The following is a 138,987-nucleotide window of genomic DNA, read 5'->3' as shown; positions in this document are numbered from 1 at the left end:
CAGCAGGTTCCCTGTGATACCAAATCCTCTTTAAGGATACAGATTCACCGTAGTACAAGAATCAAACTCTACTAAAAGGGCATGAACAGCAGAGAAGAGAGATGGGATTCCTGCCTGGACCAATACAGATTAAGGAAGGCTTCTAGGTGAAGAAAACCAAAGGGAAGATTCTTGGAGTCCATCATCCAAGATGCTCTCAATACACTCAGCCCAGTCCTTCAGCACATTCACAGTGAGCTGCAGTCAACACTGATGGGCAAGTTCCTCTCTAATATATTGAGTTCTTTGGAACGGCATATGTGAACCATGTGGTGGGCCAGGTTTTGGCTTTTGGAGGTCCCTCCACACTGACTTCCAACCAGCCTGGGAAACTTTCCCTCCTCTCCAGTGCTGTATAGCATTCCTATCTGTGAACTCTCTCAGTGATGTCTGTCGTTTATTTTCTAGTTGCCCTTAGATGGTATCTAGGAGGTTCACTATGCATTTCCCTGGTTCCGCCGCAATCTGAACCATGGTATGTCCTCACCATCCTTTTTAGTGAAATCTGTTAGTGATTTCTTCGAATTTGTGCGTTTCTACCTGGTTTGACTTCTTTGTATGATTTGTGAATTTTATCTAATTGTACATATTCTAAATAATAATCTTCTTACTGGTTTTGCAATAGCTAAGATGTCCTCCTGTCCTCTAGGACCCCCACTCAAATAATTTCTTTTTTCTGGCAACAAATGCTTTTCTTTCCTGAGATAGCATCTCTCACCTACAGCCAGAATATCTTGAGGTGCTGGTGTGTTGTTCCATACTGGCCTGTCTGTGAACAATCAACACTTTGGCATACTTTGTGCTCTCATATTATCAGGGTTACTCACGCTATTGCTACAGGGGCATTTGACACTATTTCACAGGGTGACACATAGGAAACATAACTCTCTCCATAATCCTTCATGTCTGGAACTAACTGTGTTGATCAGGCTAGCCTTGAACTCATAAACATCAGGATGCCTCTACCTCTGACACTTATCTCTGCTTCTTCTTATGATCTGCTGGAGCCTCTGCAATTGCTCTAGCCCTAAACCTGGCCCTGGCCCTGGCCCAGCCTCAAGAGTGTTGAGATTAAAGGAATTCTCCCACAAACTAAATGGAACCACATTTTTTTTCTGTCTATGTGGATATTCAGGTTTCCCAGCATGAGGTGCATTTTTCATATCTACCCAAAATCTGAATATCTGCATATCTGCAGCCATGGCAGTGATCCTAAGAATGTCACCCAGCTGTTGTAGGGGCCTTAGTGCAGAGGAGCACTGAAAGGAGGGTCATCCCACTTCCCAGGTACTGACTTCTTCCTTGACTCATTTTCAGTGGTGCGAAGGGAGACTTCCCTGGGAATGACACCTCAAGACAGACACTCTAAAGCTGTCCTAGAAGAAGTATTACTCACAGATATCAACTGCTGTCCCTGAGTACTCTGATAAGCCTAAGTGCACTGAAAGTCTAGTAGACCAGGAGTACCAGTGTACAATTGCTAAGTACTATATGCAGATTCAACGTGCTCGCCCTGATGTTCTCTTACTAGAATAAGAGCATGGAGAATCCAGTATACCTGGTGTACCAGTGTACAACTGCTAAGCTGCAAATCTCTTGGTGGCAGTGGTCTAATGTTCATTGTGAATATGCTGTTACTTCAATGCTGCTGGTAGTAGCAAGCACTTGAGGTGTAACCCCTGTTGTTTGGGTGCTCATCGTGTATTTCACTCTGGCCTCAGACTCTTGGGCATTCATTGTATCTTGCCTCCCTTCTCATAGTACTGAGGTTGTTATTCATTGATTCTGGCTGCTGCCTTCTCTCTTCATCCCTAAGTATAATGGGTGTCACAGTTACTGAAACTTCTTCCTCCTGGCAACAGTCTCTGCAGAATGCTGGGCTTCTAGCATTCTCTGACATGCTTTTTTTTTCTGAGAAAAGTCTAAATAGAAACTGGAATATGTGGAGCAGGAAGGCATCAGTTGGTATATAGTGGTGAGTTACATGGAAAACTATAAAGATACAGGGTTTGAATAGGGATTATTTGTGGGAGAGTTTCTTTTTAGGGTGAATATTTGCAGCGTCAATATTGTTCAGGTTCCAATCCTTAAGTTTGAAAAAATACAGAGATTAGTTGGCATTTGTTTTCTGTGTTATTCTGCTTAGAGAATGTTTGGTTCTGTGCTGATTGGGTCAAGGGCAGAGTGTGTTTTTTTGACTCTGGTTTCAGGATGAAAGTTTGGTTCTTTCACTGTCCCTTTTTTACAATTTGTACTCTGATTTCAGAGCTTGGGTATGTTTCTTTGGCTGGTTCTTTCATCCTACAATTTCTCTTCTTATTTGAAAAAAGAACAACCCATTTGCCAGCTCAATGTATCTCCACACACAGAAATATGATATATTGTTAAAATATGGGGAAATCTTATGTATTTCCTCATTTCCATTTTTATTGTTTCCATTCTGTTTTATTACTCACAGGTGGATTCATAGTCTGTTAATGGCATGTGTGTAGTATGTGTTTATGTACATGTCTTATTCTGTGTCAAAAAGCACTACTATGGGAATTTCTATCAGTCGTTATTGAACATGACCCTGGAGCCTGTTTAGCTCTCCTCCTGTATTCAGATGAGCTGTCAGAACTTTTCCCTGGGACCCCTTTTAAACACAGCTATTGCTCTGGCTTGCAGCTACATGCCCAGGTCAGTAGAAGTGTTCCTCCATGCAGATTGTTTCATGTTTGGTAGTGCTTGGCAAAACTCTGCAATAAGACTGTCCTTTGTTATAGGCCAGCAGCCTACCTTTGTCTTTCACCCTTGCAGTTTCCTTCATGACTGATCACATGTAGATAATGTGACACTTTCCAAGTGGAAATTACTGAAAGTCAGAAGGTGCATCCAGGCTCCTGTTCATAGACCATTCTGAAAAATGTGACCTCTTGCAACATTGTAGACAAATATCAGTAGATAATCACTGGGCCTGTGGTATGGAGAAGTCTGAGAGTGGAGCAAAAATGAGACATACATAGAAGAAGGTAGATAGATAGATAGATAGATAGATAGATAGATAGATAGTAGATTGATAGATTGATAGATACATCGATAGATAAACAGATCGATAAATAGATACGTAGATAGAAAGAATGATGTTAAGTGTTTAATTCCCATCATTTATGTGCTTTTTATTTTTAAACATTTGCACATTATTTTTCATTCAGTGTAATAATGAACTCAAATCCTCTAATAACCTATAGTGATTTTAGAATCCTTTACTTCGAAATCTTTTCCAAGTCCCCAATTCTCAGTTACTACAATCTGTTTCTCTTCAGAAAAGAAAAGGCTTTCAAGATATAACAAATAAATATGGTAAAAATAAAATTTTGTGATAGCATCTCCAGTAGAATAATTGCAATTTGTATAATTTGAAAGATGGCATCCTGTATGGGTGGAAAAATGGCACTCCCTGAAGTCATATACTTGATAAATGCTAAGTGCCAAGGGAAGGTTAGGCCACAGGATATTTCTTAGGACTTCCCAGATTATGAAAACTAGTTCATTCCTGTTTAAGTTATGAGCCAAACATAGAATGTCAACAAACTGATTTTGAGTAGCAGCCTATGAAGGAGTCAGAGTTGCCTCAGGCTGGAACCCCCTTTCTGATAGCAGGCTGGCTTTCATAGACCAAGCAGAGTCTTCTATCATTTTGGGGAGAATTGTCAAGAATTGTGCTATTAGGATGTTGACTGTCTCTCCCACATGCTAAAATGTCAAGAGAGATGTATACACTGATAGAGAGAAGGCAGAGTTTTTAGGTATATTCAAAACATCTCTCCAATTGGATATGTGTACACATGGACAGAAGGGAATTCTTATCTTGAACTGCAGTCCAACACAAAATCTCTGGTGACTGAGTAGTTCCAGGTCTAGAGGGAAAACAACTTCTATTGTTTTGTGGAGTGGAATGGTTGGGTCTCTATGCTTCCATTCTAAAACTTTGTGGCTTTGCAGGAGATTAATGTAGTTGCAGGTGCAGGTATAAGTGGTGCAGTCTACCTCCGTCCTGGGCTTCCTTTTGTATTGTATTCTGTTGCTGCTGGAGAGAGTTGTAATTGTTTAGGCTGCTGAGACTCAGTGGCTGCTGTTGTGGTGAAATGGCTGCCTGGTACTCAGAACTGGATCTGCATTTGAGTCATCTAGTAAAATATCATCCATATAATGATAAATTATAGATTTAGGAAATTTTTTACGTATCCTTTCCAAGAGCTGTTGTACAAAATATTGGCACAGGGTTGGACTATGAGAGAACATACTTTAGGTAACAGAGTAGGCAAAGGAATTCCAGATTGTAGAGAGCCCATTGGCTGAATTACTTTGTTAATTGCTCTAAGGTCTGTTACCATTCTCCATTTATCAGATTTCTTTTTAATGACAAATACAGGAGAAATCCATGGGCTAGTAGATTCTTCAATATGGTGAGCATTTAACTGTTCTTCTACCAGCTCTTCTAAAGCCTGGAGTTTCTCTGTTGGTAAAGGCCATTGATGAACCCATACAGGCTTGTCTGTTAACCATTTTAAAGGTAGAGCTATTGGTGTCTTTGGAGGATCATCAGTTGTTGTGCCCTGTTCTTGTATAATATGGATGGGTGGCAACCACTCATTAGAATAATACCTTCTAATATTTCTCTCAGAAACATGTGCTAGTTTATGATTTATTTCTGAGGTTGGAGGGATGTTAATCTGAGTATTACATTGTTGTAACAGGTCTCGACCCCACTGGTTCATAGCTATGTTAGCCACATATGGTTTTAATCTGCCTCTCTATCCTTCTGGGCCTATACATTCGAGCCATCTTGCACTCTGTTTCACTTGAGATAATGTTCCAATTCCTAACAGTTGAACATTTACCTCCTGAAGAGGCCAAGATGGATGCCAAAATTCTGGTGCAATTATGGTAACATCAGCACCTGTGTCTACCAGACCAGACAACAAAACACCATTTATTTTTATTGTTAATTTTGGTCTCTGTTCATTTATAGAAGTTTGCCAAAAATTTTTCTTTATGGTTTCTCCTGAATATTCTGTTCTCTCTGTCTCAGTTGTTCCATTACTCTGAGTAGCCTGGTTTATTCCAATAGGCATTTGGTCATTTAACTGCTCTGAGTAGGGGTCTCCTCTATGATTGCAGGAAAGGTCTGAACTGGATTCACTGTAGGGGCCTGCCTGAGGCCCCTCTGGGAGTTTCCTGAAGACTGAGGCAAAGTATTACCTTGTCTGTCCCTTGTTGATCTACATTCATTGGTCCAGTGTCTTCCCTTACCACACCTTCTACATACTCCTGAAGGAAGGGGCATTCTGTTGCCATTGTTCCTTAAAGAAACATTGTTTCTAGAAGTGCCCTGTTTACAGTCCCTTTTCAAATGTCCTTGCTTCCACATCCAAAACATCTGACATTCCTCAAACCTCTTGAAATTGCTTCTCCTACCCACATATTATCATGATCATGAGCCTCAACATTAACCGTGTCTCTAGTCCAATCTTCCAAGGGTGCATATCTCGCCTTTAACAGCCTGATTATTCTCTTGCATGCTGCATTTGTGTTCTCAAAAGCCAAAGATTCAATTATTATCTGGCTAGCTTCTTAATTTGGGACCATTCTCTTTTCTGCCAAAGTCAGTCTTTGTTAGAAATCTGTGAAAGGTTCTCTTGGGCCCTGCATAACCTTTGTAAATGACTCAGTTTTCTTTCCTGGTTCCTCAACTCTGTCCCATGAATTCAAGGCTGCCATTTGGCATAGAATTATAGTTTGGATATCATATAAACATTGTGTTTGTACTGCAGCATATTGGCCTTCTCCAACAAGCTGATCCTGGAAGATTTGTATACCTCTACCCCTACATTGTTTTGCTGTTTTTAGCTTCCTCTTTGAACCACATTTGCGACTGGAGCTGCTGTCCGGTTTCCAGAACTGCCTGTGCCAGCTCCCGCCAGTCTTGTGGTACAATACTATTATAAGTTGACCAGGGGCTTAACATTTGCTTTACATATGGAGAATGCATGCCATAAGATACTATTGCTTCCTTAAACCTTTGTAAGTCTAATATTTCAACTGGAGTCCAAATATTTTGTGTATTCAATTTACCAGGTTGCTGTTGTATGGTTACTGGATAAATTAAGGGTGATTGTGTGAAAACAGGCTTTCTTTCTGTAACCTTATAATCCAATCCTGAAACAACTTCACTGTTAATTTCTTCTGTCGGAATCTGAATTTCTCTATAATTCATTTTAACAGGTATAACAGGTTTTCTGAAATTTTTATCCTGGCACTTAAATTGACCATCTTTTTAAACAGTAAAATAAGGATAAGAAGATTAATAATGTACATAATTTGATCAACATTAATCTTCTCATATAGTTGTTCCATTATCAGACTGCCTAAAATTTCAAACAAAGCCCAATTTCTTCCAATGTACACATAAAACCCATTTTTTTTAAATGTGGAAAAAATCTCTTTTAAATAGTTTCTTTTAAAATATCTGATATAAATGACTTACCAATTCTGTGTAGAACAGTAGAAATCCGAGGGAATTTCAAAACAGCTACCTAGTGTCCAAGGTGGGAATTGAGAGAGAGAGAGAGAGAGAGAGAGAGAGAGAGAGAGAGAGAGAGAAAACAAGAAAGCGTAGCCACGTTCCAACCGCTTCAATGTTCCCATTTGAGCCGAGTCGAGCCTGGACTCTGGCTTCCTTAAGCTCCGACCAACCACGTACACTGGTATTTCTGCCAAAAGCAGCCTTTAATTCCAGCACCCGGGGTTAGGTGCCACCTCCATGGGAAGCAACAAGAAAGGATCTGAACAATCTGTCTGAGGCCAACCCAGGGTCCAGCTGCCGATCCTAGGTACCCCAACAACTTGGAGGTGTTGGTGAGATTACCCTACTAAACAACCTGCTCAGCTGAGATCCATTCAGAAGAGGATTCAGAATCCTACAGTCTGCAGTCTGAGGAAACAAGATCAGCTGAGGAGTTGATGAATGAGCAAATCCTGACCTGAGAACACAAAAGAAGGCGCTGCCCAGCCCCCAAACCAGATCACCAGAATCATAAGCCTACACAACACTGACCAAGAATAGGTAAGCCCCCATTTTCAAACTGGCAAATCAGGTCTCTTGCCCCTAGGTTATACCCATCAGAGTCCCAGGGACCAGCCAGCTACCTCTCCCTGCTCCCCCATGAAAAACAAACAAGCAAACTAAAAACAAAATAAAACAACCCCTGTGAACCTAATAACCACTGAAACCATAAGCACACCCTTCACCAACTGGGAACAACTGCTCCCTGAGACATAACCCACTAACACTGATTGGAATAAGCTGCTCCTGAAGAAGCAGAGCCTTACAGCACCAATTTAACCAAGAACTCCTAGTGGACCAAGACTAACAGTTAGAACAAGAGAGGCATCTTCAGACACAGATACTGCCTACACTGAGCAGAAAATGAGATGAGTAGACTTCAGTCCAAAAATACTCAATAAAATATTGGCAAAGCAAATCCAAGAACACATCAAAAAAATTATCCACCATGACCAAGTAGGTTTCATCCCAGCGATGCAAGGATGGTTTAATATACAAAAATCTGTCAATGTAATACACCATATAAACAAACTGAAAAAAAGCAAATCATCTCATTAGAAGCTGGAAAAGCCTTTGACAAAATCCAACACCCCTTCATGATAAAGATCTTAGAGAGATCAGGAATACAAGAACCACTCCCGAACATAATAAAGACAATTTACAGCAAGCCAACAGCCATCATCAAATTAATCAGAGAGAAATTCAAAGCAATTCGAATAAGATCAGGAACAACACAAGGCTGTCCACATTCCCCAAATTTAATCAGTATAGTACAAGAAATTCTAGATAGAGCAATAAGAAAACAAAAAGAGATCAAAGGGATACAAATTGAAATGGAAGAAGTCAAACTTACACTACTTGCTGATGATATGATTATATATATATATATATATATATATATATATATATATATATATATATATATATATATATATATATATATATATAACCCTAAAAATTCTATCAGGAAACTCCTATTGCTGATAAACTCCTTCAGTTAAGTGGCAGGATACAAGATCAACTCAAAAAAATCAGTAGCCCTCCTATACACAAATGATAAAAGGGCTGAGAAAGAAAACAGTGAAACATCACCCTTAACAATAGCCACAAATAATATAAAATACCTTGGGGTAACACTAACTAAACAAGTGAAGCAACTTTTTGATAAGAAATTTAAATCTCTAAAGAAAGAAATTGAAGGAGATGTCAGAAAATTGAAGGATCTCCCATGCTCATGGATTGGTAGGATTAACATGGTATAAATGACAATCTTACCAAAAGCAAATTATATATCCAATGCAATCCCCATTATAATCCAAACAATTCTTCACAGACTTGGAAAGAATAATACTCAACTTCATATGAAAAAACAAAAGACCCAGGATAGCTAAAAGAATCCTGTATGATAAAGCAACCTCTGGAGGCATTACCATCCCTGACCTCAAGCTCTACTATAAAGCTATAGTAATAAAAACAGCCTGGTACTGGTATACAAACCAACATTCAGACCAATGGAATTGAGATGAAGACCCTGACATTAATCCACCCATCTATGAACACCTTATTTTTGACAAAGAAGCCAAAACTATACAATGGAAAAAAGAAAGTATCTTCAACAAATGGTGCTGGCATAACTGGATGTCAATATGTAAAAGATTACAAATAGATCCATATCTGTCACCATGCACAACACTCAAGTCCAAGTGGATCAAAGATATCAACATAAATCCAGTTCCACTAAACTTAATAGAAGAGAAAGTAGGAAGTATCTTGAATGCATTGGCACAGGAGACCTTCACCCACCCCACATCTGACAGAGGACTGATCTCCAAAGTATATAAAGAACTCAAGAAACTAGACATCAAAATACTGAACAATACAATTTAAAAATGGGCTGAAAAGCTTAACAGAGAATTCTCAAAAGAAGAATCACAAATGGCTGAGAGACATTTTAAGAAATGCTCAAAATGCTAAATAATCAGAGAAATGCAAATCAAAAGGACTCTGAGATACCATCTTACACCTATCAGAATGGCTATGATCCAAAAACACTAATGAGAATCAATGTTGGAGAGGATGCAGAGCAAAGGGTACACTCCTCCACTGTTGGTTGGAGTGAAAACTTATAAAGCAGCTTTTGAAATGATCATGGTGTTTTCTTAGAAAATTTCAAATTGATCTTCCTCAAGACCCAGCCATACCACTCTTGGGCATATACCCAAGGAATGCTCAATCATACCACAAAGATACATGCTCAACTATGTTCATAGCAGCATTATTCATAATAACCAGAACTTGGAAACAACCTAGATGCCCATCAACTGAAGAATGGATTAACAAAATGTGGTACATATACACAAAGGAGTACTACTCAGCAAAGAAAAACAATGACAGCATGAAATTTGCAGGTAAATGGATGGAACTAGAAAATATCATCCTGAGTGAGGTAATTCAGACTCAGAAGGACAAACATAGTGTGTACTCACTCATAAGTGGATTCTAGATATAAAGGAAAGAACAATCAGACTGCAACCCACAGAACCAGGGAGGCTATATAGCAGGGGGGCCCTAGGATGACTGGCTTATAATAACTTTTGGTTTTACTCAGAGACAGACAGACAGAGAGAGAGAGAGAGAGAGAGAGAGAGAGAGAGAGAGAGAGAGAGAGAGATATGACTCAAATAGTGGAATGGCCTAAAATGATTGTAGGACTACCTTGTAGCATATATAAAAGTGACTTTTTAAGTGACTTTTTAAGGCATGTGATTGAGATTTTTTTTGCAAGAAAGGGTTTCTCTATGTGCTTTGTGCTTTTCCTGGAATTCACTTGGGCTTGAACTCACACAGATTTACCTGCCTCTGCCTCATGAGTGCTGGGATTAAAGGTGTGAGCCACCACAGCCCAGAGATATTTTTTTTCTAGCTTTATATTATTTTCTAGCTTTATATTTTTAGCTTTCCTAGTATGTCTAGGACTCTAACCATGTCTATATCAGATACCACACAGAATTTAAATAAAATGTCCATCTTTATCATAAAAAAATAAAAATGGGGGAAAAAGCTGTTTCCCAATGTCACATGTATGACCATTTATGTTCTCTGGGTTCCAGTGACAAGAAAATGACAGTGTAGAGCTTGCAGGAGACTCTGTCCCTTCTGATCCAGATGGGAGCCACCCCCTCTTTCCACCCAGTGTAACCTTTCTTTCCCAATCCATATATTTTGTCATCATTGAGAGGAAACTTTAAGATGAAAGTGACAATTGAGGTGTCAAGTCTAGAAAGTCAGAAATCGCAGAAATAGTTCAACAGCAAAGGCAGCATCAGGGTTTTAGTCTGAGTGCTGACCAACCATGGGTGTGTGTGTGTGTGTGTGTGTGTGTGTGTGTGTGTGTGTGTGTGTGGTCTGAGAGGATTTCATAATTGTCACCTTCATCATTAACACTTATGGGCTAAAGGCAGATGTGAGATGTTTTGACAGCTGGTCAGGAAGTAGATGGGGAAGGCCCATTGCTCAGGTGCAATGGTCTGGATCTTGAATGTCCCTGGAAGGTCCATGTCTTAAAGGCTTGGTCCTTGTGGGAGCGCTCTAAGCAATGGAACCATTAGGATGTGGGGACATGGGAGAAGAAGTTAGGTTATAAAGAGGAGTGTGAGACCCTGGCTCTTCCTGACTTGCCTTGCTTTGTGGCTTGTGAGATGAGCAGTGCTTTCTGTCTCTGCCACTGAGCACAGCTGCCATAAACCCAAAGCAGTGGGGCCATGTGCCCTGGAATGAGAGCCTTCAGAACCATGAGCTTCAGTGTCCTCTGCTTTGGACTCTGTGTCCCAGGGCTGGCAGGGCTCTGGCTATGTGTAGTCTTTGGGCTCCCTCCTCCTGATTGGCAAGTGTTTTTTTCTTTTTTCCTCTTCTGGGACTTATTAGCTTACCAACTCTTGTGACTCTTGTTTGTGTCCTGTAGCCTTCCTATGGCTGTCATTCTGAATATAGCAAAAAGTTGTCACTGATACCAACCATTGCTTGGAGAATAATGGTGTACTATTCACACACAGGACCTTGTGGCATGCAGGGTCCAGCTTCTGGTTTGCCACTCCACGTTTGGAATGGCTGCAGCATCTGCATGCATATCTTCATGTGATATGATTATTGTCCACCAGGAAGTAAAGTGGCAACACTGTAATGCTCTCTCACCAATTTGTTTTCATCACCCTGGCTTTCCAGAGGCTTGGTGTAGATGGAGTCCAGCAGTATTGGGCATGTGTGAAGGGCCAAACATGGTGATAACAGTCCTGGCTTCCTGCCAGTGAACCTGGAGGAGCTCATGCTGGCAGGCTACAATCAGCTTTTCCCTCTAGATGCTGTGTGGCAGGTGCAGTTTCCCTTGCACAGCCTCCTGTAGCAAGCTTTCTTGTGGGACTATCTTCGGATCACCAGCCCCTAAATAATGACAGGGAGATTTCTTAGTAATTATGAAAGCTTGGTCTTTAGCTTAGGCTTGTCCAAATAGCTCTTTGTTTTAATATAAATTTAAATATCTAATTTTTTATTAAGGAATTTTTATTCATTTTATATACCAATTTTTATTCATTTTATATACTAATATCCCTCCTCCCACCCCTCCATCCTTCTGTCCCCATCCCACTCCCCATTCCCTCCTCCAACAAGGTATGGCCTCCCATGAGGGGTAAGTAAAGTCTGGTACATTCAGTAGAGGCATGTCTAAGCCCCTCCCCCTGCATCAAGATTGTACAAGGTTGTGGCTCCCCCTGTATGATGGGGTAGTGAGCTCCAAAATCCAGCTTATGTACCAGGGATGGATCCTGATCCTACTGCCAGGGGGCCCCTTAAGAAGATCAAGCTACACAATTGTCTGGCTTATGCACAGGCCTAGTCCAGTCCCACAGAGGCTCCACAGCTATTGGTCCACAGTTTATGAGTTCCCACTAGTTTGGTTTGGTTGTCTCTGTAGGTTTCCCCATCATGATCTTGATGTATTTGCTCATAAACTCCCTCTTACCTCTCTTCCACTGGAATCCTAGAGTTCATTGTGGTGCTTTGCTGTGGAAATCAATATGGCACTTCCTTAGAAAATTGGGAATCCATCTCCTCCAAGACCCAGCTATACCACTCTTGGGCATATAGCCAAGGAATGCCCAGTCATAACACATGGGCATTTGCTCATCTATGTCCATATCAGCATTGTTTGTGATAGCCAGAAGCTGGAAACAAACTAGATGCCCTTCAACTGAAGAATGGATAAAGAAAATATGGTACATATACACAATGGAGTACTATTCAGCAGAGAAAAACATTGACGTCATGAGGTTTGTAGGCAAATGGATGGATCTAGAAAAAAATCATCCTGAGTGAGGTAACCCAGACTCAGAAGGACAAACATTGTATGTTCTCACTCATGGTAGGATTCTAGATATAAAACAAAGATGACTGGACTGCTGCTCAACTCAAGGAAGACTACCTAGAAAACGGGACCCTAGGAAAGACCCAGGGATCACCCAATGACAGAGAAATGGATGAGATCTACATGAACAACCTGGATGACAGTGGGAGTAATGAAGGGCAAGTTTCGAGGGAAAGAGATCTTAGGGGAGCAGGACATCCCAGCTGGATCAAGAACAGAAAGGGAGAACAAGGAGTAACAGACCATGATAAATGAAGACCACATGAGAACAGAAAGAAGCAAAGTGCTAGAGAGGTCCCCAGAAGTCCACAATGATACATCCACTTTATACTACTGGCAATGGTCGAGAGAAAGCCTGATCTGACCTAGTCTGGTGATCAGATGGCCAAACACCCTAATGGTCATGCTGGAAGTCTCATCCAATAACTGATGGAATTAGATGCAGAGATCCTTGGCCAGGCCCCAGGTGGAGCTCCAGGAGTCCAATTGTCGAGAAAGAGGAGGGACTGACTGTAAGAGTGTGAATTGTTGAGACCAAGATTGGAAAAGCACAGGGACAAATAGCCAAACTAATGGAAACCCATGAATTATGAACCAAAAGCTGTTTAGTCCCCAACTGGATCATGTAGATGTAACCGGCTTGTTAAATAAGAAACACAGACCCAATTGCAGAGTTAAAAACTATGAGGTCAGAGCAAGAGCGGAAAACCTTACCCTTCACTGCTTCTGCTGTTCTTCCTCTCTGTAAGAGACATACTTCTGTGCTTCCTGTCTATTTAAAGACTTTCCGTTCTGTTTTCTCATCGGTTGTAAACCCAGCCACATGACCTCCTTCTCACTGCCTGTTTGTACAGAACTCCAGGTCGTCTATGGTTGGTATTGAGATTAAAGGCGTGTGTCTGCCATGCTGGCTGTGTCCTTGAACACACAGAGATCCACCTAGCTCTGCTTCCCAAGTGCTGGGATTAAAGGTGTGCCCCACTACTGCTCAGCTTCTGCTCTGGCTTGCTCTGACCTCAAGGCAACTTTATTGACATACAAATAAAATCACATTTCAATACAAATAAAATATCACTATATTTCCCCTTTTCTATTTTAATAAAAAGAAAAAAAGGAAAAAGTTATAACTAATATAAGAAAAAATATATACAAAAGGACAATAACTATATATACCATATATACAAACAATAAATACCTAAACAATGTCTAGTCCATTTGTTTTTGACAAATTCAGAGAAAATAATTCCATTATCTATCCTATTTTGGTAAGTCCAGAATGTACCTGGTTCACTTTTTATCCTAACTTATATAGCTAATGGAACTGTCTTATAACGTCTTTCAAATTTATACACTTACAGCTCTTATTGAGTTTTGCTGAAATCCTTAACAAAGATAATTATAACTATAACTGATCTTCAATGCCCTTAGAGACCCAAGAAGGAAATAATATTACCTAATAAAAAATAAAAACAAGAAGTGCATGCAAGCAGCTTCCAAAAAAAAAAAATGTGAGTTGACAGAAACAGCCAGCTGCCTGGACAGTCACCTGAGGTTTCTCCGCAGTGTTGGGGCATCATCTTCAGCCTATAGGCTTAGTGTATCTGACAGACTCTTTTGTGAACTAGGATGTATACAAGGTCAACAGTTTGACCTCACATTTGGTGAGAGCAGTCCATGTACCAGAAACACCTGAATTCCATTAGTGTCATGTCATGATTCAGGATTTTAAATTCTGGAAATTATTGATGTCTTTTCAATTCAGCTGTCCATTTTTCTTGGCTGTGTATATGTGGCTTCATCTCGGCATCCTGTTCTTCTCCACATCCCTCTATTAAATGCCAGTCTACTATTGAGAGGGGTGAGCTTAGTTATTGTTCAAGAATAACTGTTTCATCTGCTGTTCTATTGCACATTAGAAGCCATTGGCGCACTCCCTGTTCAGCTGCCTTCAAAGAAAATGGCACGATACCTTTCACAGATTGCAAAGGTCACTCACTTCAGGGATGGTGCCATATTGTCCTGGCTTCAGAAGATGCCTTTTGTTAAAGCCACAACCACACTTATTTTGGCAAGAATTGGTAGTCCTTGGTTTAATGTCCTGTCTGTCTTGTTTGTCAGCAGTTGATTAGAGGATACTTTGTTGTCCAGTGGCTAACTTTTGCCACAATGAAAGTTAACTCCTTATGTAGTTTCTTCAATGCCCATATTTTCTCTGAAGTAGATTGGTACTACCAGGAGCTGTCATGTCTCATAGTCATAGCAAAAAAGAAAAATTCTTAAGTTATTAAAACATTTTAAATGCCATGTTCTATAGATCTCTGAAGGGTTTGAAGATGACCTGTCTATCTAAAATGTATCTGTTTGATCTTGAAAACACACCTAATATGACTACAAGTTCAATTGTAATGTCTAACCACTAATTTTCATTTCTATATATCCTAATAGTTGGTAATACTAACATTCAAGGATTAGCAAATTGCATTACATTGTTAAATGAATGGTATAAATACAATATCTCGAGCAAGATTAGAAATATGTGTATAATATATTCTAACAATCTCAATCTCAAAAATAATTTGTATACAATATAAAACAATCCAATTAATGTAAAGTATTTAAAACTAGTAATTGTCTTTTTCTTTTTCTTTTTTTTAACAAGCACCTTTTGCCTAGCCCTTTTCCTAACCCTTAACAACAACTTGTAACCAACCCTCCTAAACAATGAAAACTATCCCAGACCCAATACCCATAAAAAGACCAAAAAACCACCCACCCCACACCACCCCTTTGGGAATGTGGGCGTCGAATTCTTAAAATTGCTTCCTGCTGGGTATGGGCGAAGTTATCTTTATTCTGAAAAGAAAAATTTTGGGTTAATTGACAAATTCTAGGAAAGGTAACTATATTATTTGTTATCCATAATGCCAAAGTTCAGGGTTTATCTCAAGTCCTTATTCAAGTAGTCTTTGAACCTGGATCATCTCAGCTAGCCATCTCAGAATTGCTCTAAGCACTTTGTAGTCCAAAGCTGATCTGTAGATGATGTTTGTCAGCTTAGTGATATTATTTTCCATGTGGAATTGTCATTGTGGGGCCCCATCTTCTTCCTGGAGATTTCACTTGAAGTTAGGCCTGGCCATGATTTCCTGCAGAAAACTGAAAAGAGACTCGAACACAAAGACATGTATAGGCAGCTAATCGAAGCCTTTTCTCTAGAATTAATTAGTACTCATATGACCATTATTATCTTAACAAAGTTTAAAATATATATATATATATATATATATATATATATATATATTCATACTTTAAGAAAAGTTTAAAGAATCAGAATAGAGTCAAAGAATTGAGATTAGTAATAGAATAGTCCCTTAATTAATTTGTTTTTTCTCCTGTCCCATGTCAGAAGATGGCTCTTTCTTCTGGTATGATACAGGGAGTTTTCATTTTCCTTTTAACAACATGCTTGAGTTTAAAGGAGGAGGGAGCCATTCTCCAACTCCAAAATCAGTTTGAAGCTTTAATTGAACTGGGACTACAAGAAGACTAAGAGAACTAATTTTTTAGAGAAGAGCAGAAACAAACATTTAGGAAGATTTATGAAATTGTGTAGATGATATACCAATAGGCCATTTTACTCTTTTTTCCTGGGACAGATGATTTGTCCTTTCTCTTCAGTTGTCTCATTTGTCCAGTGTTCTTCAGATTCCTTAGCCTTCATTCTCCTAAAAGACAAAAACAAAAACCCTTCCCCAAGACTAATTTTGGGGAGGTCACCTTTTGGCAAGTTACATCTGATTAAATGAAAAGGCATGTATTAATGGTATAAGTGAGTTTAACCTGGATGGTCATGTTGGTTGATGAACTATCACCCCTTCTAAGAAACATGTGCTAGTTTATGATTTATTTCTGAGGTTGGAGGGATGTTAATCTGAGTATTCCATTGTTGTAACAGGTCTCGACCCCACAGGTTCATGGCTGTTAGCCACATATGGTTTTAATCTGCCTCTCTGTCCTTCTGGGCCTATACATTCGAGCCATCTTGCACTCTGTTTCACTTGAGATAATGTTCCAATTCCTAACAGTTGAACATTTACCTCCTGAAGAGGCCAAGATGGATGCCAAAATTCTGGTGCAATTATGGTAACATCAGCACCTGTGTCTACCAGACCAGACAACAAATCACCATTTATTTTTATTGTTAATTTTGGTCTCTGTTCATTTATAGAAGTTTGCCAAAAATTTTTCTTTATGGTTTCTCCTGAATTTTCTGTTCTCTCTGTCTCAGTTGTTCCATTACTCTGAGTAGCCTGGTTTATTCCAATAGGCATTTGGTCATTTAACTGCTCTGAGTAGGGGTCTCCTCTATGATTGCAGGAAAGGTCTGAACTGGATTCACTGTAGGGGCCTGCCTGAGGCCCCTCTGGGAGTTTCCTGAAGACTGAGGCAAAGTATTACCTTGTCTGTCCCTTGTTGATCTACATTCATTGGTCCAGTGTCTTCCCTTACCACACCTTCTACATACTCCTGAAGGAAGGGGCATTCTGTTGCCATTGTTCCTTAAAGAAACATTGTTTCTAGAAGTGCCCTGTTTACAGTCCCTTTTCAAATGTCCTTGCTTCCACATCCAAAACATCTGACATTCCTCAAACCTCTTGAAATTGCTTCTCCTACCCACATATTATCATGATCATGAGCCTCAACATTAACCGTGTCTCTAATCCAATCTTCCAAGGGTGCATATCTTGCCTTTACCGGCCTGATTATTCTCTTGGCGCCCAATGTATTGGCAAGAATTTCCACCTAAAACCTGAGAAAAAAGATTCTAAGACGGAGCTAAAAACAGCTTCCTAGTTGTCTCTCTCAAGTTAGAGGCAGCCTGCCGGTTTCAGCTACTATGGCGGGTTCCTGGCATGTGCGTCTGACCTGCAGTGTGGCGGGAATGAGGAATCTACAAGTGGCACTTTACTCTGCTGCATGGTGGATTTAGCCTTTGCTATTAAAAAAAAAAGTTTCTGGGCTATGCACTGCTTTGATAGAACTGCTTCTGATAGTTGATGGTACACATGGCTCCAGACCCAGAGCTGGAGGTAAACTGTACCACCGCCATATTGGGAAGCTGAGATGGGCGGAGCCAGCAGCCACAGTGGCGTTTCAGTCTTACAAAGATGGATATTACACAGATAATCTGGTTTGTCTTGCCTTTGGGATTTTTAACTGCAAAAAAAGATTTGACCGTAAAAGCTGTTGAGTTAAACAAATATGTAAATTTTAAAGGTACCTTGACTTCAAAATTTGGATATAAGGATATGTTGCTTTGGAAAAGAGTCTCTGCTTTTGTTTCCACAGAAAGCCAGAGGCTGTGGATTTGATCCAGATTAAGATATATCAGGTTTGATCAGCCAAGACCACCTGAAAGGTCTCCGATGACAGCATGGCCCAGATGATCTGACATCCAGAATGGTTTCAAGGCAACTGGCTCAGAGGTTCACCCTAATGGACTACTCTATAATCCTAAAATTTTCTTTGTATCCCCATAAGATACAGCACCCCCCTCAAGCAGGAAGTAGTAAGAGAAACTACGCCCACATTCCCAAAATTATCAAGCTGGCTTTGGAAATGGAATTGGCTCACTCCTTCTCTAAACCCAGACATATTGCTAAAAGAAAAGGTTAAGAGATTCTTGTGTCCCAAATCAGAAGAGCCTTCTGGTGTGGGACAGAGAAAAACCAATATTTTTCTTTAAAGCAGGTTGATTATAAATGAGATCTCTTTCTAAAGAAGAAAGGGGGATATGATATAGATATAATAGGATGAATGGGTAGATTAGGGAACTTACTTCTAAAGAGCAACAACTTGTTTAAAATGTTTTACATTGGTTTAGATTTTAGTCTATTGATACAAACTTAGTTAATTTTGTTATATTGTGTGTATATTTCTACTCTTGTTTAAGGTATTATGTTCATATAGCTCATTTAAAATTGTAATGGATAATTAAAAGTAGATTAATAACTGGTCATCTATGATAATCATACTCATAGACATGTTAGTTAAGTCTTCTAGGTATACACAGAGATATTTCAGATAGACAGGTAATCTTCAAACACTTCAAAGGTCTACAGAATATGGCATTTAAAATATTTTTAAAATTTAGACTTTCTGGACAGTGAGACATGTCTGCTCCTGGCAGCACCGATTTACTTCAGAGAGGAGAATGGGCATTGAAGACACTTCATATCTTATCTTCACCTTGGCAAAAATAGCCATTTGGGCAAGAAACTATTCTTGCCTGATCTGCTTGATCAACTGGACATCCAGGACCCATAGAAAGGTGACCACTAAACTTTGTTTGACAAAATGGTCCTTCACGTTCCTGCTTCGCAGAGGAAACTGCCAGACATTCTACAGGACACTGAGAGAAGTGACCAAGAGACTCTAGCCCTGTGGGCTGAAGACAAATGCCCCAACTTTACAAAGGAACATTAGGTGACTGTCCAGGCTGCCAGCTGTCTCTGTCTACTCTTGCAAGACTCCTGAAAAATGCTTACATCCTTCTCCCGGTTCTCAGGTAATATTATATCCTTCTGAGGTCTTTGATGTGGTTGAAGACTAGATAGTTATAATTTCCTCAGTTATGATAAAAGATAAGTTAGATATAAAACCTTAGACTCACAAATATAAGATAGATAGGATATCTTCTTTAATATTGTAACTGTAATTCTTGCTTGATAATTGTTTTGTTATATGTAATTGTACTATGTAAAAGTTAAAACCTTCCTTAAAAAAAAGGGGGGGGAGTGCTGTGGATATCGCTCTGTGTAAATAAAGTTCTGATTGGCCAGTGGCCAGGCAGGAAGTATAGGCGGGACAAGAGAGAAGAGAATTCTGGGAGGTGGAAGCAACATGTAAAGACACCAGTAAGCCACAAGCCATGTGGCAAAGTATAGACTAACAGAAATGGGTTAATTTAAGATAGAAAAGGTAGATAACAAGCAGCCTGCCACGGCCATACAGTTTATAAACAATGTAAGTTTCTGTGTGCTTTCTTGGTTGGGTCTGAGCGACTGTGGGACTGGCGGGTAAGAGAGATTAGTCCTGACAGGGCCAGGCAGGAAAACTCTAACTACAGTATCAGGCCCTCTGGATAAGTGAGACAACTGAATAGCTTGAACTGTTTGGGAGGCACCTAGGCAGTTGGACCCGGACCTGTCCTTAATGCATGAGCTTGCTGTTTGGAACCTTCGGCTTACACAGAGACACTTTGCTCAGCCTGGAAGGAGGGTACTGGACCTTCCTGTACTGAATCCACCAGGTTGAAATGAATCCCCAGTGCAGTCTTGGCCCTGGAGGAGATGGGAATGGAGGGGGGGCTGGGGGGAAGTTGGGGGTGAGGGCAGGAGAAGTACAGGGGAACCCATGGCTGATGTGTAAGATACACAAATATAATAAATAAAAAAGGAGAAAAGAGATATAAGAACAGTTATCAAGAAGCCTGCCATGGCCATACAGCTTATATATCATATACGTCTCTGTGTTTACTTGGTTGGGTCTGAGCAGCTGAGGGACTGGCCGGTGAAAGAGATTTGTGCTGAATGTGGGACAGGCAGTACCAGGAAAGCTTTAGCAACAAATGGTGCCCAGTGGTTCGAGTTTCCACCTGAAACCTGAAAATACTTAATAACCAATTTTAAAAGGAGCTGGAAACATGTCTCATGTGGGTGACAAGATGCCACAACATGTGGGCTTTGGCTACTCTATGGCAGGTGAGAGAGATTTATTCTAACTGTGGGCCAGTCAGGACCTGGAAAACTTTAGCAACAGATGTAGTCATGTGATTTCTGTCTTTGAATTGATTTATGAGATGTATTACATTTGTTTTTTTATATATTGAACCACACTTGTATCTCTGGAGTGAAGATGATATCATAATCGTGGATAAAATTTTTGACATGTGATTAAATTGGTTGGCCAGTTTAGTGAAAACTTTTGTTTCCATTTTTATTAAGAAGACTGGCCAATTTTTTGTTATCTGTTGTTTTGGTTTTTCTAGAGAGGGTTTTGCTATGTAGCCTTGGTTGTCAAGGAACTCGCTCAGTGGGCTAGGCAGGCCTCAAACTCATCTACTTTTGCCTCTTGCATTCTGAGATTAAAGGTGTGCAACACAACAGCCTTACCATATTATTATATTTATTGTTTTATTATTGGTTTTTAGTCAGTATGCCACTGGCTTTGTCAGATGTGTTTAGTCCTCATTATTTTGCAGCAACCATTCTTAATCACCAAACCTTCTCTCTAGCCCCTCAACAAATATCATTTAAAAAATTCTCCCACTGAATAACAGCTTTGCCAACTATAACTCTCAATGAACTTTATATACTCTTGGAAAATTCAGAGCAATAAGTCATATGACTATGTGTTGAGACTAAGCCAACAGAAAGTCTAGACTACAGGGAAGAATCTTTGTATCACATATAAATAAATTACTTTTTTATTTCAAGAACGAAGAACTAGGGCACAGTCACAACCAGATCAAAGCAAAACAAAACCTCAACTATGTAAATAACATCATGTCTCATGGCTGGGATCCACTGATGATCTTCTGAGGTCCTCACAAATGTCATGGTTCTCTTATCTGGCTCTGCCACATGCATCACACATAGCTTGTCTTCTAAGCTCAGGCCAGTTCCAATGCAAGACTGCTGCTGTTTTTGGTGGTATTGCCATGGTACTGACATCTAAAATGCTGGAGGCTTTTGGCGCCAGTTCACTGTACTTTCAGCAACATCTTATCCTGGGCTCTCTTCATGGTACCAAGCCTCAACTTTTCTCCATGGCTCCTTCATGCCTTTAAAACCAGTATCTCTCAGGAGAGTCTTACACTACCAACTTTGATTGCCAGCATGAGGTTCAACCTTTTTAAATTTTTTTTATTTTATTTTATTTTTTTACTTCTGGAACACAGCTTCTGTGTGCTGACTCTAAGGAAACACTTACCTGGAGATTTCAACTCATTGATGCAATCAGCAATAATTTCTCAGTTCCAGATAAACAGCATCAGTTGTCCCAGTAAAGCAAGGTTTTACATTAGTGGTTCTGGTCTCTTGTTATTCATATCTGATTATTCATGCAAATGGCCTAGAAGTGTCTTTATTTCCCTCAGAAACTTCACAAACAAAGCCTCCATTGTTTATACTGCTCTCAACATTCTTATTTTTCAAACAACCATAGAACAGCCAACTAAGCTATCAATACTCAATGACCTTTTCTAACCCAATCCAGTCTTCCCACAATCCTCCCCAAAACAACATGGTTGTCTGTCATAGAAATACCCCATGATCTTGGTACCAATTTCTGTCTTAGTTAGGGTTATGAATGCTGTGCTGAAACAACATGACTAAGAGAAGGTTGGAGTGGAAAGGGTTTCTTTGGCTCTCACACTTCCACATCATAGTCCATCATTGAAGGAAGTCTGTTCAGCCTACTCTCTAGTGAAACCCAGGACCATTAGTCTAGGCATGTCACTACCCACAATAGGCTAGGAACTCCTCCACCCATCACTAATTAAGAAAATGCCCAATATCTTGCCTATGGCCTGATGTTATGGTTGCATTTCTATTTTCTTTTTCCTTTGAATAAATGTTTTTAATACTTTGAAGAGACAATAGAATCCAGCACATTCATTAACAATATGCCAAAATGAACAATGCTTGAATATCTAAATGTGGAGATATTTTCTTAATTGAGGTTCCTCCCTCTCAGATGACTTTAACTTGTCTCAAGTTGACATAAAACTAGTCAGAACAGTCATGGTATTTATCATAGCAATAGAAACCAAACTAAGCTATCAACTCTTTGAATCATGAGCATAGAAAAAATAATTTTTTTCTAAAGGCATTTTTAATAAGCTCATAACAAACTGTCTCAAATCTTTTGGAAGATATTACTCTTTATGTACAGGAGGTATTTATTATTTTGAACATCAAAGAGGCAAATGCAATGAAAGGTCTCCATATTTAACCATAATTAAAAAATACTAACTATATAAAACAAATGTGACATTGAAAGATGCAAGAAAGAAATACAGAATAGTATATAAGGTAAGACCCATCAGAATAACATAAAATTGAAAAGTCTTCAGGGCTTGGAATAATATATTCCATGCTCTAAAAGACAACTTTCAACCTATTTAACTGTGGATAGCAAGACACCTGCCATAACTGAAGTAGAAAACTTTCCATAATAGAAACTGGCAAAAGTCATTCATGGTCAATAAACTAACAATATAGAAAATGCTAGAAGGCTAAAATCCATGCCATACATCATGGCAAAATTAATATTATGAAAATAACTAATTAAGTCAGTCTGTAAATTGAAGAGTAATCTCCATCTAAATACAAATGCCATTCTTCCTAGGTCTAGAAAAAAATCCTGAACATTCATGTAGTTACACAAAATACCCTAGATACCCTAATTAATACTGGGCAAAAACATTAATGCTGGTGATATTGCCAGTCCTGACATAAAGTAATATTACAGAGTGATATCAGCATAGCACTGGCACAAAAATAGACACATAAATTAATGGTTTGAGTACAGGACTGAGATATAAACAAACACAGCTACAGCCAACTGTTATTTGACAAAAACACTAAGCATAAGCCTTACAGAAAAACAGAATTATCTGTAGTAGTTGCTGGGAAAATTAATGTTCACTTGTAGATGAATGACACTATATTCCTATCTCCTACCATGTATTAAACTCAAGTCCAAATGCTCCTAAGAGTTTAATGCAATACTTAAAACTGTTAGGAAGAAAAAGTAGAGAAAACACTTTTAATACAGAACCAAACAAGGACTGATAAGCACTTCTGTCATTCAGGAGATGATACCAGCTATTAAGAAGTAGAATATCATGAACTCAAAAATCCTCAGCCAAGCAAGAGAAAGTCAGTAAGGTGGCAGCTCTTAGAATGGAAGAAAGTGGTTAGGCCATTAATCTGACAGAGGGTTAATATCTACAGTGCAAGGAAGGCAAAGAGAAAAATACATCCTAGTTAATAACTGGGCTCATGAATTTAAAGATAGTTCACAAAAGATGAAATTCACCTAGCTCAAACACACACACACACACACACACACACACACACACACACACACACACACACGTTCAATCTTACTGGTCATCAGAGAAAAGCAAGTAAAGACTGCATTGAGATTCATTTCACCCCAGTCAGAATGACACTAATTAAATCAAGAAATGACCAACCATGTTAAGAACAGAGACTAAAGAAAAACCTTATGTCACTGGTGAGGATATAAGCTTTTACATCAGGTATAGGAGTTGTAATAGACCCCAGGCACAACCAACACCATGTTGGGGACACTATTCTGAGGTTATAACTCAGTATGTAGGTCCCAACACCCGCAGAAATGGGAACAAAGACTTAACCCATCAAAGACAAAGTCAACAGCTTCAGGATCCAGGGAAGCCCATAAATATACTAGCCTTGCCCTCTTGCCCCCCCTTTTTTGCTTCTGTAGTTCTGCTTTTTGCTAACTGTTCTTGCTCACTAAAGCATGTCAACCCAGGATATAGTTTTTGTACTTAAAAGACCAGAGGCAGTGAGGCTCAGTGCTGCATGATTTGTACAAGTTTCCCAAGCAGCTGCTGGCCAGAAATACAGACTTTCTATTCAGCTTTAAGAGTGTCCATGTGTGTTCTTTGCTAGAATCACCACACAACAAAATCACAATGGAAGGTTTTCAAGAAACTAAAAATGAATCTACCTCACGACAGAGTTATACCACTCTTGAGTATTTACCAAAAGAACTTCAATTCATTATATTAGAGACATATATGCACATCAATATTTATTGCAACATACTTATACTAGTCAAGTACTCTAGAGGAAAAGAACTGATAGAATCAATCTATCAATCCATCTATCTATATATGGAAAGATGATTTATTAGAATGGTTTACAGGCTATGGTCTACATAGTCCAACAAAAATTATCTACCAACACAAAGTCCAATGGTAGAGTAGTGGGTCAGTTCAGAAATGAAGCTGGACATCTCAGCTGGTCTTCAGCGTACTCTGGAATCCCCAAAAAGAAGTAAGATCTAATGCCAGTGAAGGAATGGACATGCTAGCACGAGCAAGGGCGAGCAGGCAAAGAACACAGGGCTTCCTTCTTCCATGTCCTTTATATAGGATGCCACCAGAAGATGTGACCCAAACTAAAGGCAGATCTTCCCGTCTCAAAAGATTTGGATTAAAGTTAGATATTTCTACTTCTAATTATTTTTAAAAAAATTAATAAAGGAAAATCCCCCACAAGTGTACCCAATCAATCAGGTTTTAGTTAATTCCATATGTAGTTGGGTTAACACCAAAAATAGCCATTGCAACAGTCCACAACAGCTAAAGTAGGGAACTAGCCTGGGTGTCATCAACAGAGGAAGTTATAAAGGAAATGTAATGTATTAACACAATGTAAAATTATTTATTTATACATTTAATAAAATTATGTTGTGTGCAGGCAAAACATTCAGTGGAGATTATCATATAAATTAACCAGGCTCACTTTGGAAATCAGTGTTAGTTTCTAAAAAAGTGGGTATCAATCTACCTCAAGACCCAGCAATACCAGTTTTGAGCATATACCCAAAGGATGCTCAATCATATCACAAGGATACTTGATAAACTATGTTCATAGCAGCATTATTCATAATAGCCAGAACCTGGAAACAACCTACATGCCCCTCAACTGAAGAATGGATAAAGAAAATGTGGTTCATTTACACAAACAATGACAGTAAATTTGCAGGCAAATGGATGGAACTAGAAAAAAATCATCTTGAGTGAGATAACCCAGACCTAGCCATAATAACTAATAAGTGGATAGTAGATGTAAAGCAAAGGAAAACCTGGCTATAATCCACAGGCATAGAGAAACAAGGTAACGAGGAACTAAGAGGGACCCATGAATCACCCTGGGAAGGGAAATAGTTGAGATCCTCTGGGTAAACTGGGGGCATTGGGAGGGAATAGAAGGGAAGAGATGGGGGAAGGGAACATGAGGGATCATTATGGTTGAGATGGGGGAAGGACAGAGAGGGAGAGCAACAAAAGAGACCTCTTAATGGAGGAGGACATTATGGGGTTAAGGAGAAACCTGGTGCCAGGGGAAATCCTAGGAATCCACAAGGATGATTCCAGCTGAGACTCCTAGCAATAGTAGAGGTGCCTGAACTGGCTGTCTTCTTTGATAAGATTGTGACTACCCTAAATGTCATCATAGACCCTTCATCCCTCTGAAGGGAAAGCTGCAGTTTTCCCAGAGAGGTGTACTTGGCATAATTTTCTCACTCTTGTTGAGCCAACCTCTTTATGGCCTCCCACTCTGGCCTCTGCTCTTCTGTAATGGGCTGTGAGATGACTGGCCCTGGAATGTTAACTTTCCTTTATGGAATTGGTTGGTGGCTGAAGTCTTGCAGCAGATATTGGGTTTGAGGTTTGGGAAGGTGGTGCATGCCTTTCATCTCAGCACATGGGAGACTTACACCTTTGATCCCAGCACTTGGGATCCCATGCCTTTGATCCCAGCACTTGGGAATCTCATACCTTTGATCCCAGCTCTAGGGAGGTGGAGACAGGAATATAAGGCTGGTAGACACAGCATTCCCTCCCTATTCTATTTGAAGATTCATAGAGACACCTCCTCTACTCAGTCAGAGTAACCAGAGGGGTCAGAAGTGACTGTGGCTGATGATTTGTTTCTCGGATCATTCATTTGTTACCCCAATATCTGATTCCTGGTTTTTATTATTAATACTAATTAGGATCATACTTTATCTGGTGTCCAACTTTTGGGGCATGAATTCACAGAAAAGCCCCTTGTCCATGGCTTTGTAGTCACTGGCACACACCAGAGCTGCATGCAGAGGCTCCTGATGGAGTCACCACTTCACCAGCTAGGTTTTCTTGTCTTTTATCCCCAAGCCTCTGAGTGAGTTTGGGATTTACTCCTATAGCCTCTCTGCAGCAAACTCCACAAGTGCTTGGGCTCCAAACACCACCAGAATCAGCTACTTTCTCATGTTCCTGTATGCAGATGACTGGCTCTTTGGCCTATTCTCTCCCTGTAGGTTGTAGGCTTTCCCTGGACCCGCTCCTTGGGCTGCTGGCATACTAGGTAGCTGCCTTGATAATCTTTCAGGCTTGGACTGCTCTATGCAGCAGCAGCAGTCAGCCTCATACCTCACCACCATCATCAACAGATTTGGTGAGAAGATTGGGAATTCTTAAAGAGGGGGATTAGTTAAAAAGACAGAGAAAGATTATCCCACCTTAAAAAATGGAAAACACTAATACAATGGAGAAAGTTAGGTCTCTGTATGATTTCACAATGCATGGTTTAAAAATGGAACAATTAAATGAAGGGATAATCAACTTAACTGTGATGACATAATGTTAATTATCATTTTGATATTCTTATTATTGGTTTGATAATTCTTGGTTTATCTCAAAAAATGTTTGTTAATATGAGTGCCAAAATATAAGCCTTAGAAAAACTTATTAAAACAGATCATAGGGATATTCAGATACAGACAGAGGAATTTAAAGGAGAACCAACATCATCATTACATTATAAAATTAGAGAGAAACAGCCCAAGGTTTTTCAAACAACCAACTTTAATTTATCCAGTCATCTTACAGGAATTATCAAATGACAGATATCTCCAAGGCTGTGTAAGAGCTGACTGGATACCTGTAGAAATATTAGATTAGAGGAGATTTAAGAAAATGATAGTATCATATGGTATGCATTCACCTTTTGTGAAGCAGATGTTAAATTCATGGTAACAGAATTGTCCCACAAGACTGGAGAGACTTGGTTACAGAAGTATTGGAACCTGGTCTTCAACTACAGTGGAAGACCTGGTAGAAAGATAAGGTGCTGACCATTGAAAAATGAAGTAGGGCTACAGGTATTGAAATCTTCCAAGATCAACCTCTTAGAGAGGGAGATTATGCTGATATGCAAATATAGTTCCTATATAAAGACCACATCCTGGCTCTATGCCATGCAGCAGCTTTGAATGCTTGGGACAGAATTGAAGAAGTAGGAAAGAGAACTGAGTCATTTACTAAAGTTATACAGGGCCTAAAAGAAACCTTAACTGATTTATTACAAAATTGACTTTAGCTATAAATAGAAGACAAAATTCAGGAGCAAGACAAATAATAATTGAATCTTTGGCTTTTGAAAATGATAATTCACAATGCAAAGGGGTAATTAAGCCTTTAAAGGCAAAATCAGCACTCACAGAAGAATAGATCCCTGGTACAGTCAGTATTAAATCTCATAACATGATTTTGCTTGGATAAGAGAGATTATTTCCAGAGGCTTGAAGAAAAATCAAAACATCAGGTATTTTAATTGTGGCAAAAAAGGTCACATAAAAAAGGAATTTTAGACAAGGGATTCTCAGAAATAAAGTTTTTTTTTCTAAGAATAATTCCAAAGAGAAAGCTCCTCCCTTTAGGAGTCTGCCAAAGGTGTGACAAAAGCAGACACTGGACCAATGAATGCAGATCAACAAAGGACAGCTATGGTAAACCTTTGCCATTGGGAAATGCCTTGGTGGGCCTCTCACAGGCCCCATGTCATTCTCTGTCACCCTGGGGGAACTCCTACCCTTAGCAACAAAAGGATTATGTTTAAACAGGGTTGGGGATTTAGCCCAGTGGTAGAGCGCTTGCCTAGCAGCACAACAGCACAAGGCCCTGGGTTTGATCCTCAGCTAAAAAAAAAAAAAAAAAAAAAAAAAAAAAGGATTATGTTTAAATTCTTGAAACCTCTTGATTAGGAAAGGTGATAGTTCATCAAACAGCATAACCACTCAATCCAAAACTAACTTATAAAACTAACAAATGCTTTTCATTTGACCAGATATAACTTTCCAAAAGAGAAAGTCCCCAAAGTTAGGGTTGAGGCAAGGTTTTGTTACTGTTTTTCCAGGAGCATGAGGCATCCAGTTAAGGAATTTGATGACCACTGGACAAAAGAGACATCTGAAGAAAAAGGATGAACATGTTTCAAGAAAAGGAGTAAATTGGTCTATTGACATATCACATTTCTAACAAGACAAAATTTCATAAATCTTCCTAAATGTTTGTTTGTGCTGTTCTCTACAGATATGCAATGCAAATTGTTTTCTTGTAGCCCCAGTTCAATTAGAAATTAAAGCTGGCTTTGCAGTTGGAGCATAATTTTCTCATTCTCTAAACCCAAGCATATTGTTAAAAGAAAATTGAGAGCCTCTGATTCATATCAAAAGAGCCACCTAGTATGGGGCAGAAGAAAACCAATATCAAGGAATGATTATTACCGCAAATCTCCTGCCTCTCAAAATTTGACTCTTTAAAAGTTTTCTTTAAGTATAGTACTATCTTAAAATTTAATCTTTCTATTTCTGTTAATGATGTTTAAGTTTTCCTTCTTCTTTTTGTTTTTTTGTTTTTTTTGTTTTTTGTTTTTTTGTTTTTTTGAGACAGGGTTTGTCCGTGTAGTTTTGGTGCCTGTCCTGGAACTCACTTGGAAGCCCAGGCTGGCCTTGAACTCACAGAGATCCACCTGGCTCTGCCTCCTGAGTGCTGGGATTAAAGGCGTGCACCACCACCACCCAATGTTTAAATTTTCTATAGTCAATAATAAACATTCCTAACAGTGATCTCTAAAGTCTCCCAAAAGATGATGGGGTCCCACAAGGGTGATTCTACCTTTACTATGGTAACCCCTCTAAACTGACAGACACCATCAAAGATCAGCTTTGGTTTAGGATCCACTTAGGATAATTTCAAGGTGTTTGGCTGAGATGATCCATCCTCACAGACTACTCTAGTCAGGACTTGAGATAGGCCCTGAACTTCACCTTACACAGAGAGTGGACAACAAATGATGCATCTAACTCTCCCAGGACTTGACAATTAACACAACTTTTCCAGGGTCCACTAAAAATGGCATCACACCCAGACAGCAGGAAGTAATTTTATGAACATGATGCCCACATTACCAAGATATGAGTTGGATTACTTTGGTTATTCAGTGTATTATGGATATTTATCATCACTTATGATGGTTAATTACAAGTTGTTATTAATAATGGTCAGGAACAAACTGAACAAAGAAGATTAGATTCAGGAATCTCATTCTAAAAAGAAATGGGGAGATATAGAAATATGACATAAGGGTAGATTATTGAATCTACTTTTAAGCCAAAAAAAATCTACTAGTCTTAAGTATTTTACATTGGCTTGGATTTTTGTATACTGATACAAATTTAAGATTATCTTTGTCATACTATATATATGTAATAGAAATGATAGGATAAAAAGGTAGATTATTTAAAATCTACTTTTAAACCAGAAAAGCAATTACTAGTTTTAAATATTTTACATTGATATGGATTTTGTATGTTGATACAAATTTAAGGTTATTTTGGTTAGAACATACTATGCATATGTTTCTATGCTTGTTCAAGGTATTGTACCTATATATATCTCATCTAACAATGTAATATAAATTTCTATTTTTTGAACGTTATTATTACCAGCTATTTAGAATAATAAAGAAAAGTAAGGTGGTACTTAGTCACCTAACTATAATCAAATGTGTGGTAATGTTAGGTATGTTTTCAATATTTTAGATAGGCAAGTGGTCTTGAAGCACTTCAGAGATGTACAGAATGTGGCATTTAAGATGGTTAAATAATGTGTCTTTTTTATGACAATGAAATATGTCTGCTCTCGGCAGCAACAATCTACTTCAAAGAAGATAATGGGCATTGAAGAAACTCCATATGGAGTTTATTTTCTTCATTGCAAAAGTTAGCCACTGGGCAACAAACTGCCCTTGCCTAGACTGCTGACAATATGCTGTCCAAATTAGATGAACAGAACACAAAAGAAAATGACTGCAGAACTTTGCCAAGACAAGGCATGTCAGTCTTTCAAAACTTCTGCTTCACAGAAAAGTTTGTCAGAAATTCTAGACCTACAGGCCAAAGATGGATGCTCCAACATTAGAGAAGAACCTTGGTGACTGTCCAAACATGCAGTCAGCTGTTTCTGTCATTTCTTATTGTTGGAAGTTGTTTGCTCTATACTTCCTGTTTACTCAGGTAATATTATATCCTTCTCAGTTCTCTGATGGAGTTGAAGCCTTTTAATTATAATTTTCCTTTGTAACAAATTCAGGAAAGACCCTCATAAAAGAGATGTAAAATATATGAGCTTGAGAGACATAAGGAGATAGTTTTGGGTAGGTAATGCAAATTAAAATAGAAAATTAATTAGGTATAACACTTTGAACTAATCAAGATAAGATAGATAATGTAGTATTTTCTTTGAATTTGTTAAATGCTAATGGATGAGACATAGTTCATGTAATTATTGTCTGTATATATTTATATGCAGTTATTATACTTATTGTATTTACTTTTCCTATGTTAGTTAAAAACCTTTGCTTTTGGTTTAGACAAAAAGGGGGAAATGTTGTATGATATTTTGCTTGTGTTCTGACAAAAAGAGATTGCCTGGAGTTCAGAGGGCAAAGGTAGGCACTAGTTAACCATAGAGACCTGGCAGTGGTGGCGCACACCTTTAATCCCAGTACATGGGAGGAGGAAGCAGGAAGATCATGAGTTCAAGGCCACCCTGAGATAAACAAAACTGATCCAATTTATAAGAGAAATAGAACCAAGTGGTGGTGACACAAACTTTAGCCCCAGCATTTGGGGCAATCATGCTCTTGATCCTAGCACTAGCAAGGTAAAGAATATGGGGCAGATGGAGACAGGATCTAGGCCATATTAGCCCAAGGATTCATAGAGACAGGATGGCCCATTTAGTCTGAGGATTCATAGAGGCAGGATCTCCCCCATTTGGTCTGAGATTTTGTAGAGGCAAGAAGTCTATTGGCTGGCTTCTCTGCCTCTCTAATTTTGCAACTTTAATCCTCATATCTGACTCCAGACATTTATTGTCAAGACTAATTAAGATCATTCTCACTTCAGCATAGAGGAAACTGCTACTCAACAAAAAGGCATGGGCCTGTTTCTTGGCTTTCCTTATCTCTATGTCTCTTGGTTGCTTTACTATTTATATCACCATTGTGCATGCTGGATTGAATGGCTCAGAACTACCAAAGCCTATAATAACTTACAATGACCATACAAAATCATTAGACTCAGCAAATTTACTAAAGCCTAATACAATGACCAGTGTCCCTGTTGAATTATTCTCATTCATAAGACTATCATGAACACAGGCCCATTGATTTCTGGGAACTGGACATCAGATACCCACCACAATATGTACTTCCATCAATAACTCTATAAACTTTTATCTTATCAGAACTTGGTATTAATGAGGACCCCAAAATATGAAGAAAAATAAACAAATAGCCCAGAAAAAGGCTTTCATTGTCATGTTACTTTGAACCCAGCTAAGATACAACAAATAGATCATACTGACTACAGCAACTGAAGTACCAATGCACACTGTCCTAGTTAGGTTTTCTCAACATAACACAAACCAGAGTCCCAAGGAAGGAGGAAATCTCAATTCAGTAGTTGACTCCCTGAGTTTAGTTTCTGGAATTGACTATAGAACATGATCTTTAATAATAATTGATGGAGAAGGGCCCACTCATTGCTCAGTAGTACCATACAAATGCTGTTGGACTGGAAAATATAAGAACATTTGTTGAACAAGTCTAAAGCTGCCTGCCAGTAAGCAACAATCCTCTATGATCTCTACTTCAGTTTTTTCCTCAATTTCTTGCTTCGGATCACCTCACAATTGTCTAAAAATTACAAAGTGAAAGGCACTGAATCCTGCACCAATTTAATTTTACTCAGTGCTTTCTCATAGTCATGGAGAAGCAAAATAGAATACACACACACACACACACACACACACACACACACACACACACACACCAAAAATTCTCATGCATTCTGATGCATCACATTAAGAATACAATTCTCAGCCTAAACCATAAACACCAGGAAGATATAGAATAATCCATTTAAATACATATAGAGACAGACAACTAACCTACAGTAGTATATCCACCATGAGTACTCCCTCAGTTAAAGGAAAACTGAACTTTCCTAGAACACACATACTACAGGAATTAATACCCACTGATTTCATCACTTGAGAAGATGACTTATGCACTGAGGAGAGAACACCCCTATGAAGCCACAGGACGAAATAAACTGCGCTACAAGAGTAAAGAGGCAAATGACTGTTTGAGTATTGACAAACACTGCAACATTCACAAGAATCAACACTCATCCATTAATCTGAACTCTGATTAATAATGGGCTCAATTATCTATGAAAATCTGAAGGCTATGCCTGATGGAAAACCATGTAGGCAGCTTACAGACATTTTCTTCTCTCTCTAGTCCCTTGATCAAATCTCACAAACTCGTATATAGCTTTGTAACAGAACACACTTACAAAATCTGTCTTCTGTCCCCTACTACCATTTCCTGTGTTTTCCACAGATATGTCACTTGAGTAATAAGTAGGCAGAATGGAGACAGATAACTCTCAGAGATCCAATCCCCCAAGTTTCCTTTCCAGCTGTGTAACAGGAAACCTGTTGTGATCTCCATTTCCTCTCTGACTCCATCCTCAAGAGATTTTAACGACTTTTTCTAACCTTCCAATCCAAAATCAACCCAGTAGCCCAGTCTCCAAAATAAGCAGACATTCCCTGTGAACATGGCAGTGAGCAGGCCAGGAAAATAGGCAACTGACAAAAACTTGCAATATCTGAAACCTCAGAGAAGAAAAAGCAACAATTTGTCCACTTATAGAAAAACAAATTCAGAAATCTGCACCTAGAACTTATACTTATCACAAACCAAGATGCTTAAAGGTTAGCAAAATGACACAGTGAACAGCAGGTCTGGTCGATAAGACCCCACTAGATCCTATCTATTCTTCCACAGAAGGCACTGAATATTCAAACATAGCTTATGTACATGTAAAAACAAAACAAACAAACAATAGAAAATTGTAAAATGATAATATATAAAGATGAAAGAGGTCCTCAAATATTTCCCTTAACTAAGTCAATGACAAAATAATTGGAAGACCTGAATAAATCCAAAACACACAAACAAAGAATGGGATATAAACAAATGAAATGGCTCAAGATCTAAAACTGGAAACAGAATCCATAAAGAAAGTACAATCCAAGGGTATTATGGAAGTGAAAAATCTAGAGATCTCAACAGGAACTACAGAGAAAAGATTTGTCAATAGAATACAAGAGATGGAAGTGAGAATCTGAGGTTTTGATGATATTATAAAAGAAATAGATACATTGGTCAAAGAAAATGTTAAATCCAAAAATTTTCTGATACAAAACATTCAGGAAATCTGGGACATCTTTAAATGACTAAACACAAGAGTAATTGGAAGCAAGGAAGAAGAACCCCAGTTCAAAGGCCCAGAAAATATTTGCAATGAAATCACAGAAGAAAATATTCCTAACCTAAAGAAGGAGATGACTGTCAAGAAGCACCAAATTGACTGAACCAGAAAAGAAAGTCTGTGGCCACATAATACTCTAAGTACTGAACATATAACAAAGAGAAAATATAAAAAGCTTCATGAATATAAAAAAAACATGTAACTTATTAAGGCAGACCTCATAGAATTATAATTGACTTTTCAATGGAGATTTTAAAAAGGCCAAAATGGCCAGGATGAATGTGCTGCAGTGTCCAAGAAACCACAGGTGCCAAGCCAGACTACTATCCTCTGAAAAAAATTCAGTCCCCAGAGATGTAGAAAATAAGATATTTCATTATTAAGTCAAATTTAAACAGTATCTATCTACAGTGCAGGCATTGTAGAAGGTGCTAGAAGGGTAATTCAAACCTAAGGAGGTTAACTACTCCCATGAAAAACAGAAGGCATAAATTCACACTGGTAAAACCACAAGAAAGATAACACACACACACACACACACACACACACACACACAATACAATATGAGGGCCAACAACAATCAATAATAAGAATCTAAATCATGGGTCATAGATATTTCTCAATATCATTTGTCTATATTGCCCAATACAAAGTCAAAGACTATCAGAATGGATGTGAAAACAGGATCCACCCTCCTAGTATAACAAAGACACTCATCTCAACATCAAGGACCTAGAGTAAAGTGTTAGAAAAAGATCTTCCAAGCAAAGGAACATTTGGAGCAAGCTGGTGTAGACACTTTAATATCTAAGAAAACAGATTTCAAGCAAAAACTAATGAAAAGACATAGAGAAGGATATTATATACTAATTGTGCTCCTTTGAATAAAAATGGATGGCTCTATAGGTCCAGAAGCAATGGTGTTTTGGTGACCTCTGGGTGAGATCTCACCCAGGTAAGCTTCCACCTTATGAAAAATAATTAAAGAAAAGCTCTGAGTCTGGTGGGGTGACAAATGTTTTTAATTCAAGAACAAGAGAGACAGAGATATTTGGATCTCTAGTTCAAACCAGCCTAGTCTACAGAGCAAGTTCCAGGATGCCTAAGCTTTCATAATAAGGAAAGCCTCAAAACTAGAAAGCTGATGGAGATGTGATTGAACCAGGGGGCCATGTTCAGGGACCAGCAAGCAGAAGAATTTGGCAGCTTAGGCCACATGTTTCTGGTTTTAGAGTCAAAGAATGAAAAAAGAGATTATGAACTCTCCCTCTGCAACTAAGAAATTCCTTGAGGCCAGGCATGTTGCAGGGTTGTCCCTGCATGGAGGTCTAGTGAGACCATTGTGTGAAGCTGTGAAGGTGAGGCCCAGATTGCATTGGAGACCACATGATGTTAGAGATGCCAGAATCATAAAATTTCTGCCTACGAAATATGACTGGGAGTGGAACCAAACCAAGAGAAAGAAGTGTGGTTTAGACAAAAAGGGGAAAAGGATGATATTTTGTTTGTGTTCTGACAAAATGAACTTGCATGGAGGGTAGAGGGCAAAGGGCAGAGGTAGCCATTGGTTAACCATAGAGGCCAGGCAGTGGTAGCACACACCTTTAATCCCAGCATGTGGGAGGACAAAGCTGAAAGATCAGGAGTTCAAAGCTACCCTGGGCTACATGAGATTGAACCAGTCTAAAAGGGGAAAAAAGAGCCAGGCAGTGGTGGTGCATGCCTTTGATCCCAGCACATGGGAGGCACACATCTTTGATTTCAGCATTTGGGATCTCATGCCTTTGATCCCAACTCTAGGGAGGTGAAGACAGGAGTATATGGTGTGTGGAGGCAGTATCTATCCACCATTCAATCTGAAGATTCATAGGGACAGCATCCCCCACTTTGGCCAAAGTATCCAAGAGTTAAGAAGTGACTGTGGCTGCTCCTTTCCTTCTCTGATCTTTCAGTTATTACCCCAATATCTGATTCCTGACCTTATTGTTAAGACTAATTAGGAAGTTCCCTCTGGAGTGAAGTCTGAGAAGATGCTTTGTTGGGTGCAAGCCTAGACATGGATGACTGAGACCCAGTGCTGGACTGGATAGGGTTGGTTATGTTTCATCATGTGTCAATGGTAGAAATCAGCAGAGCTGGCTCATCAGAGGCCATCAAAGATGTGATGCCTGGAGCTTGTTGGGATGGCTTGAGTGTGGTAGGCTGAGATGAGTGGGAAGGAGGCCATTACAGGGCAAACTGCAGTGTAACTGAATAAAGCCTGGGAGAGAAGAAATCCAAAACCAGGTCTGGCTTGAGGCTTGTCCAGGCCTGGGAAAGGCAGAGGTACTCACTTGACCTTCCCAGGTAGGGGCAGCTGATACTGGAACAGAGATGTACACTCCTTGTGAGCATGCTGTCTAGTCTCTGAGCCTTGTCCAGGGTTACTGACATACACAACAGTAATGTAGCATCTAGACCTGGCCTAGGATCTTTGTTGTTGCTGACGTCTTGCAGAGCCCAGGAAAAGCAGATGCCAGTTTTCTCTTCACTTTTCTTCCCTAGTGGGTGAAAGACCTTTATAGACTCCAGCATATGAATGCTGAGATGGGTTTGAGGCTTTTTGAAGCTGTCATGGCTGAGCTTACGTGGATTCCTCTTCCTCTTGGTCTTGAGGACAATGGGCTTCTCTTGTGTCTTGATTCTGTGACTTGATGGCTTCAGCTCCTTTGCTTTCTTGGAATTATTTTCTCTGGTCCTCTTGGTCTTACGTTGGCAATGTGCCCTAGCTCTACTGGGCCTGATGGGTGTGGATTTCTGAGCTTTGCCCTCAAAATGCTTGGCCATGTTGTCACTAGCCCCTTCACTGGCCCCTGTATTGCCTTCAGCCCCTTCTCCCTCCACCAGGTCCTGAAGGTAGATTTTGGCCTTTATTCTCCATGAAGAAGCTCAGAGGCTTTCTTTTCTTCCTTGCTCACTAGCTTAGAGAGTCCATTGATAATGTTGGAGTTTACCTGGTCCTGATCCCTCCTGATGACTGTGGAGCATTTCAACTGGGTTCCTGTTGGATCTTGGAATTGATATAAGTCAGTGAGACAGTTGAAGAGTAGGGGAAGGTGAATATCTGCCACCAGTGTAGTCAAGTCTGTAAAATCCATGCTGTAAAGTCATACTCTGCAGTACGCCTGACTCTTCCTCTCCCAAAATGGCATTCTTGGAATCATGATTCAGGATTAGGCTCCTTACATCAGTGTGGTGCAGTGACTGCTGCAAGTCAGAATGTGATGGGTTTTGGCTTTCTTTTGTACCCTCATAGGTATTAAAAGTCATTGATAACACAGGTGTCATCTCATCCAGGTTTTTATTCTCTATTTGTTCCAGACTTGGAGCTAGAGGCAAGGCCAAGTACTCTGCAGTACTGTGGAGGGGGCAGTTAATGACCTGTCCCCATTGATAGGGGGTGTCCTCATCTGGGTACCCAGGGTACAGGTATTACAGAGGTCAGGATTCTGCAACAGACAGAGTGTCTGGCCTGAAGGTATCAATCCAAGGGACATCTTCATTCCACTCCTGAAAAGAGTCGAGGAAGAAGTCAGTGGCTGGAAAATGAGATGCTCCCCTCCCTACTTCCAGTGCATCTTGGTACTCATGCCCCTGCAGCAGTAGGAAAGACATTTCTATGAACTCTGTCTGGCCATTAAGTTAGGCACATATTTTTGGAGACAGGTGGTGTTTCTGGTGACCATGTGATGCCACGTTTTCTCGGATGTTTGTGTGTTCCTTTGTGTTTGTGTGGTGTATACATGTATAATGACCATGGGGAGGTTACAAATTTCCCTTAGTTTGTGGTCCTCCCTTGCCCTTCCCTTTGTCTTTGAAACATGCCCTCTCCTATCCTTGTAATTTTGCTACTGGGCAAGTTGTCTGGTCCATAATTTCCAAGGACTTACCCATCTTTGCCAATTTCTTTCAATTTGTGGCATAACTCATAATTCCCAGAAGTCTGGATTTTTATGTGAGTTTAGGTATCCAAACACAGTCTCTCACTCTTGAAAAGCAAGCATTTCAACAACTGAGAATTTCATCCAGCCTCACATTTCACAAACTTCTTTTAAGTGACATGAAAATAGGTTTAAGAAGGTGAAAGTTTGGAGATTGGGTATGATTGTGCAGTAGAGAATTTATCTACATGATCATGACCTTAGGTCACCTCTGAAGAACCACAGTAAAAAGAAAGAGAGAACAAAGATTTGCTTCACTTAGCAATTTTACACAGGCCACACCAAACTCGCACTACAATTTTAAATGTTAGAGAATGTCATGAGAGGAACTTGGAATCTGGGAGGAATACTTCCTCCAGAACAGATTCTGTACTGCAATAGTCTGGAGTAGGATTTCAACACATTGAAAATCAAGTGTTACCCAAAAGAAGACTCTTTGATGTCCTTTGGAGCCCTGAGCAATAGATTAGGATGGAATTGATTGCAGCATATATTAGTGAATTAGTGGTATACTCTTTAGTCATGTCTTAATGAAGGATGGATCTCTCTCACTGCCCTGCATTGCCTCTCATTATAGAGACTGAAGATGGGAAGGGTGAACCAGAGCCAAAGATAACACAACTCAGGACTCCCATTCTTCCTTTGTGTGGATACCCACTTCTGAAAGGTAGAGCAGTGTCTCATTCGAGTGCTGATCTCACTCCTTCCCCCCAGGGCTGTGTACTCACTTAGAAGACTGGTGTCTGGAAAGGCTTGGGAAGACATGGAATAGGAGATGGCAGAGCTGGAGAGTTGTGTTGGGATATTCATTGGCTGAATCTCCTTTAGCATCATCACCATCTTTAGTCGCAGGCCAGCGGCGAGACTCCCAGGGTAGGACTCAGAGCTGTTGACCTGCACGCACTGCCTGAGTTCTCCAGTCATGAGAGTGTGCAAGCTTTTGTGGTCATGGTAATAGAATTGGCTGCCTTCCAAGTAGGAAGATATAGTGTGAAATCTAATTGGTCTTAAAATAAAAACCCAGAGTCAGATATCATGGTAAATAGTGAAACATCAGAGAAGAAAAGGGGCCAACCACTAGAGAGACTTCTTAACTCTACCAAATCCTCAGACCAAAAGGGGACCAATTTCCTGTCTAATCCCACCTTGTGTTACTGTCTCCACTTCTCTAGTGTTGGGATTAAAGGTGTGAGCTTCCATCACCTGGCTCTGTTTCTCTTTTAAACTGGATCAATATCATGTAACCCAGGGGTGGCCTTGAACTCCTAATCTTCTTGCTTCCTCCTCTCAAGTGCTGGGATTAAAGGTGTGTGCTACCACTGCCTGGCTGCTATGGTTGACTAGTGGCTAGTTCTGAACTCTGAGCTCCAGGTATACTTTATTTGTTAAAGCACAAACCAAATATCACCATATTTCCATCTTTTTTTCTAAAATTTAAAATGAGGATTTTTATATATAACTAATATAAGAAAAACTATATACAATAAGTACAATGACTATATAAAATATATACAGGCAATAAATATGTCAACAATGTCTAGTCCATAAACATTTGACAAATTCAGAGAAAATACTCTATTATCCTATTTTAATGAGTCCAAAAGGTTGTACCTAATTCACTTGCTATACTGACTTGCATTATCAAAACTATATTTAATGTCTCACTCAACCCTACACATTTTACATTTCTGTGGTGAATTTCTATGCTGAATCTGGTAACTAAGGAAACTATAACTATAACTATAACTGTAACTGTCACTGTAATTGTAATTATAACTAAAAAGTCTTCAACTCCATCAGAGACCCAAGAAGGAAATAATATTACATGAGTAAGCAGGAAGTGCAAGCAAGTGACTTCCAAAAAATGTGATAAGTGACAGAAACAGCTGGCTGCCTGGACAGTCATGCAAGATTCCTCTGGGACATTGGGGCATCTGTCTTTAATCTACAGGCCTATATATCTGACAGACTGATCTGTAAAGCAGTGTATTCTGAAGGGCTGTCCTATCTTGTCTATGGCAAATTTTTGCAGTCACTATCTTTTGTGTCATGCTTGTCCAATTTAAACAGCATACTATCATCAGCTGAGGCAACTTGCACTCTGGGCACAAGATCGCCAAAGAGACCGCCAGAGACACGAACTTACCAAAATGTGAAAACAAGGTTTATTGAAGTGGTTCAAGCTTCATGGCAGGGACCTTGTCAAGCCACCCTATGCAGTAGAGGCTGGAGGAGGTACCTGCACCTCTGCAGCTCAGGTTTTAAAGGCAAAAACCACAAGGTTACATCATTTAGGGGCACTAGTACAGGTACAATTCTGATTGGCTCAAGTTTTAGGGGCTTTCCAGAATTTTTGTGTTATCTTACTTTGTAGTTTTAACCAGTTGTTTGGCAAACTTTATATACTACCTCGGCATTGGGGCATTCTGTGGTTAATCAATTGCTACCAGATAGTCCTTCAAACATCCTGACTTTGTACTTTTGACCATCTCTGGCATTGGGGCATTCTATGGTTAATCAGATACTACCAAAATGGTTCTTCAAATGTCCTGACTTTGTCCTGGGACCTATATCTGCAGCTCTGAGAATTTTGAAACTCAGTCCTGTCTCAAGGTGGGATGAGGAGCTTGCTTGAAATGGGGGCACTTTGGTCTTCAACTAGTGCTATACTGAAGACAGAAACCCAACATCAGGAAATGCAGCTCTGTCTAGTGTCACTCAAGTGCATTTCTGTTGCATTTTGTATTTTAAGTGTTTCAATTTATATCATTGGGACTTCATTTCTACTATATGTTATCCAAATTTGTACACAAAAATTCATCCAGCTTTTGTTTGTGCATCTCACCACAAACATCATTTACTAGTTGAAAGGAACTATTATCATCACTTAACAAACTACATTCTTCTTGTTTTTGGTGTCTTTGTTTTGTTTTGTAGAATCCAAACATTTAAGAGACAGCTGGGTTTGAAAATTCATCCCTAGATTTAACTGATCAGATCACAGAAGTAGTCAGAAATTGCCACTATATAATGTCCCACATACTGACCAAGTCTCATTCAGAAATTGATAAAAATGTTTTACCAATAACAGTAAGTTTCAGGATTTTTTATTTAACACTTGCCATCTTTTCCTTGTATGACATATTAAAGCTCTTGTTCAAACTATGTTTTTACTCATGTGCCATCGGTTCTTCACAAATATCTATGTATCTAACAAGAGATGCTAGAACCCTCATAAAAGCACCAGAAGAATCGGTTCATTTGTAAAGCTGAATGTGTCAACAAATGAGGATCACCTCCTCTCCTGGGTCATGTCCCAGGTTGGGAAAGGAAAAGGAGCAGTATTTATGAGGATTTGTCAGTGACTAGGCTTATCATGAATCTCTCACAGAGTGGGTTTCAGAAGCTTTGAAAAGGATCATTATATAATAAATTGGGATTAAAGGCTCCTATCACGAGCATTGAGAGGTGAAGGTTTCTAACAAAGTTTGAAAGAGTAATTGTCATTTGATGCTATCTATTGAAAAACCTAATAGCTTGTTTGGTTAAACAAAGATTCCCATAAGGACACTGCAGTATTCCTACTACTATCTAGCTTGCTTTTACTACAGTGTGTGGTGATATATTGTGTACCCTAATAAACTTGCCTGAGGATCAGAGGCAAGAGCCAGTCATGAGGTTAGACATAAGGGTCAGGCAGTGGGGGCACATACCTTAAATCCTAGCACTTGAGATCTCATGCCTTTGCTTGGAAAGCACACATACCTTTACTCCCAGGAAGTAATAAGGCAGGGCAGAGAAAGGTATATAAGGCAAGAGGAAAGAGGAACTCATTCTCTTTAGACTGAGGATTTCGTAAAAGTAAGAACTAGTGGCTGGCTGTTCTCCTTCCCTGACGTTTCAGCTTTCACCCTGATATTTGGCTCCGGATTTTTTATTAAAAGACCATCTAAGTTTCAAACAACAATCACTGTTGCATGCACCAGGTAACCAGCATATGAAGATGAAAGCATATTTTGGCTCATAATTTTGAAGATTTCAGTCCATAGTTGGTTGACCTTATGCTCTTGGGCTTGTGGCAACACTGTACACTTTGGCTGGAGCACACTGCAGAGCAAAGCCTGTCATCTTGTGTCCAGAATGCAAAAGCAAGGAACAGGAAGTTTTAAGTCAAACTGTCTTATCTGAATCCATCCTGAAATACCAGAAAAACTTCCATCAGGCTCTTCTTGTCATTTTGGTTGTGAGCCTCAATTTTACTTACTGAGCAACTCTTAAAATTTCTGCCAGCTCACACCAACAGCAAATTGAAGACCAACTCTTCAGTACATAGGCTTTGAAGACCACTACAGACCCAATAATAGGCTAAGAGTTGTTAGCATAGCAAAACCATGTTGATGACCAACAGAGTGTACATGGGGAGACAGTTAATTTCCCAAATTTCTCCATGCCTAATAACCCCTTTTCACTAATATTCAACCTGCCTCCCATCTTTGGTTATTCTACACCCTGACCTAAAGACCAGATCAGCAGTGGCTGAGATCATGATCCATGTGGATCTCCACATCCATTTGTTTTATGAAACTCATACGTCTATTTGGTTTTCCTGTTTTATTGGAAGACCCTTTGCTAGATCATGGGGTGTGGAATCAGTTGAAAAACAGAATTTAACCTTCACTGCATAGCCTGTCACTGCCATACAGGTGGGCTTGAATACAGCCCCAGTTCTTTCCTCTATAATAGGGCACATTATCTGTTCAAGATGATGGGGTACTGAATGCTTTCTCTAGTGTGCCTGAAAATGGTGAAATAGATCTGAGATTTTTCATAATTGACAAAGTCCTAAAGAACAGAAACTCAAAAGAATCTCTTTCTTTAAGGAAGCAAACAATGTGAAGACATGTCAACATGGTTAGGCATGACTAGGTTTAAAAGAAAATGTAAATCAGTCAGGAAAAGAAATTTAAGGAAAAAAAAACATATGTTAAGAACACCTTCCTTTTCCCCTTAACTAGAATTGTTTTCTTAAAAGAAGTATATATATAATATATTGACATGTGAGTCCATTCCTGAATTCCTGAGGAGGGCAGGTGAGTCTTGTGGGTCCCCTGGGATTGAAGTTGGAGGTGGTTGTGAACTGCCATTTAGGTGCTAGGAACAAACTCTGGGTTCTCTGCAAGAGTAGTAATTGCTCTTAATAGCTAAGCCATCCCTGAAGCACCCAGGCTGGTTTCTTGATCATGAAGATCAACCTGTATTGATGAACAGACTGAACAAGTTTCTCATTGTCTTATGTTATAGTTTGAAAAATTGCCTAGAATAGAAATCCTTGTTCCTAAGGTTCAAAAGTTAAGTAATAGCAAATTACATCCAAAGGAAATAAATAAATCTGACTGTAATTTAATATGCAAATCAGGATACTTTTCAAAGCAATAAATGACCTTGCTATTAGTGTGGCTATCAGCCCACACAGGGAAGTGATGAGAACCCACAATAGGTAGTCCTCCTGTGCCAGGGGTTTTATTCCTGGCAGGGTTAACAGCTATAAGAATTACTATTAAGTGGTGTTTTGGAGTGCAGCCCTGACCTGCCTAAGGGTCCTTGAAAGAGGAAGTGAGAAATTGAGAAATGCAAGATAGGAAAAAACATAGACATAGATGAAGGAAAAATGGAGACACAAGATAGCTTCAGGAGGGCCTGGATCAATACCCAGTCACCTCAAGTTTATTGCTACTGGGATTTTTATACACTAGTAAGGGGACAGGCAAAAGTCTTCTCCCTTTCAAGATCAAGGTACGAAGTACAAAGAAGTGTAGACTCTTTCTTAAATCTCTAAACACCTGGTAATTGTGCCTTACAGGAAAGCTTCCTATAATTAGGCCTTGAAGCATAAGACCTGGTAACCATGCCTTTGGCCAAAAGACCCTATTATGCGGCCTTGGAGAGCAACATAAACTCTGACTCTCTGTCCATGAGTCAAAATGGAAAGAATCCACAATTTGGAATCTTTGTGGGTCCCCACAGTGCTGTACTCTGTGAACTGCAGAGGGCTCAGTCCCAGGGCTCCACATGCCAGGTGTTACAGATTTAAAAACAAAAAACAAAAAACAAAAAAACCCACTCATTACCAGTATTCTAACTATTTACATACTCTTAAACATCTCTACACCATTTATATTATTATTCTTTATAACAACTCTGAATGTATTAACTTTACAGTTGAGGAAAAGAGAATAAGTCACACAGCCGATCTGAACTCCTCTTACAGCTGGTTGGTAACGGGATTTGCTTAAGTATGGGAGACCTTTTGCTCTGGTCCATGATCTTAGTAATCACACAGTACATTCCCCTTCACTACTCTTTCTGTTCATGGCCTTACTCAGGGGACAGAAGCATCTGGGAATTCAGCATACCTTCTAAGAATGTATTTCTTTTCTATTTTTATTTCTATTATATAATTTTTAGATGTGCATAAAAATTACACCAACTGACTAAAATCATTCACATAGAGGTTTCTGGTAACAAATTGTGTAAACCAGAACTTCACCACTGGAGAGTTTTATTTTAAATTGTAAAATGAATTAGTTTTACAGTTTCATTCATGTGTTCATTAGTCATGCTTCAAGTATTTCCATTCACTGAAAATTTCAAAACATCTTCCCCAAGACAGAGTGGACAAATTTGACCTACTATTCACCAGGACACAGTGATCTAAATACTCACCTCTAATACAGCCATTGAAAAGGAAAATTAGAACAATTCCAGTTTTTAAATTACATCAGAAGTGAATCAAAATGTGTGTTTACCTTTCCTGAGCTTATGATTATTTTTAAATTAAGTTTGAAATATTTATATGCTCTGCATTTAAATTGAGACTTGAATATGCAAATCATCCAGGGGAGAAGAGAATGCCCAATGAGGAGAAGTAAGCTGGAGGAAAGGAAGCTAGTGGATGAATCAAGTTTAAATATTTATTAGGATTGTGGTGCATGTCCTTAGGTTTTAGGTACTCTGTTCTGTATTAGACAAGTAACATAAGATCAAAGCTGAAATAGTGAATTCTACATGTTAACTCCCTGTGTCAATCTTAGGTAAAAATATTTACTTCCCAAACTATAATTTAAACTTATTGATTACTACAAAGATTTATGGTTTTGTTTCTGTATGCATCTAGGTAATCTTTTCCTTCAAATAAGAAATTATTGGTTAGGAAGTGAATACTTCCTCTGGTTAGAGGAATAGACAACCACATAGATTAGGTAGACTGATAGATGATAGCTATATAGATAGATGCGTACACACTCATATATGTACATTTGCTTATATATGTATATGTATATGTTTATATATAAAGAGAGAGATTGGCTGGTGACATATACATGCTGTATACATACATATATACATGGAGCTAAATAAATGACATATAGATGATAAAGATTAGTCAAAAGATGGTAGTTAAGCACAGATTCCTGATAGTTCATGAAATTTCATGATTGGTAACAGATACAGATACATAAGTGACAGATGGATATTATATAGGTAAATTCATAGATGGATGACAGGTAGGTAATGATAATTGGCAAAGCATATGGTCATAGAAATAATTATCTTTGCATCTATGGTAAGTGGATCAATGTATTTGTTTCCATGTGATTTCTCACTAATATTCTGTGATTCACGAATGATCAAACTTGAGTCTATATTGGCATAACAACAAACTGTGAGTAAATTTTATATTACTGACTTTCAACTTGATTGACAGGAGAAGAGTTAATGAGCTAGCAAAGTTCATCATTGAGGGTAGCCCCAGAGAGCATTTACTAGGGGGTAAGGAATTACCATAAATGTAGGTGACATCATCCCACAGGCTGGGGTCCAAGATGGAATCAAGAAGGAAAGACCGACCTTGTGAGCTCACAGGCTCACTCCTCACTCTGCTCAGGCTGCTGAGTTATGAACTGTATGCCATACTACATCCATCCTCCCAGGTAGACCAATAGTTCTGACACTCTGAGCTAACATGAATTTTTCATGCTTTAATTTATATATGCCAGTTAATCTGTCCAATGACAGACTTATCTGTGGGGATTTTTAAACAGTTTAATTCTTAAAACAGTGACAATGTTCTTCTAATATGTAATTTATACTTTTATGAATATTAATCATATGTGTTAAAATATGGGATGAATAAATAAAGACCTAGAAATAAACTATACATAGACCAACTGAAAAAGGATAAAAAAACTAGAAGTTACATTAGTCCATTAGGAATAAAAGAGAAAAATATGAAACAGACTGTATATAAATAATGTTAATAGTTGAAAAGCAAACATATTTTAATTAGGTTTTATTTATCAACATTGGAAAATAAACTTCTCTACTTGACTGATACATTTTAAGAATCATTTTCAAGACATGACTGAGCTGCCTGATGCTTGGTGATTTCTCTCCTTTTTTGTTATTAAAAAATATATATATTCATTTTACATACCAACCACAGATCCCCCTTGTAGCTAGAGTTTTTCTGGGCCTGCCTGGCCCATGGTCAGGAAAAATCTCTCTCACCCGCCAGTCCTGCAGCTACTTAGACCCAACTGAGTAAACACACAGAGACTTATATTGCTTACAAACTATATGGCCACAGCCGGCTTCTTTTTATCTAGTTCTTATATCTTAAATTAACCAATATCTATTAGTCTATAAGTTGCCACATGGCTCGTGGTTTACCAGTACCTTAAACCTCGCTTTTCATGGCAGCAGCTGCCAGCATCTCTCTGCCTCAGCCTTACACTTTCCAGAATTCTCTTCTCTGCTTGTCCCATCTATACTTTCTGCCTGGCTACTGGCCAATCAGCATTTTATTTATACAGAATAATATCCACAGCACCTCCTCTCATCCCTCCTCCCACTCCCCACTGCATTTCCCCCAACCCATCCCCCATCCCCTCCTCCAAAAGGGTAAATTTACATCCATGGGGCGACAGCTAAGCCTGGTACATTCAGGTGAGGCAGGACCAAGCCCCTACCCCTTGCACCAAGGGTGAGCAAGGCATCTGACCATAGGAAATTGGATTAAAAAAGTCAGCTCATGCACCAGGGTTTCCTTTTTAACTTGACACTAATTACCCGTCTTGGACTTCCATTCTGCCTGCCTCTCAGTGTGCTATGGCACTTCATTTATTAAGCTCCAAAGTTAGCAATAAACCAAAAGCATAAAGACTTATTTATCACCATTTTCAGCAATATAGAGGTTATTCAATGATTCCATGCATTAATTTATTTCATAAATACGCATATATTGAAGTGGTGCTGTGAACTAACTAACTCACTCACTCTCTCTCTCTTTCTCTCTCTCTCTCTCTCTCTCTCTCTCTCTCTCTCTCTCGTTTGTTTTTGAGACAGGGTTTCTCTGTGTAGTTTTGGTACCTCTTCTGGATCTTGCTCTGTAGACCAAGCTGGCTTGACCTCACAAAGTTCAGCTTGGCTCTGCCTCCCAAGTGCTGGGATTAAATGTGTGTGCCACCACCGCCCAGAGCTGTGAAGTCTCTTTGAGAAGATGTATAAAATCACAGCCCAAAAAGATTGTGGTCCTGAGATAAAGATTAAATTACTTGTTCTGAATTGTCCTGTGTGTGAGGAATACATATTCAATGTCAGTAACTCTTTCATATGCACTTTTCATCCTGCTTATTACCTTGATATGAAGAGGATTGGGAGTTTGTAGAAATACTGGTAACTGAAATGGCATGTCCTGTTCAAGATGCAACTATTGAGAAAGGAAGATGAGCTGGACTTGGGTCTCAGGTCAGAACTGCCCAAATGTCAGTTTTCTGCCTGCTTTGGAAGAGGGTCATGACACGGACGATTTGGAAGAAGAGGCTGTCCTTTCTGCTGGCTACTTGCAGCAGTGGCCCAACTCTATGGGGGAAACTGTTAGCATACGGATGAGCCTCACTACCTCCCAAATCATCTGGCTAAATCTGTGTTACTCAGTAAGAAATCTATCCTAGCAATGAAACTAAAGCTGAATTTTTCTACTATGAGGGAAACAGGTTACCTAATTTACCTGATTATTACAGGGCTCACGTAAGTTCAGAAATTTTACCCTTCCATAGTGGCTGAAGAAAGCTCCATGAGAAGGTGCTTAGCACATCAGGTTTTTAGCAAAATCATTTGAAAGTCTAGTGTAGTGCCTCAGGTCAGTAATCTTAGTCCCTGGGAGGATGTGAATTCAAGGCCATGCTGGGCTGTATGAGTTCTAGACTAATTGAGCAACAGAGTGAGAGTATGTCTAACAAAATAGCAACAAACAACAAAAATGAAAAAACCAGAAAAAATAACAAACAAAAGATTTCCATGGAGGAAATACTCCTGTAATACATATAAAGAAATTATGAAAACAAGACTATAATATGTACTATCCTGTACATGAATTTCTATGTATTTATATGGATAACATTTGTTGCTTTTTTTTTTGCTCTGATAAAGGTTTAATTTAAAAAGGGGTGGGGTAGAGAGTGATAACAATAACTCCCACTAAGCTCGATCCTCCCCACAAAGGCACCTTGGTCCCGAGCCTGTAACTTGATTTGCTGACTCAGGAGAAAGCCAGACAGATACCCACGCCAAGCGAGAGTTTGTATGCCTGGGGTTTAGAACCAAAGCCAGCAAGTGTTCAGGAGAGCTGGAGTGGGGTTTACATTTTCCTGATAATCCCTTTTTGTCTCATTTCCTTTGCATATGCGTCTGGAATGCTGTCAAAGCGCCAACAGGGGATGGGATAGAAGGTGATTAGGGGTCTGAATCCCATGGTGTGTATAGCAGACAGGCATATCTACACTCAGGCCAAATACTATTTGCTTAGCTCTTTGTTACACGTTCCTCAGCAAACCATCATACTCATAGAAAAAGCATTATGTGATCCAGCAATCATATTCTACATATGGTAGTATCTCTCATAGTTTCTGTCGTATTATCTATATTAGGAAGTTCAGTGTCGCAGACATAGTGCAATCCATCTTGTCCCTCTGAGACCCCATCTCTCTCTCTTCCTTCAGAGGTTAACATCGCTGAGAAGCTGCGGTCTTCTTGATCCATGTTTGGTGTGTGTCTATGTTAGGCTCTTTGTTGACATTATAATGGAATACCTGTGATGATAACTGGATTATGACATGGATGAATTTATTACGCTCATGGTCACAGATGGGTCAGTCCACATGGCTGGGAGAAGTGGTGGAGTAGAGCATTTTTGCCATGCAGCCAGCAATCATAGAAGAGGGGATGCATTCCTCAGGTGGCTGTCTTCTTTGTTCCTGTTTATTCAGTCCCATCTCCCATTTCAAGGGCCACATACCTCCCACACTCAGAGTTTGGATTTCCATCTGCAAATCCTTCCTGAAAAGTCTCTCACAGATAGAATCAGAGGTACGCCTCTCTAATTTCCTAGAGGATGCTGAATGATGTGAAGCTGACCATGTATTAATATCACACCTTATTAAACACACCCCATTGTTTGACTTTTCTGTGCCATTCTTCAACTTTGGTTTGAAAAGAGAGTTTTCCAGGACATGTTTCCTGGGAGCCATTATCAATAGCAGCAATGCCTGCCCGGGAGAGTAAGAGAACTGCTGTCATAATGAAGAAGCATGACTTAAAGTTTCCAATGCTCACACTTGAATTTATACCATCAGTTTCTTCTTTGTAAGTTTTCATTTAAATGAAAAATAATTTTAAACATCAAGGTGATAATACTATGAAGCTTTAATAAATGTACACATTATAGAAAATTTAAATCAGCTTAATTAGCAAATCTATTGCCTCAACTGTCTGCCATTTGTGTGAAAAAATTTAAAAGCTCATATTAATTATTTTAAAATAAACAATATAAAATAAACAAAAAATAATATAATATAAACTAGTTACTGCAAGGTGCAATATAACACAGTGTGTATCATACTAAAATCTTTCATCCTCTGATAGATGATCTTGACTTTCAACTTGATTGGATCTAGAACCATTCAAGAGACAAAGTGCTGAGTTCTGCACTCTGGCACTGCCATCAGAATCCAGCTTCTTCAGAACTCTTGAGTGAAGGATTAGAGACAAGTGGGTCTCCAAGATTCCTCCAGGCCATGAGAGGCAGATGAGCGCTGAGCCTGGATGCAGCAAATTGCACCTAATGCAGAAGAGGCAATGTAGACAGATGTTGTTGTTATGATTAAACTTGGCCATGGATTTCTTTAGGTTTTGGAGCTAAATTGTGGGAACAATTTGGAAATGTACTGTAAAAGGAAGTTTATATGTGTCCTGCCCAGCTCTGTAGTTGAGACAAATCTCTCCCACCCACAGTCACACAGCTCCTTAAAAAATAATTATTCAGAGGCTTATATTAATTACAAACTGTATGGCCTTTGGCTTAAACTTTTTGTTAGCTAGCTCTTATAACTTAACTCAACCTATTTCTATTAAACTGTGTGTTGCCAAGTGGCAGTGGCATTACTGGTCTGCTGATATCTTGTTGCTCCATGGGCAGTGGAAACCACCACACCTATCAAAGGTGGAAGGATTGAAAAATACTAAACTTATTTGAAGTATTTTCCCTGGAGAAAAGAATACATTCAAGGCACTCCACTAAGAAAAGGGGAGCCTATGAGGGATACTACAGGTCTCCTGAGTTCAGAACAACCTAACCCACCCAGGCCAGTGTGGACAAGGTCCATGTATAGACCTGGCATCAGAACAGGGCACAGTCCTCTGCTGCTAGGTTGCAGGCATGGTAAAAGCAACAATTACTGCGTTAGGAAGGTTCCTGACCAGATTCCAAATGTAGGCTTGGGTGCCAAAGCAACGCATGCCTGGATCCAGATATACTTCCTCTTTTTACCTTTCCATGTTCACTATGAATAATGTTGTAATTAATCTGAAGCAGTTGGCATCACTTCAGCAGGCTGACTTCACCTTCAGTGAGTATGTAATCAAGAGTGGAATTGTTAATCCTTCCTATCCATGAACATGGGAGATCTTTCCATTTTCTGAAATCTTCAATTTCTTTTTTCAGGGACTTAAATTTCTTGTCATATAGGTCCTTCACTTGCTTAGTTAGACTTACCCCAAGGTAATTTATATCTTTTGTGGCTATTATAAAGGGTGATTTCCTTCTCAGCCTGTTTGTAAATTGTATATAGGAGGGCTACTGATTTTTTTTAGTTGATCTTGTATCCTGCTATGTTGCTGAAGGTGTTTATTAGCTGTATCAGTTCCTTGGTTGAATTTTTGGGGTCACTCATGTATACTATCATGTCATCTGCAAATAGGGAAAGCTTGACTTCTTACTTTCCAATTTGTATCTCCTTAATCTGCTTATGTTGTATTATTGCTCTGGCAGTAAAAATGGCATTCTTACCCAAAGCAATCTACAGATTCAATGTAATCTCCATCAAAATACCAACACAATTCTTCAAAGACCTGGAAAGAATAATACTCAACTTCACATGGAAAAACAAAAAAACCCAGGATAGCCAAAAGAATCCTGTACAATAAAACAACCTCTGGAGGCATCACAGTCCCCGACCTCAAGCTCTACTCTAGAGCTGCTGTAATAAAAACAGCTTGGTACTGGCATAAAAAACTGACATGTGGACCAATGAAAGCAAATAGAATACCCTGACATTAATCCGCACACCTATGAACATGATTTTTAACAAAGAAGCCAAATATATACAATGGAAAAAAGAAAGCATCTTCAACAAATGGTGCTGGCATAACTGTATGTCAAAGTGTAGAAGGCTACAAATAGATCCATATCTATCACTGTGCACAAAACTTAAGTCCAAGTGGATCAAAGACCTCAATGTAAATCCAATTACTCTGAATCTGAAAGATGAGAAAGTAGGAAGTAGCATAGAATGCATTGACACAGGAGACTACTTACTAAATGTAACACCAGTAGCACAGACACTGAGAGAAACAATCAATCAATGGGACCTATTGAAACTGAGAAGCTTTTGTAGAGCAAAGGACATGGTCAACAAGACAAAGTGACAGCCTACAGAATGGTAAAAGGTCTTCACCAATTCCACATCTGACAGAGGGCTGATATCCAGAATATATAAAGAACTCAAGAAATTAGACATCAAAATGCCCAACTGTCCAGGCTATAGAACTAAACAGATAATTCTCAACAGAGGAAGCTCAAATGGCTGAAAGACATTTAAGGAATTGCTCAGCATCCCTAATAATCAGGGAAATGCAAATCAAAACGACTCTGAGATATCACCTTACACACATAAGAAAGGCTAAGATGAAGACAGCTAATGCTGGAGAGGTTGTGGAGCAAGCGGAACTCTCCTCCACTGCTGGTTAGAATGCAAGCTTGTACATCCATTTTGGAAATCAATATGGCACTTTCTTAGAATATTTGGAATCAATCTCCTCAAAGACCCAGCTACTTGGGCATATACCCAAGGAATGCTCAATCATACCACAAGGACATTTGCTCAGCTATGTTCATATCAGCATTGTTTGTAATAGCCAGAACCTGGAAACAACCTAGATGCCCTTCAACTGAAGAATGGATAGAGAAAATGTGGTACATATACACAATGGAGTACTACACAGCAGAGAAAAACAAAATGACATTATGTGGTTTGCAGGCAAATGGATGGATCTAGAAAAAAATCATCCTGAGTGAGGTAACCCAGACTCAGATAGACAAACATGGTATGTTCTCACTCATGGTAGGATACTAGATGTAAAGCAAAGATGACTAGACTGCTACTCACAACTCCAGGGAGGCTACCTAGAAAACAGCACCCTAAGAAAGACACAGGGATTGCCCAATGACAGAGAAATGGATGAGATCTACATGAACAACCTGGATGGGAGTGGGGGTAATGAAGAGCAAGAGAGCTTGGGGGAGCAGGAGATCCCAGCTGGATCAAGAACAGAGAAGGAGAACAGGTATAACAGACCATGATGAATGAAGACCCCAGGGGAATAGGAAGAAACAGAGTGCTAGAGAGGTCCCCAGAAATCCACAAAGATACCTCCACTTTAGACTACTGGCAATGTTCAAGAGAAAGCCTGGACTGACCTACTGATTGGTGGCCAAACACCCTAAGTGTTGTGCTAGAAATCTCATCCAATGACTGAGGGAAGTGGATGCAAAGCGCCATGGCCAGGCCCCAGGTGGAGCTCCAGGAATCCAATTGGCAAGAAGGAGGAGGGATTGTATGAGTGAGAATTGTTGAGACCAAGATTGGAAAAAAGCACAGGGACAAATAGCCAAACTAATGGAAACACATGAACTATGAAACAAAAGATGAGGAGCACCCAACTGTATCAGGCACTCTGGATAAGTGAGACAGTTGATTATCTTGAACTCTTTGGGAGGTACCCAGGCAGTGGAACCCGGACCTGTCCTTAGTGCATGAGCTGGCTGTTTGGAACCTGGGGCTTATGAGGGGACACTTTGCTCAGTCTGGGAGAAGGGGACTGGACCAGCCTGGACTGAATCTATCAGGTTGAACTGAATCCCCAAGAGAGCCTTTGCCCTGGAGGAGATGGGGGGTATGTGGGGGGTGGGAAGGGGGAGGACAGGGGAAACTATGGCTGATATGTAAAATTAAATTAAATTATAAAATAAAATAAAAAACAAGTAGCTACCTGAAAAAAGGAGAACTCACCATTTACTGCATGTACCTCAAACTCCTCAACCATAGAGGAGAAAAAGAGTGGAATTGATGGATAATGCATGAGAGTTTCTCAAACAAAGTAGAATAATATGGTATGCCTTTTCTTGTTGAACTTTGATGTGTATAGGCATGAATATACATGTCCGTGGTATCTTATGTAGCAGGATTCTAACTTCCCAAAGTTTAATAAAATGTCTGACAATGTCATGTTCAAATAGATTTCCATGAACTTTCTGTAATGTGAGAATGACTCAGTCAGCTGGGGCAGCTGCATGCTTCCTAGAATTGTGTTTCCCTGTAGAAATAAAAGCAACTTACTTTCATCATTGTGAGTTTAAGTTACCTCCATGGAGACTGAATTTCATCCACATTATTTCTGAGTATGAGATAACACACTGCAATTAGAAAAGGCATCATTAACCTACAAAAATCTTATCACCCAGGGAACTGCTGGAATTGGTGAATGTGTAACCTATCAGATTAAAATTACAACCTGCTTATTCAACATTGACCTTTATCAAGAGATAAAAACAGACAGTGGACAAGCCTGCTGACCTGTGCAGTGCTCTTCCACACTGTCCACTCACATAAATGAAGTCTCTGTCTAGATTTTGCCACCAAGTAGAACAACTAGCAATGACATTTTCTTAGAACACAGTTAATCTTTCCAACTAATATGCTAACATCCTCTAGCAGTGTTCCTTTCTGATATTAATACAGATTTTTTCACTATAAGCAAAGGTTTGGCTTTATGGAAAATTTATTAAAATACTCCAATAGTGCCTTAATTTTTCTTTTCAACATCATGCTGTGCAGCTTTTTCTTTGCCCTTGTTGCTTGGATGCAAAGAGCCGGCATTGGCCCAAGCCATTTGAAGACTGGCAAAGCCTTAAAATCCCTCTCTTCTGTGATGACTGGCTTTCTCCTTTTTGTAGACATTCTGGATGTCATCATAGGTCCTGTTAGCTGAGTGGCCATTTTAAGCTCTGCTGCAGAACTATCTCCCTTCCTTGGAGCAGAAACTTTCCAGGGAAAAGTATGAACCTGGAACACTACTCTTTCAGGTGCTGCACATTAACCTGTAGTGGTTCAGTGGATTTGTTTCACCTCCTTGGGTCCACAGAGATGCAGATAATGTGAGCCACTTGCTTGTGGATCTAAGCTACCTTATGTTCTTTCAGGCTGAAACCCCTGCTAGCTTAGACATTGGTATAGTTGTAGGGCACATAACAATGAGCCTAATGGGACCTGATACAGGACGAAGGGCAATGCCAGGCCTTGCATCTGAAGCTTTTGTGTACTGGCTGGTTGAACCAAGTTCACTGCTACCAATGCTGTGGAAGTGAGGTTTCAGTCAGGATCACACCATTTTGGCTAGGAGCCATGGCTGCCTCCTGTGCAGGAGAGTGTTGGAGCAGAAAGGCAGGGTTTAGCTTTTTAAGGCACCTGTTAAAACACCTAACAACATAGCTGATTTATACAAGTAAGCTTATTTGAAGATGAAAACAAATGAAAGCCTAATATGAATTCTAATATTTGCATAATTCTGCTTATAAATACTCTGGATGGAGAAAGTTCTAGAAGCATAGATCTCAGCAGCAGTTCCTGGTTGTGGTTTTATTATTACTCAAGTTACTTGTTCATCAGCTCCCAAATTCCAATGAAATTCTAATACACAAGCAGGATTGATTGCTCTAATAATATTCTCATTACATTATATGTAACAAACTCCTTCATATTTTTGAGCCTCATATTTTAAGACAACATTGTAGAGAAGCTTAATTTTCATTGTCAAAGGCTAGTGTCTGCTCTGCCCTGGATATAGTGATCCCCAGAGTACTAGCTGGAAGCCTATATCTTGTTTGATGGAACATTTATTTGACATTTTTTATCACAATAAGCTCTTGTCTTGCACTGAATAGCTCCTGTAACTGGGAAGTCTGGAGATGAATAGATTGAGAAGATGTATGCCTATGTTAGTTAAACATCACTGGCAGATTGACTGGATTTAAAATCACCTAAAAGACACACCTTTAGGCATGTGTCTTAAGGTTTGTCAGAGAGGTTGACATAAGGACAGACATTCATCCTGAATATCATCACATCACCCTATGGACTGGAATCCCAACAAGAATCAAAAGTTTGAAAAGGAGCAATCCAGCTGAGCAATGCCCATAACTGTATCTGCTTCCCTGAGTGCAGACATCTTGTAAGCAGGCAGGTGCAACTATGACTAGATGACTCCCACTCCCATCCCCATGCTTTCCTGCCAAAGTGACTACATTTGTCTCAAAATGTATGTTTCTCTTAAGTTACATCAGGCAGGTATTTTGTCATGACAAACAATAAAATTAGAAAACACAGAAGCTTACATGGTGAAATGATTACCTAGAATGAGAGGAAGCAGACTCTTGTCAACATGTAAAGATACAGCAGGAAACGGTTGTCTATGAATATGTTCTGATACCTAGATCTTGGACTGTCTGCATCTAGAACTCTTGGAAAGCATTTAATATATTAAAATAATTTGTAGTTTGTGGTTTAATAAACAGAAAATTCATGTATTATGAATTGATTGAAATGAAGATTATCTTCTTATCTCATATATTAATATGTTAATAAAATCTACTCAGATATATAATATGTAAAGAGTGAGGTTTATTGACACTCACTTGTAATCTCAGAATTTACAATGAATATTTATGAGTACTTGAACATTTATGAAAATATCAAGATATTTAAATTATTTATTTACCAGTCTTATACAGAAGAAAAAAGAAGTTGAGGAGGAAAAGGAGAAGGAGAAATCAGTGGTGCCCTTACATAGCACCTTGACAATATCTAACGTGATAAAGTAAAAAATTCAATGTAATATTTCACTTTCAAAAGATCTTTAAGAAAAGTGCTTTTTACTTTGTATAGCAATGTATTACTAAAATAATTCTTATGCTCCAGAAAGAATTTGATCACTATTTGAATTATTCAGTAATTAATTTCTTTTGAAATTTTTGAACTTAACATTTTACCAAGTTCCTTTGCAAAGGTGGACAGGCAAAAGTAAACTTCAGTGAATTTTTAAACAATCACAGTTTGTGTTCTATGTCTAAATACCACCATCCCTAATGAGTTCCCAGATCATAGGCTGGGTACTATTTGGCTATCTGAAGAGCAATCTTTATGATCATAGTGCAAACCAAGGAATGTTCTTGGATTAACAATTATCTTATAAAAATTTAGGAATAAAAATTGGGAAGAGACAGAAATGATTAGATAGATAGATAGATACATACATAGATAAATAGATAGATAGATTTGATTGAACAGGGAAGTCTGAGCCAATGAGAATAAATAATATGGCATGTTAAGTGTTGGGCTAAAAGCCTGGACTCAAATCAACTGTGACTTTACAGCCCTTTCATAACGCTATACTTCTACAACACAGACCATAATTTCAAAGATCACACAGTCTCTAGAAACTGCACCATCAGCTGAAGATCATGAGGCTCAGGATGACTCTTCACATCACATTGGTGACATTAGCATAGTGATGTTGTTTGAGTCTTTGTGAAATAACTCTCAGTAATGTTTGATTTGCTTTTCCTGATGGCTAAAGATGTTGAAATTTTTCCACACGTTTTTGAATGCTTGTATTGTGTTTCATGTTTTCAAATTACCTTTTCAGTTTGTTTGTACATTTATTCTTTTGTTTGTTTCATGTTTTCTTTTATAGATTCTAGATATTTACCAAATGTCAGAGGAATAGTTAGCTAAGATTATCTCCAATTCTTTAAGCTGCTTCTTCACTCTGTTTTTTTCCTTTGCTGTTCAGAGGTTTTTAATTTCACATAGTTTCATTGTCATTCTTGCAATTTATTGGGCTATCTACAGACTTTCTAAAAGAATTGATAGGGATATATCTCAATGAAAAAAGAAAAGCCTTCTAAGTTGCTGCATTTGTTCTGAACATTTTATTCTCACCATCTGACATGTGTTTCATCTATTTGTAAAATGGGCATCAAGATACTACCTCCTACATAGGGTAGCAGAGTGAGGAGTAAAAGAAAAGCATGAGTCCATTCAGAGTGCTTTGCCTGATACTCTTCTAGTAAAAGGCATCTTAAAACAATAAGTGGACATCAGCTTTTCATCAAACGGATACTCCAGATTAAGCAGGAAATGGTGAAAATTCCCCCCATTTTACTTTTGATAAGCATGACTTTCAAATGCTAATAATATCTGAAGCACAGTGTCAGAATTAAAACTTCCTTACAGACCCTAGTCTTGAAAATTTTATGTCCTTATTTCCAAATATCATCTGAGGATGTAAAAGTGCAGAATATAAGATGAAATTCTGAACCGAGATGGACAGTGAGAAAAAGATTTTACATGAAATGATGAAGAAAGGGTGAAAAATTAAAGCTGTCTTTATTTCTCAGCTATGATCTTGTGCAAATTTTTGTTTTTTAAAAAAGATATAGTGTTTACTTTTGAAAGTAGGAAGCATATTTCTGATTTAAATAATATGCTCTAGATTTAAAATAATTAGCTATCATAAGAAGCAAATAGGCAAAGAAGTTGAGTTTTATAAAACTATAATGTAAAATATAATAATAATAAATACCATATGAATCAGAGAAGTTAATGTTCAAGAAAATGACAGGTATTGGATATTTTGCTATAAGACATTGGGGTAAATATTTGGATGATATTATCTATCTATCTGTGTATCTATCTATCTATCTATCTATCTATCTATCTATTTTAATTTTTTTCCAAGACAAGGTTTCTCTGTTTAAAAGTCCTGGCTGTTCTGGGGATCCCTTTATAGACCAGGTTGCCCTTGAATTCACAGAGATCCACATGCCTCTTCCTCCCCAGTGTTGGAGTTAAACCACATGCTCCACCACCACCCAACTTGGACTGTTTTTAAATAGGTAAAATTATCTATTCAAATGTATTTTAAACACCATTAAAGCCCCTTCCCTTTCCTGACTCAAAATGTGAACATTTATTTTATTCTTTATATGAATATCTGAAAATGGATTCCATTTCTTCTTCTAAACACATCTTACTGAAAATTCAAATGCACTTTGCTTCTTAATAAATTACATTTGGCATTTAAAGGAGTTTCCCATTTTTCCAAAGTTGAAAAACACACAAATATATATATATTCCTATGCTATATTAAACTTTTAAAATTAACATAAGCCCACTAAGAATGAATTATGGGAGAGTTAGTGGGACAGATGCATGAAAATGCCAAGATCAGACCTGTGACTTTTGTATTTTTATGACTACAACAATGATGGATCATGATCTGCAATGCCTTTGTTTCTTTTAGATTCATTTTTTCTTTAATTATGTGTATAGCTATATATTTGTTAACACATACACATGAATGCAGTGTCTGTGGCCAGAATAAGACATTGGAATCTTAGGAGCTGAGGTTAGAGGTGGTTGAGAGCCTCTTGATGTGGGTGCTGGGATAAGAACTCAGGTCCTGTGAAAGAGCCCTTCTTGCTCTTGGCCACTGACTCACCTGTAGCCCACCTCTTTGCTTCTTATTAATACATTGTCAATTAAATAATGATTTCCTGTGTGAATATCACAAACTTAGATTATTTAGTGACCTATCAGTTTAATAATATATTTCATTGCTGATGAGAACATTCTGTTTCCACAGAACTCTTATATCTTGATACTTTTCTCCTTCTGTAAAATCTCCATAACCAGCATGCTCTTAGATAATAACTCTAGTTCCCTCAGCTCTTCCCACATGGTCAATAAAATCATTCTATTCTCACTTCCCTTTCTGTTCTTGATCCAGCTGGGATCTCCTGCTCCCCTAAACTTTCTTACCCTCGAACCTTGCCCTTCATTACTCCCACTGTCATCCAGGTTGTTCATGTAGATCTCATCCATTTCTCTGTCATTGTGTGATCCTTGTGTCTTTCCTAGGGTTCTGTTTTCTAGGTAGCCTCCCTGGAGTTGTGTAGCAGTCTAGTCATCTTTGTTTTATATCTTGTATCCTACTATGAGTAAGTATATACCATGTTCGTCCTTCTGACTATGGGTTACCTCACTCAGGATGATTTTTTCTAGATCCATCCATTTGCCTGCAAACCTCATGATGTCATTGTTTTTCTCTGCTGAGTAGTACTCCATTGTGTATATGTACCATATTTTCTTTATCAATTCTTCAGTTGAATGGCGTCTAGGTTGTTTCCAGGTTCTGGCTATTACAAACAATGCTGACTTCCCTTTTTAATCCAGCTAGTATCTATGGCCATTTGTCCTTAAGGCAAACCACTGTACAGTTTCTCAATAGCAGGGCTTCTATCCACTTAGTTAGAATTGCTGAAATGACAAGAATGAGAAGCTCTATGACGATGCATTTGAGGAATACATGCACTAAAGTACTGGTTTGATTCAGTATAAGCTTCTGTGTAGATTCAGGGTCCAAGATGGTCAGTGATTTACTCCAAATGCCAGGGTTTTAACTGTGTTTTGTTAGAATAACAACAAAACAAAATAAAAACAGAATCCTAAAGCTCCTTTATTAGAACAAAAAGTGAACATAGTTTTTTTGTTGCTACACTGTAGTAAACGACTGGTGCACTGAGACAATGAGTGTCCACAGTATACACTGGTACAGGGTATGTAGGGAACAGATTGCAGTAGGGGGAATGAAATGTGCATAGTTTTAAAGCATGTGAAATTGACATACTGAGGGCAATGTTATCATAAACATATCTCACTGATGGATATTTACTGTGCTTGATAGAGAACTGGGTAGCACCCAGAAGGGGGAATGATTTGAAAAGTGACACAACAGAAATAATAACTTTTTAGCCAAGATCATTCATTATGTTTGTTTGTTTTCACATAACATGAGAGGACAAATATGGAGATGTTTTGTGACTGGGATCCTACAGCAGGTATCTTAACAGGCCAGGTCTGAAAGTGTTGAAAGGTGGGGCAAGATCAGGCTTAATTTTCCAGAGGAAAGGACAGGGGGAGGGGTAAGTACATACATCACAGAGCCATCAGAAGAACACAGAGGACACCAGGAAAACAAAGTCACCTAAGTGAACTGAGCAAAGCTCATATGAACTCACAGAGAGGGAAGCAGCAATCACAGGGCCCACTCTGGACTGCCCCAGGTGCTCTGCAAACATATTCTAACTTTCAGTTTAATATTCTATGGAATTCCCGAGTGGGCGAACAGCTGTGTCTCTGACTCTTGGGCTTTCTCTTGGGCTCTTTTACTTCTGTTGGTTTTTCTTTTCCAGTTTCAATGTGATTTTTTTTTGCTGTATCTTATATTTTATTGTTGTTTGTTACCTCTTAGAAACCTGTCCTTTTCTAATGAGGGACAGAAGAGGAGGGGATCAGGAGAGGAAAATGGGGAGGAATGTGGAGGAGTAGAGGGAGGGGAAACTACAATCAGGATATATCAGAAAAGAATATACCTTGATAAAATGTGAAAAATGTAAAAGTAAAAATTAAAAGCAAAAAAATAAGTTAGAGTATGGAGAATGTTGGAGGATATAGCTCAGTGGTGGGAGATTTACCTCACAAATGAGAATCTCTTTGAGTGAGTCCCAGGCTTTCAAAAAAATCCTCAGAGATTATGTAACATTTTCTCTTTATATTGATTAATTATGATGTGGTTCAAATCAGAACATGCAGTTTAGAGGTCTTGATTAAAGAATAAATCACATTTTCACCAATCACCAATGTGTCTTTTCCCAAATATTAACTCAGGTAACAAAATAATTTATTGCCCAATCTGTGCACAGGTGGCTTTTGTAACTTTGAGTCTGCAGTTGTAGATACCACTACAAAAGAAGCTTCCTTGCCCAGAACAGCTAGTGGCAGCACAGCTCATTGACTTCAACATGGTTTCTGGTGGCAGCATGGACTGTGGACACCAACATGGCCTCCAGCTACAGCACAGTCCCTGGAGGACTTTTGAGGTGGCCCAATCCAGAAAATGAACCATTCTCCATCTCCATTAGTGCAAGCTTCAACAGCTCTAGGTTCACTTCTCTCTGGCTCATGCATGGAGCTATGCTCTGCCATCTTTCTTTTTTTTTCAGTTTCATAAGAACACTTTTAAAAGGTCCCACAAGACCTACATTTTTTAATTGTTTCTGTGTTTCCAGGCTCTCTCAGACTCATCCTCTGGTGCCTCATCCCCCCTCTGAGCCTCCTTGAGTCTCTTGAGCTCCTTGGAGCTGCTCCATGGGCTTGGGGTTGCCAGCAGCCATTGCTATCTTGAATTGATCTCCACTGTAAATTCTTGAAAAGAATTGATTTAATCCCAGTTTTACAATTAAAATTGAATTCAGGTTTTGACTACTACCTCAATTGCAGGATTAAAGCCTGTATCTCCATGGCCATAGTGGTCATTGCTTTAGCAATTCATAAATTAACATGATTATTGGAGATGCAAAGTAGCTGCTTTCTTAACTACTTGTATCTGGTGACAGGTGATATTGTAAAGCCCTGACTCTCAGATCAACAGAGCTGTCCAGGTATTAAGGGACCTTCATTGCTGGAGCCCCAAAGGAGGTAAGTCTCATTGCTGCTGAGAAGGGAGGTCATTTCTATGTAGTCATATATGGCAAATTTAAAGGCCTGCAGCCTTTTTCTGTGTTTAAACTAATGAACCTTACTTTTTTGCTCCCTAGTGTTCATGTCTCACTTTGTCTTTCATTAGCATCGTGGTAACATAAGGCAGGTCAATACTGTGAGAGTTTGTCTCTAGAATGCATTGCACTTCTGCTCTCAAAACACCCTGACTCCCTAGAAAAGGTTCAAGAAAGGCTTGTGCAATGCTGTGGTCCACTGAGCTCACATTTCTCAGAGGTTTTTTTTCCTTCTGCAGCTTCTCATCCTTAGTTCCTATAATCTTTAAATATCAGTACTGAATTTTCCTTGTTCAATGTCATTAAATTGCACATAGACACTAATTAAATGCCTGAGGGCACCCCATCACAAATCCTTTTGCTTGTAGCTGGGATTGCATTATGGAAGGAAGGCATGAGTAGAGTTTCCTCCAAGCTTGGATGCTGTCTAATTGGGTGCTTTCTAACTGCTTTGGTAATATCAAGAGAAGCCTATGAGGTAACTGTTGGGTTTATGCTTATGCACAACACTCTGATGTGTGCACAACCACTCATAACTGTGTAGAGTCTTCTAATGCTATCCTCAATGTATAAGGTCTGTTCCTTAAGTTAAATGCTACCTAAGAGCCCCTTCACAGGATTTTAAGGGGTCACATATACCCTAATACCTATTCTACCATGTAAATATCCTAGTAAGTGGATGCTAAGCTGGGTTTGTTCACTAAATTTGTTGAGCTGAATAATCAATGTGGTGTTTTGTTTGCTCTCTCTCTCTCTCTCTCTCTCTCTCTCTCTCTTTCTCTCTCTCTCTCTCTCTCTCTCTCTCTCACACACACACACACACACACACATATGTTCTAGAGTGCTAAAAAGGCAGGATTACAGCATAGCAGGATAGCAGGAGGTGGGTTTTGATGTTCCCCATTTTCTCTTTTCTATCTTAGAACATTAATGCCATCCACAGACATAATGATGTAATTCCCCCAACCCAAGAGCAGTTTCAGATTTTAAGCTCCTTGGACAGAATATTGACATCACCAATAAACTTTCCTTGGAATCTTAAATCAAACTTAAGAACAATGTGGTAAAAATGGTAGCAGCTTTGCCAGAACAAAGACTCACAGAAGAAGCATTTATGATATACCATAAAATTTTAAAGACAGAACCTGCACTTTCCATCTCCTTTCCCATTACTGATTCTTCACTCATCCTGTCCTCTTTTCATGATTCCGACCCTTGTTGACCTTATGGATCTTGACAAAATCATCTTTGAATCAGATTTCTGGCAGCTCACACATGTGCTTTTCCTGCCGGTTCTGGTGGGCAAATGGGTCACCCATGTGCTTTTCCTTACTATACAAAGACATGAGGAGCAATGGTGGTGGTATCACAAATAAGAGATTTCATGAGTAGGAAAAGCAGTTCTTGAGCTTGTGCATGCAGGGCCCAGCTTTTAGACAAAGGAGTTGGCATGGTAAACAGGATGTGTCTACATTGATGTTTTAACTGCACTATCTCTGCCCAGGCAGCCAGTTGTAGGTGTATTGCTGTTGGTGTCAGAGCACAGATACCACTTCTCTTCATCCTGTAGTCTGTTGATTGGTATAGAAAAGAGATTTGCCTTTCCTGTAGCTAGACAGTCACCAGAGGACTATGGACCATCTGCAATCGGAGTTCCTCAGCACAGTTCCCGGGCTGTTCACCATACTTGGGTGGGCAGAATAAATACAAGATTGCAGAGCTGTCCCCAGGGAATGACTCCTGTAGTCTCAGTGACAAGAACATTGTGTGTTTGAGGAAGGGAAAGATGGTAAAGGTCCCACAAGTCATACCTAGCCCTGAGTTTGGTTAAACAGAATCTAAGGAGATGTATGCATGTGATTCAAAGGAGCTCAGACCTTGAAGAGGAGTTCTCTGGGCATGACTCCATTGATCTTCAGAAGACTGTGTGTGCTGGTTAGGTACATCACATCCCTGTTCCATAGAGGAAGAGAAAGCTCAGGATTAGAGATGAGCCTAGGTACCACAGTTTGCATTTCTCAAGTTGTACAGTTGTACAACTCCTAGAACATGGTTTTTTTTGTTTGTCTTCCATTGTTGGTATTCTGCAAGGTGAAGCCAGACTTCTAAGATCATAGTAAACATCCATCTCATTTCCTCTCCCTTCCAAAGACCAGGGCACTCATGCGTCCTCCAAGACATCAGTTTGTCACTCTGAGTTTCTGTCACACCCTTCACTCAAAAAAAGTTTCTGATACATCTGTGAATCTTTCCTGATTTTTGGTCTGATGTAAGGGGTTGAAGCAGGTTAGTAGCTTTCCTGGGTGCAGCATCTCTATAAGTTTCCACAGCATAGCTCCCCTAGCTCTGAGCATCCTCAGTTTCTCTTGCCATTATTTAATGCTCTCTGAGGTGATGTTGTGTCCTTTTGGGAAACAATACACTAAGGTGCTGTATGAGCAAAGATCCACATGATTATTGGGAATGGAAGAAAGAGACCAATGTCTGTTTCCTGTTTTGAAGTTCAGGAGGATGGTCTGTTTCCTCAAGGTTCTGTGGATCCACAAAATCTATCTGATGCCTCCTTAGTGCTGGGATGACAATCATGCACCATGTCAGCTTAGCTATACTTCTTGATAGCTGATGTTTGCTGAATGTACCAGTTGATATAAGAGTGAGGGTCATTCTCTCTTTGGATACTGGGAGGAAAAGGGTTGTGGGATTTCAGGGTGTTCCTCTTCTCACTACAGGAATTTTTGAGACCCTGCATGCAGAGATCAAATTTCCTCAGGACCTCAATTAGACATTTGGAACTTTTCTGTACATCTTAGTCATTCTGCTCTGCTCCTTTAGACTCCTTGTGAAGAACCTCAGAAATCTCCCAGAATATCGAAACTCTCTTGCCCCTGATAAAAGCTCCAAAATCTGCAGTGTGTGTCTTCATTGTCTATGTGATTGACCTAATATCTCCAGAGAATCAGGGAACTACTTAGATAAAAGCTCCAGATCATAACCCTAGGTAAGATGGGAACTGATGTTGCCTCAGCATAGTAGTACAGAGGAGAGGGATGGCAGAGAGTGGGGTTCAAGTCATGCATGAGATTCTGCTGCCTCTCCCCACTTGTTTTCTTTCCCTCTTTTCTGACATTAGAATTATAATTATCTGTTCTGGGGTTTTGTACTGCAGACTGTAAATATGTTTTACAAAAGAGCTGAGAACATGAAGAACAAATACCTAAAGCAGTATATCAAGGAGTTTGCAGGATACCTGGCAAGTCAGTGTGTGAGCATGGGGGCTGGAAGGTTCTGTGTTACCTGGTCAACCTATGTCCTGGGACTGTGTTGTGCTATTTCAGTGAGTCTATGATCCAATGAATATACTCTACACTCACTTAAACACACATGCTCTTGCACCCATAGAAGCCAACACACACACACACACACACACACACACACACACACACACACACACACACACTCAGACACATGTAAAGAAGATAGAGACATAGTTCATATGGAAGACAGCTATACAGCAACTGAGTAAGGGGGCGGTCATTGTTTTCTATAGTACTAGGGTTATGAAGGTGTGCATGAATGCTATACTAAGGTGTTAGACCTGAACAGAACTACACTTTGTTCATTTCTTTGCTGACAAGGCTTTTTATTATGAGCTTTGAAGTATTAGCCTGAATCCTGTTCTCTTTCTGTAGAAGAAGACAGAAGAGGAAGAGGCAAAGAACAAGTCCTTCAGGGAGGATATAAGAAATATCCTCCAAATCTCTACAGCATTTGGAAAATGGTGCTTCCTTCTAAATAGGCTAGTGTATGGCAGTGATAAAGATAGGAGTGGAGAGGTGGGACCCGACCTGACACTGGCATTGAAAAATGTTAAAGAATGTTCAGGAGGATGCACATCTATTAAATCACTAGTGGTTTGTGGCCCACAGGAAGCCTTTGAAAAAATAACCCCCACCACATCATCATCAGACACTCATCATAGGGAGACTAAGATGGTGAAAACCTCAGGTAAGTTACGTCAGGTTCATGACTTGACAAAGACTTGTATATAAGTGGTCCCCATTGCATCTGAGTCAGCTACGTAGTGTAAGACTGGAGCTCAAAGTCTGTGATGCAATGGATAGGCTCCACACTCACTTGAACACACATGCACTTTATCGAGACAAGCCAACACACACACACACACACACACACACACACAAGCAAGTGCAGTAGGGTGCTGAGAATATTGAGTCTTAGTGGTTACTGAAGATGGCTATGTAGGAACTGACTAAGGTAGTGGTGGCTGTTCTCCATAGCACCAATGTTAAGAAGGTGAGCATGGACCTTATGCTGAGATGTCAGACCTGAACAGACCTGCACATTGGTCATCTCTTTGCTGGTAAAGCTTTTTCTTCTGGGATTTGAAGACTAAATCTGTTTCTCTTTCTGTAGAAGAAAAGAGAAGAGGAAGAGGCAAGAAACAAGGCATTCTTGGAGGGTAGAAGAAATCTCAAAGAAAACTCCCCAAACTTCCCCAAATTCAGCTCTTTTCTGGATAGACTTGTGCATCATGGAAAGGTGTGCCCCAGCCTGACATCAACATCAACAAAGGCTGAACAGCCTTAAGGAGGAAGAACACCTGTGAAACAACCAGTGGTGTGTGGTCCACAAAATCCTTTAAGGAGATAACTCCCACCACTTCAGCAGACACACATTGTTGGGAGACTAAGATGGTGAGAAGCCCAGGTAAGTCAACACAGGTCCATGGCTTGGAAATGACTTGTGTGTAAGTGTTTCCCATTGCATCTGAGTCAGCCACACAAAACTGAGACTGCAGCTCTCCAATAAAGTAAGGTAGTGCTGGTGTCCAGGTGTCTGAGGTGTCTAGAGCACTGAGAAACACAGAGAATGTCCCTTCCCCTTGTCCATGTCCTCAGCTGTTTGCTTCCATGGATCAACTTTGCCATGGCAACAGATCCTCATGTGATAAATGTTGTTTCATTCCTTCCTGCCATCTGACTGTCTTGTAAAAATAACCTTTAACTTAGTTTAAGTCAGATAAGTTTCCTCAAAACTTGTTTGAATTCAGATCCTCATCTTTTCTGAGCTCTGTAGAGATTTGAAGAAGTACATTAAGAAAATACTGAATCATCTTCCATCATAAGGAATGTGCATTGCATTGTTACTTTATGAAAGTCAGAATCTCAGATAATTTTAGGACATAATGGAGAGATGTGAAGGCAACAGAATTTCAGGTTCATGAGATTATGTTTTCAGCATTTGGTAGACTCTCACAGGAAATCCTCAAGAAGGGCCAGAGAGATGATGAGTCTGTGGGTTAAGCATTAGCAGTGATAGTGTCTGAACATGAGATGGAATATCCAGAGAGCACATGACAATTAGGTATGGCTGGCCTCCTCTACATTCAAGGTTCTCTTCAGGTGAGATGGGACAGGGAGACAGAAGAAGACCTGGTTTCTCACAGCACAGCTAGCTGGGCTGACACAGAAGCACAGAAGAGATTGGATCAAAAGTCCAGGGAAGATCAGCACTCCAGGTAGTCGGTTCACATCTGCAGTGCTGCTGAAGCACCTGTGTATCATTGCTCACACATTTACAGCCTGAATAGACTTGACTTGAGATCCTGCCACCTCAGCAAGCAAATACTGAAATTCCAAGTGTACATCACCAGGCCTGGCATTTCAGATGTTTCTAAAGTATTCATTGATTCTTTCCTTGCCTTGCAAGAGGCAAAATCTCTTCTTGAACGAGGAGGAGCTGCAAGACTAATTGCAATTTTCTGTCTCAATTAGGCGCAGGTGAGAGAATTGGCCTTTTCCAGCCATGAGCCTGTGCAGTCAGCAATTCACACATTTCCAGATACAAGTAAGAGAGTCAGCCTTTGCCAGCCTTGAGCCTTCTGAACTCAGCAATCTACACATTCATATAATATAATGAAGGAGCAGGGGGATGCTGTTCAGTTCCTATTGGGCTTGGAGAAATAATTAGGAAAGGGCTTACTGGGCTAAGTGCACCATCTTCACTCACAGTTCAAGTCTTGGGCTGCAGCTTCTCTAGGTGCTATGTTCATATGGATTGCCCTGCAATACTGGGGTCTCAAGGATCTTACCAATATTTACAACATGCCCTGTTGGAGACAGACTGTGGTATTATGACCTTTAGATAAGTCTCTGTACCTTTCTATGCTGTCTGGAACCTATTAAAATTTGATAGGGTATCTCTTGGTCTCAGAGCTCTTGAGTACAGTGGTCTACATGGCTGAACGTGATCACAACAGGCTTTCTTCAATATGGAAGCTCTGGAATGCTGTGGACTGGGTCTCAGCTGGACCACCAGACCGAGGGAGAACGGGGTGAAGGTACTCAGGATAAGTGAGATTCGGTGAGTGACAGACAGACACAGACACGAGAGTATGCTGTGAAGCTGCTGCAATTTTACTCAGACCAAGCAGTGAATTTTATACAGTTACTTGAGGAAATATGGCAATCGGCCAGTAGGGTGACAGACATAGAATCAACAATGTAGTACACAATTTTCTCAGAATGACTAACAGATCTCATGAGTACAGCCTTTATTTCCCCTTTTGTGGTTCCTCATCCAGACAGAGAACATTACGGCCCTCGCTGTAGCTTTCCTTCTACATAATCATTAAATGTTTGTTCTGTATCAAAATTAAACCTATCCCACCATAGTTCTAACCATGGTCTTATTTGTGTGAGAATATTTTAACCTTTGCCTGTGGGTGAGAAGGCACCAGGGGGGTCGGAACCTAGCTAATCTTTCCCTGAACTGTAACTTATGTCATTCTGTTTTCATACCATCATGATTCATCCATCAGTTCCCATGTTTATCATAAGCTCCTGTGAAAGGTAATGTTTCTAAATAATTATTATGTCTAGGAATAAAGTTAGGGGGTTGCAACCATCACCCCTTGATGAGAAACTCTATTTGTCCCTGGATAATTTTTGTAGGAATGGCTAATTCCTGTAACTGCTTTCTGGCAGCTGCTGTCAGCTGCGTGTGTTGATTGCCTATGAGTGCCTGAACCTTTACTTTCATTCTCTCTTCGCTAGAGTCTTCGTCCTTCTGAATCAGAAGTTATTTTTGTTCTAAATCATTCATGAATTTCCCTAAACTTTTGGGACCCTCTTGAACTGTTTGCCTAAGAGCTTGAGTCATAGGTGGGGGTATTGAAGCCACTTTTGAGGAATCATAACTCTCTTTATGGGGCACATTAAGGGTTAACTTCCTAAATCAATACACAAGGAAACAGCAATAACCACAGCTGCAAAGAGAAGAAGGCAGAGTGCTAGCCAGCCTCTGCAAGCAGATCTGCGTGGTTCCATGTAGCCTGGCACCATGAGTCGGGCAGATTGATGAGGGGTCACCTGGGGCATAGACGCGAGGGCTGCGAACCCCCTTTCCCACGTAACTACCTCATCCAAGGCATTTGTCACGTGGGTGACACTGTCATGGGCATGGCACTGGAATATTAGTAATTTGAGTCAGTCTATGTCTGAAAGGCACAGACCATAGAAGGTACTTTTTAGAGACTTAGTCTCAAACCCATGAGAACCCAGGGAAACATACATCCAGACTTGAGAGTCTAGAAGCCAGCAGACCTGGACATATGAACCACAGATAAAGAAGATTTGTTTATGCCCAGAGAGACACAGCCAAAGTTTACATTTTCTCTGCCTGTTTGTCCTGTTTAGTTCCCATATGCCTTCATGTTACCCACCTGAGTTGAGAGGGGACTTTACCCACTGAGTCTGTGAACTCACACAGAATTTTTTTTTTACAACCTAGAAGTACGTTGTTCCATTCACTCAAGCTGGTAAAGTCCACACTCATAGCTCCCAGTCAGTTGTGGCCAAAGCTTGGAGAAGAAAATCCCTGCCTGCTTTGTGGTTCCATCCTGTGGCCTGGAAGTGAGGAATGTGCTGCTAGAGAGAATGCTGATGACTTTGTGTTTTCCCTCTAGCCTGCCAGGCTGAATTCTGCTCACGGGCACCATGCCCTGTAACCTCAGACTTCTATCTCTTTTCCATTGCAGTTCACAACTCTTAAGGCCTCCACCTGTGGTCCTTCCAAAGTATTTATAGGATTGATTCCTCCATTCTTCAAGGAAGAACACCAAGAAATGACTAGAAACATGTGGTGTCTTATGTGGTACCCTGGTAAAGAAATGAAATCTCCTTCTTGATCTCAGACTGTTTCTTCCCCCTTGGCTTCCCATGACTCCCAGAAAACATATCTAGGGGCTGTGTCTATACATATCACTCCACAGAAGGAACCATGGATGGCAAGGCCTGGCGACCTTGAATTTGATGGTTTTGCATGTGGCTGATATTCAGAGTCCCTTGAATTGAACAATTTGCTTCAATGCTGTGGTTAGAAATTTTCACTCTAGTGGTGACTAATGCCTGTAACCCCAGTAATTGGCAAACTGAGGCTAGAGGCTTCTTGCAAGTTCAAACCTGGCTCAGATACAGAGTGGGACATTGAAGTAAAAGCAAGCAGGCTGGTAAGCAGAATGTCAAGTATGAACCATGGAGACAGGCATATTGACTAATTCTAAAAGGAGGAGAATTCAGTTCCTTCTGTGGCCTGGTCTGACCACCTATTCTGTGGTAAGCCTTGGAACATAAATTAAACACCTCAAGATCCCAAAGCAGACCTACTGGCTGCTGCAGGAAAGAACCTAGGACAGGATGTGCTAAGAGGGACATCATATCAGGTTCATCTTATCCTCTCTGCCTTCATACAGTACCCAGCGATGCCCGGGACCACCCTCAGGTGTTTCAAGGGTCTCAAAGGGCAGGGATGTCTGGCAGGCACAAGAGTAAACTGGGACACAGGAGTTGGTGCAAGATGAGGAGTCTTGTCAGATGTGGAGATGTACGTTTTCTCTGCCTCTCATGATCTTACTCAACCCCAGTCTTCTATTGTAATAATTCAAAGAAATAGGGGGTGAGAAAATTCAACAGGTGTTGAGTTCTTCACAATAGTTTCAAAAGTTCTTTTTGTAAATCAGCAAAGCATACCCTGTGCCCCTTTATTGCATATAGAAGTTCCCAGGAAGAAAGCCAAAGCATACCAGCTTATTCTTTTGCCAGTTAATAATCATCAGACCATCTGAATAATCACCGCAGAGGCCATCTATTTGCAGTTTCTCAGAAAGCACAGAAGTACAAGCAATGGTTTAAAGTACCAGACTGCCAGCTTCCTCTCAGCTTAAGTCCTTCTTCATCTCTGTATTTCTTCAACTTGTCTTCTAATTAGTTCTGGACAACTCTTGTCTTTCATCCTAACTATATGTCACTCCATCTACAGTCTTCTGCCACCAGCCTTCTGGGTGTTTCCCATGACCCAGTGTCACAATCTCAATATAATTTCTAATTTCATGAAAACCTCCACAGAAGAGAGAAAAAATCATAAAGAACAAACAGAGTAAGAAGATTATAAGAGTCAGTAACAGTTGGATGGGTGAGAACATGACATGCATACACCATAAGTCTGCCCTCAGGACACAAGGGTTGTTTTCTCCCTAGCTCACAGAAGGCAGGCTTAGTAGAATATCCAGTGGAGCAGGCCAGGAGGGATTGAAGTCCTCATTCTCAGGTACCTCCAGCACAGATTTCACTGGCAACACGTCAGGCTTTTCATATGTGTCTCCAGCACAGCAAAGCACTGGAGCAGTTGAGGTTGAGAAACACTGAGGTGAGGGAGAAGGATGAGAGTCAGTCACTGGGGTGGGAGCTTCATTTACTTGTGTTATGAGAGAGTAGAATTGACAGAGCCAGGAAACTGTAACAAGTTGTTTTCTCTTGTCAGGTAAAGGAAGAATATGATATCACTCATATTACAATTCCAGTGCAGAATGGAGTGCCTGATTATTGTTACACTGAGAATGAGGAGGAACTCTTTTTTATTCAAGAAAAGCTGGGGTTTCTCACCTTAGGTTGGATTCATGTAAGCAAACTGACCTCCCCATGGTGGGCTCCTCTTCTAAGAACACTGCCTATTTCTTTCTCTGCACAGAATCAATCCATTCCAGATCACCTGTCTATGAGCACATGCAGTCACTTGTGTTCCAGCTTTGAGTCAAACGCACATTTCCTGGTGTATTTTCAGATTTTCTAATTTTATCTCTTATTCAAAGTAATTCTTCAAAGTTCCGATTCCTTGTGAGTGAGTAGAGAATGGTTGCTTCCCTAGAATGTATGAAAACATAATATAGAGACCATGTACCTAAAAGTATTTTCACAAAGCCAAAAGAGTTCATTCTAATAACTGAATTTTTGTCTTTAAGAAAAAGCTCTTGCTTTGTGCACACCTAAAGAGCTCCATCATGAAAGGTTTTCAAGTTATTTGGACATGCAATACATGCTTGTCATGGTCTTCAAGGATATACATGTCTTTTCTTAGAAAAGTTCTTCTGAATAATTTTCTAATTTTCAAGGCCTGAATCTCACAGAACAAGCATCTTTTCTTGAAATGGGACAGGTGTAAGCCAGAATCAGGTTGTTATTTCTAGGTTTTGAGAGATCATAAGTACTTTTGTACTCACAATTGGGAAGTGCTGATGTGTGAGGCAGTCTCCTGTACCTTCATGCTTAAATTGCTTAAATTCTTACTGATTGCCTAACAATAATATACCATGGCAGAAGGAAATTTGGCCCTTAGTGCCTGGATGCTAATGCGAGACTGCACAGAAAATGAGCACCAATTTCCATGAGGCAGAGTGCATTCTATTTTTCAGGAGGAAAATACAGGGCACTGTGGGTTTTAGAGGAAAAGGGGTCCCACTTGAGGTGACTTTTGATGACTTACAAAGAGACACCAAAAGATAGTTCCTGGAGGAGGAGTGTCCTGTTTCTTGGGATCTGTGGTTGGTATCCAAAAAGGATGGTAGATTTGTATTGACATGACCATTCAGTCCAGTGTATGATGCAATAAGAACAGTGGTAATCTGAGTAAATGGAGAATTCTTCAGGTTATTTTGGGAAGAATGATGATGTGACCAAACCAGACCCAAGAATGTAAAATGAATAAATTGCAATGCTAGATGCTCTGGGGAAGCCAGTTAATGTTTTGGAGCTACTAACTTCCAGTGATGATGAATGGTTGATGGCCATGAGCACAGGGATGTGGGATTTCAGAGATCCAAGAGTTGAAGTATAGAGGTTGTCCAGTCTGTGACAGGTCAGGCTTGGAGTTGGGCTCATCGGAGATGGCAGTGATTCTCTCATGAACATGACTAGAGCATCTAGAGAAATACTGACTTTGGAAGTAGGGTCCAGTCCCACCTTGTGTAATTGAAAGCAGTGTGAGATATCACATTTTGGAGCCTTTGCTGCAGTTGAAAGGAGGTTCTGGGAAGCCAGGTGAAAGCAGGAGAAGGACCTGGAAGGCTTCTGCATAGGGCTGGACTTGAAAATCTGGTAAATGGAGAGTGATGAGAATTGAGGAAGAGATCTAATGAGGAGAGCAGGAACACAGTGGGGGATGACAGATACAAGACTATAGGACAAATGGTTATAGGGTTCACAGAAGCCTCACAGCAGGGAAAGTAGGAAAATGAATTCATGATGTGACCCAGGGACCAGTTCCAGCAGGAAGAGGATTCAGAACTCATGCTGGAGCTGTAACTCATTAGGGGATGTTGGCTGATGGATTTTGGGCCTTGGTGGGCAGAGACAGCAAGGTTTAAAGAAGCCCTAGAGAGGTGGGTGTACAGGCACAGTCCTGGAATCCTAGCATTCAGGAATGTGGGCCTGCTGGATGGTGACTGATGTGTGTTTACACCTAGTGAGGTAGTGAAAGAGGGGAGGGAAGGGAAGAGGGACAAGATAATGTGACAGTAATATGTACAGTACCATCCGAAGGGCAGAAGGGGCTCCTCTTCACATAGGGAGAAATCACATAGGGAGATCTCAGAGGCAGGATGGAAGGCATGGAGCTGAAGACCCTGAGAGACTGTTGAAGTGATGTTTGAAGTAGTCATTGGAACTCTGGGTGAAGATGGAATCAGAGTCTGCTGTTGGCAGGAGGGAAGCAGAGGGAGGTTAGAAGCTGAAGGACAACACTTGGAATGGTTATTATTTAGATACCAAGTATAACTAGTAATGGATAAATATATTAAATGCCATATTATGTAGGTTTTGAAGTGTTTGAAGACTTTCATCATAGCATGCACAAAATCAAGGGAAATTATGTTTCACTTATATATAAGTAATTTTAACATTTAGAAGTACTCTGCGTACAGTAATACTTAAAATTACTTTACAAAGTTAGGAAATTGATATTGTTTATACATTCTGAATATACTAATATTTCAGTAATGAAAAATTCACATAACCCTGGGTTTGGATGGCATTTCCCAAAATGCTTGGAGTCATTAATATTTGTGTCTAAAAGTGACATGTATTGATTATATGATATTTTTATTTTTCTATCATATATTCAATTAAGACTAGTAGAAAGCCTACAAGAATAAATGAGGATTAATGAATATGTTCCTACAGTCCATTAATATGTATAATAATTTAATATTAGTCAAAGGTGAGAACAAGTGAAATAATCATAGTTAAAGAAACTACACCAGATATTCTAAAACCATAAATTCAAATATCTCTATATTTAGAGCTAAAAGAAATAGTTGGTATTATATCCTAAATATTTTATCATGGCAGAATTCAGACATTCAGAGTTGAATGATTTACTTTCAAAATTAAGAAAATCTTTCACGGAAATGTTTAGTGAATAGCCAACATCTTTTGCTAGGCTGTTCTCTCAGTGTGGTCCACAGCATTTCCTTCCCTCTTTTGAGCACATATGGTGATGTCTGGGGTCACACATGACCCCTAGTCAGGACAACAGCTACAAACATAAAAACTTTTCCATTCAGAAAGGAGTCTGTATGGTCCACTTAGGACATGAGTGCATGAACTGCATAGGTTCCAGACATTCTGTAGTCACTGTTTCTTATTCCTGACTTTAGGGAGTATGAATAGTTGACAATGTTAGAAAGTTATGAGTATTTCATACTTTCAGTCGATTCAGAAGTCAAAAATGTGCACATCCAACTCAAACTTCACACACCTTCCAAAGGAAATTTTTCTTTGTTTTCTGTTCTTGTATGCAGTTCCTCATTCTCTGATAGAGGGAATTCAAACTCTTGATAGATTTGCAAGGTCAACCAGTGGATGTGTTGTTTTTCCTTGAAACATTGAAGAAAGGGTATATAGAAACTACCAAAAATTTCTTTATGAAGCCTACTTCATAGTTGTAAACAAAATATGTCTTAAAATTCTACAAGAAGGAAGTTGAGTGAACATGTAAAGATTAGAGAAAATATCAGAATGCATGGTAAAGCAGAATTCTCTGGGGCTAAGCTCTGCTCATTTAATCCCAGCACTCAGGAGGCAGAGCCAGGTGGATCTCTGTGAGTTTGAGGTGAGTTTGAGGTCAACTTGGGCTACCAAGTGAGTTACATGAAAGGCACAAAGCTATACAGAGAATCCATGTCTCAAAAAAGAAAAAAAAAGTTACTGAAGTGAGATATTGACCATCTACAAGCTGCTCACCACAAACAGCAGGTATATGAATGTTGTGTCCTCAGTGAGCAAGGGAAACAGTACAGAGAACTAAGTAGGTATGGCTGACTGAAACTGTCATCTTGTCTCTCCATAGTCTCCCAAAACTCTGTTTCCAATGTAACCAGCCATTCCGGGGAAGACCTGCCCAACTTGGCCCCAGTTTCTGGACATCTGGTGGGCCCTGTGAGAAGGATCCCCTTCTCCAAGACCCCCATCAGACCCTACAATCTCCACACATTGCACCCATACCCATTGGCCTGAGACCCCAGCCACTTCCTGAGACTTAAAAACCAGCCCCCAGCTTCCATCCTGCCCCAGAACTCCCATCTGGACAAGATACAGAGACCCCAACGACTTTCTGAGACTTAGAAACCAGCCCCAAGCTTCCATCCTGCCCCCAAACTCCCATCTGGACAAGATACGGAGACCCCAGCAACTTCCTGAGTCTCAGAGACCAGCCCCCAACTCCCATCCAACCAGCACTCCCATCTGGACCAGCGCTCCCATCCGTCCCAGAGCTTCCATCAGGACCAGAGAGAGGCTTCCTAAATCTGTCAGGTCTGTCTGGATCAAGTGCACTGATAAGACCAAAAATGAATCCTCAAGGAGATGGGCAGACATCAAGGCAGAAGTACATACAACAAAATAAAGAGCAATACAGCATCACGAGAACCTAGCCCTCCTCCAACATCTACACTTGAACATCACAAAATGGAAGAAGCAGAAGAAAACAACCTTATAAGTAACATCATGAAGAGGCTGGAGCCTTATATAGAAGAAATCAAAAATAAAGTGGAGGAACAGACAAACAAAAAATGGGAAGAACGCTATAAAAACATAGAGTCAAGGACAAATAAAGCAGAAGAAAACAGTAAGTCCCTGAAATAAAATCGTGAAAAAGCACTGAAACAGATGAGGGAAACAGTCCAAGACCTGAAAAGGGAGATAGGAAAAATGAAGAAGACACAAGCAGAGGGAATGCTGGAAAATGAAAATCTGAGTAAACAAACAGGAACTTCAGATGCAAGTATAACCAACAGAATTCAAGAGATGGAAGAAAGGACCTCTGGTGTTGAAGATATGGAAAAGAAATAGATTCATCAGTCAAAGAAAACACTCAAGCCAAGAAACTCATGATCCAATATGTCCAAGAAATTTGGGACACCATGAAAAGACCAAACCTATGAATAATAGGGATAGAGATAGGAGAAGAATACCAATTCAAAGGCACAGAAAATATATTTAACAAGATCACAGAAGAAAACTTTCCCAACTTAAAGAAGGAAATGTCTATGAAGATACAAGAAGCCTATAGAACAACAGACTAGAACCCCCCAAAAAGTCCCCTCACCACATAATAATCAAACAACTAAATGTACAGAATAAAGAAAGAATATTAAGAGCAGCAAAGGAAAAAGGCCAAGTGACTTATAAAGGCAAACCCATCAGAATAACACCCAATTTCTCAATGGAGACTTTGAAAGCCAGAAGGACCTGGACAGATATAATGCAGACACTAAGAGACCAAGGATGCCAGCCTAGACTAATATACCCAGCAAAACTTTCAATCATCATAGATGGAGTGAACAAGACCTTCCAAGACAAAACCAGATTTAAGCAATACTGATCCACAAACCTAGCCCTACAGAAAGCACTAGAAGGAAAATTCCAACCTAAGGAAGTCAGATACACCCTCAAAAACACAGGCAATAGACAATAACAGCAGTAAACCCCAAAGAAGAGAAGTACAGACACACTACCACCAAAAAACAAAGAAAAATAATAACAGTATGTATGTATATGTATGTGTATGCATGTATGTATATGTATATATATGTATGTGTATGCATGTATGTATATGTATATATATGTATGTGTATGCATGTATGTATATGTACATATATATGTGAAATGTCAAACTAAATATAAAAAAAGAGGAAGAGGATAAGGAGAAAGAACCAGACAGAGGCACAGAGAGAAAGACATAGACAATGACAGAGACAGAGACAATAACCATCCATAAACCACTTGTTACTCATATGGGGAGTGGTTTTAAACTACTTCATGACATAAGTGAAATATGTTGTGAACTTTCATTGCTTCATTGATAGAAAACACAGCAACTTCATCAAATTTATACTTATATTGTGTATATACAGTAGAGGCCCCTCTATCCATCTCCTTCCACATTGCCCCTGTGTGGGTTTAAAGTCTTAATCCACTGAGAGGCACTTTAAGAACACAAGGCAGTGAGACTTCACACAGAGGACTTAAGTAGAGGTCAGTTTCAGGTGGTCTGTTTCAATGAGAAGTCATTTAGCAAGGAAGTTATTCACAAAACCAAGCAATGCAAAAAGCCCTAGTTGTAAGAGACTCAAAAGATTAATCTAAAACAAAGTTTCTAAAAACAAGCCAAAAAATTGTTACCTACTCCATTAAACTCAGCAATCCAATGAATGTTGGAACTACTATAAAATCTCTTCTTTAATTCAGAAGCCATGTCATAAAGAGCTGTCTAAAGCACATGTAAATCATGACTCTGATGCTTGGCAGTCAGCCTGCCTGTGGGTCTACTGGAGTTAATAGGGACCATAATAATGTACACCTTGTGGGAACAGGTGTAGAATGCCCTCAACATCAAGCATCACCAAGTCCTGGAGGCACAGTGGGATTTAAGCCTCCCATCCAGCAAGGATGCTCATGACTGCTTGCACTAATCTTGTAACCCTGCACAGGCTCTTGGAAAACTGATGACCCATTCACTCCACAGTTTCATCTACTGCCTTTTCCCCCCAAAGTAAAGCTTTTAGAAATATATTAGCTTATTACATCTGTGCTCATGTTCCCTACTGAGTGGCTACAATCTCCAAAAATATTCTCTGCAGGGAAGAGTTTCTCTCATGACAGAAATTTCATACATAGCTGAAGAAGAAAATTTGTAACAAGATTGATAAGAGAAGGAAGTGTGTGTGTGTGTGTGTGTGTGTGTAATGCTCTGTGTATATGTGTGTGTTCTACTTAAAAAGGTGGAAAAACTCTGCCTTTTCCATTTGTATCATTGTGACTAGATTCTGTACCATGGATCCATGTTAGGAAATAGGTAAATAAGCTAATAGTTTTATACATATTGAAAACAGTAGTGAGTGAAGAGTTAAGTCAGCAGGAAGCTGATTGTTCTTCTTGCCTTGAAGATAAATAAAAACTGAGAGCTGATTGGAAGTCCTGCATATACACATTTGATTCCTGATATATAGTGATATTTTGGTTGTAGAAAGGGCGCAAGCTAAATGGAAAGCAAATTTCTCCCTTAGAAGACACTCTGTGCCTCTAGGCTGGAGAGACTGCTAAGAGCTCACCCAGGAAGACACCACTGACAGGCAACTAACTCACTGGAAGTGGAAGGCATTCCTCAGCTTTGATCTCCAAGGGCCAAGTTCCTTCAAATGAGGGACCATCCCTAGAGTATAGAGCCATGGGAAGTTATTAAACCAGCTCTTCCTATATTATTCACTCTGCTCTCTTTTCCCTCTCTAATTGAAATCTCAAAACACTTTGCACTAAAGTGTCCTTTTGAGATTGCTGTTTTCTTGCATCTGACCACAGTTGTGGTGTGAATATAAAATCATGATTGCAGGCTCTTGTGTTTGAATATCTAGTCTCCAACTGGTGGCACTGCTTTTGGAAACTTGTGGACTTTTGGAACATGAGATCTTCACCTGGAATTCACGATTATGGGGCAGAACACTCTGATTCCTGACCCACCAACATGTAATAAGATTTTGCCCTGAGCTCTTACCATCATGGACTATTATATACCATCATGCCTTCTAATTCTTACTGGACCAACTCCTTTCCACATTGAGAACCTTTGTCCAGGAAATTAGTCTGTGATTGACAATTAATACAACCACCTGACATAGTCTTCCTAATGATGCATTGTAGGTATTTATATTACTTCTGAATCTACATAGTGTGAGCATTGTAGCTTTTATTTCTGAGCCTCTCCAGGATCTCATTCTGCAGGAGAATTGACCAAGCACACAATGAAATAATTCTGAGCAATAATGTACAATACAGTGTTTAAAAATGAGCCTGATTTGCAAGTAACTTGCACCTAGATTCAAGAGATTCAAACCTGAACATCATAGCACTGAGGATGTCACTTACAATTTCCATTCCACAGACTTATCTTCTATAAAGCACTATCAGTGGGAATATTTCCAGGATTTGAAAGAGACAGTTAAACATCACAACAGGGTTCATACCTCATCTTTTCAACAAGGAGAAAAAATTGTGCTTGAGAGACAAAAATCAATTGCTTTGTATAAATCGTAGCTCCTCTATCAGTCTTGAATGGTACTAATTATGTATCAGCTGTTTCAAGAAAGTTATTATTCAAAACACTTCCATACTCCACAAATGGAATGAAGAGCCCCTTAGCTGTATCAGTGATCTACTGACATTCAGATTCACAGAGAATGCAGTAGTTTTAAAATCACTGGACCTTTCTTCATTATAAATAGAAATCAAAATTCTCATTGTTGTCCAAATAGTATAGGCCTCTGGCAACTTGTCACAAAATCCAACGTGTGGTAAAGTTTCTGAAAACTAGAGAATTCAAAATGCATCCTTGTCCCTGAGATAGTTGCCCAACAAAGGAAACAGTAACTGTGGAGGTGCCACAGAGAATACTTCCACCTTAATGTTAATCACCCCAAACTCTGTGAGCTCCTGATGTTATAATATTGTGAGCACTGCTACCCTTTCAGAGATATCTAGGCAGAAAGAAAGGGTACTAATATTAGTCTGGCACTCTGTAGATACCCACATCCTAGGTAGCATTTGAGACATGAAAATCAGCATGTCTACTTCCTGAGAAAAAATAGAATGACTTCTCTTCTGTAATAACTTGGTAAGTATGCAAATAAGATATAGTAATATTACAAACAGACTTCCCTAGGGTTTCTATTGCTGTGAAGAGACACCATGACCATGGGGACTCTTATAAAGGAAAACACTTATTTGGGGACTTACTTACAGTTCAGATGTTTAGTCCATTATCAGCATGGTGGGAAGCATGGCAACATGCAGGCAGACATGGTGCTGGAGAAGGAGCTGAGAACTCTACATCTGGATTGGCAGTCAGCAAAGACAGAGACAGACAAAGAGAAAAAGAGACAGAGACACTGAGTGTAGCTTGAACATTTGAAACCTTAAAGCACATTCTCATTACTACACTTCTTCCAACATGGCCATACCTCCTCATAGTGCCACTGTCTGTGATCTCATGGGGGCCATTTTCATTCAAATCACCATATTCCATATCCTGCCCTGCATTGGTATGTAACCATATCATAATGCAAAACGCATTTAGTACAACTTTGAAAGTCCCAACAGACTATAACAGAATCAGCTCTATTTAAAATCCAAAGTTCAAAGCCTCTTCTGAGAATCTTGTAATCTCCTAACTGTAATCCCTTGTAAAAATCAAAATGGAAAAGACAGATCACATACTTCCAACATACAATGGAAGATATATATATGTATATATTATCATTCCAAAGAGAGGACAGGAAGCATAACAAGGAAATGCTAGACAAAAGCAAGTTGGACAAACTCCAAACTCTTCATCTCCATGTCTAATGCCAAAACTCTGTTATGATCAACTCCTTTCAGTTTTGTTGACTGCAGCATACATATCTCTCTCTCTCTCTCTCTCTCTCTCTCTCTCTCTCTCTCTCTCTCTCTCTCGGGCTCTTTCTTCTTCATGTTATGAGGTTTTCTAGAAAGGTATCCTACAGCTCTGGAATCTCCAACATCTTGGGGTCTCCAAGACAATCCAGGCATCAACTTCACAGCTTCATACAATGACCTTTCTAGGCCTCCATTCAGGATACCCTTGATACATGTCCTCAGTTGCTTTTCTTAGTCATGGACAGAGATCCTATAACCCCTTTCCTCTATCCTGGACTCTAAAGCCAGAACCACATAGCCCAAACTGCTAAGTTCTACTGCTTAGTAGGGCTGGAACATAATCACCTAATTCAAGCACATCTTTACCAGCTTTCTGTTTTCAATGGTTTCTTATATTGTTTAAGCCTAGCTGTGCTGGAACTCATTCAGTAGACTAGGCTGGCCTCAAACTCAGAGATCTGTGACCTCTGCATTCTGAATGCTTGGATTAGAGGTGTACATTACCATACTTTGCCCTAAGCTTTTCTTAAATTTGTTTTCACAAGTTGGAAGCTTAGCTGGTGGAATCTTACTCCATTTAGAATCAGGCTTTACTTTATCTGTTTATATTTCCTGTTGCTCCTTTTACCCTAATACTGTACATTTTGTATTTTTCCTTGCTTAGCTTGCTCTTTTTCATTATAGATCTGCATAAGTGTGGCCACTAATAACCAAGCAAGACACTCAATACTAGGTTGTCTTGAAGTCTCCTCTGACAAAGCTTTTAAACCACAGCTCTTCAATTTAGCCTCAGGCAGAGTTTTTGAACAAGAGCAGAAAGTAGTCACATTCTTCACCAAAATATCACAACAATTATGTCTAGGACACAAATTAATATTCTCCTCCCTTGAGACCTCTTGAACCAGGCTCCCACAGTTCATCTTACCCCAGCACCATTGTCTTTCATGATCCTGCTAGCATGATCCATTAAGTCCCACTTAAAGCATTCATCTGCTTTCCTAATTCAAAGTCCCAATGTCCACATTCCTCCGAATAATACCATGGTGTCTGGTAGTAACTTCTGTCTTAGGGTTTCTATTGCTGTGAAGAAACACTGTAATCATGGACACTCTTATAAAGGAAAACATATAATTGGAGCTGTATTACAGCTCAGAGGTTTAATTCATTATCAGCATTACAGGACATGGCAGAATGCAGCAGACATGGTCCTGGAGAAGATTCTGAGAGCTCTACATCTGGATCAGCAGGAAGCAGGAATAAATGGAGACACTAGGCCTAGCGTGAGCATGTGAAACTCAAAAGTATACCCCCGGTGACACATTTCCTTCAACAAGGCCACACCTACTCCAACAAGGACACACATTTTAATAGTGACAATTCCCATGAGCCTATGGGGCTATTTTCATTCAGACCATCACAGAGACCATTTCTAAGCAATGCAATGAGAAATCTTTAGCATGCTCATAACTTGTTTTCAAGCTGGCCTCCATGGATAGATAAAATTAGACCTAGAGAAGCATTTCAGTATCAACAAGATCACAAGGTTAAAAATGCACCTGTGACCAGTTTTATACTGGCTGCAAACAGGAATGGGTAAACTAATGGCAGCAAACACAGTGAGCTGTGCCTTCCTGACCCAAACCTACAGAACAGAAAAGTAGTCAAAATGCAGTCAAGACTGTCACTTTTCCTCTCTGAACATAAAACTAAATGGACATGGAAGACAATAAATACCTTTTATATATCCTGTGATCCACAGCCCCCAGAGCAACTCCTGCTGACTGCAAGGTTAAAGCCAATAGCACTGAGGTTAATACTCTTCCTTGGTCTCCCTGAAAGTACAAAGTTCAGATTTTACACTCAAGTCCCATGTCATCATAGAAAGATGGCAATTTGGGCCTTCTTAATAAAAAGCTAGCAGGAAAAAACGCCCTTGGCTCCTGACCCACCTCTCTCCCTGTATTCCAGGATCCCTCATCGTGTTCTGCACACGCCATCATTTTTACTTCTATCAATGAAAGTCATTTCTGAAATGCAAAGTCTTCCCTCTTCTTCCATGTCCTTCCTCCTGGCAGCTGTTACCAGATCTGTTCCTCTCAGTACCTAAGATCTGACCACCCTAATAAGCTGGTCTCAGCCACCCTTCTTCGATATGACAAGAAGAGGCAAAGTTAGTAGTGAAACACTGAAAAAGGAAATTAATCCACCAGAGCCTCACTGGGAAGAAAACAAAGAGGTCTAGAGACAGTCCCTCAGTTTCCACTAGAGGGCTGAGGGAAATTCCAATTTCCTGATTCTATTATTGCAATAGTCTGACAGCCAAATGTGGAAAGAGATGTGGTAACAGTCTAAACCCCAATACAATCACCTTTGACTTCCCCGTGAGTCACTTTTATCTTTGAGAGAGAGAACTTGCTCCAGTGACATCAGGATTGCACCTGCCAGAAGGATGATTATTTTGAAATTGATTACAGGTTCATGACTTTAGGGTCTTACACTAATGTTCTTTGGGAAATTTTAATGCATACATTTTATTGAACAATTCAGAGTTTAATGTTTGAAATTAGCAGTAAGTTACATAACTCTCCCTTTTATACAAATTAGGAAAAGCAGCTATTTATCAATTCCCATTTTAAAGTTAATTATAAATTCATGCTGTGTTAACTTTCTGCAAATTCAAATTTCATCCATTTTGAACTTTATGTACATGTATAATCTAGTTAAGTTATATACTATATTCACACATGACATCTTTGAAAGCAGCTAGCAGTAAATTCTTAAAGTGTTTTATCAACAGTTGCCTCCCATACTCAAATTAACAAAATACAGCATCACTATAATGCAAGAAAATACAAGCCTTCACTTGTATTATTCCTTGATTTGATATACATTGTGTATGTAATACAGCATTGGAATCAAGATAGATCAGAAATAAAAATCTCTCCTACCATACTTTGCATACACATTGTCACCAAGTAATATTAAAATTATAGTGCATGAAATAAGTGAATTTTGTGTTAAGTAGTATCCAATTCTCCTTTTTCTGAAAACAGTGATAAGCAGTAAATAGCACCACAAACTTTGCTCAAGGAACTATTGTAAAGATTTGAATTCTCCGCTGAGGATTTGAAATAGTGAGGTATAAACGTATCTCTGCGAAACACCAATGAAATTCAGCATATAAGATTATTCATTTTAATCAAATACAAAGCTTGTCTCCATATACCCGAATTAGCATTTACATGTCTTGTGTGAGAATAGAAATCATCTTCTAGAATAAATGCTGGAACTTAAAAACTAGGGCCAAGATACATGAAAAAATGATAGAGTAAAAATTACAACTGAAAGAAACAATTTTAAACTGTTTGGAAAAGAATACAAAATTAATATTGCCCCACCCCTCACTCTCTGCCATACTCCCACACCCAGTCCACTCATGTAGATCTTATCCACTTCTTCCCTGGTTCCTCCTAGGGTCTTTCCCTGTTAGCTAGCCTCTCTGGAGCTGTAGGTTGCAGTCTGGTGTACAGAAATTAATTTGCTAAAAAGTATAAACTGTGTAACAATAAAAGAGCCCTTGGCAAAACTACAGTCAGTTTGCCAGAAGTTGACTCCCCTGTCGCCACAAAGGCTAAAATTTCTCTTAGAAGTAACCTTGTTTTTTTTCAAGGACCTGCATTAACCCAACACCCAACACTTCAATGTGTCTATACTTCATAATATAAATCTAGTTCACAGTGTTATGATAGCTAATCCAATTGAGTGAATGGAAAAATTTAGACATTTAATTACAGACCGTACTGTTGGAGGGGGGATTTTGCAATGAACATCTTTGAGATCCATCTACATCCACCTAACTGGTTAGGCTTCAGTTTTGTTTTTGAGATGAAGATAATTATTCCACAATGTTATTCTGGGAAGTATGTGGAATATGCAAGCATTTTACATGACTGTAAGCTCTTGGTGTGTAATGAGTGCTGAGCGACTAATACTGATGATAAATTTAGACCCTGAATACAGAACAAGAAAAGCCATGGAATACACATTATATGCTGCATTAATGTAAATGTGCAGGAGGAGGAAAATTCCCTTTCTGTAATTGGATTGTGCTGAAATGGAGGATTTGCTTAGATAACATCTATGTAAAGTACCAGCTCAATCCATAAATAGCTAAGCAGGCTTATAAACCAGGCTTACAAACCAATGCATTAAACTGCATTCATCCTATTTGCATATTTTCATGTTGGCCATATCAATGCGTAGACATGAAATATCCACACTTTAAATAATGCCATTATAATGGTTACTCCAAGTGCCACACACAGACTGGATTAAAATGAACAGATCAAATACATTTTGTGTGTATGTATCTGAAAGATGGCCTTAGCACTGTCTTCAGTGTCTTGGTGAAGGGAAATGCTCTCTGCTTTGTGATAAACACTATCCCATTGATTGAGGTCCTAGATAGAAGCAGGTAGAGGAAGGAAAGAGACACCATGAAGAACTGTCTCTTTCTTCATCACTTCCCTTTAAACTAGAATTTATGTCATTGGTTTCCCCAATTCACTAACATTCAGTTCAAACCAGAATTGTACCAGCAGCACTCTTGAAATGATGGTTTTCAGATAGACAGCTGCACCACTGAAAGAAGCAATTCTTACAAATAATTTTCGTTGGTCACACACTCTTACCAACTCAGATGAATTACTGTTCCCTAGAGAGAGAGAAGCAAGATGAAATGTGTGCGTGTCCACAAATACACAGATGCGTATATATCTGTGTGCCTGTGACAAATACACTCTTGCTTAAAAATCTTACACATTTCCAGGAATTGTGAATGTAGGCTTTGATGCATACAGCTACGCAATATCCAACCATGTGAAATGAATTTGTGGCACTTTCAGACACTGTTATGTTCTGGAATAAAGGCAAAGAAACTGTAGCTCTAAATTGAGAGGCGTTCTACAACCTTGAAATGGTAGTTCTATAGGGAATAGCTTTCTGTTACCCTATATTTCATACTTGAAGGTACAGAGGAGATTTGAAAGATGATATGGAGTTACTCATAAATAAAAAAATGTGCCTTAGGTCATGACAAGTGTATTATCAGACTGGATTTGTACTGTGGTGAATGTCTAAAAACTACTGAAGGATAGGAACTGAACTGAGCATAAACTTATTTTCTATTCATGAACAGAAAATTTACACATTGAACTTGTTAGTATTGCAACCTTGAACCCAAGCACACTCTTGATTCTCCTGTGACATTATGCTCCTTTATAAAAAGAGATATGTGCACCACATACATTGTTATAAGGATTGTGATATCTGCCAAACAGAAACAGAGTAAAGAGGAAATTGTATCCAATTTAAAATAATTATTTTCAGTGAAGAAATATGGGATGATCAGTCTACATATCTGAGGCATTTGGTGCATTGTTTGATTGTAAATCTTATTCACTATGGCTAATGCAATGAATAACACACAGCGTTACTTATTAAAAAGAATTTTTGTAGAAAATTGACTGAGTAATAGTAAATTGGATTCTTTTGTTCTATGTCAGTTTCAGCTCACTGATGGTCATTCAAAGTGACTGTTGGAGACTGCTTTCTCTTCTGTGGTTCTGTGTCCATATGGCAAGTGTGACTTATTTTCATGTTCTGTGCATCTTGAGAGTGTCAGAGTTACAAGGACCAGGCTTACTGTCAAGTGCATTTGTATTTAATTTTAACCATAATCCTTTCAAATGGTTCTTTTCATGGAAGAACATTTCCTGGTCAGTATTTTTCACTCTTTGATGAATGGATGAGGTCTCAGTAGGGCTGCAGATACCTGTTTACGGGAACCTGGCTCCTTGGAGGGTATGGGAATTGAGTGCAGATGATCTCAATGTCAGAGCAATGGTTTCATTTTTAAAAGACACTTTTTCAACACTTATGTAATTCCACAAAAAATGAAAGACTGAAATAAAAAGATAAAATGGGCCTTTGACAGTCCCATTGAGCCAGGACACAGAGCCTAAGGAGTTTCTGTAATAAATCTCACACTGTCCCACATCATTTTCCTCAGAGAGCGCTTCCATTTTCTTCTCTGTGCTTTGAGACAGTCTTGTTATATGGTCTATGCTGGTACCCAACTCATGACAGTCCTCTTGCTTCATCTTCTCAAATGCTTGGATTGTAGGTATATACTTCTATATCCAACTGACAGCCCATATATTTAATCTGGATCTGAACAGGACATGTTTATAGAAAAAGTAGGAGACATGGTGGCAAATTAATTTTCTTGCTGTTGAGAACTGCCAATTTCATCCACAGACACCAACTATAGGCAGTATGATACAAGCTAGGCTTTTTCCATAAAAATTTTTATAACAGTTTCAATGATTAGCCAATGCAGAATTCTTTTAATTTTAGTAGTAATGTGGAGTTGAGGTTCTTAGTTTAAACAATTTCACCTTCAATATGTTGCTTCTTTTTCTTGGTAGGCTAGAACAATACTGTTTCTTAATGACAAGTGTCAACTGTGGTTACAGATATCCTAGCCCATTGCATATACCATCTTATCTACAGGGTCAGAGCCTCGGGAGGACACAGTTTAGTAATTCCCCTTCTGTTCTGGTGCCTACATAGCCTTTGTTAGTCCACAATGTTTCACAAGGTGGATAGGTGTTACACCTTTTCTATTAGTATCTTTTCAGATGTCCCTTATACAAAGGTAACACTCAGTCCCTTGAAAAATCCATTTCTTGCCTTTTATTTTTAAATATGATGAGCCCAGCAGAGAGAAAGCAAGCTATTTAAAACTAGACTCATAGTTATTCATCTCAGAAAAGAATATATAAAACAGAATAAGTCATGTCACTAACACAGAATCACTCAACACAAGCACAGATACCTGTGGCCAAAGAAAATAAACAGATGGCTGTTTATGCAGCACAGAGAGCCTACACTTCCCAAACTGTCATTACTGGCAGCCAGAACTTAACTCACAAATGCATGATTCAGGAAGTTTAATAGAATGCAACCTGCGAGTTTCTCCAATGGGACTGAGTGAGAAGAGGCTATGTACCTGAAGATTCCTCTGTGTTACTATGTTATACCTGATTTCATTTAGCAAGGGTCTCACTCCTTCTGCAGTTTGTTGTATTTTTAGTGAGTTTGGAAAATAATGGACTTCTACCAGCAATAGGGGAATTTTGGCTCAAGCTGGCACCTGTAGTTATTTTTTAGAAGTGGTCTCTGAGTCTGGTCCTGGGACATTTGATGGTAAGCAGCCTCACCATGGGCTTGTTTTGTATTACCAGGAAATGCTGCATTTTGTTATGCCTTATACTTCTTTCTTTTTGTACTTTAGTCTACATTTATTCTCAAAGAAATAAATCAGATTTTAGAAACTGTTCAAATTTAACTTCTTTGAAATAATCTCAGAGGGATTTGAGTTCCTAACCCCAGTTATAATCATGCAGTAAGGCTGTGGCACACTGCTTCACATGTATGTATGTATGTGCACTAGTCACTCCCCATAGATTGTGCAGTGTTCTCAGAGCTTTGCCATGAAGACTTATTCCTATATTCAGGAGTCACAAACATATCTCCTAAGGTACCTTCTCCTAGGGCACATGATACTTAATATGATTGTTTTCATTTCTATCTTGTAACAGATTAAAACAGCAATTTAATGCTTGGATCAAGTTTTCTTCCAAAGTTAGTGTGAAATGGAGGAAGGCATAGACGTACCTTATATTCTCTGAGGTCTCACAGCAAACAGGACAGACATCAGCTTCACATCACCCAGTGTGTTTGCATCTTTCAATGAAACACTGTATGTTTATGATTAAGTCTTATACATCTGGAATAAGAAGCAGTTTGCAGATTAGGCATGGGTTCCTCAGGAGGAAAATCCAACATTCACTTATAGACATCAGGGATCATTTTCTACAGCTATGATTACTGAAAACATATTTTTTGAAAAAGACAAATTGTCTGTATTAACTGGTGACATTTAATTACTATCCTGTTGTAGATACCAGAACACATAACACTTCTAAAACAGAGTGTCTTTCTGATTTAGTACTAAACTGGGAAAGTTTAGTGGATGCTCACAGTCAGGTTTCCTGAGTCTATGATCATACTCTGGGTGGCTATATGTAAGAAGCAATGTTTTATCCTATGTTCTCCTCATTCCTTCTTTCTTTTTCCTTCTAGATCTTCAGGAAACACAGTAGGACAATGTTATATCTGACCTTTTTATTGAATCTTCACAACAACGGATCATATTCAATAAGTGCTTAAGGACTAGTGCTCAGATCAATATGTTGATCCACTTCTGAGATGTGAATTGTAATTCTTTTATATAAAACAAGCTTCAAGTTTAGCTTAATTTTAAAACCATTTTTTCTGATTTGAAAGTTTGTATCTAGCAATCTACTACTGTAGATGAATTTCTAAATGGTCTTATTAAATAAAAAAAAAATACCACAGAGCCAGATATATAAGTGAAAGCCTGGGAGAGATCAGGAAAATAAGGAAAACCACAGCTAACCTTACCTCACCAATTCTGCAGCTTCCAAATGTGAGTTACTTCCTGTCTACCTATACCTATATGCTTTGCTGTTCTGCCATCTGACTTGCTCTCTGTTCAGCTACATCAACCCCGTCTGTCTGCACAGACCTCCAGACATCCATGTTTAACTAGCGTTAGAATTTAAGGTGTGTGCCACTACACCTGGCTCTGTTTCCAGTGTTGCCTTGAATACACAGAGATCCTGCCTACCAAGTGATAGGATTAAAGGCATGTGGTAACACTGCATGACTTCTGTGTTATGGCTGGCTTTTTCCTCTGATCTCCAGGCAAGCTTTATGTATTAAAGCACAAGTAAAATATAACCACATTTCCCCTTTTTGTCTAATAAAAATAAAAAACAATAACCAAGTTATAACTAATATGAGTATATGTAAGTACAATAAATATATACAATATATACATGCAATAAATACATCAACAATGTCTAGTACATTTGCATTTGAACAATTAAGAGAAAATATTCCATTATCTATTCTATTTTGGTGAGTCCAAAATATAATTAATTCACTTTCTATCCTATCTTGTATTACAATGATATCTTTCAAACTTATATACTTGACAACTCTTAGTGAGTTTCTTTTCTGAATTTCTTAACAAGGAAAACTATAACTACAGCTTCAAATCTATAATCTTCAAATCCTTCAGAGACCTGAGAAGGAAATAATATTACCTAGTAAAACAGGAATTGCAAACAAGCAACTTCCAAAAAAATGTGAGTTATGTTAAAAAACAGCCAGCTTTCTAGATAGTCACCCAAAGTTTCTCTCCATGCCTATTGGATGAAGATGGATGCCCCAACTTACAGAGGAACTTTGGATGATTGTCCAGGTAGAAAGCTGTCTTTGTCATTTTCAGAATTTTGGAAGTTGCTTACAATGCATTTCCTGCTTACTTAGGTAATATTATATCCTGGGGTTTTTGATGTAGCTGAAGACTAGATAGTTATAAGTTTTCTTGGTTATGATAAAAGATAAGTTAGATATGAAACTTTAGACTCACAAATATAGAATAGATAAAATATTTTCTTTAATTTTGCTAAATACAAATAGACTAGACATTGTAACTGAAATTGTTGCTTGATAAATATTCTATTACATGTAATTTTACTATGTTAAAGTTAAAACCTTCCTTTTTCATTAGACAGAAAAGGGGAAGTGCTGTGGAATGCCATTATGTATGCTGTGGATGTGTGTTGCTCTGATTGGTTAATAAATAAAATGCTGATTGGCCAGTAGCCAGGCAGGAAGTATAGGTGGGATAAGCAGACAAGGAGAATTCTGGAATGAGGAATGCTGAGTCTGGAATTGCCAGCCAGACACAGAGGAAGTGATAGGGATTCACAACAGGCCCCCATGGTTGGTCATGGTTGTGCATGCCCGGCGGACCTAGTCACTTTTGCCTAGCCATTTCTGGGTCAAAATGTCTCACATGACCAGTACCCCATGGCTTTGTGTGGTTGCATAAAGCCCACAGCACAACCATATGATCTACACACATGTGTGGAATAGCCACATGTGTCTGTGTGCAGACATGGCCCAGCCTTTATAAGCTGGCACCATCTTTCTAACTCCATCTTTTTTCACAGGTCTGTCACATCTGTCTCTCTTTCCTATCTTAATAAAACTCTTGTTAGTGGATTCTGTCGTGTTTCGTGACATTTCCTCACAAGGTAAGAGCAACGTCAAACAACTAACATCTGGTGCTGTGATGAAACGGGTGTTTCCAGGTGCTCTGTGCCTGGAAACTCATAAACCAGAGACTCTGCTCCGTACACGACAGACCACTGTCCATTCGCCTGACTGCATGAATTTCCATGCAATGCCCCTGCTTTGATTGGTGAGTCTCCTACTTTTTAGCCAGTGTAAACAGTTTCCTGAATCTGTGAGAATAACCATTGACCATATGACATTTTACTGAGTATTCTTGAAACCTGTGGAACCCCTGACCATGGTCTTTGTTGGCTATGATCAGCCCCTATTGCAGGCCTAAATTTCTAGCCATCTCCCACTTCTGCAGTTTGAGATATTCCTTGCAGTTGGACCACCACCATTGGGTGCGTCCTGGGGCTGTCTGAGTATGGCACATTTTTCTGGTTTGATAAATCAGTAGATGCTTGTCAGATTCCCAGGGAATCCGTGCTTCACACAGCAGGTGGGGGTTGGGGGAGGCTGCTTTTTGGCTGACAAACTGTCTAGCAGCCTGTGCCTGGAAAAGATTCATCCTTGGCCTTAGAGACACCTGGAGCCTTGGCTCCAAATCACGTTGTGTGTGTGTGCGTGTGTGTGTGTGTGTGTGTGTGTGTGTGTGTGTGTGTGTGTGTGTGTGTTTAGTTTTTTTACTTTTATTTTTCTGCCTCTGCTGCAGACATGGGAAATAAGGCTTCTAACCCTATCTGTCCCTTAGGCTGTCTTCTTGAAGCTTGGAAACCTCTCAGCTTAATGCCTTACTTAAAGATTCCTAAGCTTATCCATCTCTGTACTAAGAGATGGCCCAAATATGCTTTAGAAAATAAAAAAAAATCCCAATATTTTATGGGAGTTATCTAATTTCTTCCAGCTAACAGGCAAATGGAAAGAGTTGCCCTATATCATAGCTTTCTTCTTTCTCAGTGCTAAACTGTCTCTTCTGGATTCCTTCTCTCCTGCTCATGTGCTCCTAGCTATGCCTAAACTGGAATATTCTCTGACTCTGGAATCTCTGACTCTAGATCCTGCTAATGAACCTCCACCTATCTGACCTCCGGCTCCCAGGGCAACTGTTTCTTCAGCTCCTCTTCCAGATTCTTCTTCCTCTAAAGCCGATTCTTCCTTGGCAGCAGCTGTTTCTTCCTCAGCAGCGGCCATTTCCAAAGGCCCTGCCCTGGCTACAACCTTTACTCCTCCTGCTGCTTGTTCTCAAACTGCTCAAGTGCCTGATTCCAGCCATCCAAATCCCACTATTCTCCCTTTGCAAGAGGTGGCTGGTGTGGATGGACTGATTAAGGTCCATGTTCCATTCTCTCTCACATTACTCTCTCAGAAACTAAGCTGGGTTTTTATACTTCTAATTCTGCTTCCTTTATTAAACAGTTTCAATATATAACTCAATCTTATAGTCTCACTTTCATGATACATACATGATACTTTCTAATAATTTACTTCCTGAGGAGCACAGGCAGGTATGGGAACAGGCTAGGACTCATGCAGATGAGGTTCACCAGACTAACCCCTCACATCCTCCAGGAGCCGAGGCGGTTCCTGACAAAGAACCACACTGGGACTATAACACCCAGGGTGGCTCTCTAGCCAGAGATAGGTTTATTACCTGTCTCCTGACAGGCCTCCGTAAGGCTGCCCTAAAACCAGTAAACTATGAAAAACTAAAAATGATAATTCAGGATAAGGACAAAAATCCATCTCACTTCTTAGAGACCCTCACCAAGGCTCTACTTCAGTTCACTAGCTTAGACCCAGATAGCTCTGAGGGCAGGCAGCTCCTAATGACCCACTTTGTCTCACAGAGCTTCCCCGACATTAGGACTAAAATTAAACATTTAGAGGACGGCCCTCTGGCCCCACAGGCAGATGTGCTGGCGATAGCATTTAAGGTGTACCATGGGACAGATGAGAAGGTGCAAAATGGAGCTGCCAGATGCTGGCAAACACTATCTGAATGGCTCCCTGAATGCCATTTGGTTCCTGTTTCAAGTGTGGGAAAGAAGGCCCTAGGGCCCAAGTTTGTACCACCACCCCACAAAGGGTACCAATAGGGCCTTGTCCAAAATGTTGTCAAAAGGGTCACTGGTCAGCTGACTGTCCTAATGTCCCAAGTGACATAGGAATGCCAGATGAAGACTACCCTCTGGCTTTGGCTTGGCTTTGTAGGCTTGGCTTACAGCGATTACTGATGCTGCCCGGTTTCCGCCCCAGCCACTCCCATCTCACACTGGGAACCTAGGGTAATAATAAATGTAAATGGGTGCCCCATCTCATTACTTTTGGACACTGGAGCTACCTACTCTGTCCTGAGAGAGTTTTGGGGGCCTACCTCTCCTTCTTGTCTCCCTATTGTCAGGGCTGGGGGACAGCTTTACCTACCTCATCAGACACCACCACTCAACTGCATTTTCAGAGGCATCCCTCTCACACACACATTCTTAGTGGTGCCAGGCTGCCCTGCACCTTTAATGAGAAGGGATCTTCTAGCTTGGGTAGGAGCATCCATTTCTTTCACTCCACACATTTGCCTCATCCCAGATGCTCCAGCAGCTCCTCTTCTTCTTCTCCTAGCCACCCACTGTACTGACTCTAACAGTTCTTTTCCCTTGCTAGCCTCTCAGGTGGACCCAAAAGTCTGGGATACTCAGAACCCTTCTATTGCTAGGCACCATCAACCTATCACTATCCAGGTACAGGACCCTACCAGATATATCACCCAAGCTCAGTACCCTTTCCCACTCCTAAGAGGACTTAAGCCTATCATTTCTGACCTTCTGATGAAAAAGCTGCTCCACCCAACCTCTTCACCTTTTAACACTCCCAAACTTGCAGTTAAAAAGTCTAATGGAACCTACCACCTGGTTAAAGACCTCCAGCTCATTAACTCTTCAGTGGTTCCCCTCTATCCTGTAGTGCCTAACCCTTATACTCTCCTGTCCACTATCCCTTCAGAAACCTCTCGCTTTTTAGTTCTAGATCTCAAAAATGCCTTCTTTTCTGTTCCTTTCAGTCCTCAGTCTCAGAATATCTTTGCTTTTACCTGGACTGACCCTGACAATCACCTGTCTTCACAGCTGACATGGACTGTTCTGCCACAGGGATTCAGAGACAGTCTACACCTATTTGGTCAGGCTCTGGCCTCTGACCTGCTTTCTCTGTCTCTCTCTGGCTCTAAAATAATACAGTATGTAGATGATATTTTACTCTGTATCCTGTCCTTACAGGTTAGCCAAACTAACACCTCTGCTCTCCTAAATTTCTTATCCAGACGAGGTTATAGGGTATCTCCTTCTAAAGTTCAGCTGTCAACTCCCCAGGTCACCTATTTGGGTCTAACTATTACTCCAACCCATAAGGCTATTACTGTAGACAGAAAGCATCTAATCTAGTCTCTTACAGTCCCTTCTACTAAACAGGGAGACTCTGTCTTTCCTAGGAATAGCTGGCTTCCTACAGTTTTGGGTTTCATCTTTTTCTCTCCTTGTTTGCCCCTTATACGAGGCAGCTCAGGGCTTGCCACATGAGCCTCTCCTCCTTCCTGTCACTAAACCTTTCCAGAATCTCCAACAGGCTATTCTTCACACCCCAGTGCTTCATCTTCTGGAATTAACTCATCCCTTCTCCCTCTATGTAGCAGAGAAGGAGGGATTTGCCCTGGGAACTCTAGGGCATAAGCTGGGACCCTCCTTTGCACCTGTAGCCTATCTGTCAAAGAAGTTAGACCTTACCAGTCCGGGCTGGGCACCTTGCATCCGTGCCCTAGCAGCTGCAGAGCTCCTTATTATGGAATCAAAGAAGCTAAGCTTTGGGTCTCCTATTACAGACTTCTCTCACAATAATCTGTCCCATCTCTTAGCTTATAAAAGCTTACAAACTTTACCTCCTTCCCAGGTTCTTTCTCTCCAGCTGGCTTTACTAGAGGATGCCACACTTATTTTCTGGACTTGTGTAAGCCTCCTCCCTCAACCGAATGCTGACTATTCTCCTTCTCATTCCTGCACTGAAACCTTAGAGGAACTGTTACCTCACCCTTCACACATACAGGAGGGTACATTGTCTCAGGCTACTTATTCCTGGTACACAGAAGGCTGCTCCTTTTTATATGAAGGGCCCCGTAAAGTGGGTTATGCCATAATGTCAGATACTGATATAATAGAGGCACAGGCATTACCCACACACAAAAAAAACAACAGGGTCTTGTTCTCTCAAGTTACTTTTAGTAACCTACAGACCTTGTCTACCCTATCATCTGTAAGTTTATAATTGAACACATTTATGATAGGCTGGTAATGCCTTCACCTAACCACAGTAAGAATATATTTCTAGCACATAAATTCCTTTTCTGATTTCTTTCAACTACTAATCTCTCCCCTTTTGGGTTGCAAATAATATTGCCAGGAAGTCTCTGGCAGGGACTCCTACAGTCTTGTGCTGTATACAAAACATGAGGTGTTACTGCTTGGGATAGGATATATACCAGTCCTGGGAGAAGGGAGTTAGAAAGAATTAGAGGAACCAAGGAAATGAAGAGACTTGAGAGAGTTGAACTGGTAATTGAATGATGGTGACTGATGAATAAATGAATGAATGAAAGAGATCTGAGCAACTGGATTCATTCCCATGCCAATGGTAGTGTCTCTCCTGGGCTCCTCGAACTGTATAATATTAGGGCTAGACACCTAGGTGTTATACCAAAAGACCATATATTTTTGGTTTAGAATATTATTTTATTTTATTTATGTGTGTGTGTATGTGTACACATACTTGTTTGTAGGCAGGTACGTGAAGTGGCCAGAAGACACTATTCCATCCCCCAATATTAGAGTTGTTGCTGTAAGCCATCAGATGTGGGTGCTGAGAATTGAACTCTGCTCTTCTACAAGATCAGATCTTATGTTCTTAACCTCGCTTCCACCTCTTCAGCCCCTGATTATTTCTTAAATGATCCCATTTGCATGAATCTCTCAAAGTGGCCCATGTTGGGAGAGCTAACAGATGAAAAAATTTTAAACTGATTTTGTGATGGTTGTGTATGATCAGAACAAAGCAGAATGTGGTTCTCCTTGGAAGAGAGCGCTGGACAGATATTGACATGGAGAAAGAGTCTAATGATGAACTGGTTGGGTCCTAGGAGTGATTCAGAGGTTACCTCAGCAGTTTTGTAATATTCTCCCACCTGGTAGAGATTTCAATGGTTAAGGACCTTTGAGAAGGTGAATCCATTGTTTTATTACACATAAAATGGATAAGCCATATGTTACAATTCAAACCAATACTGCTTGTCCATATGAGCATTTGTTGCTGTGCAGGGGGCTGATTTTACCTGGTATTCATTAGGAAGCATGCAGGGCAGGAGGTGAAGGGAAAAGTATCCTAGAAGAGAAGCTGAGATAGCTTTATAGAAATATTCCAGGCCATTGTCTATTGATACTTGTTGATACTGGCTTAGGTACTGTGTTTCTTTCTCAGTTCAGACATTTGATCTATGTAATTATATATTATAATATATAACATATTGTATAATTGTATATGTTATATATAACATATATAGTAATATCATCTAGTCTATTACTAAACATTAATATTTATAGACACAAAGTAAATAAAGATCTTGGGATAACTATATTCTAGCATCAACATTATAAAACAATACTAAATAATTTACAATTTAATTCCTTATGCTTTATATTCATCATCATAGCTGCCAGAAAAGAATCATCATTTCACATTGTGGGTACAACATCAAGTCAACAAACTAGCTTCACTGTGAACCATGAAAATGCAGTTCTAGGAAATACTCAAGAGAATAATATGAAAATCTTGGCATCAAATATCTTACAACATAAATATTTTTGTATTAGCATCCAGGACCAAATAGTACCTTTTCATAAGTTACCATAGTTGTGATCAGAGAAATCACTTAGTGTAAAGCATTTGGCCCACAATTAATTATGTCTTAGCATGGGAAAAATTAAGATGACCTTGGGAAGAATAAAGTCTCTTCATTTTATTTGCCAAATGGGAAACATCCACCTTTCAGAGTCTAAATTTGTTATATGATGCATCTGGTGAACATTGATCTCTGCTATAGGGAAAGTGTCCAAAAGTCCTGCCAGTCTAAAAAGCAATCATGATGATGTCATTTCCTGCATTATTATAAATCAGTGTCAGGTCTGAAGGAACCATAAAGACTAGTGAGCTGACAGAGATGAGGACAGGTGTGAGTCACCACAAGGACATCTCACTGCTCTCTGCTGTTCAGACTGTGCTCATTCTTCAGAGAGGACTTTAAGGATTATTGTTTCTTTGTTTTAATTTGTCCTTAAATTCATGCAGATATTATTTTGGAAAAAAATGACATTTGTAGTGAATGAACAAAAAAGATGTGGATGTTGGGGGGAGAGATGTGGATATGTTGATAGATGCTGGATAGATTGATTTTAAAAGGACTTTCTAGTGTCACATACAAATTGTCCTTAATGATCTTGAGAGCACTAAAAAATTAAAATACCAATTTGCTTAATTTTAACAATGTTTATGGACAGCTTAATAATGTTTAGAAACAACTTTGCAAAATACATTTCAAAAGCTTCCATATGTATTGAGTGATTTTAATATAAACACTCAATGATGAGCTAGCAGGTAAATCCATCTGTTGCCAAGACCCATGACCTTAGTTTAGTCCACAGTCCACATGCTGGGAAAGAACAAACTCCCACATGTTGTTCTCTGTCTCTCTCTGCCTCTCCCTCTGTCTCTCTCTCTTACTGTGTGTGTGTGTGTGTGTGTGTGTGTGTGTGTGTGTGTGTGTGTTCTCCCCACAACATCCCATTATGTATGTAGCCCTGGCTGGCTTGTACTTACATGGCCTCAACTCACACCACTCCTCCTGTCTCAGTCTCATGAGTGTTGTGGTTCCTGGCATGTGCCATCACAACTGCATTACAGTCATTTATCTTTAACCAAGAACCAGCTCCTAATTTACTACATTTTCTGTGTGTGAAAATAGAACAGTGGGCCATGCTTTAATTAAGGTTGGTATCTCTGGAGAAATAGATGTAATAATTTATCTTTTATGTTCACACAGGTGTGGCAGGGATGTTGAGAACTGATCTTGATATATTCCAACAGGAATTATATTCAAGTCTTTTTATTTTAAGAGCTTATATCGTGGTGTTCAACTGCATCTGGACATGGTCACTTATCCATATCAATCTTGGTGCCAGTGTCAATTGATAGCTAGTTAAGTTATTATGTTGTTTCCTCAATAGTATTTTCTATTCACTAATTATATTTTTATATTTTGTATATTTAAATTTCATGTTCTTCAGACATCTATCACAAAGTCCTATGGAATTATATATCACTCATGAAAAAAGTGACTATTCATTTAATTTCATGCTCTATCCTTCAGCTGTGTGAGCCTGCTTTCTGTTCCAGGTCTCCCCCAATCTGTACCACTGTGTATGCACAGATATTGTTCAACTACCATTTTAATTCCAGCTTCCTTTTGATAATTTTTCAAGGTCTAAATGCTTCTCTTCTATAGTGACTTCTCTTTTCTCACCCAGAGAGTTGTCTAGATTACAGAAATATCTGATTACAGTGTAGCTCTAGCTGGATAGCACCATGGGTTTTATTCATTCTTCTGTTAGGGCACATCACAAAGTCTATTTTGTTTTAGCTATTACAACTTTATTTACAGTGTGTGTGTGTGTGTGTGTGTGTGTGTGTGTGTGTATGTACCACTGTGTTGTTGTTGCCCATCACCAAGCTCCCACATAAAGCATACACAGAGGCTTATTTTCATTTATAAATGCCCAGCCTGAGCTTGGCTTATTTCTTGCCAGCTTTTCTCAATTTTAAATTATCCAATCTACCTTTTGCTTCTTGGCTTTCTCCTTCTCTTACTTCTGTAATCTTACTTTCACTCTTACTCTGTGGCTGGCTGGGAGGCTGTGTGGCTAGCCTCGATGTCCTCCTTTCCCTTTTCTTTCTCCTCCTCTCCTCCCAGATTTCTCTTCCTATATATTCCCTCTACCTGCATCCCTGCCTATACTTTCTCTGAACTTCATCCATTCATATACTGATGGGTTCCTAGGCTGACTCCACAACTCCGCAACTATGAGTAGTACAGCAGTGAACATGGGTATGCAGGGATCTCCATAGAATGTTGAAGTTGCAGCCTTGGTGCACGTGCCATGGATTGTGGAGTGGTAAGCTGGGCTCATAGTATAGCTCTGCTTCCACTGTCTGAGAAATATTCATGCTGATTTTGTTCCACTAATGATTGTTCCTGTCACCAGTGCATAGCAGTATGTTTTCAATTTATGTTCTATATTGTTATTTTGCTGACTAGTATTATCCTTTAAAATATACTGGATGACGGCTGGAGAGATGGCTCAGAGGTTAAGAGCACTGACTGTTCTTCCAGAGGTCCTGAGTTCAATTCCCACATGATGCCTCACAACCATCTGTAATGAGATCTGGTGCCCTCTTCTGGCCTGCAGGCAGAATGCTGTATACATAATAAATAAATAAATCTTAAAAAATTTATTAGATGACAGAAATACATGCCTGATCTGCCTATGTTTCTCCAATAATTGATCCTAGTATAGTTTTGTTATTGTTCTTCTCTCCAAAGTTCTATAAAATGCTACACGAATCTACTTGTTGCTGTCATGCATTAAAATTCTTAGATTTACTGATAAACATTTATAGATGAATTGACTAATGGTATGAATAGAAATTTCATAAGATAATTTTAAAAGAAATATGATAATATATTCAACTTCATAGTAACAGCATAAATAAATAGTCATTTAACTTCCATTGCCAAGTTTGCCAACAATATACTGGAAACTTAGTCAACTATGACCAAAATATCAAAGGGAGGTCAAGGTGGCATGGGAGAGATTTTATTTTATTTTAAATGTACTTTTAGCATTAATATTAAAATGCAATAATTCTTCAACTTTTTATAATTCCTCTTTGCTGGGGTGATGTTTAGATATAACAAGCTTGTGAAATTATTTCTCTTACTTTATGGGATTATAATATAATTACACCATTTTCCCCTTCCCATTCTTTCCTTCCAAGACTCCCATATGTCCCTTCTTGCTCTCTTTCAAATACATGCCCTCTTTTATTCATTATATTTTTTTCATACACACATGACTAGCTTTTCAAAACCACATGACATTTATTCCTTCAATTAGCCCATCACAATTGTCTCTAATCCGTTACAAAGCAAACACCCCACTGAAAGTTAACCTTAATCATGTCATCTTCCATCATACTGCTTTCCTGTGTCACATTCCACAGCAAACACAAGATACATGCACACTTGTTCTGTTATGGAATACAATATAGAGGTAGGCACAGAATAAGTACATAAGTAAACTGAGTATATAAAAGTGTCTAGAGAATTTTCATCTTTCAATGAACACAGAATTTAGAATTTCTAAGTTTTAGAATAAATTAGGAAAATTTCATAAGCATTGAACTCTGTAAATTCTTGAAAACTTAATCTCTGATATATACAACAATTCCTATACTAATTAATTTTCAATACATATGTATTTCAGGATAAGCACATCATTGTCTTTCTAAATAATCATCTTTAGTTTAATGTCTTAAGGATTAAATATTTGAATGAAAGCCTGGAAGAGCTAAATTTGAAACCATTTCTTTTCAATATGTGTACTATGAATATTTTTCCATGTTAAATTCTCAAATACATTTAGTTGTGCCCAAAAACATGCTTTAAGAAAAGAAACACCACAGACATAAAAGCTTAACCAATAAGTTAATGCATCAATCATATATAGTAATCCTGATGACACAGGACCCAAATTGAAACAATCAGGAGTGAGCGGAGGGAAGCCATGAACTGTGGACCTCCCTAAAGCCAATTGAACACACTCACAGTCTTCCTGCCAAGCATTTAGAAGTTGGATATAGGGAAGGTCACAGCAGAAGCATCAGTGTTTTTGTGTAACTTTTCCATCTCATATTAAAGAAGGTGACTAAGTGAGACCAAATATAGGATTTCTAGCTGAAATAACTGGATGTTCACTTAACCATTAATGAATAAGACAAGGGTTAGAAACGATCTGGGCTGGCTGGAGATTGTGACGAATATGTTACAAAATGTTCAGCTTCTAAAACTGAAAATTTTCTTTTCAGTGATCAAACCATTACACAAAATCTTTTCAGTGATTTGAAGTTCAGGAAGACACACAAATTAACATTGCTTTGAAGATTAATACATTATTCTCTTCACAGTGGCTCATATACAAGACAGTGTCTATGAATAATTTTACAAAGTACTTCTGAAGAAAATATTAAAAAGTGGGGATCTGCATACATTTCTCCTCAAAAGATATAAAGCTAAATAATTTTAGGATGATTCACTAAGTGATTTTTTGGTGTGTACATTTTACTTGATTGTAAACACTTTAGCTATATATAGCAAAACAATCCATTCATATTTGGAGCTGGTGAGATAGAAAGAATAAAGACCTAAGTTTGATCCCTAGAACACATATACAAGACAAATCTTTGTGTGATGTTGCATGCTTGTAAACACAATGCTGAGGAAGTGGAGACACACAGGTATCTGAGGCTTGCTTGGTGGCAGCCAGCCTAGCCTACATACTGAAGATTAGTTTCTTGAGACTTGATGATTGAATTTATGCCAGGGAGTCATGTTTGGAGTGTTTCTAAGACATGATTGAGTAGGCTTCCCAAGTCAGTTGTTTATCTATGGAAATCTAAGACCATTCCTTGACTATGAGCACGCAGTATGTGGGTATGCTTCCATGGGTTACACAAATATAATTTTATCAACTACTTTTTTGTTGCTGTGATAAAATACCAAGACAAAGGTAACTTTTAGAAAAAAGAGTTTAATTGGGCCTCTCATTTCAGAGGGAAAAGAGTCCATGATAGCATCATAGAAAAAATGGTGGTTGCAGCTGCAAGCTAAGTGCTTATATCTTGAACCTCAAATAGGAAGAAGAGAGAGCAAATTGTGAAGGATGCCTGGGTTTTAGAACCTCAAAGTTTGCCTCTAGTGAGGTACTTCTTCCAGCAATGCCACCACTCCTAACACTCCCTAAAGAGTACCATCAATCATGGACCAAGTACACAAACACCTAAGCTTGTGGGGGACATTCCCATTCAAACTACATAAATTGTGAGAAAAATTCAAATTTTCTTTGCGGTGAGATGTCTTTCTGTATGCTCTGAATATGTGTTGCTATGATTTTTAATAAAGAAGTTGCTCTGGCCTATGATGAGTCAGGTTATACCCAGGGGCAAATCCAAGGGAAATACAGGAAGAAGAAAGGCATAGGTGGAAGAGATACCAGCCTATCACTCAAGGATCAACATACCAGCAGACCTGTAAAGCCACGGACATGTGGCAACATATGGATTAACAGAAATGGGTTGAGTTAAGTCATAATAGCTAGCTAGCAGTAAGCTAGCAAGAAGCCTGACCCATAGGCCAAGCAATTGGTAATTAATATTAAGCCTCTGAATGATTATTTTATAAGCAGCTGTGGAATCATGGGCCAGGCAGGACTGCAGGAACCTTCTGGCTACATTTGGCCCTCCATTGCTTCTTGGAGACATAGACATACTACTTCCTGGAGTTGGCAGTAGGCATACCTCTGCCATGTTGAGAAGCTGAGGTACACAGAGTCAGTCCACATCAGAGGACTTTGGATTCATAAGACATATTCAGATGGAATAAAATTCTAAATGGCTTACAGTGTATGTAAAAATGTACATAGGCTTGGATGAGAAAAGAAAAGGAGTACATTCAGTAATATAAGTAATATATAATTTTGAAAAATAAATTCTTTAAAGAGATGCAAAAATAATATAAATAATAAGCCACTGTAAGAATGGAAATCAGGTCAGCCCCGGAACTCCCATCTGGACTAGAGGTGAGTGCCTGAGGTTATAGCCAGAGAGGCAACTGCCTCTGGATCCCACCGCTGGACACAGGCCATTCTGGGAGGACCTGACCAACTTGGCCCAGGTTTCCAGCCAATCAGCGGGCCCTGTGGGAAGGCTCCCTTTTTCCAAGACTGCAGGCAGACCCTGCAGTCTCCACGCCCAGCCCCAACACCCATCTGCCCAAGACCCCAGCCACTTCCTGAGACTCAGAGACCAACCCCCAGCTTCTCTCCGCCCTGGAACTCCCATCTGGACCAGAGACTGCAGGCAGACCCTGCAGTCTCCACACCCTGCCCCCACACCCATCTGACAGAGACCCCAGCCACTTCCTGAGAATCAGAGACCAGCCCCCAGCTTCCATCCTGCCCTGGAACTCCCGTCTGGACCAGAGACCAGAGGAACTCCCTTCTGCACAAGAGGAGCTCCAATCTGGACAAAATAAGGAGACCCCCAGGGACTCTCCGAGATTTAGAGTCCAGCCCCCCAGCTCCTATCCGGCCAGCACTCTCATCTGGACAAGCGCTCCCATTTGGCCCAGAGCTTCCATCTGGACCAGAGAGAGGCTCCCTAAATCTGTCAGCTCTCTCTGGACCAAGTACACTGATAAGACCAAGAACGAACCCAAGAGGAGATGGGCAGACGCCAAGACAGAAGTACATACAACAAAATAAAGAGCAATACAGTATCAGCAGAACCTAGCCCTTCTCCAACAGCTAGACCTGAACAACAAAGAATGGAAGAAGAAGAAGAAAACAACCTTATAAGTAACATCATGAAGGGGCTAGAGCCTTATACAGAAGAAATCAAAAATAAAGTAGAGGAACAGACAAACAAAAAATGGGAAGAACACTATAAAAAACTAGAGGAAAGGACAATTAAAGCAGAAGAAAACAATAAGTCCTTGAAAGAAAATCATGAAAAAGCAAGGGAGACAGTCCAATACCTGAAGAGGGAAATAGAAAAAATGAAGAAGACACTAGCAGAAGGAATGCTGGAAATAGAAAATCTGAGTAAACAAACAGGAACTTCAGATACAAGTATAACCAACACAATGCAAGAGATGTAAGAGAGGATCTCTGGCGTTGAAGATACAGTCAAAGAAAACACTAAAACCCACAAAGTCATGACCCAAAATGTCCAAGAAATTTGGGACTCCATGAAAAGACCAAACCTATGAATAATAGGAATAGAGGAAGGAGAAGAATACCAATTCAAAGGCACAGAAAATATATTTAACAAGATCATAGAAGAAAACTTTCCCAACTTAAAAAAGGAAAAGCCTATGAAGAAACAAAAAGCCTATAGAACAACAAATAGACTAGATCCCCAAAAAAGTCCCCTCGCCACATAGTAATTAAACAACTAAATGTACAGAATAAAAAAAGAATATTAAAGGCAGCAAAGGAAAAAGGCCAAGTGACTTATAAAAGCAAAACCTTCAGAATAACACCCGATTTCTCAATGGAGACTTTGAAAGCCAAAAGGACCTGGACAGATATAATGCAGACACTAAGAGAGCATGGATGCCAGCCTAGACTAATATGCCCAGCAAAACTTTCAATCATCATAGATGGAGTGAACAAGACCTTCCAAGACAAAACCAGATTTAAGCAATTCTTATCCACAAACCCAGCCCTACAGAAAGCACTAGAAGGAAAATTCCAACCTAAGGAAGGCAGATACACCCATGAAAACACAGGCAATAGATAACACCACAGCAGTAAACCCCAAAGAAGAGAGGTACACACACACTACCACCAAAAAATAAAAATAACAACAGGAACGAACAATCATTGGTCATTAATATCCATTAATATCAATGGACTTAATTCACCTATAAAAAGACACAGACTAACAGAATGGATATGAAAACAGGACCCATTTTTCTGCTACATACAAGAAACACACCTCAAATTCAAAGACAGACATCTCCTCAGAATAAAAGGCTGGTAAAAGACTTTCCAATCAAATGGTCTTAAGAAGCAAGCTGGTGTAGCCATCCTAATATCCAACAAAATAGACTTCAAACTAAAATCAATCAAAAGAGATGATGAAGGACATTACATACCCATTGCAGGAAAGATCCACCAAGATGAAGTCTCAATTCTGAACATTTATGTCCCAAACACAAGGTCATATGTACAAGAAACATTACTAAAGCTTAAATCACATTTAAAACCCCACACATTAATAGTGGGAGACTTCAACACGCCACTTTCACCTCTGGACCGATCGGCCAAATTGAAACTTAACAGAGACATAATGGACTTAACTGATGTTATGGCTCAAATGGACTTAATTGATGTCTACAGAACATTCCACCCAAACAAAAAAGAATATACCTTCTTCTCAGCACCCCATGGAACCTTCTCTAAAATTGACCACATACTTGGCCACAATGCAAATCTCAACAGATAAAAAAAAATTGGAATAACCTCCTGTGTTATATCAGACCACCATGGTATAAAGTTAGATTTCAACAACAGAAAAAAACTACAGAAATCCTACAATCTCATGGAAACTGAATAATGTTCAACTGAATCACCAACGGGTTAGGGAAGAAATGAAGAAAGAAATTAAAGACTTCCTAGAGATCAATGAAAATGAATACACCACATAGCCAAACTTATGGGATACTATGAAAGCAGTGCTAAGAGGGAAATTCATAGCACTGAATGCCCACATAAAGAAGCTGGAGAAATCTCATGCTAGTGACTTGACAGCACACCTGAAAGCCCTTGAACAGGAAGAAGCAAAGTCTCCCAGGAGGAACAGACACAGGAAATTATCAAATTGAGAGCTGAGATCAATAAAATAGAAATAAAGAGAACAATACAAAGGATTAATGAAACAAAGACTTGGTTCTTTGAGAAGATCAACAAGATAGAAAAATCCTTATCCAAACTAACCAAAAGACAAAGACAGAGCATCCAAATTAACAAAATCAGAAATGAAAAGGGGGACAAAACAACAGACAATGAGGAAATCCAGAGAATCATCAGGTCATACTTCAAAAACCTCTACTCCACAAAACTGGAAAATCTAAAAGAAATGGATAATTTTCTGGATAGGTACCACATACCTAAGTTAATTCTAGACTAGATAAACCTTTTAAATAGTCCAATAACCCCTAAGGAAATAGAATCAGTCCAAATCTTCAAAGAAGACTTAATACCAATACTCTTTAAATTGTTCCACACAATAGAAGCAGAAGGTATATTACCAAACTCCTTCTATGAGGCTACAATTACCCTGATTCCTAAACAAAACAAAGATGCAACAAAGAAAGAGAAATACAGACCAATCTCCCTCATGAACATTGATGCAAAAATACGCAATAAAATTCTGGAGAACAGACTCCAAGAACACATCAAAACAATTATCCACCATGATTAAGTAGGCTTCAGCCCAGGGATGCAAGGGTGGTTCAGCATATGAAAGTCCATCAATGTAATACACCATATAAACAAACTCAAAGAAAAAAAACCACGTGATCATCTCACTAGATGCAGAAAAGGCATTTGACAAAATCCAACACCCCTTCATGATAAAGGTCTTGGAGCGATCAGGAATACAGGGAACATACCTAAACATAATAAAGGCAATCTACAGTAAGCCAACAGCCAACATCAAATTAAATGGAGAGAAACTCAAAGCAATACCACTAAACTCAGGAACAAGGCAAGGCTGTCCCCTCTCCCCATACTTATTCAATATAGTACTTGAAGTTCTAGCCAGAGCTATAAGACAACATAAAGAGATTAAGGGGATACAAATTGGAAAGGAAGAAGTCAAGCTCTCCATATTTGCAGATGACATGATAGTATACATGAGTGACCCCAAAAATTCAACCAAGGAACTGATACAACTAATAAGAACCTTCAGCAACATAGCAGGATACAAGATCAACTCAAAAATCAGTAGCCCTCCTATATACAATAGACAAACAGGCAGAGAAGGAAATCAGAGATATATCACCCTTTACAATAGCCACAAATGATATAAAATACCTTGGGGTTACTCTAACTGAAGGAACTATATGACAAGAACTTTAAGTCCCTGAAAAAAGAAATTGAAGAAGATGTCAGAAAATGGAAAGCTCTCCCATGCTCATGCATAGGCAGGATTAACATAGTAAAAAGAGCAATCTTATCAAAAGCAATCTACAGATTCAACGCAATCCCCATCAAATTACCAACACAATTCTTCACACATCTGGAAAGAATAATACTCAACTTCATATGGAAAAACAAAAATCCCAGGATAGCCAAAAGAATCTTGTACAATAAAACAACTTCTGGAGGCATCACAATCCTCGACCTCAAGCTCTACTATAGAGCTACCCTAATAAAAACAGCTTGGTACTGGCATAAAAACCAACATGTGGACTAATGAAATCAAACTGAAGACCCTGACATTAACCTGCACACCTATGAACATATAATTTTTGACAAAGAATCCAAAAATGTACAATGGAAAAGAGAAAGCATCTTCAACAAATGGTGCTGGCATACCTGGATGCCAATGTGTAGAAGGCTTGAAATAGATCCATATCTGTCACCATGCACAAAACTTAAGTCAAAGTGGATCAAAGACCTCAACATAAATCCCGTTACTCTGAACCTGATAGAAGAGAAAGTAGGAAGTACTCTTGAATGCATTGGCACCGGAGATCACTTTCTCAATATAACACCAGTAGCACAGACACTGAGAGAAACAATCAATCAATGGGACCTGTTGAAACTGAGAAGCTTTTGTAGAGCAAGGGACATGGTCAACAAGACAAAGCGACAGCCTACAGAATGGGAAAAGGTCTTCACCAACCCCACATCTGACAGAGGGCTGATATCCAGAATATATAAAGAACTCAAGAAATTAGACATCAAAATGCCCAACAGTCCAATTAAGAAATGGGCTATAGAACTAAACAGAGAATTCTCCACAGAGGAAGTTCAAATGGCTGAAAGACATTTAAGGAATTGCTCAACATCCCTAATTATCTGGGAAATACGAATCAAAATGACTCTGAGATACCACCTTACCCCTGTCAGAATGGCTAAGATCATAAACAGAGAAGATAGCTTATGCTGGAGAGGATGTGGAGCAAGGGGAACTCTCCTCCACTGCTGGTGGGAATGCAAGCTTGTACACCACTTTGGAAATCAATATGGCACTTAGAAAATTGGGAATCCATCTCCCCCAAGACCCAGCTGTAGCACTCTTGGGCATATACCCAAGGAATGCTCAATCATACCACAAGGGCATTTGGTCAGCTGTGTTCATATCAGCATTGTTTGTAATAGCCAGAACCTGGAAACAACCTAGATGCCCTTCAACTGAAGAATGGATAAAGAAAATATGGTACATATACACAATGGAGTACTACTCAGCAGAGAAAAACAATGATATTATGAGGTTTGCAGGCAAATGGATGGATCTAGAAAAAAATCATCCTATGTGAGGTAACCCAGACTCAGAAGGACAAACATGGTATGTACTCACTCATAGGAGGATATTAGATGTAAAACAAAGATGACTAGACTGCTACACAACTCCAGGGAGGCTACCTAGAAAATGGGACCCTTGGAAAGACCCAGGGATCACCCAATGACAGAGAAATGGATGAGATCTACATGAACAACCTGGACTACAGTGGGAGTAATGCAGGGCAAGATTTGAGGGAACGAAAGCTTAGGGGAGCAGGAGATCCCAGCTGGATCAAGAACAGAAAGGGAGAATGAGGAATAACAGACCATAATAAATGAAGACCACATGAGAACAGGAATAGGCAGAGTGCTTGAGAGGTCCCCAGAAATCCACAATGATACATCCTCTATAGACTGCTGGCAGTGGTCGAGGGAAAGCCTGATCTGACCTAGTCTGGTGATCAGATGACTAAACACCCTAACAGTCATCTTGGAACTCTCATCCAATAACTGATGGAAGTGGATGCAGAGATCCTCAGCCAGGCCCCAGGTGGAGCTCCAGGTGTCCAACTGTCGAGAAAGAGGAGGGACTGCAAGAGCATGAATTGTTGAATCCAAGATTGCAAAAAGCACAGGGACAAATAGCCAATCAAAAGAAAGCACATGAATTATGAACCAATGGCTCTGGAGCCCCGAGCTAGATCAGGCCCTCTGGATAAGTGAGATAATTGAATAGCTTGATCTGTTTGGGAGGCACCCAGGCTGTGGGACCAGGACCTGTCCTTAGTGCATGAGCTGGCTGTTTAGAACCTTGGGCTTACACAGGGACATATGCTCAGCCTGGAAGGAGGGGACAGGACCTGCCTGTACATAATCCACCAGTTTTAAATGAATCCCCAGGGGTTTCTTGGTCCTGGAGGACATGGGAAGGGAGGGGAGGGGCTGGGGATGGGATGGGGGAGGACAGGGGAACCCATGGCTGATGTATAAAATTAAAACACATAATAATAATTTAAAAAAAGAAAAAATGGAAATCACACAAAGTGTCTGGATTATATCATCTGTGGGATTTTTAACTGCAGAAATACATTTAATTGTAAAAGGTGCTGAGTTAAATATATATATATGTTTTAAAGGTATCTTGACTTCAAATTTTGTGTATAAGGATACGTTGCTTTCGAAGAGTTACTTCTTTTGTTTTCACAGAAGATGAGAACCTGTGGATTGCTTCCAGGCTAATATGGTTTGTTCAACCAAGATTTCCTGAAAGGTTGATATAGCCTCATATATTACCTTAGCCAAGATTTAACTATAATTCTTAATTTTCTCAGGATCCCCAGAGGATTGCCAGTGCCCCCAATCAGCAGGAAGTAGTATGAAAAAACTACACTCAAATTCCCAACATTTGGTTTATAAATGTTTAGTTTTATTTAAAGGGGGGTTGATTATTCATGAAATCTCTTTCTAAAAAAGAAAAGGGGATATTATAGATATGATTAGATAAAGAGCAACAACTTGTGTAAAATGTTTTAAATTGCTATAGATTATAAGTTATTGATATAAATTTAATGTTAATTTTGTTATACTGTATTTTGTTTGTGCAACTCATTTAAGATTGTAATGTATAACTAAGAAATATAGATTAATAATTAGTCAAATAGATAGTCAAAATTATAGTCATGTTTGTTATGTTTTCTAGGTATACATAGATATATATCAATTAGGTAGGTAATCTACAAACACTTTGAAGACCTACAGATATAACATTAAAAACTGAGACTTTCTGGACAATGAGATGTGTCTGCTCCTGGCAGCACTGATTTACTTCAAAGAGGAAGATGGTCATTGAAGACACTCCATATGTAGTTTATATTCTTTTTTCACACTAAATGGCCTGCTGGACAAATAACTGTTCTTGCCTGGACTACTTGACAAAAGGTTGTTATCAAGTGGACATACAGGACCCATGGAAAAATGACCACTAAATTTTGCCAAAACAAGGTGAGATGGTCCTTTAGGTTCTTGATTCATAGAGGAGACTGCCAGATATTCTGCAGGAAACAGGGAGAAGAAACTGAGAAACTCTAGGCCAATAGGTTGAAGATGGATGCCTCAATGTTGCAGAGGAACTTTGTGTCACTATCCAGGAAGCCAGATGTCTCTGTCATTTCTAGAATTTTGGGAGTTGCTTAGAATGCATTTCCTATTTGCTTAGTTAATATTATATCCTTCTGTGGTTTTTGATGTAGTTGAAGACTAGATAGTTATAATTATAATTTTCCTTAGTTATATTAAAGATAACTAAAATATAAAACTTTAAACTCACAAAACAGGATATATGATAGAGTATTTTCTTTAATTTTTCCAAATATAAATAGACTAGATATTGCAACTGTAATTCTTACTTGATAAGTGTTTTGCTTTATATAATTTTACTGCATGAAGAGGAATATGCAGCCTAGTCAAACTGGAATTGATAAGTGAGGGGCAAATGTAGTTACAATGTTCACTGAGCAATAAATGAGAGTTGGTTCTGAAAGAATTTTGGAGTGCTGAACATCACCAAAACATGTTGTACAAAAATTCCCAAGAACTTAAAAGAAAAAATATTTAACAATAAATTACATAGGAGTAAATACATTTTAAAAATTCTATCTGTATGCTATATTTGACCTCATGTTAAAAAAAAAACTGAAAATCTCTCTGACATTGTACAATTATTAGGGTCCCAGATAAGTCCCACAAAGACCATCATCCACATATGCAATCAGCAAGACCATTTATTATTCCTAGCATGCTGGGATCTGCCATTTCACACAAAGGCGAGATGGTGAAGCCCCCTAGAGGGAGGTGTGGGCTCCTTTTAAGCATAGCCAAGGGGATCTTAGGGCAGTCAGTTCATCTTATGTACAATTGGATTAAACAAGGGGCAATCAAATTAGTAATTTCTAATTGGCCAGGGCTGGTCAGTGGTACAGTTTTCCATTTAGGGGCAGGCCTGAACGTGTCCCTGGCTTTGTCCTTGAACTGCTGGTGAGGCTGGCTTGCTTAGTACTCACTGAGTGTGGGGGCTGGCTTAGTGGCCCAGGCTTGGTGCATCCTATCTCCCTTGTCCCTGTTGTCAGGTGTATCAGAGATTAATTGCCCTTTGTTCATGGCTCCCTCAGAAACTGCTTGCTCAATTTTAGGAAACTGAAATTCAGGCCTGATCTCTCAGAGAAGACTGAGCAGCCTGTTATGGCATCTGCTCGGTCCTCTCAACAATACCATACTGTCTATTAGAAACCATTTCTGGAGAAGAAACTGATAATTAATTCTGAGTATATCTATTAGCTATTTGGGACAGAGAATAAGCTCCTAAGGTATGTCCATCATTAGAGAAAGATGGGAGAAGAAATTGCTTGTCACATTGAAAACAAATGATTTAGCTAACTTTGATAGAAGACCACTGTCCCAACAAATACACACACACACACACACACACACACACACACACACACACGCACACGCACACGCACACGCACACATAGAGAGAGAGAGACAGAGAGACAGAGAAAGAGACAGAGAGACAGAGACAGAGACACAGAGAGACACAGAGACAGAGACACAGAGAGACACAGAGAGACACAGAGACAGAGACACAGAGAGAGAGAGAGAGAGAGAGAGAGAGAGAGAGAGAGAGAGGCATTTGAAGGCAGGGACACAACAATCTTGCCTTTTCTTTGTCTATTCTGAGAGGTTAACTTTTCTAACAGTCATTGTAAGTGAACAGAAGAATTTCCCCAAAACAAACTATCATCCTTTTCATGCTGCATTGGCAGCCAGTGATTAAAGCCTCCTGATATCCAGCTGCTCTGAAATCCTCACAGAGTGGAATAGTATCAAGTAAGAGGCAAGAGAGTAAACAATAGGTCCAAGCTTTTCTCCTTAAGAAAAGGACATGAAGAAATTTCAAATTTCTCCTATGCACGTAGAGAACAACATGAGTTAAGTCAGAATGTGATAAATGAGAGCCAAGGCTGAGTATAAACACATCAATGGTGGTTCCCCTTTGATTTAAGAATTATGTTTAGTGTTGAGACTCTACTGCCATGTAGTCTACTGTATGCTAAAGAACTCAGCACAACCCCACCTTCAGGACAGATGTCTAGCAAGGAAGAGTAATCAGAACATTGTGTGTAGAAAGTGAGCTTGCACACTGGAGATGGACATATGCCTTACAGAGACAGCAGACCCCAATAATGATAATGTACAATGGGCTGAGATGCTGCTTTAACAAAAGAAAATATATGATAGCTAGCCACTTACACTTGAAAGTTCAGATTACAAAATTTTATATGGTATACATTGCTGCCATTGTGTGACATACTGTATGCTTGGATAGATCTCATTATTTACTTGAAATTCAAATTTTATTAAGCTTCTTGTATTATGCCTGGAAACATAAGATAAAAAAATACTTCTCAGAAATATAACCCCTTGTGTTGTGATCTGAGGGTCAGAAAATAAGAAACCATGAGCTCATTGTAGAGAATGTTGTCTGCAAACAAAGACCTTGCTGTGTCACAGTGTAAATTCAAGCCCTGCCTGCAGTGGTATTTCTAAGCATATTTTATCATGCCCAAATAGTAGCTTATGAGTTGCTTATGTGGGACATTAAACAGGGGTTACTTAAGATGTTGTATATACAGGCCATCTTGGGGGCAAAAGCGCAATTGTTGGCAAGAGCCAACACTTTCCTTTTCTGAGTTTTGTAGGCTAATCAAAGAAATAAACTGGCAACAGACTTTTCAGGAAAAGCACATGCACACATGTTAGATTCAATATCAAAAGCACTGGTGGAACATAGGAAAGAGGCTGAATGCCCACAAAGTCTGAAGATTTGTGAGTTTGTATATCATATTAATCCCAGAGCAAAAAGGGAATGGGTGTTACAGGAGAAAAGACAGATTGTGGATGAATGGACCCTCTTCTCTGAACTTTTGATAAGTTCTTTTCCCTGAAAGATGAAACTCCAGGGCAAATTTCAGAGAATTGTGCCCTTCTGGTAGGGCATGTAATTGGGAAGATAAAGGTAGGCCAGAGAAAATGTCTCTGAGTTTTTTCTCTCTTTTAAATGCCTTGCACCTCAAATAATAACTAGGGACACCTGGCATATTTTAGGTGCCTTGCCATATATTCTCTTGCAGAGATTCAGGAGTGCTACCTATATTTCACATTAGGCTTCAGTGTGTCTACAAAAGAGAAGCCAGAACTCTCCTTCTCCATTTTGACACAAGGACACAGGGAAAAAGCAGTCTTCTTTGACACAGGACAAAGGCTCCCACCAAACACCAAATCTGATAGCACCTTGATGAGTAACCTGCTCTTCAGGATGATGGGAAGCAAGTTCATTTTACTTTTAAGTGTCATTGACTATATTAACTTTTTTATAGGCTTAATGAGCTAAGACATGTAAGTCATAAATATATGTATAAGTACATGCATACAATCACAATATATACATATATTTATGATTTATACATACATCAAGGTTTGCTTATAAGGAACTAGCTTAAATACTGTGGAGTTAGGGATGTCCAAATTCTACAAAGACCCAAGAAAGCTGAGTCTAGTCCATTGTATGAGTGTTAAGGCCAGAGTATCAGAGGAGAACTGAGAATGTAATCCACATTAGATCAATCTAAGAAGGTGATGCTTCACTTGAAGTGATGGACAGAAGACAGTGGACGTCCCATACTGACTTAGAAACCTATTCAGCTAAACATCCTATGTGATATCATTCCTCACAAATTCTACTGTCTATAAAATGTCAGAGCACAGTTCAGCATAAGAATGGCTTCTATTTCCTTTATAATAAGGGTTATCAGTTAATGTTTGTAGCAATGGCTTACTTGGTTTATTCTGCCTCTGTTGTCCCAGAATCACAAAAATATTTGCATTTTTCTTAACAATCCTTTGGAGTGACTTTTCTCACTTGCTTCTTGAAATTCTTACAATGTCTATACTTTTTCCCCAGGTGAAATGGTTCACTCCAAACAATTGTTCAACTACTAAGAAACATCTTGGAGTACAAATTTAAGATATTGTATCTTAAATACAGGGAAGTCACTTTGACAAGGTTCTGAGGCAGAAAGTGACTCAAATCATGTTTCTGTGATATCTTTGGCCTGATATTAGGAAGTATCTTATATTAGTGGAGGCTATGCCAGATGTGGACATGGCTATATGCCTCACAGGGTTCTGTAGAGCTGACACTGAAGCCAAACATCCATTGAAAGGAAATGAATGCCAGCTATAAATACAACCTCTTTATTATTTTGTGATCACTGATTGATTCTGCCTTCATAGAAAGAAGACTCCTATCAACATTTCTAGCAATCCAACCTAAGAAGGTCTCCTCACTCATGGACTTCTCAAGTGTTAAACATGGGACATGTTTGGGCAAAGCAGACTCCAGAAGCAGTGCATCTTCTGTGCACACTTACCTGTGCCCACAAAGTAGCTGCACTAATTCTACCCAAAGTTCAGGTAACCAATGCTTGTTGAGAATAACAATGAAATAGGCCAAAGGCAAGGGCTGTGATGTGAACTTTTGTAATTTTATGTACCTTATTTTGATATTAGCCAGTTGCCTTGGTTATTTATCAGGTATAATCTCACTTCATAGTGGGCATAGGGTAAAAGAACAGATTTGAACCTAGGCCCCCTGAGAAGTAAAACAGTAATGGTTTGGTTCATTGCTATTGAGTTCCCTGGAAGCACTCATCTACATCCTCGATCCCCCTTTATTATTTGTTTTCCTCACTTATTGAAGTAGTTATTAATGGACTCTTTCTGTGGATGGGAGATTATTTTTCTTAATTTTCAGATCACCTACTGATTGTATTCAATATTATGTCGACTAGGTTTAAGATAATGGGTTATTATTAATTATTAATGGTGCCCATTAAAAAGAATAAGCCAAATATATCATAATTAAAATTGTGATTCTGTTTTTAACCCGTGAAGTAAAATTTGAAAGGAAGAATTTCAGATTTCAGAGAATGACAACCTGGTGAAACAAGGATTTTGGACTTTGCTATTTCTATGAGTCTATTGAGAGGTGCTCCATAGATATTCCTTAATAGTCACTGTGATTACAGCTTCTAGGTTCCCTTCCCTCTGCAGAATAGAACAAAAAGCTAGATCCCAGGTTTTGCCTCCAGAGTTACTTTCCAATATTAATATACAATCTCAAATCCTTTTTCCACACTTCTCATAGAACATCAATAGCCAGGAATCCAAAACCTAAGCAGACTTGGTCACAAACAGAGCCTAAAAAAAATACACTTTTTGAACAGCTCACTAGTATAGACAAATCAGTAATACAATGTATAATTATATAAATGGAGTAATAATAGTCTTTGAGGCCATTGAAACCTATATAAAATATATATATAAGGAAGAGAAGAGTTTGGATTTAAACCTAACTTTATAGATCATAAACATATAGAACATTGCTGTTTGTCTAGTCACATTAAAAGCTTAGACAGGCTGGACGGTGGTGGCACATGCCTTTAATCCCAGCACTTGGGAGGCAGAGCCAGGCAGATCTCTGTGAGTTCAAGGCCAGCCTGGGCTACAGAGTGAGATCCAGGAAAGGTGCAAAGCTACACAGAGAAACCTTGTCTCAAAAAACCAAAAAATAAACAAAAAAGGCTTAGACAGACAACAGAGCCCACAGAATGTGACAGGGTGAGCAACCTTCTGTGAGGCTGATGGACGTCAAACATGTCTACCCACAGACAGGATGATTATAGAGAAAGCTATATACATGTACTCAGTTGTAACAACAGATGAGGAGCCTCTCCATTTTAGTTTACCATGGTAGTGGAAACTTGATGAATGTTTTGCTTGCTTACTGTACTTAACTGAACTGCAGTATAACTACCAGAAAACATCACGGAATGTTAAAAATATGTGAAATGCACAACACCGGGGTAGCAGAAGATATAATTGGGTATATTTGGGGTCTGGAATAACATCTAAGACCATAGTGCTGACTTACTCCTCCCTGCCTTGTAATTTGTGAACATGAAAACAAATTTCTATTCCATAACCCAAGAAAAGGTTTAATTTGTAAATTAAATAAATTTTCCAAGTACAGGTTCATCATTTGATCACTTTGCATAACTATCACCTATTCCTAAAAATATATATAATGATGGGTATTGATCCCTTCTAGCTTTTTAATATAAAATTCATGATATATTATTAAATATGCTAAAGATCAAGTAGAAACCACCTGTAATTAAATTAGCTGACTATATCCTAACAAAAGACAACAGACTCAAAAGAAAATTACTTGCCTTTAGGGGTATGGCAGCTAGAAAAATCAACATACAGTGATTTCCTCAAAAATGAAGAAAACACTTCATAATGTTTCAGTTTTCAAAGATGCCATTAAACAATAATGGGTATCTCAAACATGTGTTGAAATTTACATCCCTGTCATCCCCTTTACTCATCTCTAGCATTAAAGTGCAATTTTGTTCTTTAAAAATTACTTTAATATTTATTTATGTGAATGTTGTGTATATGAAAGAGAGAGGGAGAGGGAGAGAGAGAGAGAGAGAGAGAGAGAGAGAGAGAGAGAGAGAGAGAGAGAGAAGTGCCCGTGGACACCAGAAAAGAGCTGGAGTTGGGAATGGTTCTTAGCTGTGCTACACAGGTCCCGGGAACTGAACCCTAGTCCTCTGAAAAAGCAGCAAGAGCTCCTAACTCCAGCACCCTCTCTCTAGCTGCCAGCACTTTTTTAGTCAGCAATTCTGTATATCTTAACATATTCTAAATTACAGCTACAAGTTGACATTCACTCTGTTCATACTAAACGTTCTCAGAAATTACCTGAGCAAGAGGCATTTGTCTCCAAGGATATTTGATAATAATCAGGTAACCATGAGTGATCTAATAAATAAATAAATATTTTCACATGTTTGTATTAGACTTTTTGAGCAGATATATATTTACAGTAGTTAAATGGATCACAACAGGCCAATTCTTTTTGATCTTATTCTATTTGTTTGATGTAAGAAGTAACATGTCTGCTGATGTTGATGCTTGAATACTTCTTAGTGTGTGGAAGCACACTTCATGCAGTCCTTGTATCTACCTATGCAAAGATGGTCAGCTCAGTGACAGAAACTTGCATCAGGTTTTGTTACAGCCCAGCACAGCTTATGGTTGGTGCTGTGCACTTTTAGATCAGCTAGTTAAGGCAAGACCACAGAGCTTTGCTGGTGCCTATTCATGGGAGATTCATTTTCCTTCCACATGAGACAGTGCATCAAACAAGATGGCTGAGAAAGTATCTAGGATAGATGCATTCTATTTAATTCAATAAGACAGTCGCTTAATCTGAGTACACAGCAGAGCATCACTGAACCTCCTCAGTTGATTTAATTAGATAGAGGTCAATGTTAATTATTTTGAATCTAGAGTTTTGAAGTACACAAATGAAAAATAAATTTATAGTTCTCTTTCAAATGTAAAGAAAATTTCCATAGTAAAAACAATTTGCATGGTTCTTAGGGAGTACAGATATGCTAAACAAATAATGCATTATTCAGCATTGTAATCCTTGGAATGACATGCAGCTTTTAATGACCTAATTTTACTTTCATAAATTCATATTATTTTATAACAAGTTGCATTTCCAGAATGGTTTACATTAGGAAGATACTGTGCCTTTACAAAAAGGACAGATGAATTCCTTTCTGCAGTATGTGTAGTACTCGTTTTGGAATAATGCATTGGTGAGTTTTAAAACTTGGCAACTGCCCTATATAAAAAGGTAAGAGATGTAAATGGAAACCACTGTTTTTTTAGGTTTTTACTTGGGAATCATATGTCAAATGATCACACAAAACCTAATTTAAATACCTGTCAACACCTTGGGCAATTTTAGTATCCTTCACTCTTGAGCTGCCTGGTGCAGTCAAAATTCTGTGACAGAAACTGTTGGTCATACAAAGCTTTGATTTGCTTTTTCATTTTTTCTAGAGGGACAGAAATAATAGAAAAAAATCTATTATTTTTATTGGTAATCTGACATTAGATTTTATATTTCAATGTTTCTAGTCATTTTAAACTATGAAGAAGGTGATTTTTAAAAATTTCAAATATATTTGGGTTTTGTCATTAGACATTGATATCCTTAAAGAATAAGATGTAGTACCAATATTAGGACACAAAAGAGGGTGTTAGTGACCCTGCCCACCTGCTATATTTTTTTAATGTAAATATGTTTGCATATAAGTGTGTATATATTTTCTCTTGAAACACTCACAGGATCCACTACCATAAAATGGAGCATTTCTTCATCTGCCCTGTTGATGAGCAGCCATGTTCAGAGATGTGAGATAACCACCCACACTGCACTCAAGGTCAGCGAAGGGAAACATCCTCACTTTCACTTCACCTCTGTTTGAGCTGAACAGGTGATTTCTATGGACTTAAAACAAGAATTTCACATTTCCCTCTGTGTTAATTTGGCAAAAGTACATCAGGTATCTCTGACATGTATAGAATATCAATAAAATTCAACAAGATTCCTGCTAAAATTTAAAACGCCACATTTCACGTTTTAGGGTATGAACATACATTTCCTGGAGGTTTATGCAAATGTGACTGGGGCTGGAAGTCTATGTGATTTTCTTGGGACATTTTTCTCATTTCATTTTCAGTGGTAGTTAAAATGAAAGTGCAGGTGGAAAGAAATGCACTGTCAATAACGTGAGCTTAAACCGACTGAAAGACACACCTGACATTTTATTATAAAGCTGTAGCTTTGTAATTTGCAAAGGTAGAAATTAGAACAAAAAGTAAGTTTCCATTTTTATCAGTTCAGTTCATTTTTTCTTAGTTGTATATGGAAAAAACTACTTAACAAAATCCTTACATTTTACTCCACTTCTTGCAAATGATAACAGCTAATTCATATTTTCCCACAAAATGTTGGAAGTGGTATAACTTTTCATATTTTGTTGGTGTTGTATTTGACATTGTATTTGAAAACGGTACATCTAACTTGTTTCTAGGGAAAATATCTGTTTTCTGATGTGTGGAAGATTAGTAATCTGCAGGTCAGATTTTGACTGATTGCAGAGTAAGGGACTGTGTGTAAGTTGTCATGTTTTCCATCATTTTTTTCTCAGTAACTTATATGGTAGAAGTACAAGGACAGGCTACATCTTTAATGATGGGTGAGTAGAAAAGAAATGTGTAAAGTTGTTCAAATCCCAACCTTAGGCTTCTCGTTGGGCTGGTGCAGAGAGAGCATTGAGAAGGCTGGTTCCATGCCAGCCACCATGTCTCTCACTTTACCCGTGGGCCCTCCCAATAGGGGCATGAAAAACAACAATGCTTAAAGCCCTGCACCTTTGATTGCAAGCCTTCTCCAGGGTTTTATAAGAGAAGATTTACATGAACTGCCATAAAAGAAATTCTGTGTACTGGTTAGTCTTTGTCAACTTGACCAGAACCTAGATATACCTGACAAAAGAGAATCTCAGTTAAGGAATTACTTTCATCAGATTGTCCCTTGAGCATATTTGCTTAGCATGTTCTTGATTAATGATCAGTGTGGAAGGGACCAGCCTACTGTTGGTGGTACTCCCCTTGGACAGGTGGCACTGGGTGCTATATAACAGCAAGCTGAGAAAGCCTTGGGGAGCAAGCCAGGAAGAAGTGTTCCATCCTGGCAACTACCTCTGCCCCTGCTGAGTACCTGCCTTGATTTCTCTTGATGATAGATTGTGATAAGGACTTGTAAGCCAGATAAACACATTTCTTCCCCTAATCTGCTTCTGAAACAAAACAAGGACACCCTGTGTCTAGATGGTAATTTTATAGACACAGAGGTATGTGTTTATCTAATTGCTTTACTTTATAAAAATAGGTTGAGGGATTCAGGTCTTCAAATCTGATGTGGAAACAAGACCCTGTTCTAGTCTCAGGATGGTGACTGTGATGCACTATGGTAGAGGTATCACACATGCCTTAGAATGCCCAAAGCAAGCTGCCTTTGTGGACTAAACAGTATAAATCAAACACTTGCCTATTTGTAATTTCGATTATCTCCAAATTTTCTTATCATCATAAACACAGGCATCTGATTTTTAATTTACGTTCAGAGTCCTCTGCTAATAAAGCCACAAATGATTCCAGGTGATAGAGATGACCCTTCAAAAGGAAACAGGAAGGATCCCTGGGACAACCTGCTTCCATCTGACTGTGCCTTCAGCCTTTCACGAACTTGGACAAGGGCTAACTGAACTCTCAATCTTCTTGTTTCAAGGGAGTTTAAATTAGATGATATTGTAAAATACAACTCAAACCAATAGTCACTAAAAGTGCAAGGATCTCTTCTCTGCCATCTGTTTAATTGATCCCTTTCATTAATTTAATAAGAAGCATAGAAGCTCAAGAGTAGCTGCTGTTCCAGATCATTTAAGTTCTCAGGATCTGTTTCCATTTCTAAAACAGGATATAAGTGTTGACACCTGTTGAGAATGCTGAGGTCAGATGTAGCTGTATCAACAGTGCATGCTATGCTCTGAGGGAAGCAACATCACTTGTAATAAAAGTAACAGAATCATTGTAAAATGCATTCCTGTCCCATGTAATCCCTAAAGACATCTGGGCATCTGCTACGCAGAGTGTGATGGCGTTTAATTAAAAACAAACATCTGCCAGAATTCGTTAAGGGTCATTCTAAAAAATTGTTAGTGTTCTGCAATGTCCCTGGTGAGTGCTTGGCAGATAAACAAAGAGCTCCTGGGGAATGCCCTGGACTGTGCTGGCATGGCCTGAACATGCTGTGTGTCCATCCACCGTCAACAAGCAGCATTCCTCTTCACTAACCCTAGGAGATTACTCTAGGTTACTCTGTTTGACAGCAGTGTATGCTGACAATGCATGATGCTGTAAAACTCTTAGTGTTAAATTTTAACAGAATAACTGTCCACTTAGCTATTGGTAATGCCTGTGAGACATATCTACAGTTAAGATTTGGGGTTTATTTTTTTAGTCATTTATTTATGATAACCATTACAAGCAATAGAATGTGTCAAAATGCAATTGTTCATTTTAGAGACAGGAAGAAAATGTGTTCAAAGCTGCGTTTTAATGAATGCAGTCAACTTTGGCATGGTGTGCATTGAGCTTTAAAGATGCATCAAAATCAGATTGCCTACACAGGGCTCTATTCCAGATAGACATGACAGCTGAACATGTTCTAATGAGTGCCCATTGAAGTATAGTCTCTTTACCCACAATAGTCTGCAGGCAATTTTGTCTGGATGTCATTCTATGTGTTGACAGAGAGAGCATAAGCAAAATGTCCTAGAAAATGTTTTAGTTATTACCTGGTGAATGATGAAATCCAATTATTATGAGTAAAAAGTTAATCTCTCCCCCATCCAATGTCTGCCTGTCTGTCTGTGTCTATGTGTCTATGTCTAGAGGAGAGAGAGAGGGAGAGGAAAAGGGGCTTTTAGGAGAAATATTTGTAATCCATTCTGAGCTTACCTATCAGGGAGGTACAGTAAGAACAATGTGCGTTCTTCATGTTTGTCTGATGGGAATGTTCTTTCATCTGAATCCTGTATAGACTGACTGCTGTTTTAAAAGAAACCAACTCCCCAGAGTTTGTTCACCTATTATAGGAAAACTATGAAGAGTTCTGACATAGTTATAGAATGACTTCGAATATACTTAAACACCAGCAGGCCTGAGAAATTCGGTAGTAAACAACGACCAAAGAGGTGAGACATTAGACAGTTTGCTTCCATTGACAAAAGCACATATCTAGTGAAAGTTACATGGGCTCTGGTATTAGCCGGGCTTTCTGGCAAGAAAAAAAAATACTACTTGATATAAAGCCAAATAGCAGCATTTCTCCTTCTGCATCCAATTGGATTAGATCATCCATTGCCTTTACAATGAAAATTATTTCAGTACATCACAAAAGGAGGTAGATTCCCTCATTATGTGATGAACACACTTTTACTGAGTGCATTTTTCTTGCTTCATAGGAGCAGGGTCTTGAGCCAAATTTGGAAGTGTTGAGAAAGAAGGTTCTTAGGAGCAGAAACAAGCCTTGATTGTGGAGGATACAATGAAATTATTTAAGTGATCACAAGAAGAGCACATGGCAGTCAACAATTTAAAAGAAACCTGAGCACAACTCCCACAAAATCAAGCAGAAGGAAAAACTGGGTGCTTCATAAATCATTTAAATTTGTTTTGGAATAATCCAGATAAAGAAGCAATATAACAAGAAATATCTTATTACTTTTGATATTATTGTTTATTAGTTTGGATTTCTCATGTGTGATTTTTTTAATAAGTTTTAATAAATCTTTAGATTTTGTTTGTGTGTATGTGTGTGTGTGTGTGTGTGTGTGTGTGTCTGTCTGTCTGTCTGTCTGCCTTCGGTCTCAGTGTCTGTGTGTGGGTATGTGCATGTGCACATGAGCAGTCAGGAACAGGGTGTTACTCGCCAAGAACTGGAGTTACAGAAGTTTATGAGCTCTCATGAGGTGCTGGGAACTGGACAGGGGTGGTCCTCTGCAACTATTGAATTAACTTTCTAGTTCAAAGTTTTTATGCTTTCTATTAATCTGTCTACCTCATTCCAATAGCCAGTATTTAAATATTTCAGCAGACACTTCTGCGTGTTGTTGCTGCGAGTGTTGCCTAGATCCACAAGAACATGGGATTTTCTCTCTTACCGCGATGTAAAGTTCTACATAATGATAACATATGCTTAGTTGGTTTACTATTTAGGACACTTTCTACTTCACTTTCTGCCATGGTCCCTCTAGTGCCTTCTCTCTTATTTACACACTGTCCCCGTCTTTCACAGTTTGTCCAACATGATCTCATTTTACCCTTGGCATGTGGATACATACATTGAACTTTGATTTATAAGCTAAGGAGAAAGTTTATTCTTCTGGTTGGTAAACTGTACCGTTGGCCTCTATTTTATGACTAATGTAGTTTAATCCAATTATACTATGATGTATCCAGGATTTTAAATATAATTACTTTATCAAATTTATTAAACCAATTATTTTATTAGACTTTTAATCTCCAGTCCTTTGTGTGTGTATGAGTGGATAGGTGTATGTTCATTTCTACTCTGTAATAATGTATACAGGTAGCAAGTTTCTAAGGATGTTTGCTGAATATGCCTTATTAAAAAGCACAACCACAATATATTCACTTTTTTATTTTATTTTCAAATGCAACTTTCTCTAACCTCAACTGTAATATTTTCCACAGTGTTCTCTTGTATGTGTGTAGCACACAAGACTGGTTACTTGGGGTTGCAATGCCATGTCTACATCTGTGTAGATTTTCAGAGTTCCTTAATGAATTTAATGGAAGTGGTCACTTTTAAGAAGACAATATAAACCTTTTTTAAAAGCTTACTAAAATGCAGCATTATTTCAGTGACATTCTTCTGTTGGTGTCAGTCTCAACCCTTATCCTGTCTTCTTTCTCCTCAAAAGTATTGTGTGAATCCTGGGGTCAAAGTGTCACTGTGAACAGATTTTAGTGACTAATTCCCACACTAAATCCTAAACTTCTTCAACTCTGTGTTAAAATGACATATTGAAAACAAGCTTTGGAGCTGAGATGCAGGATATAATTCATATGCCTTAGAGATCCTGTGGGAGGTAATTTCCTGACAGTGTGTAGTTATTAAGAAGGGAATTGCCGGGTGGTGGTAGCACATGCCTTTAATCCCAGCACTCTGGAGGCAGAGGCAGGTGGATCTCTGTGAGTTTGAGGCCAGCCTCATCTCCAAAGAAAGTTCCAGGAAAGGCACAAAACTACACAGAGAAACCCTGTCTCAAACAAAACAAAACAAAACAAAAAACAAACAAACAAACAAAAAAGGGAATGAGAGTACTTATCAATACGCCCCTCATTTTAAATTCTTATTTCATATATATTTTTCAGAACTTTCCATTTTACCTGTCAGAATACATTTTACCTCCCAGGTCCCCAGATCCTCAATTATGCAGTGATGATATAATCACAGCCTCCTTAGTTACTGGTGATACAGAATCAGAACACCTCAGTTCAAGAGTGTATGCAAATTGTGAGTTCCCATACATTCTACAACATCATGTCTATATGAGGATTGCCTCTGATAGTATGAAAGTCATCTAAAGTTATAGAATATAAATAGAGACAATCATTGGGTTGCCAGCCTGTTTGTTGGCTGTTGATCTGCCTGGTGACATTATCACTAATATAAGAGCTTGCATTTAATTTCAATTTGTGAATTTAAATAATTTTATAAGCTATTGAAGTTGTGTATGTGAGTGTGCATATGTCTGGTGTACATGCCTGTGTTTATGTGTGTTCTCATGAGTGTGAGTGCATGCACATGTGGGCATGTAGAGACCAGAGATAGATGTCACATATGTTCCTCATGAGCTCTCCTCTCGATTTACCGAGGTGGAGTCTCTCATTGAATGTGGAGTTCCCTGGTTATTTTGGATAGTCTGGCTAACCACCTTGCTGTAGGGATCCAGGCTTGGCTCCTATCTGGTGGATGACAGCATATCTGTAACAGGTGCTAGATGCTGACATAGTCCACAGCATTCTAAAATGACCACATTATTGAGCTCCCCACTGTCTGTAAAGCTGCCCTGGACCTATATTCCTAGAGCAGCACCTGAGTCTCATTCTTTGAACTAAGTGGATCTCCATTGGTCCCATCAGAGTGAAATGTAGGTGAACATCTAATTGTCTCACTGATTGGTGTCTACCCTCTTTCAACTCCTCTGAACTCAATCCAAAGATGAAGTAGGTGAACAAGTAAGACTCGATTTGGTCCTGAAGCTGGTGGATTTAATCTTTGCATTTTTCCAAAGACAGAACATTTCATTAAAGCAATAAGGACTATCTTACACTTGAATCACACAGTTTTGTCGAAATAGCATTTGTTTAATTCTAAGCATAAGCCAAACAGAGGTAAATTTGAGATAAGGCATTTGTAATTTATAAGAGGGGCTAGAGAGATGGCTGAGAGGCAAAGAACACTTTCTGCTCTTGCAAAGGACCTGGTCATATTGTGGCCTATAACCTTCTACAACTCCAGTTCTAGGGAATTCAGTACCTTCTTTTGGCCTCTCCTGGAACCAGGCACAGATGTGGTGCACAAATATACATGCAGACAAAACACTCATGCTCAAAAAATAAATAACTCTAATTTCCATGGAATGTTTTTATACACATTTATTAGGAAAATAGTTTTGATAAAAGTCGCTCCAATGACTGACAATACAACTATTGTTATGAAACTTTGTTTGATATGATTTATGAGAAAAAAATATCAAGCTCTTATATAAAAATTCTGTTCTCTTCTGTTTTTTACAAGTCCTACTCTCTTCCATATGAATTCCACTTGACGATTATGTCCTAACTATTTCCAAAATAAATTCCCACAGATTTGCTCTAAAACATATTCATTAAATTTAGAGGAAAATAAATGTTCTGCAACATGTTGATGGTGCTCAGGACACACTGCCACCAGCTGCCTTTTCAAACTGAAGGCTTTGTAAAGAATGCTGTGTCACCAGCGATATCTTTTCCAAAAGAGAAAAAATAAAATACAAATGTGATCAAGTCAGACAGTATGCACCATGCAAAGGGATATTTTAAAAATACATAAGGGCTTGACTGTTCTACAAACTCAGCATGACTTAATCTTAATAAAGTAGTGTTTATAGAGGAAGATTGTACTTTGGTGACTAGAATTTGAAAAGGTTTGATTTTTTTTCCTCACACTCATTCCAATTGCTCTGTTTCACACAAACTTATGATGCACATGATGCATTGGTATTCAATAACGTGTGATGAGAAACCATGTGTCTTTCATCCTCTAACATGAAGCAGCAAAGTCAGTATCATGGCTTGAGTCAGTTTAAGGCTGACTGCTGCATATAAGCAAAAACAAAAATCACTCAACTGAAGTTTTTTCCTACTTGGTAGACAAACTTGGTACAATACCGACAAAGCTAACTGAAAAAACAAATTAGAAGAGCCAGTCTTAAAGCCAATATAACTAAAGTGAGCTAGGATGTCCACATTGATTTTTTCAGTGTTTTCACCCAAACACAGTTTGGACACTATCTGGGTATGAATGTTAATTGCTAATGCAATCATCTCTGGGGATATGGTTATGTGTCCCCTCAACAGAGAGGACTTGGGCATAAGATATCATGGGTGCTACCTTTGAGAGAGCCTAAATGAATTATGTTAGGAGAAAAAAAATGTGGGCATTGCTATCCTCCATGCAGGCTATCACAATAGAGCAAACATGTCCATGCATGCCTAAGAGATGTGTTGTTTGCCTTTGGGAGCATTTAGTAAGAGGTGGGAACTCAGCTATGGAAAAATTGAAGTATGTTTTTGTTATTAATGTCTTAAAATATTTCTTCATCTCAAGGACACCTCCATTCTTCACTAAAGTTTACCTGGACACATTGTGCCAGGATTATTGCAGTTTCCCTTACTCTGTCTATTTTTTAAAATTGAACATTGTTTTAAATAACTCGATAATAAAATTTCCACATTTCTTCAATTCAGGGAAGAGTTCATAGTATCTGTATGCACCAAATTCATAGTGAACCTTGAGACATAGTGACTTACTTTGTCGTTTTATCTACCAATGTGACTTATTGAGTATTTCCTTGTATACATAATAAACAAGAAAAACATCCCCAAGTCCCCAAGTTCCCACTGCCTATTTAATTTAGATCTATCAGAGCCTATGTATCTGGGATTCACAAAGAAAAGATTGTTTAGGGAAAATTTAGTACAACACAATGTGGCAAAGTTAATCAACTCCATCTAAACTAAAATGTACACAACCAATTTTCTTCTAAACAGTGATTATTTGACTTTGAAAAAAAAAACTTCTATCTACAAAACAGAGTATAATGTGTTTTGAAAACACTAACTGATGGAAGATTATGAATCTTGAGATCAGATAAGGAAAGCCAATTTCCTCTTGCTGGAAAAAAAATGACCACCTTGTAACAAAGTTTATAGAGTTCCTGATATAGAATATTCCCATTTCCCCCAGTCTTTTCCCATACCTAACTATACTTTGAATCAGGGCTCTCACCCCATCAGTCATCACAAAGTGAAGCAGATCCTTAGTCAGCATCAGGATTTCTAGTCCATTTACTGTTTTTGAAACACTGACACCATTTGTATCTCTCTAGTTACAGCTCCTGCCCACTGCTGTCCTATCGCTGGAGACTCTCCACCCTTGTCATGTATAGACAGAGTAAGGTTAGGAGTTAGGAGACTGACCATGCTTTTCACAAAACCTAGAAACTGCATCAACCGCTGCTCTCCTGACTGTTTTGACCACTGTGTAACAGAGATTCTACTTGAGATAAGTCTTCCAGTAACTACAGAAGAAAGATTTGATGGAGAAAGTGCAGTTTTAGGTCCCTTTAACTCCACTTGAATGTGTTTTAAGACTCAATGGCAGACAGGCTGTGCTACTCATTTTCTGCTGTTCTTAAGCCAGTGTTGCATCCCAGAGCTGATTGCTCTGGTACTGAAATGACAGCTTACACTTCTGTCCTCTGCAAGTGCAACAGGGAATAATATGTCATTACTATTGCTCTTTTTAATCTGGATGCTAACTTTCTACAAAAACACTATCTGTTCTTTTCTGGTGGAGGTTAAGAATGAGACTAGCTGCCTCCTATTTTTAAATATGACCTATGTTGTCTTTTGTAGTATTCATCAGGGTAATAATCCAAGTTTGACATTAGTAGCCCACATAGAACCTGAGGCTCAGAAAACGTTAAAATTTTGTTTTAGGACACTAGAGAGATGTCTCAGTGCTTAAGAGCACTGCCTGCTTTTCCGGAGGTCCTGAGTTCAATTCCAGCACCCACATGGAGGCTCACAACCTTGTGTAACCATAGTCCCATGGGATCAGACACACTCTTCTGTTGTGCAAATGTACATACAGACAAAAACACTCAAATAAATAAATAGATAAATAAATAAATAAAAGAATGAAGGATAAATGAATGAATGAATGAATGAATAAAAGAAGGAAGGAAGGAGAGAGGGAGGGAAGGAAGAGAGAAATCTTAACAATTTCTTTTAGGTTGTAAATCTAGCATATGAATTAAATTTAGCACTTGAGTTGTAAATCTTGCTGCTGATTCTTAATTAGTCTTCTCTCCACTAATGATGGGCTCTTGAACTGTGAGTGTCAGCATTTTTTAGCTGTCTATTGTGTACTTAAACCTCCAGTTATGAGACTTTCTTTAAACATCTCATCATCTTGTTAAGCTACTATCAATTTGTTCACATCCTCTGAAATCTGGATATTATTTTATTCAGTTTTTTTCCATCTTACCTTAGCTGATTTCAATTTCTTATTACCAACCTATTTATATATTGATGCTGATATCTTTCAATTGTTCCTCCTGTCCCCTGACACCAGCTCCAGGAATCTGCACAGTCATGTACATAGACTCACCATCACTCCAAACCATTTTACTCATGAAATGGGAAACCCCAACCACTTACTTCTTACAGAGCTGGTTACCATCCAATCTCTGCCTCTCTTCCTATCTTTAAGCCACTTAAAAACAAATGCTCAATCCAGTCACTCTGACCCCATTGGACTTTATATATATATATATAGTCAAAGATTTAAGATTTAAAGATTAAAATCTGTATACATTCAAAATTCATAAGCCAAAATTTAAGGATGTGGTCATATTAGGAAGTGAAGTTTTTAGGACACAATGAATGCTTTATAGAAAGTAACTCACACAGCATCTAACATTTTCTTCCTGCCTTCCATATAAAGACAGCCCTTCTTCCTCTGGCACAGCAGGTTTAGGACTCAAAGTACCAGCTTGTAGCACAGATAAGATCCCTCTGCATATTGAATTAATCTTGGTTTTCCCAGATACTAGGAACAACAGAAATAAATTTACATTATTTAAGTCCCCTGTCTAGATTTCATCATACAATAAACAGACTAAAATGTGTATTGTATCTGATGTTCAAAATTATAAAGAAGTTACTGCATGTGAGGTAATTAATGAAGCAGAAGAAGATGAATGTGGTTGCTTTTTTGTTGTTTTTAATCTGGGCAGTTCTGCTTTGCAGAACTCCTGACCCATTGTTTTATTCACAATTCAAGAGACCAAATATAGAAATTCAACATACAAATCCTGGTTTCTTAAAGACTGAAGACATAAGACAGGAAAATGGAAATTTACACTGAACACATGTTCAAACTAAATTCAACTTTACTTTGTACATCATTCTAGAAATTCATACTTAATAATTACTTAATATCTCAGGAATGTTCATGAACCAATGACAAATTTATACATAATGGAATTCAAAATGAATGACTTAGGCATGTTTGTGGGAGCCCATTTTCAGGTTTCTAGTCACTTTTCCCAGTAGGTCTGCACAGAGGGTATGATTGGACCATAGGCCTGAGTGCAGGTGTCTGAGATGGTCTGCACTTGGCTGTGCTGGGGTGAGTTCTTTTGCTCCACCCCTTGGCGTCTCTATAAATACCCTGGAGCAGAGACAGTCAGGGCCATTGGAATAGGTTCCAGGCCCTCTCAAGGCTATCCTGCATTCCTGCAGTTTCAATCTGTTTATCTCTACAATCTAACTCCTTCTATCTAATATTTCCTGCTACTCTCACTCAAGAAAACTCTAGGGAACTGTGGGGTTGATAGGTAGCCACCTCACACATGTTATAAATTTTTCAGTAATGTAACTTTAAGGAATATACTAACAAATTACAAAATAAAAAGCCACTAGGGCCGGGTAAATATGTCTCAGTGGGATAAAGACACCATCTGAGTTCAAACTCTGGAATCCACTTAAACATAGAAAGAGAAGTGACTTCACTTAGTTGTCCTCTGATATCTACATACACACGTGGCACATGTGCCCACACAAAAATAACAATATTTTTAAAAACATTAAAAACAGAAAGACCAATTACTGGGCACTTTGTCAATGGCATTCAATGAACACATTGCTTCTTTTGATTTTGGAAGTCAGCATGTGTGGATACACTCAAACACAGCTGCAGCAACAGTCAGATCTCTCCAGAGTTAGAGCTGTTCTCCTGTCTGCATAGCAGGTGCCATGGCCTGTTTTCAGTGTCCACGTTCTAAAGGATTCAGGGCCAATTTACATTTTAAAGAAATGAGTTGCTGAAATCCTGCCAGTTCAACTTTTAGAATTATACAAAAAGTAATGTGATAAAAAAGGCTTTTAAATAAATGAGTTAATTAGCTTCCTAACCATTCAGTAAAATTTTCATATTTTTCCTCTTTAATGCAAAGCTGAGGAGAAATGCAGGGTGACCTGACAGGGCCCTTGTCTTCAGTGTGCTTTATACCCCAGTCCAATGTGGCTCACTCCCTTTTTCTTTGAAAATATATTCTCTTTTTGTCCACTCTAGAACTGATCAGTAAGTAGGCACATACTATGCTGCAAATACACGTCATTATTTTCCACAGTGCCTGGAAGCTTCCTAATAGCTAATGTTGCATTGACAGGGGGGAAGCATGACATACTCATGTAAGCAGAATTACACCCATGTAGCAGGGACTTTGGATAGGGAAGAATGAAGGAACATTTGGATTAGAGCCAAGACTGCCTTCCCTGAATCTTTAGTTCATTGCTAGATCTGCACCGAATTTCCTTTGTTTGTTTTTGAGACTTAAGTACCCACTCAAGTTCACATTGCCAGATTATAAATTATAATACAAAATAAAATATTTAAAATATGATACCCTTTGGGGTCCAATGTTGATTCTCTCTCATTCTTCTGGGATTATATAACTTTTATTTATAAATAGCAAGGTACATAATCTTAACTTATCTCAATATTTTAGTTCATATGTATATGGGGGAATGAAGGGGTAGTTTATACATAATGTACAAAATTTTACACATGCAGAGTCAAGAAAAGGATATCACAAACGTATGAACTACAGTTACAAGCAGTTATGAGCCACCTGACCTGGGTGCTGGGAACCAAATTTAAATCCTCTGAAATAGAAATACTTGCTTTTAACCATTGAGCCACCTCTTCAGACCCACAAGACACAGATTGATGACTTGAGGGAAAGAAATCAACTAAAAGAAATTGGCTTATCTTTTTCTTGACAAGAGTTTATGTTTAATAGAATATTCAAATAAAACCTGATCCCCATCATTCCACATAGAAACAGCATAAAATAAAAAAAAATGAGAAAGCCTGAAAATCAATTATCATTAACAGAGAATTGCTTAGTACCAGTCAAAGGTGGAATGGGTACTCAAGAACAAAATTAAATGGAAATGGGCTATATTCATAGATTGTAGGATATACAATAAAATAGAAAAGGGAAGAGAAGCCATTGTAACATAGAATGTAAGTCATCTCTTGAAGACTTACAGCCATAGGTAATCCAGTGTTTTATCTTCAATAGTTATTTATTATGTGTACTTAGAAGTTTGTGGAGAAACACAAACTACATCAAACAGATGTAGGCTTTTACCTGCTGAAAGATTACTGTTTTGATGGGAGATGAGAGATCCTACTCATGATACAATATGTAAATCAACAACAAAGCATGCTAGTCTACCACTGGTTGCTCTTCATTGTGACTAGGTCAACTAGATTTCCCAGTGCATCTAAAACAATGGTATTGAGATCTACCAAATGATATTGAGAAAGAATAAATACTCAAGGTTAATGATAAGGTTATAGACAATAGCCAATTCTGATGTTGAATGCTCAATAAATACACAATTCCTTAGTTTAAAAGACACTTTCATAGTAAACAAAGTCTAACTATTGTTTAATTTTCCCCTTTTGCAACTGACCAAATTGCTTACTTTTTATTAATTAATTGTTTTTTTCCAACCCGATCAGTTTCCCCTCCCTCCCTCCTCTCCTCCCATTTTATCTCCCCAACCTCCTCTCTTGCCAACCCAACCATCCACTCCTTTGCCTTTCTCTTCAGAAAAGAGCAGGCTTCCCATGTATATCAGCCAGCCATGGTCTATCAATTTGCAGTAAGTAAATCTCTGCCAGTAACCATGTCCGAGGGGGGGCAGCAGGTGACAATTGAGGTTCAGGGTGTTGCTCTACCAGGAGGCAACCCCCTGGTGGATAATTCTTGAGGAGGCAAGGCCCCTGAGACTACAGACCCCGGAATGTTTTTTGCTTCTGCTGTGCCTTTGTATGTTTACTGGTGCTGTCTCTCTCTGATATCTGGCATGGTTGAAATGGGTGTGGGGAAATTCCCTACTGCCTGAAAGATAATGTATTTATCTTATGGAAACATCCAATTCTCATGGGCATATTTACCCATGAATTATCATGAAGAAGACTTCCTCCCTAATCAGTATTGATAATTGATAATACTAATGTTAGCTTATATAAAGTCTTGATGAATAAAAGAATATACAAGGATATATTTCACCTAAGGAGCTACTTTAGATCATAGCTCATGTCAATGATTAGGAGAACAATTGAATTCTCTGGAAACCAGGGTGGCTCCAATTCTCTTAATGCTAAAAAGATAAAGTTACAGGTTTCAGTGTGCATTATTTGGCTAAAACAAAGACTTGTGATAACTTCAGGTTCCATCAGATGTTTTGACAATAACTTTAAGATTAAAAAAAAGAGAGAGAGAACAATCTAATGTCCATAAGGACACATAGCTGAGGTTAAAAATACAGTGTCCAATGTTAAGGTTGATTGTTAATCGAAGGTGATAAAGAACTCCTTGTACCAATTCCTGCCCCTGATCTCCTGATGTAAGAGGCTACCAATAAACAGGAATGCACCCTGAGAATCTAAAGTACAACTGACTGATTGTCTTTTATGAACAAAAGTTTAGGTTTGTGATTCCTTTAGGATTCCTTGTAAGATTAACTTTCAAGATAAACAGTAAAATTTTTTCTTGGTAACCTTGGTATGTGGCCTGCAAGCAAGGAAGTTGGCTATGAAAAGATGCTTTCTGTCTGCTCATGTTCTGCTGACCCACAATAAGTTACTTAGATGTGAATATATATGGGATTTTGGGATGAATTTTTTTATAATCATGTAGGGAGATGAAAGGCATGTCACCTGTACTCTGTGGGAATTTAGCAAAATCACTGTATGGGATAGAGATTAGAATGAACCCATGTTTTTAAGTAGTACCTTAACTTTGAAGATTGTGGAAAACAATGATTGTTTTGCTGAGGGGGCCTTTTGGCCATCCCATAACCTTAGGCACAAGACAACTCAGGCACACCTGGGGCTTTTATATTATTGTGTATTGTACACAATGCTGACTGAAGGACTAGAGTCATGGGAGCAGATTGATGGTCCCCTTCAGTAAGACATGTAAATTAATGTTAGAGAACTTGGTAGATGAAATTCTTTAATGTAACAATCTGTAAATATACTTTTATATGGCTGTTTCCCCAAAGTAAAGCCAGCCAAACCTAAGCAGCTGGATCCAGCCCAGTCAATCCATCAGAAGAGGCTGATGAATAAAGAAGAAAACTATTAAGAGAATGGGTGATTGTCTTTTTCCTAATCCCCTCAGATAGAAAAGTCTAGTACAGGCCAACACTGTAGATTTTCCCTTCGTGCCTTGTGTGCTGCCTAGAGGCTGGTCTCCCGGGCAGCAATATGCCTCTTCTCTTATTAAGGCTAGACAAGGCAACCCAGTATGAGGAAAGAGTTCCAAAAGCAAGTAACAGAGTTAGAGACAGCCCCTGCTCCTACTGTTAGGAGTCACACACGAAGACCAAGCTACACAACTGTGACATGTATGCAGAGGGCCTAGGTCAGCCTTGTGCAAGCTACCTGGTTGGTGGTTCATTCTCTGTGAGACCCTGTGAGCCCATAATTAGCTAATTCTGAGGGTTTTCTTGTGGTGTCCTTGACTCCTCTGGCTCCCATAATCCTTCCTCCCTTTCTTCCAAAGGATTTCCTGAGGTCTGCCTAACATTTGTCTTTGAGTCTCTGCATCTGTTTCCATCAGTTGCTAGGTGAAACCATCTCTGATGACAATTGGGCTAAGCAGCAAAAATTGCCTACTTAATAGTTCAAATAATTAAGAAAACTTTCAAGGAGTGTCAGAGTTGAGGACACAAGAATTGCAAAGAGGGGCTGGAGAGATGGCTCAGTGGTTAAGAGCACTGGCTGCTGTTCCAGAGATCCTGAGTTCAATTCCCAGCAATCACATGGTGGCTCCCAAACATCTGTAATGATATCTGGTGCCCTAATCGGGTCTGCAGGGATACATGCACGCAGAACACTGTATATATAATAATAAATCATAAACAAAAAAGAATTGTAAGGAATTTTCAGGTCTGCACTCTGATGCTGATTGTTACTTTATAAACTATCCTGGTCATTCTACTAAAGGATGGCCAGAGTGTTTGTCTTCTTCTCTAGGGTACTTTTCTGTTCTGGCCCCTTGGATGTCTTGAATCTGCTATTCAACATTTAAATCTATGGTGTTTTGTCAACAACACATGCTGCAATGCTGTGTTGTGTGGACAGGATGACATACTTCAAGGAGGGCTTTGAATAATGGTGTGCAGGGAGAGTGGTGCAGTCTTCCTGGAGGCAGCTCACTATAAGGAATTTGCCCATCATAATGCAATTGCAGCAGCATCTGCATCAGAACCTGTGAGCAAAAGCTGGCTGAAGATGCTGCTCAGTGTTTTTGTCAAGCCTTGTCTGAAGTTCTAAAGCTAGTCATCTCAGAGCTACTCTTGCTGCCAGATATATTAGTTGCAAGAATCACTTCCACTGAAAAAGAGAGACATTATTCTAAGCTTTCAGTCCTTAGGTAGCTGGATCAGAAATCTAAACCTAGATAAAAAATGTCATCCTGTTTCAGAGCTGATGTATAAACTACTAATATTTTTGACATAGAATGCCCTTCATTTAGAGAAAGTTGGAGAATCATTCCTCCACAAATGTTTCTGGATTGAGCATCCTTCAAATATATCCTGAAACATTTACCCATGCCCCAGACAATGATGTCAAATATCTCAAACTGTATCATTCATCTTTAAACTCATCTGCCCCAAACCACCAAGGTTCAGGATGTCAAATGCCCTCCAAGGTGTTTGGATTCCCACTTGCATTCTGAACCCCCAGAAAGGAGTGTGCTTTGCAGGCCTGAGTCACCATGCTCAGTTTACTTAGCTTGTGGAGAATAGCCAAGCATGTATGTTGCCTAAATTGCATCACACCTAAAGGGCATTTCATGGACATATTTTCTTCATTGTTGAAAAATAGTAATTCTTGTGTCATTACAGAAATTTGTGGTACTATCTTCTCACAGAACAATGAGCTTCAATTAAAAAAAAAAACCAATACATTCAAGTCAGTTTCTGTATCGTTAAAAATGAAATTGGAATGTCAGCAATTTCAAAACCTAATGAATTCACTTGTCATTATTTAACTTGTTTTACATTAGAATCTCCTAATTTAACCAATGCTGTGTAACTCCATTTCATCCTGAGTGAAGTTTGATGAGTTTAATATGAGCTCGGGTTCCTTCACTCTTCTGACTTCCACTCCCTCCAGATAACCACCTAAACCTTTTAGTAGTTATCTGATGATGCATGCATTTATTTAGATACCTAGAAACATTTTTCTCTTGTTGCACAAGAACTATATTGTACAAAGAGGTAATAGCCAAATTCATGATATTTAATGCAAATTCGGCTCTACAAAAAAAAATCTCTTCAACAATGTTAAGTGTGCAAATCATTTAGGTTTCTTTTGGAAAGACACCTTCTACAACCAATCATCTTTGCCTCTCTATATTTTAAACAGCTTCATTGCCCACACAGTCCACCCCCTCCTAGAAGCACAAGGCTCTGTGTGCCTAATTTTCTGCTATGTGTCTTGAATCTAAAAAAGGGATTTCTTTTTCAGAGCAGGTACTCAATAAAAATTTTTAGTAAATGTGTTAAGGGAAGTGCATTCTTGATTTCTTTAAATTTTCAGTGTGTGTGTGTGTGTGTGTGTGTGTGTGTGTGTGTGTGTGTGTGTTAATGTATATATACAGGTACCTGAGGAGGCTTACAGGCATAGGCTTCCCTGGCAGCTGAAGTTACAGACAGTTAGTAACTGATACACATGGATCAAGGGCAGGATATGTTTTTAAATACAGAGTCACCTCTTTAACCTACTGTTGTTTAGCTTTCTCAGAGAGCTGAAAGAAACATGAGTTTGTTACTATGTTTTTGTCAATAAAATGTAATATTTAAAACATCATATGATTATTTGAAAAAATTTTTAAATTTTATCCTGTAAAGTAGGACAATATAATTGATAATATTATTAAACTCACATGAAATAACATTTATCAATATCATAATCTTCTTTATGTATATAAGCATACTTTTTAAGTACAGCTATTATCAGGAAAAGGTACCAAAATGCTTCAGTGCTCAAGGCTTCTAAGAAGTCAGGTCCCTGCTGCTGACACAGACTGGCACTAGCTCCAACCTTAACTTTGCACAGGACAGACATAGCATTCTGATGCGTGGGAAAGCTCCAAAGCAGTAGAAGAGAGCCTACAAGAAGACTGTATTGAGCCGTACACTGGAAGTCAAGGAGACAGGGCCCACCAGGGTGATGAGTGACCAAAGGGACAGTTTTGAGCACTTTTGAGAACAACACATCTTAAGGATGTGCTGTGTAATAGATCACTCTTCTCCGTTTGGTGAAGCCTCTTGATTCTTCTCCAAAAAAAGCAACATAAAATACAAAATCAAAACTTTTAAGATGAGCTCATCATAAAATAGTTTAAATAAGATATAAACCAGGTATCCTAACTATTGTTATTTCAAGTTGCTAACATGTAAAAGATCTTTAGAGAAATCTTCAAAAACATCATATTTTAAGTGAAAATTTCTCTGATTTATATTGAGGACTAAATCCCAAGGACTGTAATTCAGTCACAGCATTTGCATTCTGCATCTTAGTGGAGATAACTAAATATTTAGCTTACTGAAATAAAGAAGTTATATACAAATTTACAGATGGCCTGATATTTACACAGGACTGTGACTTAGGAATCCCTGATGTGGAGCATTCCTGCATGCTGAATATCACTCATTAACATTCTGTTCAGACTTCCTAAGATTAATTGAAATAATTCTCACTGTAATCTCAGTTATCTGGGAATCATTCACTTAGCCAAGAGGCTAGTTCAGGCAGTACTTGTTTCACAAGCTCCAATGAAACATCTAGAACCTTCAGGCTATGTTAATAACCTTCACTTTTCTACAGAATAAATATTATTTATGGTTTGCTGATGAGACAAAAAATTGTATCTTTTAAGTATAGATCTGAATAGAAATTCCTATGTCTAAGAAAAATCTACAGCTCGTCCACCAGAGATATAAATACGGTCCTAACTGGTTTACATTCCTTATTGTTATATTAGAATGTTCAATAATCTTCTATGGGATTATAAATAGGGAATT

General features: G+C 39.0%; 1 pseudogene; it reads right to left on the bottom strand.

The window, feature by feature from the left end:
• Positions 1-36,080: 36,080 nt before the first annotated feature.
• Positions 36,081-93,142, bottom strand: LOC118575119 (annotated as a pseudogene).
• Positions 93,143-138,987: the final 45,845 nt, after the last annotated feature.

The sequence above is a fragment of the Onychomys torridus genome, unplaced genomic scaffold (assembly GCF_903995425.1).
Source record: "Onychomys torridus unplaced genomic scaffold, mOncTor1.1, whole genome shotgun sequence".
NCBI classification, from domain to species: domain Eukaryota; kingdom Metazoa; phylum Chordata; class Mammalia; order Rodentia; family Cricetidae; genus Onychomys; species Onychomys torridus.
Note: the sequence above shows the minus strand (reverse complement) of the source record. Positions and strands in the feature narration are given on the sequence as shown.